This window comes from Amblyomma mixtum, chromosome 10, assembly GCF_055824585.1.
Source record: "Amblyomma mixtum isolate Tamu chromosome 10, ASM5582458v1, whole genome shotgun sequence".
NCBI classification, from domain to species: domain Eukaryota; kingdom Metazoa; phylum Arthropoda; class Arachnida; order Ixodida; family Ixodidae; genus Amblyomma; species Amblyomma mixtum.
In genome coordinates, this window is record NC_143021.1 from 138,753,268 (window position 1) to 138,897,039 (window position 143,772).

The window sequence follows — 143,772 nt, forward strand, 5'->3', positions numbered from 1 at the left end:
TAGATCAAGACTCTCACCCAGAATTCCTCGACATCTGGAAACACTTTATCATCGACTTCGTCTGAATGCTGCATATACAAACGGCTTGCGATATCGTTTCGGACAAATGAACAGTCCGCATTGTGACAACTGTGCCTCGGTAGAAACTGTGGAACATATCCTGCTTCAGTGTCCTGCGTATGCTAACGAGCGTGCGTACTATGAACGTTGCATGCAGAAGCTCTGCCCAGTGCCCCTAACAATGGACAAAGTTTTAGGTCCCTTAGCCTGCCTTAGGCAACAGAGACTTGCAATGAACTTTCTATTTACATATTTAAAAGACATTGGACATCTCGATAAGCTTTAAATTCAGTTGCACGTTACCTTCATGCATTCTTCATGCAGTGAACTTCGTCAGCTCATTTCTCGGACTATGCACTCCATGATTCCATAGGTTACATCAATACTCGTCATTGCATCCTTAGTACCCATTTCATGGCCGCATTTTATCTTCGGTTTTTTCTACCTCTTCCACACTGCTCTCCTTCTGTCTTTATCTCCCATATTCCCCTCCCTACGCAGAGTAGCATGCCAGCGATTTTTAAACGCCGGCTAAATTCTCTGTATTTCATTAAAGAGTCTCTCTCTCTCTCTCTCTCTCTCTCTCTCTCTCTCTCTCAACAGTGGGCTGACTACTTGTGCTACTTGTGATATAGGAAGCGCTAGACGCGGGATAGGGGTCCGCTCTGTACGAGGTTAATTTTGTGTGTAAAAACTTCCAACAACAGACTACGCCCGATATCACGGATGAAATACTAGCGCTTGCGCTGATTTTGTTTTGTTTTTCGTAAATATAGGAAGCCTTGGACGCGCTAGTATTCAAAACTTTGCATTTTTTTTTTTTTCAGGAGTGCGGCCCTCAAAGATAAAGGCAACAAATATTGAACGGTTCCCATGCTACAGACTACACGAGAGGAAATCAGCTGCATTTGAAAAGTAATTCAGACTTATCCGGGGACGCCTTCTCACATCTGGTATTAAGAAGGGAGTTAATAGCTTTCAAATAAATTTTATACTTTCCGTAGTGTACCCATGACTTCTTCAGTGAAATCACTGCGGTTTTTAATCGCGCTACGCTTGTTTAGCATCACTAAACCTTGAACACCGTGAAACAAGGTATGTCTATATGCACGACTAAAACTGTGGTTTTACACTTGTAAATAATAAGGAGATAATTAGAAGATAATTAGCATGTTTATATATAAATTTAAACCTGAACATTTATTGTCAGCTGGTGGTTTGATGCCGTGCGTTCTTCAATTGCACTCACCTGTGTTCACCGTGCTCTTCCACTTCACATTGCAGTCGAATCAGCTTTTTAATCCCCTTTTGCTTATAGTGCTTCCATTGATTCCTTGACAGACCACCGTAATTGAGGTTAAATTAAGGCAGTGACGGCACCTTGGCTCTGTACAAAAAGAACTACAACTGAGATCCTTTCAGACGGACTCTGGTGACTGCTTAGTACACTGCTTGCATTTCGATAGGGTGCGCGAACATCAAAACCGTAGACGAAAAAGAACAACGCAGCAGATGCAAGCCCCATCTGAGAATTGTGGATGTGCGCTTGTTAACTAAGCAAGAAATTTACACAGTTTTATAGAAAAGGCTCGCTCTATGCCTCGGCTACTGAGCTGGAGTAACCGGGTTGGAACCTTACCGCGGTGGCCGCGTTTCTATGGAGGCGAAACGCAAAAGGGGCCCGTGTGCTGTGCAGTGTCAGTGCATGCTAAAAGATCCCCAGGTGGTCGAAATTATTTCAGAGCCCTTACACTGCGGCACCTCTGTATTCTTTACTTTCTTCACTCCCTCCTTGACGCCTTCCTCACGGCGCGGTTAGGTGTTTCCCGAGATATGCGAGACAATTACTGCGCCATTTCCTATCCTAAATATGAATTTCACTTTTAGCTCTCTGCATGGGAACGCTAAACACCGCTGATGGATGGATGGAAAACTGCTTAAGCAAGCGGGTTTGGACCGTTCAAGGTTTCAGGGCCACCGCACAGCCCTCGCATTGCGCGCATGTGTCCAGGCCACGTAAGACCATGGCACTGGCACCCCTGTTCACACAGCGAAGTTGCGCGTCCGGGTCCTGCGACGAAAGGAGGGTCTCCTATTCCCCCCATGCTCCGATGGCGGGCCGTTCCTGCGGGGGAGGTCCGGCTGGGCAGCCGATGAGGATGTGGTCCAGGGTGGCGTGCGATTCTCCGTAGACAGTGCTCTCAGGGGAAACGAGGCGGAAGTAGGATAGATGCAAAGTGGTAGGAAGAGTTCGGGTCTGGAGCTGCCTCCAGAGGATTTGTTGGAAGGGGGATAGGCGGGGGCGGGGAGGGGAGTAGAGTCGACGGGCAAGGCATGTTTGTTGATTGATTGTATTCAGGGTCGACATTCTTAGGAAGGGGTTTGAGCTTAAGCGCGGCGTGCATGACGCGCGGGAGATACATTAAGTCTGTAGCGAGTGCGGGCATGCGAATTTCCAGAGAATGCAGTATATATCGTTGTCTTTCCTTGCCAGCCGTACGAAGGTACCATGTGTGGAGATGTGCATCTATAATTTCTTGTATAGTGTTGTGGGTTCCTAATTTTAAGAGGCTGTCCATGCTAGTGCTGTTTGGTGAGTTGAGCGCTGCTTTGGTAGACACGCGGATTAGATCATTGTTCTTTTCTTTATCCGCACAGGAGAGGTTCAGGTAAGGAGTGGAGCAAAGAAGGCGAATAAGCACAAAGGCTTGCAGCACCTTGAGATTTTCTGCTTCGTCCAGACCGGCTAGTGAATATGAAACCCTTCTAAGAAGGATGACGGAGCAAGTGGACTGTTTGTGTTTTCACGGTAACGTTCTTTTTCCCCGTGTCCTCTAAATGAAGCCCAAGAACAGCTTTTCATTTGGTTTGCATTATGATGGTTTAAAGTCCCTAAGCGACTCAGGCTATGAGGGACACCTATGAAAGGGCTCCGTAAATTTCGACCAGCTGGGGTTCTTTAACGTGCACTTACATCCCACAGTACAAGATCTTCTAGAATTTGGCGATATCGTGCGTCACTGAAGTGAATTCATGATGAGGGGAAGAAATAGGCTTGGCCATTGAATGTAATGGGAAGGCAAGATAACCGCTGGCTCTTAAGGGTAACGGAGTGGATTTCAATATAAGGGAAACGTAGCAGAAGCGGCAGAAAATTAGATTGGCGGATTAAATTAAGAAGTTTGTGTCGATAAGATGGGCGCAGCTGGCAAAGGGCAGGGTTAGATGGATAGAAATACGAGAGCCTTTACCCTGCAGTGGGCTTAGTCAGGCTGATGATGATGATGAAGCATTGTACTCTACAACCACAATGCGAGTGCTCACACTGTGCGTGACGCGTATATGTCTGCTGAGGCACGCATCCGGTAGGCCTATCACAAGGTACTTGGTTGTAGCAAAGTTTAGGGCAGCGCCAGACACGTACCTACTGTAAAAATCAGAAAGCAGAAGGGACCAGATCATGCTGTCCTCATTTCCCAAATAATAGGGTATATCAGCAAAACCCTTTACCTTAACTGCCCCACTGCGTGGGAATCGAACGCCGGCAGCCGGCGTGGGAGATGGGAACGCTGCCAATCCGCCACGACACTTTTTCTTAAGCATGATATTTAGTACAGTGAAGGACGGCTCTGTTTACGAGAACTAATCAACTATGTGAAAGGACGAAGAAAACTATCGCGAATAAACGCAATGTACAACGTGGCCCACCTATACCAGGCACAAGAAAATATGGAACAGAGAGCCCATCCCTACTACATAATAATACCAAACAGCTAAGCAATCATTCACTACTTCAATGTTTGACGCCGAGCTTAACGTGCAGTTGTAGGGCCATCAGGCGGCACGCACTAAAACCCCTCGCACACCCATCGCAATGTACAGCGCTGGCCCAGCAGATGGCGCAGGTGGTGGACCACGAAGTTGCCATCAGTTTCCAACAGAGGATTTACTTTCGAGCTCTTTTACGGCAGAAGTGCTAAAAATCAGTTCGGCACAATACAGAGACATGTAACGGCACTTCAGGCCACCTAAGAGATCCCTGCAGTGGACGGTCGCCTCCTGCAGTTGTGGTAGGCGCGCCGGAGCCTTAACAAATGGTGAAAGAAGTAAGAGCTCAATCGCCAGTTTAAGGCTCGCCTTGTCGACATCACGGCTAAGGCGGCGGTGTATGTCGACATAGAGCTCGCCGATTCAAACTGGGTAGAGAAGTATTAATCGGCAGCACGTCAGCTTAGCTCGAAAGGGACATAACGTCTCTTTCGCAGTCTCATCGACCCAGCTCAAACGACACGGAAGACACAATGACAGCTCCGGAGGGCTTTGCACGAGGACCAAGGTAACACGGCTCAACTCGCGGACAGCCTGTGCGACAGGTATCTGCTGCACAGAAGACCCAGTTGGGCCCGTGTACGAGTACGCGGGCAAGCCGAATCCAGACACTGATGCCCTTTTTCAGTTACATGGGCTTATGGCGACCTTAGTTAAAATACGGCGAGTAACGGCTCCGAGCCGGGATCGCGTAACAGTCAAACCTGTGCGAATACCCCCGAGTCGGCCTACCGCCACCTGATATACTACATCGACTAGATTTGGGATGCGCGTCCACTCCCTCCTCACTGGAAAACCTCCTTGGTCACTTCCATCATGCGTTGGCAAGCTTATGGAGAGGATGGTTAGGGATCACCTCTTTCCACACATGAAGTCTAAGGACAGTTTTGTAGAAAAATTTCTTGGGTTCCGGCCACGTATGTCTGCACAGGACATCATACTACAGTTACACCGCGACATACTACGACACACTGCCATGCGCCACAACCACCCGGCCATCCTTGCCCTCAATCTTAAGCGGGTCTTGAACAGCGTCGGACATGGCAGCATTCTGGCCAATTTGAGTACCATCGATTGTGGGCACAAGGCATTCGCCTATGTACGAGACTCTCTCAAGAAGCGTCAGGACTTCCTCAAGATCGAGGTCGGCGAATACGGACCATACACAATGGGTACACGGGATACACTGAAGGGGCGCTCTTGTCACCGCTTCTTTTCAAAATTGCCCTGATGTGGCTTCCACACTGACTGAGCCGGATGGAGGGCATCCGTCATGCACTCTACGCTGACGATATAACAATTTCTACTACGGAAGGGAGCCTTGGGGAAATGGAGGACCACCTCCAGCGGGCCGCCACCATTGTCCATAGCTACGCTATATACTGAGGTCTCTAGTGTCCTCCCGCGTAATAGGAGCTTCTGCACATAAGAGCCAATCCTAAAGACAATACGAGTAAATGAATCTCGGACGGGGGTTTACATTAGAGAGGTCGAGGAGGTCTGCATACTGGGTCTGTTCATTCATTACAGGCTATGCACGGAATCTACTATGGTAAAACTTACGCGCGTAGGCGAACAGGTCGGACACTTGACCTATCGCGTTTCAAAAAAACGCGACGGGTGGCGGGGCAGGGACGCACTTCGGCTCGCCCATGCTTTCGTGACCAGCAGGATCCTCTACTCCGTTCTATATCTTCGCACTACGAAGTAGCACGAGACACGAATCAGCGCCTTCATTAGAAAGGCTACAAAGCCATCACTACACCTCCCAGGGGCCACGTCCAACGCTACCTTCTGGATGTTACGACATGCCCACCCTCGTGAACTAGCAAACTCGACTCTCGCAGACAGCATCCGGGTGCCGCCTGCTGACTGCCTGCACATCCAACAGGAGTGCACTAGAGTATATACGTGTCGGATTCCAGAGCTATCCCATCACAAGCTCTGGGTCCTTCCACTCATGCGCCTCATGGACACAGACACAAGAAGGCCGCTGAGAGACGTGCGCTCGTGCCCTAGAACACCAATATGGCATCCAATTAGGGTATATACTACGCTGACGTAGCAGGGCCGTCGCTCATCGGATTCTATACGTCCGGCGTAGTTAACCAAGACCAACACGTAAATGCCCTCTCATATCGAGCACCATATGCAGCACAGGCAGAGGAGGTAGCCATTGTCCTTGCTGCCTCGGACCCGCATTCGAAGGTAATGATCACAAATTTCCGACGCGCCTATGAACAGACGAGATTTCGCCTTTACCCTACAATATTCTAAAGCTGGTAGTAAGAGAATGAGACCTTCACCTAAACACATAGTTTGGACTCCGGGACATCAGCGTCTTAGAGGTAACGAAGGTACAAACGCAGCCGGAGTAGCCACCAGGCACCTCATCCAGGCTTGTTCGGCACAGAAATTAGGCAACCGCTTCTGCGGTTCAGGCAAATTCTGGAATACTACTGCGAACGGCATCGACTTTCCCTGGTCCCTGCTAAGGGCCTCAGTAAAGCCGGCGAGCGAACTCTCAGGTGCCTGCAGAGCAATTTTTTGTTCTCCTGCAATAGCGAAACATTTTGACCGCAAAATTGATGGGCGCTGCCCTCAGTGTGCGGAAGTGTCTGATAACATGCACATGGTTTGGCCTTTCAGGAGATGCCTTCGGTTCCCTCAAGCCCTTCCCCTTCCCGAGAGGCATGAGAGGCAGCCCTGCTAAACTGCTCAGGGTTGGAGTCTCAAGGGGCTCCAGTCCAACGGGCGCGGGCAGCCGCCTCATCCAGTGGGCTCCCGAACCAAGGACTGCTGCCTGCCTGCAAACTCTTCTTTCACTGAACAAAACGTTTTGACCACCACCACGGGAGCCTCGGCTGGACGCTGCGCGGATCGGACGCTTGCGCGAGCGCTCCTCGCTTTGACCCATGCCCACCGCTGTATTCAGATACGGACAACACCGCTTTCGCCTGCAATTTTTCTTTGATGCTTGAATACCACCGTCGGCCACATCGGCAATTTCCGTTTTGCAAGTTTCTGCAAACTTTTTTGTGTTTCGGCTCTCACCGGTACGCATAGTAAGCTAAGCTTACGCTAGGCCTACGCTAGGCCTAGCGACCGCGTTCTGACGGGGCGGTGCCGATACTTCTGTGTTTGTTTTACAGCCAACACTGGGCCGGGAGCAACTTTGAGCATCGAAGTCCCGATACAGCGGACCGCTATATCGCCGAAGATGTTTTTCATCAATACGGTTGCTACACCTTCGGTGGATCCAAACGGTCTGATAACGCGCGCCAAACGAGTGAACCAGTGGCAAACAATGGAACCAGATGCGCCCAGGGGCAGGGCGCCGTCTGGAACTCTGCCGACTCCTCTTCGAAAACGATTGGTCGACGACTTGTTCGGCAATCGGTGGCGTCGAATATACCTCGCCTACCCAAGGACGTATTAAGTGATAATCCGGCCTTCGGGCGGCCTCCGTCTACTCGAGAGCTGTGGCCAACTGAGCATCTTTCAATTCATTCGTATTGCCGTGGATCTCACCTTGGCAGAATCTTCTAAAGACTGTGTGCTACTCAACTTCAAACAGCACACGATACTGGTGGCCACCCCTTCCCCGGCACGAGCAGAACGCTACCTAAGCATCGAGGAGCTCGCGTACGGCGAGGACAAGATCACCACCACCTCGCAGGTCGCTGCACCGGACGGCAGTGGCAAAGGTGTGATTAAGGGCGTTCCCAAACGTCTATAGGACGCTGTGATCCTAGCCGACCTTCAGCATCCCAGATATCCTCCTGTATGTGGAGTCCGGCGGATGGGTGCGCAGTCAAAGACGGTCCTCATTCTCTTCAACGATGAGCGAGTTCCCCGTTGGATGGGCTTCGACTTTGGCCTGATTTGCTCCTTCCTGTGCACGAAAAAATACGAGATGCGTTTCTTGTGCGGACAACCCCGACATCGCCGAGGCGTTTGCCCGGGCCTGAGAAACGCTCGCTGTCAGGGATGTGGCCTAACCAATCCACCCGAGAAACATACCTGCGAGCATAAGTGTGCCTTATGCGGTAAGGGCTATGAATAGGGCAGAAACAGGTGCCGCGAGATCTACCACACCCCATACATCGTCACCAAACGCTGCTGGGAAAAGGAATGCCAACTTCTGACCCTCTATAGCCAAGAGACACCGCCGCCTAATGAGTGGCGCAGCCACTCAAAATGCAGGAACTGGACGAATCAGACACCAGTCCAGCTCCTTTCCATAAACGTAACAGAGAGGCAGGTTCGCCTCAATAACCAGCACTTCCACACAGCAGCCCCGGAACCCCGGTTCGAGACAGGAGGCTTGTGGCACCCAGAAGGTTGCATATGTAACAAATGAAGGTGGGCATGTGCAATATGGGGCAGGGAAATGGAAAAAAGAATGAGTTTCTCACTAAGCACGTAGACAGGTTCGTTCTCTGCAAAACTGGGGTGGTGTACCAAATACCCCTCACATGTGGGAATTACTACATAAGGCAAACTGGACGCTGCCTGAATGTTAGATTTCAGGAGCATCGCACAGCCGTTGAATCTTTGGCGGTGGGGGGGGGGGGGGGCGAAATAGCAAAACATTGTCGCCGTTGCCGTAACTGCACGCCACGGTTCCGCGACACAATTGTCCTGAAAAAATTAACGACCCTGCTTAGCAGCGAAATTTTTGAAGCCTACTGCATCAAACAAGAAAATGTCCGTTGCATCAGCTCCACGTCAGTACCGTTATCGAAGAAAGAATTGAACGATCTAGATGCTAACTTGTGCCACGCGCACCCACGTGCCTGTATAATGGGATGAAGTCTGCTGTTTATCAAGTGTGATTACGAATCTTGTATAAATGTGGTTTTCTTTGTAGTAAACCTTAATTGATGTTGCGCGTCTTCACCTATGCTTTCCTCTTTTCGTCCCTCGTCGTTTTGCGCGGTTGCGATATGCACTCCATTACCCAGAAGGTTGGCTGGACAGATAGAGCCTCCCAGAAATCTAACTCCAACCCCTCTGAGCTAGCAGATCTGAAAGTGCTGGGAGGAAAACTCTCTCGTGAGGTCTAGGACCTAAAGAAAGAAAATGCTGCTCTAAAACACGAAAAAATGCAAACTAGGTGACTGCGTACGACCGGTGGCGGCAATAACCCTACCACCTACCTCAGCTGGAGCGGACATGCATGCTAATTCAGGCGCCGCTCACCCCCCCCCGCCTAAGAAAAGCAGGCGATTTCCTCTATGAAGACCAAGGAGAAGCCAACAGCATCAGCCAATTTCAGTAAGCACAAAAGCAGTCTAATAACACCCTCATCCAGATGCAGCATGCGATGACTTCTAATATGGTGGCGGTGGTGACAAACTTTATTAATGAGGGCCTAAAAAACAAAATTTATGCAGCATCATTGCGGGCGGCCTTCAGGCTGCCGGTTGTGGCGTCCAGGCCGTGTCAGGTCGCGGCGTCCTTGCCTAGGTCACCAGCCGAAGTTGGAGATTCGGCTCGGTGCTGGACAAAGCAGCCTCCCACTGCTGCGGACTGTTTAGGTGCCAAGAGTAAAGGGGCAAGTGTGCTGGGCAAAATGATAGGATATGAGCGTAGTCGGCTCTTGGGCTTTCACATATGCGGCAGGCCGGCGAGTACGCTCCGGGGTGGAGGAGTGCAAGAGGTGAGGGGTTGAGAAAGGTGGGGGCCTGAGAGGGACGCCACAAGCGTTGGTGGGGCTGGGAAAGGGATTTGTGCTGAGCGGGCACAGTGACACGACAGTGACGGTAGTGTAAAGTAATATCATGGTACGTGAGGAGCGCGTCGCGCATATCCAATTCCGGCGGGGGCGGGCTTGCTCGATCGGCCGAATCGTGAGCGATATAATTGGCTGCGTCGTTGCCAGGATGGGGCGCTTGAGCGGGCACCCAGATGATTTGAATGATGCGGGAGGGAACGGTGTCTGAACTTAAAATGCCGACGGCCGGGGGTGCAACCAGTCCAACCGCTTAGTTGCAGACAGCACGCTTGTATTCACTGAAAATGTATTCCGCGGAGGTCTGCGTGATTTCAAGGGGAATAGCTGCCTCCTCGGCGTCTACAGAGGTCGCAGTGTGGACTGAGGCAGTAAGAGTGAGTCGGAGAGAGTTGCCAGTAACTGCAAGGGCGTGGGTTGGGTAGGCGCTGTACGGGGCTGGCATCCACATAAGCAACGGCAGGTTTCCACCGTACTCACGCCACAGCGCGGAGGCTCGCGCTGCTCTGCGGGAGGGATGGTGTTCAAGATGCATATTCTTAGGTAGGGGATGAGTGGTTAGGAGGGTGGAGACTTAGGGAGGAAGGGGCAATGAGGTGGGAAGGGGGATAAGAGGGGAGAGCTTAAGGGTTGAGAGAAGTGCGCGACCCGGGCGGGTGCGGGTAGACGGTGGAGCTGGGCCGTCCGATGGGCCTCAGTTATCTCCGTTAGGGAGTTGTGGACGCCCATGTACAATAGTCGAGCCCTCGAGGTAGACATGGGAAGAGATAGGGCCGACTTATACGCCTGACGAATGAGGGTGTTGACTTTGTCCTCCTCGGTGCGAGAAAGGAAGAGATAAGGGACAGAATAGATGAAGCGGTTTAGAACAAAGGCCTGGACCAAGCGGCGGAGGTCGTGTTCGCATATGCCGTGGTGGTGGTTGGCAATGCGGCGTATGAGGAGGATGGACTGGTGTACAGTGTTTGTGAGTCGAGTGATGAGGGTGGTGTGTTTGCCACTAGACTGAACAAATAGTACGAGGGTGCGGAGGATAGAGACAAGAGGCATGGATGTGCCATCTGTGGCTGATTGCGCTGTCATCCTGATAGCCCTCCGAACTGAGACACGTGACGTTTACGTCACGTTTCCGAGTGTACTTACATCGCACTCTTTCTTGAATAAGCGCATTTCGTTACCGGACCGCCGCCCTGCCCACACGGTGGCCACGGTTCCCAGTTGAGATGTCGACAACGCCGCTCCCGCCAACGACGCTGCCGGTACCATCTACTCTACTGCCGGCGCCGAAGCCCCTGGATACGTCAGACGCTGCCTGGCTTGCCTGCAAAACATGGAAGAGTGAGTTTGAACTATTTGCCACTGCTACTCAGTTCACTAAACAGCCGAACGATGGACAGGTAGCAACTTTTCTGGTGAGCATAGGTGAAGAAGGCATAAAAGCATACAGCACTTTCAAGTTTGAGGCACAAGAGGACACAAATCATGTCCACGTTTTGAAAAAAATTTTGAAGACTACAAGTCTGCAAAGCCCTTGGCGCCAAACAAACCGCTAGCCCACAAGGAAAACAGCTGCGGGAGGTTCAGGCCGAAACAGACGATTTTTTCTTGCGGTACAAATGATCAACTCACTCGAAGCCGTTAACGTGCAAGTTGGACACGGGGGCGTACTGGTGCGTTATCGCAAAGCAGGAGCTGGCAATGCCACAGCACAAGCAAAAGTCAGACTTCTCCTTAGCGTTAATAACTGAAAATGCGAAGAACAATTTTTCCTCGTTGATCAAGATGTTGCAGTCATGCTCAGCGGGAAAGTCGCAAGACGACTGGGATTGATATACCGCATACAGAAAGTGGAAACTGAAGAACTATATCAACCAACCCAACCTTTCACCGATATTTTTCAGTGGACTCGGACAACTGAAAGGCGTGGAATACTCAATGAAGCTGAAACCAGGCAGCGTGGGAACCCTCGTGCCGGCTAGGAAGGTTCCCGTGGCACTGCAAGACAAAGTATTCTTGGAACTACAGCGCATGGAGCAGCAGAGCGTCATTACAAAGGCAACTGAGCCCAGACTATGGTCAAGCCACAATGCACGAGAATAAGCCACATAGTGACCGTGGTGAAAAAAGATAAAGTGCGTATTTGCATTGACCCGACGGCCCTAATCAGGGAGTTGCTTCGAGAAAACTATCCCATGCCAACTTTACGAGGCATAGTTCCGCGGCTCTCTGGAGCAATTTTTTTTTTTCACTTTTGATGCAGCATCCTGATTTTGCTAATTAAAGCTAACCGAAGAAAGTTCCAAAATCTGCTCTTTGGGCACGCCGTACAAGAGATATCGCTTCCTCCGAATGCCCTTTGGAATATTGGAACCTGCGACCTAACCTCAAAAAATGGTCTTTCCTACGGACTGAGCTTAATTACTTGGGACACATCCTCACGACACAAGGTCTGCGCATCGACCCAAAGCGTACGCAGGCCATCCTAGAAATACCGGGGCCCAAGACCAGTAAGCTACTGCAAATTTTTATCGGCACAGTCAACTTTGAACAGCGTTTCATTCTCAACATGTCTGTTCTGACCGAACCGTTTAGAGAACTACTGCGAAAACAAAACGCATGGGCTTGGACTGAAAAACAACACGCCAGTTTTGAAGCATTGCGACAGATACTGATAACAGCACCAGTTCTCTCCTACTTCGACCCAAAAAAGGCAGTCGCGCTTTCCCTTGATGCCAGCCAGTCCGGCATAGGGCCCGTTTTGATTCAAGACAATCTTGTAGCCTTCTCGTCGAGATCGCTGACATACGCGCAGCGATGGTATGCGCAGATAGAGAAAGAAACGCTTGCTATAGTACATCGATGCACGAAGTTTCGATGATTACTTTTTTCGTGATTATGTTGTTTGTTCTTGTTTATGTTGCAAGCCGGGGCATGCACCCTGGCTTGCAACTCTACGCAATAGCTTTGAGATAAAAACCGTTTAAAGAACTATTTCTAGCGGATGCCTTATCGCGGTTTACTAGCGAGATTGCACTGAATGAAGGAACTGAGCAGATTCAAGTGAATGTTCTTGATTATGTTGCAACGTCCGAACAACGCTTGAAAACCCTTCGTGCCGCTACAAACGAGGACCCCGCATTTGTTACTGTCCGTGGATACGCAGGAGCGACGAAAGGATGCATGAAGGCAGCTAGTAGCTGCCTTAAAGGTGCACTGAAGAGGAATCTGAACTTGTCTTTTTGCCGCGGGAACTCGATCTACACGTTTCTAGCATTCTTAGAAACTGCGACTTATTGCCCTGTATGGCCGATTTCCCAAATTAAATCGAATTAACGGCCGGCTCCCGCCCTTTTTTTTGAAATCTGCCTCGTACGGTGGGCGGAGTCGACCAACGCGTGGAGTGCCTTTCACCCAGTCCCGTGGCGGCTTGCCGCTCTGCCATCGGCGGAGTAATACGTAGTAGTCCGTAGTAGCAAATAGTCCGCGCGTATTTTTATTTCTGCGGGCTTATTTTGCGGCTATATTATCTGCGAATGAAACTATTTATTCATGGAAACCTAAAAAACAAAATAAAGCGAAAGCAAAGCCTCCACGGAGCTGGCTGAAAGGAACTTCACGCGTTGCTCGACTCCGCCCATCGTACGAGGCAGAATTCAAAAAAAAGGGCGGGAGCCGGACGTTAATTCGATTTAATTAGGGAAATCGGCCATACAGGGCAATAAGTTGCAGTTTCTAAGAATGCTAGGAACGTGTAGATCGAGTTCCCGCGGCAAAAAGACAAGTTCAGAATCCTCTTCAGTGCACCTTTAACTCTGAGGAGGCAACACGGACGACCTTACTTAGGGCTCCTCAGTAAATAAGCTTTCAGACTGACATGAGGAGGCCTCACTGCACTGAAGGCTTCCTTACCGAGGTAAGGAAGCTTTCAGAGTTTGGGAGTAAGGTGTCCACTGCTGGTTACGACGGACAACGGAGACGGCGAAGGCGACGCCGCGAAACGCACAAAATGGGCACCAAAGAGCTGCGCTCTAAAATTGACATTCTGTCTGTCAAAAAACAGCCGATCCGCCGCCCGAACAGATCACGAACGGGGTACAGTGACGCTGCTCCCTGAATTAGCGGTTGTGTGTCTCCGTTGCGACTATGATTTTAGAGGAAACGCAATGCGCTGTAACTGTCTCACATATCAGTGGACACCTCAACCACGCTGTGAGGTAAGGCAGCAAGTTTGTATCGAAAGAGAAAAGACAGAAAGGCCGTGATGGGTATCTCTGCCTCCGCTGGCGTCGCATTCGTTGACACCAAAAGCACACAGACAAAGAGAGAGAGGCGCGCTCGGGCTGTACGGGTTTCACGGCCTCGGAATGGTCGACATCCGCACAACACATGACGCACACTGGTCCGTTCATTGCTGCCTGCACGTCTGAAGCCTGAAGAGGTCGTGAAGTGTTGGAACGACGCTTCCGTCTGCAGGGGGGGAACCGCCATGTTATCATCGGGCTCCGCGTTCGGACAAGTTGAGGTCTTCAAAGCTTTCGTCCGCCGGTCCTAATCCACAATTAGTGTGCGATGTCAGTGCACGTTAAAGAAGCCCAGGCCTCCGAAATTACCAAAGCCCTCTACTACGGCGTCCGCCATAGCCTGAGTTGGTTTGGAAACGTAAACACAAAGTCAAACCGAACACGGTTATTACACCACCTATCTACTCCTATTTACTTTCATCTCTGCAACACAGATGGCGCTGCGTTGCCACAGCTGATGACAGTGAATTGAAATGCTTTTAGAGTAGAATTCAATTGTTATCGGGTCCCTTTTCAAAATTTGCATGCTCAAAATTACTCATTTATCATCTACGCATCAGAACACAAACGCTTCACGAAGTCGAAGACCACGACGTATTCTCTAGGTCCACTTTTTATTGAGTTCGAACCTGCTTGTCTTCGTAGCGTGCGACAGGGAGACACCACGGAAAATTGCGCTGTTAATAACACTGAGGCATAATGAACATCCTTGGCGATAATGAACAGCCATGGAGAACCAATAATTTCGATGGAATAGGTTTCGTTAGCTATTGGTTATCCATGATCCTTGTATGGGACTCCTTATAGCAGTCTTATGCCCCTAAGCAAAACATTTCCAATATTTGCATGCTCTAAGACCGCAAACAAGAAATCCCGACGGACTTTATCAAAAGCCTCGACAACGTCAGTCTGAATTAGAGCTACTTGTCTGGTCTCATCTGATACTGTATCCAATACTGAATGTGCAATATGAATATTGGCTTGGATGCTGCGGCCTCTGACACCGCGGACCTGATGCGTGTCAATAAAGTGAGCGGCAACAGCTGCAGACGATTGCAAAGAACCTTTGCAAAAACTTTGTAATCTTCATTACAGAGGAAAATTGGGCGATATTCCTCATCTGTTTTCAACCAATTTGTGTCTCTGCTTTTTAGAATTGATATAGTATGACCCGAATAGAAAATGGGCGGCCAAAAATCAACATCGTAAGAAGCCTGGGAAAACTCCATCAAGACAGACGCTAGGCAAGAGGAAATTGCTTCTCTGGGCGCAAAGTTAAATTAAGATTTTAGCCTATGTAGATTATGTCGCCCTCTTTTGTTCTGACAAAATGAGTGTGCTTGAGGCATTATGTTAGACTGAGCAGTTTTGTGAAGTATCAGGTGCGGCTCTTAATTTAGGTCAATCCAAAGGGTTTTGGTTCAGCTATTGAGGTATAACGCCAAATCATTACGGTGGCAAAACCTGGGACTGCGGGACCCTTCGCTACCAAGAGGTTCCTCTTCACCAAATTCGCAACACTGGAGTCTTCTGGGATTCACAGATAATTTCCTTAAGGCGACAAACCCAGGCTTGGCTGGGTAGGGAACTGTCAGTGTTTGCTCGGTCTCGAGTCTGCAACATTTGTTCTATTTGCAAAGCTTGCCTATGTGCTGCAGGTTCCACACTGAGCGAGAAATAAAGTGCAGGTGATGCACGGAATATTTTCTACCGTTCTATGGCGTTCCCAATAGGAACCCTTGCGTCTGGATAACCTATTTCTTTCTCTACAGTCTGGAGGAATAGGCCTTGTTCTTTTATTTGTGCATCAGCTTGTCTCGCGTTTTTTTTTTTTTGAAATCGGCAAACCACCATTTTTTTAATAGCAGTGCTTATTAGGCGCATTAGTGCTGATTTGCCTTTCCTGTTCGCACCCATTGGACACACTCGTGAGGGGCCTTTATGGGGATTCCTTAGAAAGTTGCTGGCACTTTCATTTTCCTCACTGTGCGCTTCTCTTTAGACTACCTGTATAGCCTCTCTAGCAGGCAGGTGACTCAGGCACTTACAGAGTACTTGTTTCCTGTACCAATGTATCGGCAACTTTTTCTGGAGTTCTTTAACTCCAATGTTTTAAAACATGTTAGGCGAATGCGCGTTTTATCTGCTGCAAAAACATTATTCTTTAAGCAGCACATATATACGCTGCCTGTGAAGGCGTGGCTTGATGCTAAGGAGACGTTCGCGCCATGGACAGTGAACAGCCGCCTGCACAATACGCCAGAGGCTTGGTTTATTGGGATTTAACGTCCCGAAGCAATTCAGGCTATAAGGGACGCTGTAGTGAAGGGCTCCAGAAATTTCGACCACCTGGGGTTGTTTAACGTGCACTGACATCGCACAGCACACGGGCCTCTAGAATTTCGCCTTCATGGAAATTCGGCCGCCGCGGCCGGGATCGAACCCGCGTCTTTCGGGTCAGCAGCCGAGCGCCGTAACCACTGAGCCACCACGGCGGGGTATACGCCGGAGGCAATTGGTCATTGTTTCATTATGTGCATTGATGCTCTGATATCCTGGGAAATATTACAACGAACAATTAGCAAAGACATTGGCATCACACCCTACATCGTCCGATTCTTGCCTGTGGAGAACAACTGTGTTGTGCCATATGATCCATATATGTTGCTGGGACTATTCAGTCTCTGTAACAGCCGCATGATGGACCGCCACGCCGAATCACCACCGTCGTCGAAATCTGGGTTTTGTGAACAATGCGCTTTGGTGCGGGAAGTATATGCTGCCTTACAAGAGCCGCCTAGTTGCCTGGCCTATCTCGATGCGTATGTGCCCGTCCCAGACTATTGATGTTCTGGAAGGTGGGGTAATGCAGGGCTATGGTGGCCTGGTCTTTTGTGGGATAAGCATGCTTATTTTCTCGTTTTGGCGCTATTTCCATGCAATGAAGAAAAACACTGGTCTTCATAGCCTGTTCTGCGCGTGCTCGCCTCGCAATCTGTAAGACTTTTCTCGATTCCCCGTATTTCCACAGGATTTGATTTATTTGGACATTCTCTTGTTTCAGGTTACAACGTCAACCTATGCCAACGTCCGCGTTTCTGCGAACCGATCTTCCTAACATTATTTTGTTAAATTCGTTCTATTGTTACATCGGAAAAAAACACGTTTATTGGGCCACCGTGCTGGCTGAGTATTGTCGTGGTTACGGCACTCGGCTGCCGAGCCGAAAGACTCGGGTTCGATCCCGGCCGCTGCGGTTGAATTTCGATGGAGGCGAAATTCTAGAGGCCCATGTACTGTGCAATGCCAGGGTACATTAAAGAACCCCAGATGGCCTAAAGTTCGGGAGCCCTTCACTACGGCGTCTCTCATAGCTTGAGTCGCTTTGAGACGTTACAGGCCCATATAATCATAAAACCAGCTTTGTCGTTATGCTGTTGATTCCAAGGCAGATGCCGGATACCACGTTGCATTTTGACGGAGGTCCAGCACAAACACGGCCGTGTGGTGTGTGATGCCAGCGCGCGTTAAGAGCGCCCGGTCGTACAATTCATCCCAATCCCTTCCTTATGGCGTCCCCTAGAAGCTGGTCCATAACTTTAAATTGCCACGCTCATAATTCATGATCACAATTATTTTTGATTGCTTAGGCTTTCTAATGATGTCCTATTGCTGTAAGGATATTGCCTTATGTAACACCGATGCAGAACGTTGGCCAGTGGTCAAAAACGCATGGGTTTCTCGGACCTCACTTACCGACGCACAAAACAAAGTGCAGGCTGCAAAGAAAATCTCCACTGCAACGGACCTGAACAAAATGCTGAGGTGTGCAACAGAAAGCCCGCTGCGACGTGCCATTTAGAGCGCGGTATCTATAATGCGCTTGTACTAACTCCATAAAAGTCGAAAAATTGAGGGGTTAAATACCAGTAGGAGATTTAGCCCACTGATTCCACAAGATTTTTTTTGTAATGTACAGATTTCCACAGCAACAACACAAAAATAATGATGGCTCTCTAGAGCAACAAAAAATCGCCAATGATGGGATATGTGACACATGAACAATAATTACTGCTCCTTAGCACATCAACAATGCTGTCTTTGGTCCGAATGAGTGAATGAATGAATAAGACTTTTAGTAAAGTGGAGCGATGTCTCTCAGCCGCGGTTGGGAAATTAAAAGGGATGGAAGTGTAGGTGCAGCCGCTACTTATAGTCGATCGTTTTCATAGCCTTCAGAGCAGAGCAAGTCAGTCGACCTCTCCTACACTACTCGAAGCAGGGCGTTCTCACTACCGCATGCCGCGACGGCATGTTCTGCTGCGGTTCATGCAGGGACGCTATATCGTCATGCGGTATGTGCAGAACTGATGAAGGGTGGTGATTGGGGCTTGTTGGCTCATCACAGGTTAGGAAAATATGCAGCGCAAAAGACGCACACACGTCAAAAGAAAGACAAACACAAGCGCTCACACTGCCAACTGAAAACGGTTTTATTTGCACATGCAATAAATGCTGCCAAAAGATGGAATGATAAACCACCTCGTAACTGAGCGGGAAGTATAACAAAAAGTAAAACCAAATAAAAGGCGGACAAATAAGTGTGGACGCGAAGCCAAGATTTTAGATATGACAGTTGCTTCTTGAGAAGGGCGATCGATGGTGTGCTGATGCACGTCTCTCCCCTTCTGTCAATATTGAATGGCTGGAAGATTTCTCTCGCTGTTTTCTCTTTATACCTTCGTAAAACGCGTGTTTTGTGCACCTTCGGTCCACACCTCTTGCAATTCTTTAAGTCTTCTTTAAGTTGCTCTGTGTTGCAGTCCTCATTGACTTTTGGCTAGCCCAGAAACTGAGGCTGTGTAAAAAATTACCGACAATTACGTTACTTCCTAATGCGAAATTTGAGCGCAGCAAATAAGCTGTTTCACCTTTTCGATAGATTGAGGCAAAGAAATCGAGCAACACATGTATGCGCTATCACAGATTTTTTTTTTATTTTTCACACGTATTCGCAATTTCGGCTCGGGCGGTGCACATATACAGATCCGCCGCCACCGATCTGGCTCTCTGATTGCCACCGCACAGGGGTTGCATTGGAGGAGGAGCGAAGAAAGGAATTAAGTTCGAGCCGGCGCTTTGACAACCGGAGACTCGCAGGAAGAGGGGGCGGCGTGTACACCCAGCGGCAAACGATGGGGGCAGAAGCGCGCGCAGCAAGCGGACAACACGATAAAGGGAGGAGGGAAGAGATAGCAGCGACTGACTGATGCCGCTGGCGCCGATAGCGCTGGGGGGATGAAAGGGGGGCGGAGCTGGTTACGAGGCCGACGCCGACGACGACGCGAAACCCAGGAACGGACGGCAAAGAGCTGCGCTCTAAAACCCCTCTCTTTCTGGGCTAGCCACATATAACGAAAGCAAAAGATCCTTGCGTGCAAATGTTTTTCACGGTCAGCACTCACAAGGACGGAATTCTCTTGCATATCATCATTTCACAACGCGTAACTCAGCAATTTTCCGTGGGGCACTTTCTCTAAAGCATCTTGACCTTACTGAAAACCAACGTGTCAAAGACCTCTGCTGTTTCGGATTACCTTCGTGCCCGAAGTTCTTCATCACTGGTTGGTCTCTCTGCAGATGCCAAGTATTTGTACTATACCCTGTCACATTACGGCATCATAAAAGCAGTCATCTAGGGCATCAAAGAGTAGGCCGTCGTTCGTTTCCAGAATGCGAGTGGCACTAATATGGACACCTTCCTGGACCTATTGATGTGCGGTCGTCCTTGGTCGCCTTTGAAAGCGACATTAATGTTCAGAAGAAGTGTGCACTGGTTGCTGTTCAGCCCCCGTGCTCAGCGACCTCGTATTGGCATACCATAACAGGAACCCAGAAAGAGACAGCTTAGCACTTGAATGCCCACTCGGATCTTCCGGTATGTTGACGATTACCTAGGCTAGCATGGACACCGGCGTCAGAAAAAGCCACAGGTGCGCATGCGCGAACTGCGTGACGTCACGGTGGACACCCGAACCCCGCGTAAAGGAAGGAAAATGAAAAGAAAATTTGTTTTAAGGAAAGGAAACGGCGCCTTTCTCTCTCATATCTCGGTGGACACCTTGAATCGCCCCGCAAGGGCCTTAAGGAAAAGGTAATGAAATGAAAATTTGTTTTAAGGGAAGGAAATGCCCGTCTCTCATATCTTGGTGTACACGCGAAAGGAGTGACGTCACATGCAGCAAAAATAAGAAAAATAAAGAAAAAACAAAGCAGTGCGTGAGGACCGTCTCATATCTCGGTGGACACCCGGACGCCGCCGTAAGGAAAGGGAAATGAAAAGAAAATTGGTTTTAAGGAAAGGAAACGACTCCTGCCTCTCTCATATCTCGGTGGATACCCGAATCGTGCCGTAAGGGCCTTAAGGAAAACAAAATGAAATGAAAATTCTGTGAAGAAGAAGATGGACCCCTTCGCTGGACGCCCATGTAGAAGAAGCGGTTGTGGGATTGCCATCGCGCAGATCGTGTTGGTCCTGGTCGCCCCGCTCCATCGCCAACCTCGACGCCGTCCCCGACGTCCTTCTTCTACATTTGGTGGACGTGCTGCCTGATCTCCTTACCTCACGTATGGCAAGACGAGCTCGTATGGCTGAGGACGAAATCCCACCGGCCGCCCCGATACCCCAGCCGGTTGTCTGCTCTGGCTCCTTACGCCAGCGCGACCCTGCGCTCTTTAGCGGCACCGACGACACAGACTGCGATGACTGGCTTGCTTCATACGAGCGAGTGAGTTCCTACAATAAGTGGGACGACGTCACTAAGCTAACAAATGTCATCTTTTATTTGACCGGAGTTGCCAACTTGTGGTATCGTAACCACGAAGCCGATATCACGACATGGGACACATTCAAGGCTAACCTTATCACCGTGTTTGGTCGTCCCGCTGTCCGCAAGCTCCGCGCCGAACAACGCCTGCACGATCGATCACAGCGGCTCGGCGAAACATTCACAAGTTATATTGAAGATGTGGTCCACCTCTGCAGTCGCGTCAACGCACAGATGTCCGAAAAAGACAAGATCAAGCACATCCTGAAGGGCATCGAACATGGCGCCTTTCAAACGTTAACGCCCGGGATTTGACTACTGTTTCCCAAGTTGTCAACCTTTGCCAGAGCTACGATGAGTTGCGCAAGCAGCGCCTCATCACTCCACCACCTTCCGGGCCTGTGGAACCACTTTCTGGTCTCTCCTCTACATCTGGGAGCTCCACGCTGCTCCAGCAGCTCAAAGACTTCATCCGGGAGGAAGTTGCTCGCCAGATATCTTTACTTCCGACGAACTGCGAGCTGTCCCAAAATTTGGCGCCCCTTCGACAGGTCCTTGCGGACCGCGTGGCAGAGGCCCTTCCCTCTGTCGCTCCACCAGCTCCCATGTCTCAGCCCGCACCAGCCGTTGAGCCCCTCGCATACGCCGACGTCCCTGCCGCTTCACCAATGACGCCCGCTCCTGTCGCACCGCTGACGTACGCTGCCGTCGCTGCCAGACCACGGCCAGCTAGCTACCCTTTGGCCTACGCTACGCCTCCAGGACCTGTACAGGAATTTCTTCCGGCGCCACAGCCTTTTATTCCATCTCCTACGCAGCGCCGCAATCCATGGCGAACAAGTGACAACCGTCCCATCTGTTATTCCTGTGGGTTTGCTGGCCATGTTGCCCGGTACTGCAGAAATCGCATTCACGACGATTTTGTACCGCGCCGAATGTCAGCTTCTTGGCAGCCGTCCCGAAATCAGTACGCAGCCGCCGATTCATCTGCAAGTTCCGTCGCGAATGACCGTGGCTCCTTTTCTCTTCGCCGCTCAACCTCGCCGCGTCGCCGCTCCCTATCTCCTCTGCGACGGCGTCCCAATCTTGCGCAAGAGGAAAACTGATTGCCGCAGTTCCTGAGGCGAGAACTCCGCAACGAGCGAACTGTCAAAGGCCTCACGTATCTCCCGCAAATCCACTTGAAGTTTCTGTTGAGGGCGTTGTAGTGCTGGCTCTGGTCGACACCGGCGCTGCTGTCTCTGCCATGGCTGCAACTCTTTGTCGTTCATTGCGCAAAGTAACGACACCTATTTCATGATTCTCACTTTGCACGGCAAGTGCCCAGCCTGTCAACCCTATAGCGGTGGGCACAGCACGAGTCGTCATTCAGGAAGTTGTGTACGCAATAGAGTTCGTCGTTTTGCCTTCCTGCTCTCATGATCTTATCTTGGGCTGGGATTTTCTGTCGCGAAATAATGCGGTGATTAACTGTGCTCGTGCCGAACTGGAGTTTTTTGCGCTTGACGTACCGTTGCCGAACGTTCCTTCTCCGAAAGTCGTCGTTGCCGAAGATATTGACCTCCCTGCGTGCTCTTTCGTCCTTGTGCCCACCGCTTGTGATTTTCCCCGCAGTACCGATGTCCTGTTCACACCCTCGCCCATCTTTCTAAACCGCAAAAATCTTCCCCTGCTTTATGCCGTACTTTCTATATCAGCTGGCCTCACCGCACTCTGGATTTCTAATCCGTTCTCCTTTCCCATCTCTCTGCGTCGTGGCGAATGCGTCGGCACCGTACAGCTCATCGATTCCATTCTCACCGCTGACGCAACCACCGCTTCGCAGCCTGGTGACTTGGCTGCACTCACACCACCTGTTCTTGCGCCGGACCAGTCGTCTCCTGACGTTTTCCTCCTCTCCATCGACGCCAATCTTCCTGGTTCTCAACGAACTGAACTTCTCGCCCTGCTTCATCAGTTCCGTTTTTCATTCGACTTTCATCAGCCTGCTTTGAGCCGCACATCAACAGTCGCCCACCACATTGACACCGGTTCTCATGCTCCTCTGCGTCAGCGCCCCTATCGTGTCTCTGCCACCGAGCGCCGAGTTATTGAAGACCAAGTTGATACTATGCTTCAGAATGGCGTGATCGAGCCTTCTAGCAGTCCGTGGGCCTCTCCTGTAGTCCTGGTGAGGAAGAAAGACGGTTCTATTCGCTTCTGCGTTGACTACCGTCGCCTAAATAAAATCACGCGGAAAGATGTGTACCCTCTACCGCGTATAGATGATGCATTGGACTGTTTACAAGGCGCTGAACTCTTTTCTTCGCTCGATTTACGCTCCGGTTACTGGCAGGTACCCATGGCTGCGGAAGATCGCCCTAAAACCGCATTTGTCACCCCCGATGGCCTCTTTGAATTTACCGTCATGCCTTTCGGTCTGTGTAATGCTCCTGCTTCATTCGAGCGTATGATGGACACTATTCTGCGTGGCCTGAAGTGGAAGACGTGCCTGTGTTACCTTGACGACATCGTGGTGTTCTCGCCGGACTTTGCGACCCACCTCTCTCGCCTGAAGCGGGTCTTGACATGTCTTGCGAATGCCGGTCTGCAGCTCAACTTGAAGAAGTGTCGTTTCGCTGCTCGTGAGCTGACTATTTTAGGCCATGTTGTGTCCAAGGAGGGCATCCGCCCTGATCCCGTCAAACTTCGAGCTGTGACTGCCTTCCCGAAACGTACTACCATTAAGCAACTCAGGAGCTTCTTGGGCTTGTGCTCATACTTTCGACGTTTTAAACGGAACTTTGCTTCCATTGTCGCCCCGCTGACTCAGCTCCTTGGCCATAACTCAGACTTTTCGCTGTGGTCACCAGCATGCGACGCTGCCTACAATACCTTGCGCCGCCTCCTCACAGCTCCGCCCATCCTGCGCCATTTTGACCCCCAGGCGCCCACCGAAGTGCACGCAGACGCCAGTAGTGTCGGCCTCGGCGCTGTGCTTGCTCAGCGCCCCTCTGGCTTCGGCGAATACGTGGTCGCTTATGCCAGCCGTACTCTCAAGAAAGCCGAAACTAACTACTCAGTAACGGAAAAGGAGTGATTGGCCGTTGTCTGGGCACTCACAAACTTTCGACCTTACCTTTACGGCCGTCCTTTTGATGTAGTCATTGACCATCATGCCCTCTGCTGGCTTTCATCGCTCAAAGATCCCTCCGGCCGGTTGGCACGATTCTTCGTCTCCAAGAATATGATATCCGTGTCGTTTACCGATCTGGTCGCAAGCATACAGACGCCGACGCTTTGTCTCGCTCGCCGCTTCCAGCCGACCTTGCCAGCCTCTCTGCCTTGGACCCCGTGGTGTTTACGCTCGACGTCAGTGACATGCCCGCGGAACAACGAAAGGACCCATGGATCGCCTCTCTTATTGACTACCTCTCCAACAATTCGCAAGTTACCCCTTCACGCGCCGTTCACCGCCAAGCTTCCCACTACGAGATTCGGGATCACCTCCTTTACCGGCGCAACCAGAATTCAACTGGACGGCAATGGCTCCTCGTGATCCCGTGCCATCTACGGACCGAAGTATGTACAGCTTTCCACGCCGATCCGCAGTGCCGTCACGCCGGAGTTTTCAAGACGTACACTCGAATCCGTCTTCGCTACTATTGGCGCGGTATGTACAGTCAGGCCGGAATGAAACGCGAACACGCATGTCATACATTTCTACTTTGCAGCGAGATATTCCTTTACAACCTATTTTCGATTTTTTATTTCAGTAGGCAATTTACCCAGACACATGAATCGCGCTAGTTGTACACTTCAGCTGCAAATAGGCAGGTAAAATATTTTGTTTTGTTGACATGCTCTGTTCGCGTTTCATTCCGGCCTGACTGTACAACTCGGTTCTTCAGTACGTTCGATCGTGCCTGGCTTGCCAACGCCGCAAACCTGCCTCTCACCGTTCGGCTGGTGAGTTACAGCCTCTCATATGTCCGCTTAGACCCTTCGACCGCATTGGCATTGACTTCTACGGCCCTCTTCCGTGCGCAGCTACCGGCAATCGCTGGGTCATTGTCGCGGTCGACCATCTGACGAGATATGCCGAAACCGCCGCGCTCCCAGCTGCAACAGCCCGTGATGTGGCCGGTTTCTTATTGACGCACTTCATTCTCCGTCACGGTGCTCCTCGCGAATTGCTCAGCGACAGAGGCCGTGCTTTCTTATCTGACGTCGTTCAAGCCCTGCTCGCTCAGTGCGAAATCATTCACCGCACTTGCACCGCTTACCATCCGCAAACAAACGGTCTTACTGAACGATTTAATCGCACCCTCGGTGACATGTTCGCGAAGTACATTGGATCCGATCACACCGACTGGGACATTGTGCTGCCTTATATCACCTATGCATACAACACTGCTACGCAATCCAGCACGGGTTTCTCTCCGTTCTTTTAGAGCGCAGCTCTTTGGCGTCCGTTCCTGGGTTTCGCGTCGTCGTCGGCCTCGTAACCAGCTCCGCCCCCCTTTCATCCCCCCAGCGCTAGCAGCGACCGACTGATACCGCTGGATGCCGCTGACGCCGCTAGAGAGTCAAGATAACGTCAAGATAACACCGTCGCCGCCATGCAGAAAGATAGCAGCGACCGACTGATACCGCTGGATGCCGCTGACGCCGCTAGAGAGTCAAGATAACGTGACTGCATTGAACACCGTCGCCGCCATGCAGAAAGAGGAGGAAAGGGTCCCCCCCCCCCTGTTCTTGTGTGGCGGATAGGGTGCTCTTCAGTTGCCGACGCGCCGGTTATTTCACGTAGGCCCCGGCACGTCGACGAATACGTGACCACCTTCCCACGGCTAGACCTGGTTGTTAAAGGAATACGTGTGAAAAATAAAAAAAAAATTCTGTGATAGCGCATACATGTGTTGCGCGATTTCTTTGCTTCAATCTATCGAAAAGGTGAAACAGCTTATTTGCTGCGCTCAAATTTCGCACTAGGAAGTGACGTAATCGTCGGTAATTTTTTTTTGCTTTACGGTCGGCATCCATCTGCTCCCCTTGATACAGTGCTCCCCTATAAACCTGATGCCTCTGAATGTACCACCGTTACCGAAGCTGCACGGCACGCTGAAGAATGCCGCCAGATTTCCCGATCATTCACGACCGACTCACAACGGCGCCAAAAGCATCACCATGACACCACTCAGAAGAATGCACTACACTTCGAGCCCGGCTCTCTCGTGTGGCTATGGGTTCCATCCAGCAGTCCCGGCCTCATACAACAAAACTGCTCTCCAAGTACCATGGGCCCTACCGTGTCGTCGAGCGCACTTCGCCAGTCAATTACATGGTTGAGCCTCTTACACCACCTTCTGATCTTCGGTGCCCTGGCCGTGAAACTGTACTTGTGCAGCGCCTTAAGCCGTTCTACGACCCCATCGTATCTTCGTCCCCTTAAGTCGCCAGGATGGCTCCTTTTTCTCTGGGGGGTATTGTGAAGAAGAAGATGGACCCCTTCGCTAGACGCCGGTGAAGAAGAAGCCGTTGTGGGATTGCCATCGCGCAGATCGTGTTGGTCCTGGTCGCCCCGCTCCATCGCCAACCTCGACGCCGTCCCCGACGTCCTCCTTCTACAACTGCTTTTAAGGAAAGCAAATGCCTGTCTCTCATATCTTGGTGTACACCCCAGAGGAGTGCTTGCCAGAGTACGTGTCTCTAAAGCAACTTTCTAAGAGAGCACCGCATTCACTACACGGGCGGCTCCTCCTCCGCCTTGCCGCAGCTACTGGTTTCGAGATATCCAGGCTTAACCTTAGCTAAGCCACAGCCATTTTTTAATTTTTATGCGAAGCATATTGCTAGAGCTACCACTCACGCCGTCGCCGTGGGACCCCCACGTGACACCATGACGTCACACACCACGTGACATCACACCGCGTGACATCGTGGCGTCACACCACGTGGCACCATGACGTCACACCACGTGATACCGTGACGTCGCACCACGTGACACCGTGACGTCACACCACGTGATATCGGATGAGAGAGCCGGCCTCCACCTCGCGCCGTCGAACTGTGTTTCAACCAGTGCGGACAGTGGTGTATCGACTCTGGAGCAAGAGTTAAACTGTGCTTCAATCAGTGTGGACGGTAGTGAGTGTAGTAGTATGTCGACTCGTTTGGAGCGTCGGAATGCCTATAGACGACAAAGGCGCGCCATGGAATCCTCCGAAGAACGAGAGCACCGGCTGGAAGAGCGTTGTTTCTAATACAACCACTTGAATGTCCTTGTGTCTCATACTATAAAGAGAAGTTTATTGACTTCCAAACGATGAGTACAAAAATCTCTGCCTCTGCCGTAACCGAGAGTACAGTAAGCATGAAATGTTTACGGGCCTAATGCCATCTCGGAGGACACCCGAACCGCACCGTACAGGAAGGGAGGAACGCCACCACCCGTTCAGCGCGATGCCTTGCCCTTTGAACGCAACGCTTTTTGAGGGATGGAAATGACGCAGTAATTCTCTGTCATCTCGGTGTACACCCGAACCACACCGTAAAGGAAGGGAGGAACGCCACCACCCGTTCGGCGCGATGCCTTGCCCTTTGAACGCAGCGCTTCTCCCCCGGGCCCCTGTGCGCCTGCGCGTCTTTGCTTCGATGCACGAAGCCCCTAAGAGATCACGTATTACAGCGAAGTGTATCGTAGCATTTATGTGCTTTTATGCGAAGCATATTGCTAGAGCTACCACTCACGCCGTCGCCGTGGGGTTGCCCCTAGCCGTGACACCACCTGACACTGTGACGTCACACCACGTGACACCGTGACGTCACACCACGTGACACCGTGACGTCACATCACGTGACATCGGATGAGAGAGCCGGCCTCCACCTCGCGCCGTCGCCGTGGGACCCCTAGCCGTCACGCCACGTGACGCCGTGACGTCACACCACGTGACATCGGATGAGAGAGCCGGCCTCCACCTCGTGCCGTCGCCGTGGGACCCCTAGCCGTCACACCCGCGCATTCCCGCGCATTTCGAACGCGCGTTCACACTCGGTGTAGGTGAAACGCTCGCTCCACCGGGCAGGCAGACGCGGCTTCCGTGGCAATCCAGGCGCGTCTCGGGGTTAGTCGGCGTTCCGCTGTAGCCATGCCGTTGTCTTCCCCCACGACGAAGGCTTCTAGTGGTTGTATTAAAATGACCAAGTATTCAACCAAGGAAAGCCATGTATTACCAAGCCTAGCCACTAATATGCTTCGTATTCCCCAGGCTTACCCAAGCTGAGCCTCAGCAATTTTTTATTTATGCCCCGTGTGGCGTCTCTCCTTTTGGGTGTACACCAAGATATGCGAGACAGGCATTTCCTTTCCTTAAAACCAATTTTCATTTTATTTCATTTTCCTTAAGGCCCTTACGACGCGGTTCGGGTATGCACCGAGATATGAGAGAGACGGGCGTCTCTGCTTTCCTTAAAACAAATTTTCTTTTCATTTTCCTTCCCTTACGGCGTGGTTCGGGTGTGCACAGAGAAATGAGTTTCCTGGCACACTGTCTGTTGCTTCTTCTTCTCCTTTCATGTTCAGTGTCTGCGCCTGTTCTATGGGCACTTGGGTGGGTGGGTGGGTGGGTGGGTGGGCGGGCAGGCAGGCAGGCAGGCAGGCAGGCAGGCAGGCAGGCGTGCGGGAAGGTAGGAAAGACTTTTATTGCTCTAGAAAGGTGCTAGTAGCAGACGAGAAAGAAGAGGTCCATCTTCCTTCTTGTCACAGGGTCGGTGCCCCTATTCCAGGCCTCCGCTAAGCTTCGCTGCTCGGTGGGCGTGCCGGATCAGACCTTGTTGGCAACCGAGATCGCCGCTGGAGATCCGGCTCTCCCACTGTTCTGCACTCGGGTCTTTGCGAAAGTTGTCGTTCTTACTGCATTCCCACGTGATGTGGTACAACGATGGTTTGCTGCCACACCACGGGCAAGTGTCCCGATATTGCGTCGGGTAAATCTTGCTAAGGATATGCAGGTTTGGGAATGTTCCTGTCTGCAATCTTCGCCAATACACTGCCTCTAGTTGATTTAGATCAGGATGAGGCGACAGATAGCGGATCCGTACCCCCTTATAGTAGTTGAGAATGTCTGAGTATGTAGGGCCGACTCGGTCGGGTAGATCGCCCGACTGGGACCATTTGCCGCAGAATGTTCCAGGTGGTGTAATACTAGCCTTTTGAACAGCATAACCTGACTTAAGTTAGAGAGCTTGTGGCAGGAATTCGAACCGGCGACCTATAATCGGGGCTGCGGGTGTCCAGCGAGATGTGCAACGTCCTTTCGTCAAATCCAATTTTCGTTTCTTTCATTACGGCACCTCTTTCTCTCTCTATTCTGTTACTCCCGCTACCTCACTTTCCTTACGGCGGGGTTCGCGTGTCTACAGAGATGAGAGAATTACTAAATCATTTCATCTCCTCAAAACTGCCTTGCGTTCAAAGCTGCTTCCAACGGGCAAGGCGTCACGCTGAACGATAGATGGCGTTCCGTGGACTCCCTGGCAGCGCTGCAACACGCTGTCGCGATCCACTCCTTAAGGGGAAGCTTAAGCGTCTTCCAATTCTAAAGCGACAGCATTAAGGGCCCCGTGTCGCCGAAAAGCCGGTGTCGTCGACGGCGGCTTTGGGCCGTGAGTGAGAAATCCCAGAAGCATTAATAAATAAAACCGAGTAGGAAACTGGTCCAGTTGGGGAATCGAACCAGGCCCCCGGAGTGCGAGACGAGCGAGCACGCTAACCACTCCGCTGTCCAGCTCGAAGCCTGAAGAGCAGCTCAATCTGATCAACAGGGCTTGCAAGACTGCAAAGGCCACAGGGGCCCTGTACTGAGGGCTCCACCTGCTGAGAGAAAGAACCCTTGTACAAAAAAGTTTTTCATTCATGTATTCCGTCACGACAGCACGATGGTTTGGAATGAACAAAGGCGCGTCTAGTCAATACGGTGTTCTCTTAGAAGGGTGCTTTAGAGACATGTACTGTGGTGTCGATTTCCTTTGCTTAAAAGCAATTTTCATTTCATTTTCCTTAAGGCCCTCAAGGCACATTTCGGGTGTCCACCGAGACATGAGAGAGACAGCCACGCTTCCTTTCCTTAAAACCAATTTTCTTTTCATTTTCCTTCTCTTACGGCGCGGATCGGGTGTCCACCGAGATATGAGAGAAGCTTTGTTTCCTTTCCTTCGAGCAAGGGTTCGCGCCGAACGGGCGATGCCGTTCCGCGGACTCCTTGGCAACGCTGAAACACGCTGTCGCGTCCATCGAGATATGGGAGACTGTTACTGTGTCATTGCCTTCCTCAAAACCAATTTTCATTTTCTCTGTTTACTACCCGCCGCGGAGGCCTAACAGCTTGGGCGCTCGGCTTTAGAGCCGGAGTTCCCGGGATCCAAACGAGCTGCTGTGGCCGCGTTTCGATGGTGTCGGAACGCAAAAGACAGCCGTGTGCTGTGCGATGTCAGTTCACTACAGCGAACAGGCCGATAGGGAGCCTGAGTGAGCGGACGCGCATCGTATCGGCTGCACCAATTCCTGGTTCCTGCGCCTCACCAAAATCATTCCTAGGACACACCACGGTCCTCAACGGAGCCAGCAATGTACACACACGGACCTTACGCACTACCATCTTTTGGATGTGTCCGATGATCACGGTGAAGTATACTCGGTGAAAACGTTTGTGGCAGCCACGCTGCTGCGCTAAGCCTGGCCTCATCGCGGCGAGCCTTGCTGCCGCAACGCGTTCCTCACCCCCAGCAGGCATTGAGGAGCCCATGGATGAAGAGAGCATTAACCCGCTGGACTACAACCTTGGTGAGTGGAAACCTCTGCTTCTTGCTTATAGAAATCGGACCCCGGTTCGATTTCGCCCCCAAAGCAGCCCTCATCCGTCTCGGTTGAACCTAATCCAAACGCCAGAAACGCCGGCCTCCCACAGACGCTCCGCCCGGAACCTCTCGATCCGCGTTCAATGAGACGCCGCAGAAAGAAAGCGAAAAACTGTTTTTTGGAGGAATTCAGGCCTCCTAGGACCCCTGCGTCCCCGCACGACCCCACCACGCCAAAGGTTCATGTCTAAATGGTCCATGACGCTGGCAGCGCGGCTGGTGGCGATCTTTTGTCCTCCCGGATCCGTGAAGCGCAGTGAGGTCTCCCAGTCCTCTCATGTTTAGAATGGCACCGGCCCGCGGGGTAGAGGAGAAGCCAGAAGGATATAGGTCAGGTTTGCTTTCTGTGCATTGCACAGAGGGCACGAAGGTGGAATTTGTCGGTAGGGAAAGAGAACAGAGGGGGCAGGTATGGTCCGCATTTGTAGACGGCGCCATAGCTGTTGATCCCTGGTAGTAAGGGAAGAGTCGGTGGTGGGTATATTTGCCTTTCCGCACGGGCAATGAGTTCAGCTAAGGTACACGCACGTTCTTTTGAGAAACCCCCCATTCATGTGCCCGGTTTCCAACCCTCGGGCTCAAGAATCGCCGGCCCCATTGCCGGGAATTCAAGAGCGCGCGGACACCCATCGTGCTTTTTTTTCTCTTCTTTCATTCCCACCTTCCTCCCTTCCCTTACGGCGCAGTTGAAGGGTCCACCGAGATATATGACGCAGATACTCAGCCATTTTGTTTCCTAAAAAACCAAATTAGTTAGCACCCAGATGAGCTCAATGCTGTAGGAATACGGCGGGCTCTGGGTGACAGTTTGGTAGGATGCAATGTGCACTCGGCCCATAGCATAATTTATGGCTGCTTTTTTTATCACTGTCTATATAGGTGGCACTGAAGCTGTCGAGCGCAACCGCTATACCTATTATTCTGCTTCCTCTGGGTTAGTTCCATGAGATATTTATTTTATAAAATTTCAGGTGTGTGCGGGGTGTATGGAACCACTGCGATGCCGTGCTGATCGCATGCATCTACCCATATGGCGTTCAGCTAATCGCCGTATCGTTCATGTAGGGCTGCAGCCCTGGCTTCCCGTCACTCGCGATTTCGGTCGGGCTGCATGTTACGATGGAGTGGTCGAATACGTAGCCTTTCCCTAATTTCTTTGGGTTGAAAATTTAGGGAGTAATGATTAGGGGGGATGCGAATATGGAATTTAGAGAGTATATGCCTGCCCACAGAAGTGCTAGCTACGCGCAGATATTGGGCTTGTAAATGCGCTTCGGTGAATTCTAGTATTGCGTTATGCACATCTAACTCTGCCAGGTGTTAGTTGTTGATGGTTTCGGGCAGACAGAGCGCGGCCTTAGTAGCTTGTCTAGTTACAGAGTTTATTCTTTGCGCTTCGGTCACACTAAGTATGATGTATAGAGTAGAATACAGTACTCTACGCATAGCGTAGACTTGTACCGCTCGCAGCGTATCCGCTTCCCTTAGTCCGTGAGCTTTACCTGTGATTCTACGCGTTTGCTGCGTAGTGTCTGCAAGCGTGCTCTTTCTTCGCTTGATGGTTTGAGTATTTTCCCCACCTTTTCGGTGGTAGAGGCCCAGGACGCGAATGGGTCATACCTGTGGGACCTCTCTACCCTGTACGCAGATTCTGATTGCACGGTGGTACGTTCTAGACTGCTGCGGGGTCAAGGGAAGTTCAGATTTTTTCTGGTGGGCAGCTGAGGCCTACCAAGATGACGTCTTTCCGTATTGCCGTTGCGGCTGTTTCTAGTGTGTCTTCGATTTGGGCGTGCGATTTATACGTAGTCCACAGGATCATATCATCCGCGTACAAGGTATGATCAAGATGGCGAATGTGCTGCAGCTTCCGCGCGAGCGGACTAAGTACTGCCTTAAAAAAGGAAAGATGACAGCACAAAGCCTTGCGGAATGCCCATGTTCGCTAATGTCTAGCGGCGAGTACAAAGGGTTATGTAACTGTAAGTTCGCTGGCCAACCCCAAAGTCTGTCATGGCTTTTAGGATGACCTCGTGTTTGATTGAGAATATCGAAAGCCTTCTGAGGTCAATCGCCAGTACTGCTTGCTGCGTGTAGGTATGAGGGGGATCCAGAATAGCTGTTTAAGTTGAAGCATTACACCTTGCGTGAATAGGCCAGATCAGAAGCCAATCAGTGAGTGCGGGTATTGACCGCTATCTTCCATGTGGGCGTACAGTGCAGCCAGTATGATCTCCTCAAATAATTTGCCTATGCTTGAGGTAAGGAAGATGGGACGCATATTTTCTGGGGTGACTGATTTGTTAGGTTTTGGTATAAGGATCGCCCTTCCATGTGTCGACTCCTCTGGCAGTATGCCGCTCTGCCAATGGTTGTTGATGATATCGGTAAGTTCTTGTAGGGAATGCTCATGTAGGTTCTTGAGGGCGGCATTTTTTATCCGATCTTCGCCCGCCGTTCCGAAGGCTACGAAGCGCTGCTCGGACTTCTTCTGTTAACGCTATACGTTAAGGGCCCCGTGTTGCAGAAGAGCCGGTGTCGTTGTCGGCGTCAGCGGCGTTGGCCGTGAGTGAAAAATCCCAGAAGCATTAATAAATAAAACTCTTTCGTGTCGTAGCTACGATTGGTCTACAAGGTTTTAACTGATATAGTGTATTCACTACTAAGACGTCAAGGCTTTCGTCAGTACGTAAATGTGGCTACCGCATTCGCCGGGTGCCTCTGCAAGTTTGTAGGCATTTTGGGGGGACGCGATGCAAGCACACAGCCGTAAAATCTAGACACACTGCTGCTTCAACCACTCGCTTTCACACACTCGCGCCCCTGCGCCATGATGTAAAACACGCGTGAGTTCCCCGGCCATGTTTTAATTTCTACTTCCACTGCTTATCTGCATCATTGAGGCCGAAGGCTAGCCTTCCATGCTCGCGTGTGATGCGTGACAACCCGCATATCTCACTCTGGGGTTAAGGTTAAAAAAACAACCAATGGCAGGACAGTCGCCACTTGTCCACGCAATATTCAGCGACAGCTGTTCATGCGATATTTTCTGGTTGAGCATGTAAGCGAGTTCGATGGCGCTCTTTTAAGCATGAAATGCTTTTAGCTCCCGTTGTCGGCAGTGTGGTGACGTCACGCCGAGGCCGAGAGCCATCATCCGGGCACTGAAATCCGCTCATCCGGGCACTGAAATCCACTCATCCGGGCACTGAATTCCAGTCATCCGGGCACTGAAATCCACTCATCCGGGCACTGAATTCCAGTCATCCGGGCTCTGAATTCCAGTCATCCGGGCTCTGAAACGAGAACATCCGGGCACCGTACGAGACTTAACGAGATTTAACGAGACTCTCTAAGCCCTCCTACGCGACCGGCATGCAAGCGCCGGTTGGTCTCCAAACGAGACAAAAAATAACTGCTGCCAGTGCCTTCTCAATGTTTATCAAGATATCAGTGGAGCTGTGGGTTTGATAATGCACGGAATTATAATTTCCGATTTCTAATGCGTGCAAAAAGCGCATAAATGCCACGTTACACTTCGTTCTCATACGTGATCTCTTAGGGGCTTCGCGCATCGAAGCAAAGCCGCGCAGGCGCACAGGGGCCCGGGGGAGAAGCGCTGCGTTCAAAGGGCAAGACAACGCGCCGAACGGGTGGTGGCGTTCCTCCCTTCCTTTACGGTGCGGTTCGGGTGTCCACCGAGATGACATTAGGCCCGTAAACATTTCATGCTTATTCTACTCTCGTTTACGGGAGAGGCAGAGATTTTTAAGTATCCCTCACATAGTCGTTTACGCATCAGCGTAAACAGCTAGTTCTTATACAGCTCGTTCGGTCGAAAAGCCGTCAGCGCCGTAGCTGCTGGCACCGCGCGTCGGAAAAAATCGTATCATGCCAACCGTTTGCCGCAGAACGTTCTAGATGGTGTAATACCATTCAGACCTTCGAGCAGCATAAACTTACTAGAGTTAGAGAGCTTGTGGCAGGAATTCGAACTGGCGACTTATAATCGTGCTGCGGGTGTCCACCGAGATGTGTGAGACAGTTACTGCACCTTTCTTCAAATCCAATTTTCGTCTCCTTCATTCAAGGAGGATATATAATCCTCCTTGCCTTCATTACGGCACCCCTTTCTCTCTCTCTCTCTCTCTTATTTTGCTCCCACCTACCTCTCTTTCCTTACGGCAGGGTTCGGGTGTCTACCGAGACAAGAGAATTATTGAGCCCTCTACTCGCTTCAAAAATGCGTTGCGTTCAAAGCTGTTTCCAACGCGCACGGCGTCGCGATGAACGGGCGATGGCGTTCGGTGGACTCCCTGGCAGCGCTGCAACCCGTTGTCGCGTTCCACTCTTTAAGGCGAAGCTTAAGCGTCTTCCAATTTTTGCTATGTCTTTGTCGAGCTCTATATTTGGGGGCGCGACGAAATCCAGTAAAGGAGTGGGAGTGCCTGACGAGGTATGTAGACTCTTAAGCTTCTGTAGCTGTGTCTGTGTGTCATATTTATGGTGGTGTGCTAGACGAGGGGTGAGATTCCTAGTACGAAGCTTACTTTTAATAGGATCCATTAGACGTTTTAAAAGATGCCATGCTCGGGTGGTACTGAGACTGCCTCTGAGGCACTGGCTATCTGCTGCCAATTTTGTCTACAAAGTTGTTGGCTGTATTGAACTTGGTATGAAAGCTGAGATATCTTGCTTTGGAGCGTTTTGTGGACATATTGTTTCCTGAGACTTTGAAGTGCTTCTAGCATGGCCACGTTAGTATTCATAACTAGGACTTCTTGTTCAGGCATCCCTCGGCCCTGCTTGTTCTTTTGTTTCCCGTTTTTGTCTATACTTATCCTAGTTGATTAGATTGTGCTCTCTTCTCTTTCGAGACGCTCGTGAACCACAGAGTCGAAATTCAATATTATAGTGATCGTTCCCTAGTGTGTGTGTACTTCTATTCCATTTCGAATTCTGGATGCGTCTTCCCGTCGTAAGATTGGGACTTGTGTCCATCGTTCCTGTTGTACCGATCGTTTTGGGTATAATCGATATTGTTGTACACCGTGAGCTGCGACTGTTGATTTTGTGCCATAATCTCCCCTCTGACAGACGTTGTCTGGTATCGTTAATCATTGTGCGTGCAATAAATGTTCCCGGCCACTATGATTGGTATCTTATTGGTCGGTGTGGTGATTTGGCTATTAGTTTAGCGCATCGCCATGCTCGCGTACTCGGCGGGGCATAGATATCGGCGATAAGTAAGGACTCCTGTTGAATAACCCAGCAGGTACGTTCGCTAACAGTATTTCATTTGGGGTTTCGTTGTCTTAACCCCACATCTAGCTGGCCGAGCATAAATCTCCTACTGCCATTAGTGAAGCCTTCCCCGCCTTGTTTAGTGCTTTACTGATGATGCTAATTTTTGCATCCTTGTTGTTCGGTCTTCTAAAGAATAAAGATGCAGATGTTGGTTTTGTAAGGGGATACCATTTCCAGAACGGAGAAATCCATGTCGCCTTTTTCGAGACCATCCCTCGAAGCTACGCGTTCTTTGCAAAAAAATATGCATGCCCCATTTCATTTACAGCGTGTATTTTTATCCCTTAATCTTGGCTCTCGTGTTCGTCTTTTGCAGCGCTATAACATCCGGCTTCTTGGCCGCGTCAATGCAATGCTGCAATATTGCTTGTCTCAATATGAAGCCTCTGCAGTCGTAACGCAAAACTGTTATTTTGTTCGCTATTCAGTGTCTCTTGTCCATATCCCTAGTATATTTCTTTTTCTGTATATTTCTTTTAAAACCTCTACCTCATAAAATATGTACAATTGCAGCTGCGCGGTGCACACGACATGGAAAACGTTGTCTGAACTAGAGCGAACTAGCTAAACACAGCGCCCACCACTGTATGGTTCCGGTTTCTAAGCTCAAGCACATTGCTCACTGTTACTCTCTGCTTTATTTGTTAGCAGCAACAATTCAGTGCTGGAAAAGAAATGAACGAATCCTTTTATTGTGTAAGCAATATTAAGACAGGTTTCAGCCCTTCGCGTCGGGGCGGCCGTGAGGCACGTTTGACCTTTAAGGGCGGCGCGAGGCGCGGCACACTACAGCTGTAGCCGCGCCACTGCCGAGTGGAGGCGCTGCCCTCGCCGCGCTCTCAACAGCTGCGGAGTGTGGAGAGGAGGCTGGAGAACGGGGGGGGGGAGATGGTATAAGATGCGTTCGCTCGCTTGCTGGCTCCGTCTTTATGGTGCTTGATAAACCGAATCGTCTACAACCGGTGATGATCCCGAATGGAACGCTACGGATGCTTACGCAACCTACCAGGTTTGTCCAAAGCTAAACACCAGCAATTTTTTTTTTCTGCGATACCTTTTGCTGGCTTTTTCCCCTCTCTTCCGTGAACTCGAAGTGAGTTACTGACTTGAAAAATTCATAACTATGTGGGACCTTCTCAGCAAGTTTCCAGCCGTTCAAATTCGACTTCCATTGTCATTCGCGTTGCTTCTTGGCGCCTTCAGCGGTCATTCCCTGTATCCTGTGATGAAGGGGAAGCCTGCGCTCATTATCTGAAATGCAGTACTTCCAGTATTCTCCATCTCAGAAGTTGGTCCCAGCGGTACCATGGCTACAATAAGTGCAGAGGCGACGTTCTGACTCTGCGAATGCTGTGCCAGTATAACATGGGCATATGGACATATTGTACGGCGTGCTTTAAAGTGCGCACGCGCCAAACGCTGCTTCTGATGCAACCGTAACGTAGGCTCGCATTACGCACCCTATTTCCCGAGTTTAGCATGCGCGACTCTTAAGTGCGCAGCTTTTTCAATATGGCGCCGCACTTCGAAACAGGAGCCCTCGCTTCGCAATGAATTCGTCGTTGTAACTTTGTTGTTCACTGGTCGGCAATGAAGTATCGGGCCTTCGTTTTGTCTCGTCTCACCCACCGCAGAAGTCATGAGCGATAAATTCGCGTTACTTGTTTTTATTTCGAGTGACAATTCAGCGTCTCCGAGCCCGAAGAGGAGCGTCGGTTTCTTGACAAAAAAGTTCACCTTCTAAAAATCAGGTGACGCCACAATGCTGATGTTTTCGTTGCGTCCGCCAGGACACGTGACACACCAAACGTCCCTTACATAAGCCTCGCGTGCATAAGCTTGCGTACACTACTCTAGGGCTGCCTAATGTTCCTTCAGTGTTTGGTAGGTGACAGCGTGTGCGTGTCCGCCTGCCAACGGCGCGTGCTCTCTCTTCTTCACAGTGGTGTGGACCTCGCGGGTAGTGCAGAGGAAGGGCCTGGCAGAGAAGCAGGTAGGTAGTCGCGCGAGGCCAACTTCAGCCTCGAATCAAACCTCAACCTCATTGTGAGTGGTGAGGTCGGCGGCTGGTAAAAGTAACATGACGAATTATTTCGGTGTCACCCATCTTCGCGCATTTTTGCGTACATTCCCAGACACCCTTAGAGCGTGTGGAGGTAGCGGTCTCGGACTCATTGGAGGTGCCTTTGACTGAGCGTGGCAAACTGATTGTAGGCCAGCTACGAAGCGACAAGAGATTTTGGTCGCAAGCCCGAGAATATGTCGTAGCCATAGCTTCACAAAGAGAACAAAATTTATACAGCAACAAGACGATGCAGAGGTTTACACAATAAATGGTACAAGCACGTACAAAGTGATTAACAGAAGTGTTGGCAGGCTGGACGCGAATCTATCACGATTACCTTCGAATTCGAGTCCGAGGCGGCAAGCGCAATGGCTACTTCCTCTGCCTGCGCTGAATTTTGAGCTCCAAAGGAGATGCCATTAACGCATTGGTCCTGGTGAATTACTGAGGCCGTGTAGATTCGAGTGGGCGACGGCTCTGCCACGTCAACGTAGTATACACCCTGTTTGGATCCGTGTTGGTGTCCGAGGGCTAGAGCGCGCGCCTCTCGCCCGCCTTCGTGTGTATGCGTGTCCATGTTGCGCGGGAGTGGAGGCACCGAGAGCTTATGACGCCATAGCTCCGGCATCCGACACGTATCCTCTGAAGTGCAGTAGAGTGGTCTAGCAGGCGGCGCCCGGATGCCGTCTGCGAGAGTGGCGTATATTGGAGGAGGCGGCCACACACACAAAGCTAATCGCTCGCCCGGATTTCCTTCTCCTCGGTTTTACGAGCCCTGCTGGCGAGATGCGTCCGCGCGGCGCTGTTTTTGTTTCTTTGTTTTGAAAACTGCGCCGAATTTTGTGACATACGGCCTCGATCTCGCGTAAGCTTCAGCTCGAGGTGTATCATCCAGGGTCTTTATTTATGTGTGTTTTCTGTGTGTGCGCGTAGATGCTGCGTCTGTCGTTTTGAAAAATGGGAATTTACGCACACCTATGTACCGGTCACAACAGTTTGATTTGCTGTCATCCAGGAAGGCAGTTGTGTTGACACTCGCTCCCTGTCAAATGTGCGCGGACTCGCAATCGATGCTTAGGCGACCGTGGCATTGTGGCGGCGTTGCAGGGGTGAAAAAACGCGTTTTGGTAACGCGTGGCATAACTACACTCGAAAGTAGAAGGTGAGACAGCCGTCGCACTACCTGAGTTTCTAGGGCACCATATGTTACTTCCAGGATTGAGTTTGGATGCCACCGGTGGCACGGTATTCTTTTTTTTTTACTTTCTCCACAATTTTCTGTAACAAATGTATACATAACTCACTGGACTATTAAGCGAATTCCCCTATCTTCTTGGTTTCAGTGATGGTCATCGAATCATTCACATGTACCATCTGCTGGAAAAGTAAATGGACGAAAGATCTAACTGCCCGACACAGTGCAGCCAAAATATGGTACGCACACATAGTATAAGTATGGGCGAGGGCATTTTTTTCAGTGGTCTATAAATGCTACTTTTTCGCATATGATAACATTTCTCCATGACAGTAAAAAATTAGAAGGGGCCCTTAAGCTTCGCCATAAGCGTAAGACGCGATAGAGTTAATGGGCTGATGCCCATATATGCTCTATTAGTCGTTCTCAACTTTACATGCAAATATCCCTGGTAGTGCTCATACCTCTTCTGGCGCTCTAGTGCAGCGGCTAAGCGGTGCACCACATCCCTGCGATGGCAAGTGCTGCCACTGATGGGACTTGTGCGACCAAGGTTTCTCTTTCTCCGAGCAACCCCTCGCGACCAAGCATCAACTTTACAGCCGCCCATGACGATGAGTAATTTGTTCACAATCCAATGGGCAGGTTGTGATGACACCACAAGGTGGCGTGACCTATAGGTGGCCCACCTGCCATCGATAGGTGGGCCACCTAACTTGCTTCTACGGGCATTTCTCGTGTATATTCCCCTCATGCTCTACGACGAGGTCGGCTTTATTACAGCACTGTCTCCTTTCCGTCATCGCTTTGAATATATATCCACATTCCCTTCGGGACACCTGTGGTTTTCTACTATGTATTGTTTTCTATAGCAGTCTTAACTACTCGGCGCGAGGAGAGGGCGAATTTTTAAACCAAGTTATTGCAACAAATTGGAAGGCTCGACTATTCCAATCGATATACTCTTAACAGTATCTCTTAAAACAATGCGCAGTAGGCCCACAGTTACTGTCAAAAACGCAGAAAGTTTGTTTTAATGCGAAGCATGACTATTCCCATGACTATGCATGACTATTCCCAGGAGCTTTCCTGGCTCCCAAGTAGCATTACAGATGCGCATGGTCGCGACCTCTTCTTCGCTGACATTTTCATGAAAGGAGCACGATCATCTTTAGAGGGTGTTGCCACGATGCGATCGTAGTGGCAGCGCGGGAGAGCGGACGCCGAGGGGAGAGGTGCTACAAGGTTATCCGCTCCTCACCCGCAAAATCCCGTTTGGCTCTGGTGGCAACACTTCATGTCGCGAGTGGAGCAGAGTCGCGCGATTTCCTCGACATGCCGGTGCGAACCTGAGCGGTGCTGAGCTGTAATGCGCGTTATAGAGGAGGGCAGAATTTTGACCAAGGCATTCTTCACGCAGGCCATGCTTTGGATCTCGTCCTTCGAAGTGTACAACGACGGCGCCTACAATCTCCTGCCACCGTACCGAAAGGCAAACAGGGAGACAGGCAAGCACCGCGCGCAGCTTAAGCTTGGGGAGGACGCCCTCAACCGAGTGTTCCTGCTGGGCCTTGTCGCGGTCCCCGTGCATTCAGCGGACGAAGCGTATCGCATCGTGTGCGTCGCCAGGAGGAACCAGACTATCGCCGAAGCACCGCTTCGAACGAGGCTCAGCAGCAGCCACTTAGTGCTAACCGTGCGGCTTGTGACATCATCAGCACCCGGCAACGATGACCCGCCGAAAGGGGACGTCAGTGTGTTCCCATTTGTGGACCGGGCTTCTGCAGGGAAGCCGCCAAAAGCTGCCACTGGCGGTCCGCGGCTGCGTGAGGCCAGCCACATAAACGCCTCCTTGGTGGTGCTTGGCCGCTGCCTTGCGGAAACTCGCGTATTCTACAAAACTCATAACTTCCTCAGCAGAGAGAATCTGCAAGATGATTTGGGCGTCTCTTTTCGTTGTCGTCTGTCTCTTGAACGTATGTCTGCCTTCTCGCATATATGTGTTGTTGCCTCGTTTCGCCATGCTTTTATGCCATGCTGTGAGTGAGAAACACTGAATTCCTTTGCAGCCGCCGCGCTCAAGGTATACGTGCGTATTCGGCCACGGTTGGGCGGGGCTCCCTCCTTTGCCTTTGCTATCTCTGACGAGACGACTGTTACTACATCTACAAGCATCACCGCGCTCCAAAAGCAAAAGTGTTGCTGGTTCCACAAGGTGGGTTCTGCACTCCGGGCTGCCTGGGTGCTCGGGAAGCGTGCTTGCAAGTATTGTCACGTATTCGGGTATAGTTTACCCTCACTTCTTTGGTAGCAGAAGCTGTTCGTGTTGAAGTCGTTAACGTACACGTGGTCTTGTCGTGATTCGAGTAGTTGCAATATTAGACGCTATACTGCTGGCCGAAAACTAGTCTGTAATCAACGTTAAAAAAATTTCAATACTGGAGAATTGTAAGGCGCTGTTATGGAAGTATTGAAGGTAATGATTAGTTCTTCAGATCCGTAGCAAAATTTTTCTTTTAAAGTATTGCCACCGCTCGCGTCGAGCATTTTGGAGAATGCTGGCAACTTTTGGTGAGGCTTCGTCGAAGGAAGTAGTGAGGCACATCCTTTGTGCAAGCTGTGAAGAGCGTTGAGCTCGAGTGGTGCTTACTGCGTCAGCTTTGGTAGCCGAGCATGAAGTGTTTTGTCACCTGCTGAATGAAGCTTCGGCTTTTATAGTGTGTATCATTTTGAAATATTATAAATTACAGCTCTCTGTTACTGCGTGTGTTAACGTCCGAGCACAGTCTGACTGCGTAATAAAAAGAAGCAGCGCGAAAGGCAACACGACTGGCGCTGGCACTGGGTTCGTCCTTGTCTATCCACACTACTTTTTTTTTTAGACGCTGTTACCAACAAGCTCAAATCAAGACTAGATCCCCTGGCTCTCCGCTTCACGTTCGACCAAAAATCGGCATGCACTTCGAAGCGGAGCAGAACCGCGATCGTTAGTGCCTCCTTTGAAAGGGATGTATTCGACTACTGCAGCTTTCACTGGCGTTCGCCTGTCTGGAAGGTCTCCTGGCGCCCCTGAGGACGCGCCGCTCATAAACTATCGCGCGCCATCCTCGGTTGATTTACAAGTTGAAAAACGCGTCTGAAATATTCGCCAGGGTTAGGAACGTTCTGGAGTACCTGAAACTTTGCTGCACCGCTGTTTTAGCGCGCCTGCTGCATCGCTGTAGTAGCAGTGAATTCCGACAGCCATTTCAGCACTAGTGTCATCAAGTGTAGAGGCACTAGATGATGAAGCTAATTCGTGCCTGAGAGCATTAATTTCAGTTCAGTAGCATGCAAGAACAGATTCCAGAGCACCTTCCATCCAGCTATATTCCTTATAGTCTGGACTCGACTAGAGATTTCAGCATGGGTCACCTGCTTAACTGTCAGCCGCTTATCCGCTGCTTGAGTGGCGTTGGTTAAAACCTGCTTGGTCGAAAGCTGTGTGAACTTATTTGAGCATATGAGTGGTGTATTTTGAACAAAGCACGGTATTGTCTGCTTTTCTTGACGCTGCTGTAGTGAACACAAGGACACTCGTGTGTTTCGCTTCGTCTCGCACCGGTCCTTGTATTTTGATAGGTTAACAGATTTTCCTTCCCACCGTTTTCCATTAGAGCTCCCGCAAACTGCCCAAAATTCTGTATTGATGCACTCTGACCTATTCGCTTGTAGACCCATGTAAGGAACACGAGGCGCAGCCAGCGCGATAGTACACTTATTGAACAAATTCGAACCTTTCGCTGATTTTATTCTCGAGACCCCCACATGACCTCGGCGTTGTCAATGATGGCCTGGATTCTTAAAAGCCGGAACTCTTATGTGAAGTTTCCTAGTCTAACTTCTCTTCTGTTGTGATTTATACGGCATTTCGCTGCCCCATTTCTTAGGATATTAGCTTTTCCAAGGTTGTTTACTTTATATACAGGGGACTTACGTTGGCACTCCTCCTAGTACTTGTAAAAAAATTTGGGATAGAAAAGCGAGGTTTTTGCGGCAGGGGAGATTTCTGGTGACGCTATACATTACGACAACGTTGTTGCAGAATTGTTAGGTAATCCATAAAGTATGTTTCCAGCACAATTCGCACCGTGATGGGTCAACGAATAGAGTCGACTGGTACCACCGCCTAGGTAGTTGCTAACTTTAATGCTATACAATTTTTATGTAATTTGCGCTAATGTTGCATATGAACGTTATGTTAATGCTAAAAATTAACGAATAACGTTACATGTTCTACCATATACATTAGTTCCACGCATGAAGTGAAACTTGTGCTACTTCCCTATGTCAGATGTTATTGTAATAACATAAGTTAAAAGAAAATGTTGTTTGTTGTAGCGCAAACATTAAAGTTCAAAACAAGCAGTATTCTAATATGTTCTAAACGTTATTGTTTCTATCATAACTATAAAATAATATTATAAATATATTTCAAGCATTGCATCTCAACTTTTTGCTACTGTTCTTACAATGGAGGTTTTTTTTTTAACTACAGTAGGATAAAACTTAGAAAAAACAGAAGTTGGTAGCAGTAAGCCAAAGTCTGAGGGGTCCTCTATTTCTTCGCTGACCAATTACAATTGGTAAATGAAATACGGTTCTTATGTTTCACCAGATGATACAAGCCACGAGACTCAAAGACTTTGAGCCTAAAATTTTGACTTACAGTTGGCTTCTTACTTAAGCAGCAAGAAAATCTACACCAACGGACAACATTTTTGTCGTCGACATATTGTGCGTGGCGGTCGTAAATGTAGCCGGAGCTTCAGTGCAGTAGTACTGTGCAGTAACTTCTTTTCGTTGAGCCTCCAACAGTTTGTGTCCACAACCCCATTATTTTGTTACAAAACATTTCTTGTTATCTACTCACCCCTATCGCTCATGGGTCACCATGCGCCCTGAACATACGATTGTTCCGGGTGCAGAGAAAAAAAGTGGCTGAGGCTTAGCTAAGGTTAAGCCTAGTTAGATGCGAAGCATATTGATGGCTAGGCTTGGTAATACATGGCTTTCCTTGGTTGACGTTCATCCCGCTCTTCATCGGTCTCTGTGGCGCGCTGAAGCTTTCGCTTCTCGTTCAAATCAGCCCTGCTTCTAGGCGGCATCCCAACACCTGGCCGCCTCGTAAGTGCCCGGAGAGCGAGGCAAGCTCAGCTTTATACCGCTGCTGTAGCGTCACGTGGTCAGCTGCAGCGCCTCTGATGTGGAGCCTCCACCGCCGCGGCCGATCGCGCGAGCCGGCAGCCCATCTCTCCTCTGCTGTGACGTCATGTTGTCGCGTGGTCAGCCGCCACGCCTCTGATGTGAAGCCTCCACCGCCGCGGCCGACCGCGCGAGCCGGCAGCCCATCTCTCCTCTGCTGTGACGTCATGTTATCATGTGGTGTCACGTGGTCACGCTAAAGGTCAATGGTAGCTCCACCGCCGCGCTCGACGGGCTGTAGTGTAGCTCTAGTAATATGCTTCGCTTAAGAAATAAAGAAAAATAATGTTGCCCAGCCCGCAACGGCTAGGGTACAAGAAGCTTTATATGGAGGTTAATCACAGATGGGGGCGATAGCGTGTAAGGACCCTAACAATTTGCTAGCGACTGTTTGGTACAGTCGCTGGGTGACCCATTTTAGCCACGCGACATCATGTCGCATAACTACTAAAGCAGTCAGCGGCAGGGCATGAAATGACAGCCGTGACGGATTCTTGCCACACCAGGACATTCCAGCCGTGGTGCATGGCAGCCTACCACCACGAGGCCGATCTATGGGGTCATGTTCACGCATCCAAGCTTCATTGGCCGCACGTGCACCCTTTGCTGCATACGCGTTTCTTATTTTTTTTTTTGATGTGAAGCACTCCTCTTCTGTCATGAAATTTTCCGAACAGGCACTGAATGGCGCCGTAAAGAAAATTCAGTTTCGATGTTTAATTATCCTCCCCCATTTAATTAGAAATATTACAAAAAAAACATGAAGGGCAGAAAGGGATCCGAGTTTTGTTCATTCTGTGATGAATACCGCATGCCTTGAGTGCATAAACATGCTCGCTTTCTTGATGTCGAGACGAGTGCAAAGCGTACTTTTTCGTAGTTGACGATTAATGATGAGTCTTTTCGCGACTCACTAAAGCTCACGACACGTCGTTCTCTGACGCGCCTGTACCCATTCCTTCTTCGCTACACGTGGTAGTAAAGGTGCAGCCTGTCACATGGCGAGACGCACTCGTCACGCAAGCCAGAAGAAGCAAAATGAAACTGGGCATGGAAAGGGCTTGCGTAGCTGTCAACTTCGCGCGACAGTAAGCACGGGGGCACACACCAACGCTGGCGCCGTCCTTGCATCACAGCAGCTCCCTGGCTCCCAAAGTATCGTTACACAAGCGCGTGGTCGCGACCTCTTCTTCGCTGACATTTCCATGGAAGGAGCACGATCATCTTTACAGGGTGTTGGCACGATGCGATCGTAGGGGCAGCGCGGGAAAGCGGAAGCCGAGGGGAGAGGTTCTACAAAAGTTAACCGCTCCTCACCCGCAAAATAACGGTTGGTTCTGGGGGTGACACTTCATGTCGCGAGTGGAGCAGAGTCCTGCGATGTCCTCGACATGCCGGTGCAAACCTGAGCGTGCTGTGCTGTAAAGTGCGTTTTGGAGGAGTGCGGGATTTCGACCAAGGCATTCTTCGTGCAGGATATGCTTTGGATCTCGTCTTTCGAAGTGTACAACGATGGCGTCTACGATCTCCTGCTACCGTACCGGGAGGCAAAGAAGGAGCCAGGGAAGCGCCGCGCGCAGTACAAGCTTGGGGAGGGCGCCCTCAAGCGAGTGTTCGTGCGGGGCCATGTCGAGGTCCACGTGCATTCAGCGGACGAAGCGTGTCGCATCATGTGCGTCACAAGGAGGAACCAGACTGTCGCAGAAGCGCCGCGGGAAGCAGGGTCAGCAAGACCCACTTAGTGATAACAGTGCGGCTTGTGACATCATCAGCACCCGGCAACGATGACCCGCCGACAGGGGACGTCAGTGTGTTCACCTTTGTGGACCGGGCTTCTTCAGAGAAGCCGCCAAGGGTTGCACACTGGAGGGCCGCGGCTGCGTGAGGCCGGCCACATAAACTGTTTCCTTGCTGGTGGTGGGCCGCTGCCTTGAAGCCCTGAGCATCAAGGACACCGCCAAGAAGGGGCCTGTGCCCTTCCGAGACAGCAAACTGACCCAGGTATCTCGACCTACTCATAAAAAATACCGCGCGCGTACCTTCTGGCGCCTCTTTAGCGCCACGGTGGTAGAGTGTCCAGTCGGAGAAATAGCTGAGGGATATAACTGCGGCGTACGCTGCTTATTTCTTGCTCGGTGCTAAATGGGTGGCTCTGCAGAAGATTGCTTTGCTTTGCAACACTCTTCACTGGAAATGTATATGCTAAACTCTCTCCTGGCTGCGACAAACACTCAAAATGTCACAGAGCCCTGAAAATGACGCTCCTCCTGCATCAGCAGGACGGGTCGTGCGTACCACTGGAAACAAAATGGCATCATTGGTAATTTTTTTTTACTCGAGAGGACAGTACAGTCGTTAACGCTAGTATAATTAAAAATGAAATCTATGAGAGAGAGCTCGGTGACAACGCGTGCCAAGGGTCATGTGTTAGCTCTGCATGCTTCGCCGAGCGCTGACACCGGGTGACCTCCTGCACGTGACCTCCTCATAGACGGCATGTGCTTATACTGAGTGACAAAAGTATTGTTACGACCAGAGGAGCCGTGAAGGTAGGAGTCGGGAAAAACCCAAGACTGGAAGCCTTCTTGTAATTGTAGAGCCAGGTACCAGGACACAGAAAGAAACAAGGGCGCCTCGAGGGTCCACCGCCGCTTCGTCGTCGTTTCCTACTCAGCGCGGAGGCCGCGCCGAGCGTTAGGCGCGTGGCAATATTAGCGTGCCAAACAACGGGGTAAATTACGTGTCACACTCCGGAATAACGCTCTACGAGTCATCTGGCATGCGCTGGATGCAAACGTGTGCTCTGAAATAATTGTGTTTTGTTGTTACCTATACGCACTATGAAAATTAGTCACCAGATTGATAGTCGTGTGTACGAAAGGATAATAACAAACTCCATCAACATTTAGACTGAACGCAGAAGCAGTTGCGGCGGCAATTACAAGGACTAATTGTAAGATAGAGCACAGACAGCACCAATAAAACATTTATCAGGTCCCCTGTGAATCAAAAGGATCCTCGTAATAGCAATACGCGGGCCGAAACCTGCTACTGACGAAACCTCGGAGCCTCTAGCGAACAAAGCATGCTGCGGCCATTTTCGATTCAACGTCTACGCATAACCTGAACGCTGAGCACAAGTTCCAGTGCACGCAACTGCGTGAAACGTACGCGGCCACAAGCACAAGATTGAGCCCATCGTGATTGCGGCAGCGTTGTGGTTGCAGCCAGAAACGGTAGCACAGGCACGTCTGCCCTTCTCATCTGCCCGGTGGCTCGCGCGTACACGCTAGTGGCGTTCACACAGGCTTACCGCAGGATGGCAGAGGAAATGAGGCAAGCGTGTATGCCACAACACGCAAGCAGAACACTAGGTATCCACTATGTTCCTGACAGACGGGCGCCAGCCTGAAGGAGTAGCGCTCCTAGGCTTCTAACTGATGGGTGTCCGACGGAAGCAACTCGCCTTCTGCGGCTCATTATGTTCCTTGGTTTTTTTTTCCTCTCTTTTGGGGGAGGGCTAAGAACAGGGTAATCAGTTGGTTTATTCTGAACGGCGTTGAGTGTGACATGGGATGGGACCCTCACCACAACTGCAACTGGCATGAGCCAACGACCTATGCAGCAGCGCGAATTCAGAACCTCACCAATCGTAGCTCCACGTGAGATTAGTAAGAAAACTTCCTTCGCTTGGGATAATTGGCGGCTTCATATTTTTTGGGTTGTTTTTTTTTTCGCTCGAGTGTTTCCTTATAGGGTGGTATTGGCATCTGTCACTGGCTGCTGGCCCATTGCTAGTAAAGCGTGAGCCTCGGAGTAAAGTGATATTGGAAACGAGGACAGAATTCTACTACTGCCCTAAAAATGCAATGCAGAACGAAAAAAAAATTAGTGTTTGTCATATGTATCGGGGCTGTAGATTTGATGGTATATTTCGCTGCATCAGGAAAAATATACCCACCATTACATGAATACGATATAATTTACCAGATCTGGGCTGCAGTACGTTTCAAACATAACTATCTGAAGCAAACTACTCCGCACGTCTCACTTCGTTTTTATATTTTGTCTCCTATGCATGGTTTTGTACACTTTATAAGAGCTTCCATTCAGCTGAGGTATGGATACCTTCCATTGGCACCCGGTGCGGTGGATTTTCCATTCAGCTGCTGGGTCAAGGTCAACGGATAGAGTTTCGGCCATGGCGGACGCATTTCGATCAAGTTGAAATGCAAAAACGAATGAGTTCTGTGCGATGTGACAGCACGTTAAAGAACGCCAGGTTAAACTCATCAGACGCGCTCCACTCCGTTATCCCACATACCCCATATTATCACTTCAACATTTGTTCGAGATGTCTAAATTCGCCTTTTTTTTCCAACTTACCATGACTTTTAAATTTGTAGCGACAACGTCCGCAAATATCACTGTTTCTTTTTGCGGAAACTCGCGTATACTAGAAAAGTTATAACTTGCTTCTGAGAAAGTATCTTCACGATGAGTTGGGCAACTTTTATAGTTGTCGTCTGTCTCTTGAAGTGTCTGTCGCATCTCGTATACGTGCGTTGCTGCCTCGTTTCGCCATGCTTTCCTGCCATGCGGTGAATCAGAAACACTTAATTCAATTACAGGCACTGCGCTCAAGGTTTACGTGCGTATTCGGCCACGGTTTGGCGGGGCTACGTACCCCGGCCCTGCCTCTGCCGCGCCGGACGAGACGACTGTGGTTACTTCTACAAGCACCACTGCGCACCAAAAGCAAAAGCGTTTCTGGTTCTACAATGTGGGTTCGGCACTGCGGGCTGCCTCAGTGCTCGGGAAACGTGCTTACAAGCCGTGTCACGTAGAGGCTCGCAAATTCCACACTATGCATAAGTTAGGCTGCCGAGAGCTTCAGGGGTCTAAATGGAAGATCGCAGATGAAAATAGAAAGGGTCAATTCCCCACCAGCATGTCCCTCATTGCTGAGAACCCCGCATTTTCAGCAGTCGCTTTTGGCCTGCAGGCGTGCGCAAAAGCTTTCGGCCGAGGCGATACTACATCAATAGCGATGGTAAAACAGTTTGCCCAAACGAAAGTCCCTTGTAAGCTATATCGCTCCAAGTTTCTACTTCAAAGAGTATTCCAGCTGATTACTCTACCCCGGTCCCTAACGTTAGCAAGCACCAATGGTCTCAAAAGAAGAGCTACGCTACTTTCGCCATCTTTTATCAGGCGAAGAAATATCTGTTCTAGTGCGGTGCCCAAACTAGGCCCACCGCTTGCCCTGGGCTGTAGATTTGGCACGCACAGTAATTCCCCATGACGGAGTAAATTTCACTCAAGGGATCCATCCGCATCCCCTCGTTGCGGTCGCGTAGTAGCTAATAAGTAATTACTTCCTTGAATAAAATTAATGCGCTGTGCTTTGCATCGCTCTGATACCCGCCACAAGGGTAATTTAAGTGCCCATTGAGACAATCGATCACCGAGCTCATTCAGGACCTTCTGATGTCATACAGTGATTTACACTGACACTCTATCGACATTGGCTCAATGTGTGCATAAGAATAACGGTGGGAAGCATAAAGGCTTTTAGTAGCACCTCCACACTCGCTGTTCGTATAAAATACCGGAGAAAAGTGGGGATTTGGAATTCAAAGAGCAAAATTAAACTCTTTCTGCTAATAAATTGGATACCACTTGAACTGTTTCCCTAATTGCTTGTGTGTTTTAGTTTCTTATTGTTAAACGTACGCGGACCGATGGCGCTATGATTGGTGTCTTATTGGTCGGTGTGGTGATTTGGGCTACTCGTTTAGCCCAGCGCGGTGCTCGTATCCTCGGCGGGGCGTAGATATCGGCAATAAGTAAGGACTCCTTTTTAATACACCAGTAAGTACGTTCGCTAAAAGCATTTCTTTTCCGGTTTCTTTGATTTAACCCCACATCGTGCTGGCAGAGCATCAATCTCCTACTACGATTAGTGAAGCCTTCCCCGCCTTGCTTAGTGCTTCACTGAAGATGCTAATTTGCCATCCTCGTTGTTCGGTCTTCTACAGCATAAAGATGCAGCTGCTGGTTTTAAAAGGCGTTACCTATTCCAGAAGTAAGAAATCCATGCCGCCTTTTTCGAGACCATCCCTCAACGCTAGGCATTTTCTGCAAAAAATTATGCATGCCCCGTTTTACTTATAAGGTCTTCTTTATCCCTTCCTCTCGGCTGTCGTGTTCGTCTCTTGCAGCGCTCTAACATCCGGCTTCTTCGTGGCCGCGTCAATATAATGCTTTAATATTGCTTGTCTCAATGTGAAGCCTCTGCAATCGTAACGCATTTTGTTATTTTCTTCGCCTTTCGGTGTCTCTTGTCCCTGTCCGTCGTATATCTCTTTTTCTGTACGCTCGATATCAACTCGCCTTTTTACTCTTCAGTCTTTCTTCCCGTCCGTTTCACAATTTTCCAGCCTAGTATGATCCGGTGCTTTCCTTTCGCATTGATTCAGAATATATTTACCTCCTCTTTCATCCGCTTGATGTTCTGTAGCTGTAGCATTGTTTGTTGCAACTGTCACTGCCAATATTGTAACTGTTCCCGCGTTTCTTGCAGTTCTTGCACTGGTGGTTTCGTTTGTGTGCCATTTGTTATGTGGCTTGATTTAAATCCTATTTTACACTTTCTTGCTTTGTTTTTGGAAGCCTTTTTCTCGGCTGCATTTTCCCACCAACTTCCGTTTCCCCTGCGTCTTGAGTTTCATATTTTCCACCTTACAAGACACATTTCTTTTTCCCATTTTTACTGCGTTCATTAATTACTTGATGACATCATTTAGTTGCCTCAATTACTTTGAGCAGGAGATTGCAAACAGACTACCCTGCTCGCCTTTCCATCGTGTTCTGCTCGCCCTTTGCCCAGGGTTCTTGGTCTCGCTACAGAAGCACGTAGGCTCAACCTTCCCGCAGCTGTAGCATGCTGGGATTGCTTTTAAGGTAGCGTGGTGTTTCGAAGCAGTGCTATTACGCGAAGAAAGGAAGCTTCCTTCCATGGAAGGTAACTGTAGAGGTTGTAGTCCTTCCAAACTTTCTAGCTAAGATCATGACGTTCCCCGTTGCTCTAGTGCACTTGCACATTCTTCATCTGTCTCTTCTGGGTCGCGTCCGTCGCGGTGGCTCAGTGCTCATGGTGCTCGGCTGCCGACACGAAAAACGCAGGTTCGATTCCTGTAACGGCGGCCCTATTTCTATGGAGGTGAAATTCTAGAGGTCCGTGTACTTTACGATACCAGTGCACGTTAAAGAACTCCAGGTGGTGCGAAATTTCGGGAGCCCTTCACTACGTCGTCTCTAATAGCATGAGTCGCTTAGAGATTATAAACCCCATAAACCAAACCCGACCAATCTTTTGGTTCCAGACCTCTTATAACCTTTCTGAATGTGTATTTCTACGCAATGACGGATGGGCCGACCTCGTGTATCCCGCCATAGAGTCCTGCTGCTTGCAGACTGGCCGCCATCCACGCTGCCTCTGCGCTGCGGCTCCCAGAATGATATTATTCCGCTCCAGGATTAAATATTTAGCGGTTGCCATTTGTAGTCTTCCACAGCCGTTGTCTGACGCAGTCATTGTATTTATTGCCTTCTCATTCAACCTGTACGTATCGCATCCAGCCTGCGTACCGGCGGCATGATCATTATCCAATCGTCGCAGTCTTCGGGAATTTCCTTTCTCCACTAGAGCATTCTGCGCGACCTGTTTCGTTTCCCTGCTTCTATACCTCTGTACGGCTCTCGCCATCGTGAATCTGCCCTCTTTGGCTACATCGCGTCAAATACATGCGTTTTCGAGGAGCTTGCAGCCAAAGAAACCTCTCCAGTGGGCGGAAATCGCCGAAACAGCCAAGATTTTTGGCCCTGACCATCGAGGGTAGCAGCATTTTCGGATGTAAAGAAGCCGGTAGTAAAATAGAGGGAGAGGGGTTGAGAAAGTCTTGTTGATTTCTTTGTTTTTTTGTTTTTAACTCAGCCCGATGATCGAGGCTGTGCCCAATCCATAATTTCTGTACTAGAATTTGAATGTTTCGTTGAAGCCTGAGACATCGTCCAGGGAATGACCGCCCGAGGTTCTTTATTTCCTACTTGCGAAGGTCGCTGCTCCGTCCTGCTGCACTGCATGCCCATCGTCGTATTCTACGCAGCAAAAATCCATACTTTGGCACTGAATTGAATGTACAATCTCTGAAGTTTTTCATGCCAGCCTCGACCCACATAAAAGCAAAATGTGCGTTATCTTGCGTCATTTTATTACTGAATTTAAGGTTCTGTTCACGACAGACACTATCCCCGTCGCATTTCTCCCAAGGGCACACGACAGCAGGCGCAAAAAAGATCTCCGGCGCGCGCCTGCTGTGTCCATTCGAGAGGTCCCGACTAGGCTAACAACAGCAACAACCGTCTTCCATGCTGGCCACAATAACGACCACGTCCGGCTTTGTTCCGCGTCCTCGTGCTCATCAGATGTGCTTGGTGCGTTGTTCTGGCAGCCCCGGCCATTATGGCTGCTGAATGCTTCGTGCTTTGCACACCCCTGGATCATACGCAGCCAGGGTCACGGTTGAGGTATCAAGTATCTAGGAAGATATCTAGTTACTTGGAAGTACAATGGGCTCGTCGAAGCGCCAGCCCCTCCCTTCACAATGAAATCGCTTTCGTTTGCTCGCTGTGAATCGTGGCAACCAAATAAATTGGCGGCTTCTCAGGTCTTATTCCGTTCGCATTAGATAGTCTTCGCACGGAATTGCTTTTTCAGGGAAGATGGTGTGCCGATTCTTCCTCGATATGAAGGCTAATAAGCGCAGTTGGGGCTGCATATGTTATGTATTTGCACGAGATCTATTGACGTACATTTTCAGGATTACTCAGTTCAACTGTCCTATCCTCTTGCCAGGAGGGCAGACTTGTCTATCCTAGCTTTCATCGCGAAAGTTAATTGGTCCTTTCGCAATGTAAGCTGCCGACATGAAGTCTTCCAAAGAGGTAGCACCCTCTTATGAGAAGGGACACTATTATTTCCAAGAGGACTACTTTAATCCACACTAATTGCCATTGGTTTTAGCTGCGTTTAGGCAAGAGACACCTTTTTTGCCTCCGCCTTTCGGGAGATGAAGCCTTTTGGTGCCTTTGAAGCCTTTTTCATATTGCCTTTGGCGAATGGAGCGCTGTCAAGCTTTCTTCAAAAACCTTTTTCTAAACCCCGGCTGTATACGTTTTGTGTGAAAATGTTCTATTCAGAAATCAGCCGCAGCAGAGATAACTATACTAACTCTATAAAAATGAAACAACGTCCTTGAAAAGGAAGATCGCAGCATTGACTTCAAAAAAATCTCTGCCTCTCCCGTAAACGAGAGTAGAGTAAGCATGAAATGTTTACGGGCCTAATGTCATCTCGGTCGACACCCGAACCGCACCGTACAGGATGGGAGGAACGCCACCACCCGTTCAGCGCGATGCCTTGCCATTTGAACGCAAGGTTTTTTGAGGAAAGGAAATGGCGCAGTAATTCTCTGCCATCTCGGTGGACACCCGAACCGCACCGTAAAGGAAGGGAGGAACGCCACCACCCGTTCGGCGCGATGCCTTGCCCTTCGAACGCAGCGCTTCTCCCCCGACTCACGTATGACAACGAAGTGTAACATGGCATTTATGTGCTTTTTGCACGCGTTATTAGAAATCGGAAATTATAATTCCGTGCATTATCAAACCCACAGCTCAACTGATATCTTGACAAACATTGAGAAGGCACTGGCAGCAGTTATTTTTTGTCTCGTTTGGAGACCAACCGGCGCTTGCATGCCGGTCGCGTAGGAGGGCTTAGAGAGTCTCGTTAAATCTCGTTAAGTCTCGAACGGTGCCCGGATGTTCTCGTTTTAGAGCCCGGATGACTGGAATTCAGTGCCCGGATGAGTGGATTTCAGTGCCCGGATGACTGGAAATCAGTGCCCGGATGAGTGGATTTCAGTGCCCGGATGACTGGAATTCAGTGCCCGGATGACTGGAATTCAGTGCCCGGATGAGTGGATTTCAGTGCCCGGATGAGTGGATTTCAGTGCCCGGATGATGGCTCTCGGTCTCGGCGTGACGTCACCACACTGCCGACAACGGGAGCTAAAAGCATTTCATGCTTAATAGATATTCTCCGCGCGAAGCGCTGCCATTAACGAAAGCTCCAGCATTCAGCTCTTTTCTGACGGGGATGCTGCCCAGATGTCCAAGGCAGTGCCTGTAATAGGAGCGGGAGACGGGGCGCTCTCGGTAGCTCTCGGTTTCACTCAGCACCCCCAGGAAGGCTGACAAGTTTAGAGAAGTTTAGAATACTTTCTTCAGCGCAATGCTTCCCCCGCCTTCGCTGGCGCTATTCCATTCAAGCCTCCTGGTATCCCCGTATTCGCGGCAGTGACCATGCATATGCATATATTTATTGTGTAAATATATTGTGTTTTGGGGAGCTGTTGTCTCTGGTCGGTTGTACATGAGGCTGGTGTGGTGCTTTTGCTGAAGCCAGGTGTGAAATTTTGCTGCCGAAACTGAAGTGTTGTCTTTCCTCAGGGTAAGGGGGAGCAGCGGTCGCGCTGGGCTACTCAAGCCTCCTTGCTATCGTCCAGGAGACCATGGCGAGGACAGCAAGCAAAGAGCGTGAGCTCTGTGGCCGAAACGACATATGCGACGGCGAGTGAGTGGTATTATTTTCTTCTGCCGCTGAAAGGGCAGCTGTTGAAGTAAAAGGATGCAAAATTTCTTGCGCCACATTTTCTTTCCTAACGAATGACAAAGCAGTCATGTCATGGACGAAGACTCGCTCGGGAATATTAATGTCATTTACTGCGACCAGGAGCGGAGGCTAACAAATCTGGTGAACGCGCAAGCATGAAAAGCACAGAAAGCTCATTCTTGGAACACGTGAACATTTCACTCATATCACGCAGTCCTTGCTGAGCGTTACGGCTTAAAGATGTCATACATTTTCCTCCCTATGTTCAATTCTGCGTCGTGCGGTAGTGCGTTTTACCACGGTCGCCCATACATTCTTTCTGATCAAATTCTGTGCTGTTTTGCTGTCAACTTTCCGAAAACATGCCAAAGGGGGCTCGTGGCTGCGGTTTTCGGGTAGTGTTCGCATCATCGGTTCGATTCTTTGTCGGTGCGGTAGCATTTTGGTAGAGATAAACGCCCGATTATTGAGTTTCCTGGAGGTCGAAATCCATCTCGAGCACTCCGCCACGGCGTGTTGCCGAGTGTTTAGTTGGCATGTAAAAAAAAACAATTGTTTCAGCGCAGTTAAAGCTGTTTGGGCTTAAAACATTTGATCACGGTGTGCTTTAAGAGGAGCACGCAAAATTTCAGTGCTGGCGTTAATGCGAAATCATTACTAAGCTGTGTGGGCAAGGTCGTGTCAATAAAACGTGTCCGCAGTAGTTGTGTCGTTCTCTGAAGAGGTAGGATCAAACGAAAGGCAGTGATCAGTAGAACACAATGTGAGGACGATGCGCAAAAAGTTTGAGCTGCATGATTAGTAAGTCAATTAGAGCTAAAAATGTAAAAACACCTTTCAAATAGCACACATGTCGAATGGTCAGGGGACGGAAAACAACCGTGGACGGCAAAATAGTTGCAGAATAGGCAAATGATTGAAAATAAAATTTCAAATCGATTGAAATAATTTTGATGAATGATAATTAGTAGAACAAAAAAGTTTGATTGAGAGACAGTAATTAATTATGAGCAAAAACTATTGGACGGCAGACTAGGCTCCACTGGGATGTAGTAGATGGACGGAAAAGCAGAGTTGGCGCCAAATTTGAAAACCAAAGTGTCTGATTGAGATAAGGGATGTAACCAGAGTGAACGTAATTATGTACGTATTGGATTAAGGTCATTAATTAAGGGAAATGAAGAAATGTGATTTCAATCGATACCGTAATCAATGAGGACGATTTGTTTATCATAATCATAATTGGTGAATTAATATGCAAATGAATGTGAGTGACAATGTTAAAACCGCGAAAGATAATCAAAGTGATTAATGCAAAATACTTAAGTAAACACAAGCAACGCAAGAACGAACTGTGAAACGTGGCAAAGTCTTAAAGTAATCAAGAGGTTAACAGGGGTAAAGACTATCATATAGGGTCAAAGAGTATCAAAGGGAAGCAAAGAGAGCCAAAGAGGTGTGAGGAGTATCAAAGAGAAGAAAAAAGAAGCGAAGGGTACCAAAGAGAAGCAAAGAGGGGCAAAGTGTATTAAAGAGAGGAGGAAAGATAGTGGACGAGTGCCGCAGAGGAGTCGATTGTTTCGCATTCTGCCAACACGGGTTGCCGCATTGATCCCCAACGTCTTTTTTTCCTTAGAAACACAGATATGCACTCATCATGAAATCTGAAGGAAAGCACTTCTGCCGAATTCAACGCTTGCGCGAAAAGGATGTCCCGTGAGGCCAGTTGATCCCGACATCAAACAGAAATGGCACCTCGCTACGATGTCGAAATCGCACAGCCAGCTGCCGTGGCGCCTGTGAAATCAAACCTAATGTTTTATGATTCGTAGACAGCCGAAACATGCAGAAATTTCTTTTGCATAGCACGCCAAATATTTTCGCTTTCTTTCAGCCCCAAACATCGACTGCAGTAATTGTGGTATGAAAGCGCCTGAGGTCTTTTTTTATGTGCCTGTAATTTAGCAGAGCAGTTTTCGTTTCCACCGTTTTCCCAGTGAGCATCGTTTCTACCAGTGAAAGCCGCATTGCTCCTCGCGGGACACCGGGTGTTGAACCTAGTGCGTCCCCCGTACGATATGCTTCCATGCACGCTGTGGTGGTCACACTGTGCGCAGCTAGCGGGAAGGCCCCTCTGAGCAAGAACAGAGCCAGCAATTCTACTGTAGTCGTCAGTCGTCCCACGACCCACATGTGGCAGGCAGTGGTCTCTTCAAACGCAATAAGCGCATTGAAAATACCTCGCCGATTACGGCTAGGGGTGTCAGTCGCTTGCTCTCCTCTCAAGCATGGAGTGTTAGCTTCCCTATTCCTTACGCGAGCGCCAGGGTGCCGCCGTAGCGTCTTAGTTGCAGCCAGAAAGGGGAGGACATGCAGGTGTGCACTTCTCCGCTGCCTGGTGGCTCGAGCGCGTCGCCTTGTGGCGTTCACACGCTTGCCGCAGGCTGGCAGAAGAAATGAGGTAAACGTGCATGCCACAACACGCAAGCAGACCACTAGGTCTCAGCTATGTTCCTGACAGACGGACGCCAGCGTGGAGTAGTAGCACACCCAGGCTTTTAAAGGATGATTGTCCGACGAAAAGAACTCGCCTCCTGCTGCTGATTCTAGACCCTTCTATTGAGGGGGGTGGGGGGTGGAAGTTCATTATCTTGCTTCTTGAGAACGGTGTCTAGTCGGACGTGAGATAGGACGCTCGCCACAACTGCAGCTGTAATGCGTTTACGACCGGTGCAGCAGCAAGAATGAGGAACCTCATCGGTCGTAGCTTCAGGTCACATTATTAAGCGCACTTTCTTAGCTCCGAATTTTTATGAGTTTAACTTTTCTAGGAAGCTTTTTTTTTGTTTGGGGGCTTCTTCGTAGGGTGAGCTTGGAATGTGGCCCAGGCTGCTTGTTCTTTGCTAGTAAAGCGTGAGCTTCGGAGTGAAGTGATGCAAGAAACCAAGGCAGAATTCCCCTACTGCCATGAAAACGCAATATAGAGTGCTTGTCATATGCTCGTCAAATTACAGTGCTCGTCATAGGCATCTGAGCTGTAAATCTGATTCTAGATTTAGCTGCATCGCGGAAAAGGTACCCATCCTTTCTAGGACACGATGCAATCTTCCAGATTTGCAGGCGCGCTACGTTACAAACATAATTATTTCAAGCATACTGTTCCGCACGTCTGACATGGATTTTATAATTTGACTCCAATGCACGGTTTTGCATAACTTTTTAACAATAGCTTTCATTCAGCAGAGATGCGCTTACCTTTCTATTGGCACCTGTCGCGAAGGATTTGCCGTTGAGCTGCTCGGCGCAAGTCCACGCGATCGAGTCTCGGCCACGGCGACCCCATTTCCATAGAGTTAAAATGCAAAAACTAATGAGTTCTGTACGATGTCAGTGCAAGTTGAAGAACCCCGAGTTAAACTAATTGGCAGCCCTCCACTCCGTCGTCCCCCCCCAACTACCCATACCATCATTTTCACATTTGCTCGACAAGCCAAGCCTAAATTCCCCTTTCGGTTGTTGAAACTTATCACGCTGTTTCAAATATGTAGCGACAACGTCCGCAGATGTAACTTTTTTCTTTTTTCAGGAAACTCCCGTATACTATAAAATTTATAACTTGCTTCTGAAAAAGTATTTGCAAGCTGAATTGGCCGACTCTTATCGCTCTCTGGCATTCCGCTTATGTACGTTGCTGCCTTGTTTCGCGATGCTTTTGTGTCATGCTGTGTATCAGAAACACTTAATCCATTTACAGGCACCGCGCTAAACGTATACGTGCGTATTCGGCCACGGTTTGGCGGGGCTACGTACACCGGCCCTGCCTTTGAAACCTCCGACGAGACGACCATGGTTACCACCGCAACCAGCACCGAGTGCTAAAAGAAAAAACTGTTTCTGGTTGCACAATGTGGGTTCTGCACAGCGGGCTGGCTCAGTACTCGGAAGCATGCTTAGAAGCCGTGCCACGTAGAACCTCGCAACTTTCAAACCGCGCATACGTTAGGCTCCTGAGATCCTCATGGGTCTAAACTGAAGATCGCAGATGCAAATAAAAAGGCCGTTTCCCCGCCCGCATGTCCGTCGTATCTGTGAACCCCACCTCGGCAGCAGTCTCTTTTAGCCAGCAGGCGTGCGCTTCAGTTTTCGGGCAAGAGCCCCAAACACTAAATGCTCAACTACTAAAGCCGACGCAGTAAGCATCACTCAAGCTCAACAATCGCTCTCCACGGCTTGCCGAAAGCAGGGGCCTGTCTGCTTTTTTCGACGAAGCCTTAAGATATGGTTCACTAAGTGGGGAGAACAGACGTCTTCAGCCGGGCCATTCTGTCTCACACCCACGACGAATGTAAGCGTTGAAAATTCAAAAGGAAGCCAAAGAAGCTAAATTTCGTTGGAAGGCATAAACTGCGTGAATAAGACAAGGACAGTAGACATAGGAACGAAAACGACACCACGAGCGCAGTCTTTTTCGTTCCTATGTCTACTCTCTTTGCCTTGTTCACGCAGACCTACCCTTTAATGAAATTAACCAACTAGCCCGCAAAAATGTTCTACTAAAGGTATCTTTCCCTTCAGGCTGAAGCGATAAATTTCTAGCCTTGTTAGAAAAACGACACAAGCAGGAAGTATTACGACTGCAATGTGTTTTAAGGGAAAAATAATAAGTGTAACCATGGAATGTATTCCGCAATGTTGGGATCTCCGAGGGGGTGCGTTTCACTTTATAGCCTTGGCGGTGCATTACCAATAGCAGCTGCGGTGGAGATTTACCCTCAGCTCAATATCTAGCCCTCCTTCACCCTATTTATCACCACTTTTATCCTCCCTCACACTCATCGCACCAAGCGAGACCCTGAAAAGGCGAGGGCTTCACAAAGTCAGAAAGGCTGTCAGAAAGAAGTCACTACCTCAGAAAGCCCGGTGTTGTCGTTGCTAATTTTAATATGCATCTACTCTGCGATTTGCTACAAGCAGCTGATAGTCCAGCTTCACCTTAATGTCACCTACCTTTCACCTTAATTTAAATTCATATTAATTTGGTCGAGGTGGGTGGTACAATGAATCATCGGGTTACCGCTTCCCGTGTGTGTGCAGCTCACCCAGCCGTGCTTTGCGACGTGTGCAAAAGTGGCCCTGCTCACGAACATCTCGCCTGCTTCATCAACATTCGAGGAGTCAGTGAACGCGCTCAAATTCTCGCCCACATCATTGAGCGGGGCGTCGCTGGTGCCGCTGATGTCCCGCCAGGAACGCTGCCGCAGGGCTGCTCGCCGCCTCATCGAGGGTTGGTTCACCCACGGGAAGGGAGGCGACGCCAACGGCCCAGACCCCCACCTCCCCGCCTCGGCAAGGCGACGCAGGCAACGGCCCATTAAACCCAGCCGAAACGGAGGAGCTCTTTGCGACGATCGCAGAGCTGGAGCCGGAGCTCGCCAGCATAGCACCCTCTGCGACCCGTCTAACCGCATTGGATTGTAAAACATTTATTCACCGGCAAACAGTGGTTCAAGGTGAGGCCCTGGTGCCGCTGGATGGCCCTCAGACCGTGGCTTACGGCTACCTCGTTGGCTCGCTTCACTGCCCGGAGTCGCATCTCCGGGTCGGAGCTGAGCAGCACAGCCTACCGCTGCTCGGAAGTTAGGAGCTGATAGCGGTCCGGGGGAGGTGGGTCCACAGGATAGTTCACGAGGATATCGTCTAGTGTGCCTCTCTCGCCGGAGTGGTTATATTTGTGGAAGTATACCCCGGGGTACATGAGTGAAAGTGCCACCGGGTTATTATGGTGGGAATTGGTTTGCAAGCGACGCCAGGTGGTCTCGTGGGTCTTTGTGAACGATTTATGCCGTGGAGCCGTGTAAGGATTTTGTTTATTTGCGCACCCTTAATTTATAAGCGCGTGGATTGCTGGAGCTTCGTTCCTAATGGAGAGCAGTCCTTGTACCTTCGCAGCTCTCAAGACCATACTCCTGAGAGACTGTTGGTATTTTAGATCACATAATTTTCTAATCTCGCCCAGTGTTTTGCGCCTTAACACCTCTGGCTCATAAAATATGCACACATTTAGCTGCGCCGTGCACAACACAGAGAAAACGTTGTCTGAACCAAAACGAATCAGCTAAACACAGCGCCTACCACTGTATGGATCCCGTTTCCAAGCTCAGGCACAAACCTTCCGGTCACTTGCTGCCTTATTTGACTGCATCAGCATTTAATTGCTGGAAAAGAAATGAACACAGCCTTTTTCTGCGAGACCTTTCTGGAATCTTTCCCTGTCTCTTCCGTGAACTCGAAAGTGAGTTACAGACTTGAAAAATTCAAAACAATGTGGGACCTTCTTGGCAAGCGACGAGCCGTTTAAATTTGACCTCCATTGCCATTCGCGTTGCTGCTTGGCGCCTTCAACGGTCATTCCCTGTATCCTGTGATGAATGGGAAGCGTGTGCTCATTATCATAAATGCAGTACTTCCGGTATTCTCCATCTCAGTAGGTGGTCGTAGCGGTGCCAAGGATGCAATAAGTGCAGAGGTGACGTTCTGATGCTTTGGAATGTAGTGCCGGCATAAAGTGGGCATATGAAATTATTGTATGGCGTGCTTTAAAGCGCGCAAACGCCATACGCTACTTCAGATGTAGCCATAACGTACGCTCGCATTACGTACTCCATTTTCCGAGTTTAGCGTGCGCGACTCTTAAGTACGCAGCTTTTCCAATATGGCGGCGGATTTCGAAACAGGATCCCTCGCTCGCAGGGAATTTGTCGTTACAACTTGGTTGTTCAGTGTTCATTAATGACGTATCGGGCTTTCATTGTGCCTCGTCTCACAGACCGCGAAAGCCATGAGCGATAAATTTGCTTCATTTTTTTTGTATTTAGAGTGATGATTCTGCCGCTCCGAGCCCGAAGACAAGCGTCGGTTTCTTGAGAAAAAAATGTTTCCCTTCTAAATATAATATGGCGACACTATGCTGCAGTTTTCGTTGCGTCCGCCATAGCACGTGACACGCCAAATGTCCCTTACATAAGCGTCGTGTCATAAGCACGCGTACTCTACTCTAGCGCTGCCTAAAGTCCCTTCAGTATTTGGTACGTGGCAGCGTCCGCGTGTCTGCGTGCCAACGGCGTGTGCTCTCTCTTCTTCGCAGTGATGTGGAGCTCGCGGGTGGTGCGGAGGAAGCGCCTGGAAGAGATAACGAAGAGAAGCAGGTAGGTAGCCGCGCGAGGTCAATGTCAGCCTTGAATCAACCTCAACCTCATTGCGAGAATTGAGGTCGGCGACTGGCAGAAGTCACATGCTGGATTATTTCAACCTCGATCTCGCGCATGCTTCAGCTCGAGGTGTGTCTTCCAGGTGTGTCATCCGAGGTGGGCTCGGCAGCACAACTGCAATGCGGTCGTCTTACACCGGCAATCTTCTCACCTTTCAGGTGCTTTTTCTGGCCCTATCGCCAGCACCGAGCGATACCGGCGGTTTCGGTGTTGCTGCTTCTGCGCCATGGACTGATCGGTGCGCTGCCCGTGCGGAAGTTCCTGCCTCGTCATGCAGTCCGTCATTCGAACCATCCAGCGGACAGAGTTCCTTGCACCGCTGCCCCGTGGCGCTCTTGGACACATCGACGCCGAGCTTGTCGCCATCCGCCTGTCACAACCCGCCCTCCGCATCGAGAGCGACATCACCCAGACCCTTTAAAAACGCCCCCCATTCCATCGCACCCTTCAGTGGGCTCGGCAGCACAACTGCAATGCGGTCGTCTTACACCGGCAATCTTCTCACCTTTCAGGTAATTAACCATCATTCTCTGTACGCACGGCGTACGCGCTATTCTGCTTTGTTAGTGCTACCGAGCCCCTGTTGTTGCATTGATATTGTTCGCGACTGTGCACATGTATTGTTCGAATTGCTAGCACTAGCTGGCGACGTAGAACTGAATCCCGGCCCTAACACGCGTACATCCTCAACTGAAGCGTCTGATGACATAATGGCGGCTCTCAATCAAATCCGAGAAGGGCAAACCTCTATACTAAACGAAATGAAATCGATAAAAACTAAACTCTCCCGGAACGATGAAGTACTTGACGAAATCAGGCAGAGGCTATCCAATATTGAAAGCGAGTTTTCTTCAATACCAGCACTAAAATCTCAAGTCGAAAACATCCAGGCGCTCGTTGAGGAGAACGCGCATGAAATATCATCCATAACAAGCAGGCTTGACGATCAGGAGGACAGGGCACGTCGTTCTAACCTTTTGTTCTTTGGACTAACCGATGAAGAACAAGAAACGTGGTCGGAGTCTGAGGACTCAGTCGTAAATTTCTGTAGTACTAAACTGAACATTGAAATTACACTTACGGACATCGAACGGGCGCACCGGCTGGGAAAATTTGATTCTAACAAAACTAGGCCTATTGTAGTAAAATTCGCACGCTTCAAAACTAAAGAACAGATACTTTCAAACGCAAACAAGCTGAAGAACACGGACTACCGCATAAGCCAGGACTACTCACTGAAAACCCGTACCGCACGGAAACATCTCGTCGAATATGGAAAGGCACAACCGAAAACATTTAAGCTGCGTCATAACAAACTCATTATCAACAACAAAGCGTACATATTTAACCATACTATGCAGAAAGTCGTGCCAATAACCCCGTAGCTAGACCGCAACACCAGCACGACTCATAATACGAATGCCGTATCATTTCTGTACACTAACATAAGAAGTTTACGACACACTTCGTAGCCTAATCGGCACGACGGAAAGCAAGCTTATCATATTAACCGAAACATGGTTAAACTCAACCATCCACGACACAGAAATTCTTTCATTTCTTCCCGAATTCAATATCTTCCGGCGTGATCGCGAAAATAGGCGCGGCGGTGGTGTACTCATAGCTACCCACCACTCCCTCCACTGCACTCTAATTAACATCACTTCTTCTTTAGAAGCCGTGTTTGTAATATGCAACATCTCATACCCACCCATTATTATCGGAACCTTCTATCGAGCCCCAGACGCAGATCCCTCGTTTTCTGAACACTTCTACAACGCCGTTCACTTTTTAACATCGTCATACCGCCAAGCCTCCATTTTCCTGTTTGGTGATTTTAACTTTCCTGCTATCACATGGTCTGACGTCACATTAACAACAGCTAAAAATAACGCCGAAAGCGATTTCGTCAATGCATGCCTTACATTCGGGTTATCCCAGCTTGTTTCCATCCCTACTAGAGAAGATAACCATTCCGCGAACATACTAGACTTAGTGCTCACTTCCCACCCCGACAACATATCTTCCCTTACGTATCTACGTGGCATTAGTGATCACAAAATAATACAAGCCTCGATCTACTGCCAGCTACCTCATACCAAAAAAGCTAAGAAGAAACTAACACTTTATCATAAAGGGGATTACGCAAAATTAAATAAGTTATCTGAGTTTAGCACGTCGTATCTAGAAGATTTCACCACTCGTTCCATTGAAACCAACTGGTCGCTTTTCAAGCACAAAATGCACGAACTCATCGATGCACATGTTCCTACTATAACCGTAACCGAAAGATCAATGTCCCCCTGGTTCAACACTACATTAAAGCGCCTAAGCAACAAAAAGAAACGACAATATCGAACAGCTAAACGCTTAAACACCCCTTCCGCTTGGGAAAAATACTACACCACTGACAAAACGCTTCAATCACTGATCACTAGAACTAAGCGCGCCTTCTATTCAAATACATTGCCTAATATGCTACTCACAAATCCTAGACAATTCTGGAAAATTATTAACCCAACCCAATCCAATCCCTTATCTCTTCTGGACGAACACAACAATCCTATTCCTGATCCGGCAGTGCCTCAAGCTCTAAATTCCGTATTTTCATCCGTATTTACTAATGAGCCTGATGATAACCTCCCAGATTTCCCGCAATACAATCACCCAGTCATGCCTGCCGTTACCTTTGACGCTATTGGCATCGAGAATTTAATAGACAACCTTAAGGTCTCATCCTCAGCCGGTGTCGACGGGATCAACTCCAAACTACTCAAGAACACAAAAAATATTACAAGCCTAATACTCTCGTACATATTTCAGCAATCATTATCATCTGGAGTGGTGCCACAGGACTGGAAGGTAGGCAAGGTGATTCCAGTACCAAAAAAGGGTTTGCCATCTTCATGCAAGAGCTATCGTCCCATATCCCTCACAAGCATTTGTTCGAAGTTAATGGAACATGTAATTTACTCTCACATCGTCAATTTCCTTATATCAGTAAATTTCTTTCATCCTTGTCAGCACGGTTTCCGAAAAGGTATGTCATGTGACACTCAACTAGCTCTCTTCATTAATGACGTTAGTACTAACCTAGACCTTAACATACCAGTGGATGCATTATTTTTAGATTTTGAGAAAGCTTTCGACAAAGTTCCCCATAGACGGCTTTTTCTTAAACTTTCACGACTGAACCTTAACCCTCTCATTCTTGATTGGATACGAAGCTTCCTCACTAACCGTCAACAGTTCGTACATGCTAATGGACACTCCTCCCCCTTGCACCCTGTTGTTTCTGGTGTGCCACAAGGCACAGTACTCGGCCCTTTGCTTTTCTTAATCTACATTAATGACTTGCCTACTGGTATCACTTCTAACATGCGATTGTTTGCAGATGACTGCGTAATCTACCGGCCTATCACTAACACCAGCGATCCCGAAATATTGCAAGCAGACCTGGACTACATCGAATCTTGGTGCAACAAATGGCTCATGTCTTTAAACACTAATAAAACATCGTTAATTACATTTCATCGCAGGCAGTCCTTTGTTTCACCAAATTATTATATCTCTGGCTCTGTAATTTCCGCTGTTGAATCTTATAAATACCTTGGTGTCACCATTTCTAATTCCCTGAACTGGGCTTCCCACATTTCTAACATTACTAAAGACGCCAACCGCGTGCTCGGTTTTCTACGTCGTAACCTGCGTCTAGCACCTCCTTCTATAAAACAGCTTACCTACATAACACTCGTCCGTCCCAAATTGGAGTACGCATGTGCAGTTTGGGACCCTCATCAGACAAATCTTTCTCTCGCCCTCGAATCCATTCAAAATCGTGCAGCAAGATTCATTCATTCGAACTACTCCTATCATTCAAGTGTCACTAATATGAAGTTGCAATCTAATCTTCCATCCCTCGATTCGCGACGTAAAATAGCCAGACTATGCCTTTTTCACAAGTTTTACCACTCATCACTTGGAAGCTGTGTCATCGTCCCTGCACATCGAGCCTCTCACCGCCTTAACCACGGCAAAGCAGTCTACCCGCCATCAGCACATACCACTGCGCATCTGAACGCTTTTTTCGTTCAGACAGCAAAGGACTGGAATCACCTTCCTGCCGAAGCAGTTCGCCACATCCATCCAGACCGCTTCAAGTCATTCATCGAAAGAATAACATAACGCCTGTAATAAGCCCACCCCTCATGTAATACCCCAACTGGGGCATTTGAGGTATAATAAATAAATAAAAAAAAAGTGTGTCATAAACGCCTCCCTTCTGCGCCTGCGCGTAGATGCTCCGTCTACCATTAGTGAAAAATGAGAATTTACGCACATATGTACCGGTCACAAGAGTTTGATTTGCAGTCAGCCAGGAGGGAAGTTTTGGTGACACTCGCTGCCTGTCAAATATGCGCGGTCTCGCAACCGATGCTTAGCCAGTCCCAACATGGTCGCGGCGTTGCAGCGGTAAATGTGCTCGTTTAGGTTATGTGTGGCATAAATACACTCGAAAGTAGAAGTTACGACAGCTGTCGCTCAAGCTGAGTTCCTAGGGCACCATATTTTACTTCCGTCTGAGTTTGGATGTCCCGGCGGCACGGCATTCTTTTTTCTACTTTCTGCACAATTTTCTCTAGAAAATTATTACACAACTCACTAGACCATTTAATAAATTCCCCTATATTTTTCTTGGTTTCAGTGACTGTTAAAAAAGTAAATGAACAAAAGATTTAACTGCATGAGGCAGTGAAGCGAAAAAATGCTACGCACACACACCTGTTCGATGGTCCATGAATGCTATTTTTGCGCATATAACATTTCAGCATGGCACTAAAAGATTTAAGGGGGCACTTAAGCTTCGCCATAAGTGTATGGCGCGATAGTGTTATGGGCTGATGCCCATATATGCTCTATTAGTCGTTCTAAGCTTTACATGCAAGTATCCCTGGTACTGATCATACCTCTCGTGGCGCTGTAGTGCAGCTGTTAAGCGATACCAAGTGTTGCCACAGATGATGCTTGTGCGACCCAGGTTGCTCCTCCCGAGCAACCTCTGGAGGTCAAGCATTAATCTAGCAGCAGCCTACCACGGTGGGCAACTCGTTAACAATCTGGTGGGCTGGTTGTCATGACGCCACGAAGTTACGTGACCTATAGCTGGCCCACCTGCCATATAAAGGTGGGCCGCCTAACTTGCTTCTACGGGTATTTTTCGTGTATTTTTCGCTCACGGTCTATGACAAAGCGAGCTTTACTGCGACAAGGTCTCCTTTCTGTTATCGCTTTAATATATTTAAGCACATCCCCTTCGGGACACTTCGGGACACTGGTTTTCCAGCCCCGCCGCGGTGACTCAGTGGTTGTGGCGCTCGGCTGCTGACCCGAAAGACGCGGGTTGGATCCCGGCCGCGGCGGCAGAATTTCGATGGAGGCGAAATTTTGGAGGCCCGTGTATAGTGCGATGTCAGTGCACGTTAAAGAACCCCAGGTGGTCGAAATTTCCGTAGCTCTTCACTACGGCGTCCCTCATAGTCTTAGTCGCTTTGGGACGTTAACCTCCAATAAACGAAACTTGTGCGTTTCTGCTATGTATTGTCAAAAAAAAAAAAAACGCTCCCCATTGGTGTTCTATGGCAGTCTTAAGTACTCGGCGCGAGCGCACGGCAAACTTTTAAACCAAGTTTTTGGAACCCATCGGAAGGTTGGACTATTACCATCTATATATTCACAACCATATCTTACAACGTTGCGCAGTTGGCCCGCAGTTGCTCTCAAAAACGCACCGAATTAGTTTTAATGCGGAAACACGACTAGTCCCATGAAGAGAAAATTGGCAGCGAGTGTTAGTGTGTGTACTCATTGATAGTACAGACAATAACAGCTATGGCAAAATAAGGCGACGTCATCGAGCGGCCGTAGGACGCACATAGTAAGCTCAGCACCGCCATTTCAGGCAATCATATACATTTCATTCGTGTGTATGATCTCCCCACTGGCCGACCTCAATGTACTGCGAGTTTTCCCATCTTCATTGTTATCTAGATTTTAACGCAACCAACTGACGCATTGCGCTCAGTGTTCTGTCATGCGATTTCTCTTTGCATATATCTTACATTTGGTAGTCATGTTGGAAGCTAGCTAGCGACAGGGAATTCGAACCGAATTACATGCTTCCCCAGACTCTCTACCATTTTCTAAAGGCACGGCTGACGGGTCTGCCGAGATTTCAGACAGTTACTGCGCCATTTCGTTTCCTCAAATACTAATTTTCATATGAAAATGTCGATGCTTCCGTTCGTCGTACAGCGTCCCATGTTGTATCATACGCGCACGTGTGTGTGTTGGTATTAAAGCGGAAATTTCGGCTAGTTGAAAATCAGATATGTGTTAATGCACCTAGGTACAGTTATGCTTTTGCATACTTACGCGTTAGCAGTATTAACTGTCTGCGAAATTTTTTATGGCACTCCTAATATGCAAAAGCTTTCGCGATTGAGTCATGCTCACATCGCGTCGTTCGATTATGCGCTTCTACCCTTGCTTCTTCGCTACACATGGCAGTAAAGGTGCAGTCTGTCACATGGGGAGACGCACCCGTCACGGGAGCCAGAAGAAGAAAACTGAAAGTGGGCAAGGAAAGGTCTTGCGTAGCTACCTAATTCGCGTGGCAGTAACACGGCCGCACACACCACTGCCGGCACCGTCTTTGCACCACTGCAGATTTCCTGGCTCCCAAAGTCGCATTACACATGCGCATGGTCGCGACCTCTTCTTCGCGCCATTTTCCTGAAAGGAGCACGATCATCTTTAGAGGGTGTTGGCAGGACGCGATCGTAGTGGCAGCGCAGGAGAGCAGACGCCAAGGGGAGAGGCGCTACAAAGGTTATCTGTTCCTCACCCGCATAATCACGTTTGGCTCTGTGGCGACACTTCGTGCCGCCAGTGGAGCAGAGTCGCGCGATCTCGTCGACACGCCGGCCCGAACCTGAGCGGTGCTGCGTTGTAATGCGCGTTATAGAGGAGGGCAGAATTTCAACCAAGGCATTCTTCACGCAGGCCATGCTTTGGATCTCGTCCTTCGAAGTGTACAACGACGGCATCTACGATCTCGTGCCACCGCACCGGGAGACAAAGAGGGAGCCAGGCATGCACCGCGCGCAGCTTAAGCTTCGGGAGGACGCCCTCAAGCGAGTGTCCTTGCTGGGCCTTGTCGAGGTCCCCGTGCACTCAGCGGACGAAGCGTATCGCATCGTGTGCGTCGCCAGGAGGAACCAGACTATCGCCGAAGCGCCGCTTCAAACGAGGCTCTGCAAGAGCCACTTAGTGATAACAGTGCGGCTTGTGACAATCATCAGCACCCGGCAACGATTACCCACCGAAAGGGGACGTCAGTGTGTTCCCGTTTGTGGACCGGGCTTCTTCAGAGAAGCCGCCAAAAGCTGCCACTGGCGGTCCGCGGCTGCGTGAGGCCAGCCACATAAACGCCTCCTTGGTGGTGCTTGGCCGCTGCCTTGAAGCCATGAGCAGCAAGGACACCGCCAAGAAGGGGCCTGTGCCCTTCCGAGACAGCAAACTGACCCAGGTACATCGACCGACCCAAAAGAAATATCGCGCGCGTACTTTCCGGCGCCTTTTTAGCGACACGGTGGTAGAGTGTCCAGTCGGCGAAATAGCTGAGGGATATAATTGCGACGCACGCTACTTATTTTTTGCTCGGGGCTAAATGGGGGACTGTGCAGAAGATTGCTCTGCTTTGCAACACTATTCACTGGAAATGTATATGCAGCCCCTCTTCTGGCTGCGACAAACACTCAATGTCACAGAGCCCTTAAATCGCGCTGCTCCTGTGTGAGCAGGACGGGCGGTGGGTTCCACTGGAAACAAAGTGTCATCGTTGGTAAGCTTTTTTACTCGAGATGACGCTACAGTCGTTAACGCAAGTATAATTAAAAATAAAATCTATAAGAGAGACCACGGTGACTACGCGTGCCGAGGGTCATGTGTTAGCTGAACATGCTTCACCGAGCACTGACCCCGGGTGTCCTTCATCACGAACGAAATGCTAGAAGTCCAGAGATGTAGTGGGGATGAGTTAAGGTTGCTTTAGTGCCCATTTCAGAGAAAATCCCCCTAGTGGAGCACCCCCGAGGACTATGCACTTATTTGTAGAGTTCTGTTTGACGTTTTCAGTGTTTGCCGCAGCCAGTAGGGCGGGGGGGGGGGGGGGGGGGGGGGGGCTGTTACGTATGCTTACGTACAGCTGCGAAGAAAATGCAGGTTCAAATCATAGCAGTACTGTTCAGACGGGGGAAATTCTCTTATATTTTTCTTTCCCCCTAATCGTCCCCATTAAACTCTTCACTCTCTCTCGCCCTGAACCTCAATTTTCAAAAGTTTTCTGTTCCCCCAATGACCTCAACTCAATTCGTGGACTCTTCCCAGTCCTCACCTTCACATTCAGCAGTTATAAAAATCGAGTTACCTTTCTTCATAGCCGACATGTGGTGATACTGAGTGATAAAAGTATTAAACGTGCCAAACAACGGGGACAATTGCGTGTAACGCTTCGGGATATCACTCTTCGGATCTTCTTGGCACGCGCCCAGCATACAAACGTCCGGTCTAAAATTGTCGTATTTGGTTGTTACCTGTACGCACCGGGAAAACAAGTCCCCACATTTACTGTCGTGTGTAGAATAGGGAATAAGAACATACTCCAGTGGCATATAGAACTCAACGCAGAAGCAGTTGCGGCGGCAATTACAAGGACTAATTGTAAGATAGAACAAGTACAACACCAATAAAACATTAATTAGGTCACTTGTAAATCAATAGGATACTCGTATAGTAGTATGCCGGCCGAAACGTGCTACTGACGAAACCTCCGAGCCTCTAGTGGACGAAGCATGCTGGTGTCATTTGTGCTTCCACATCTAGGCACAACCCGAACGCTGATCGCGAGTTCAAGTGCAACCAGAAACGGGAGTACAAGCAGGTGTGCCCGTCTCCGCTGCCTGGTGGCTCGCGTGTAGACGCTTGCCGGAGGCTTGCAGAGGAAATGAGGTAAGCGTGCATGCCGCGACACGCAAGCAGACCACTAGGTCTCTGCTATGTTCCTGACAGACGGGCGCCAGCCTGAAAGAGTAGCGCACTTAGGCTTCTAACTGATGGGTGTCCGACGGAAACAACTCGCCTTCTGCTGCTCATTCTGGCCTTGTTTTTTTTTTCCTTTTTTTTCTTCGGTAGGGGGGAGGCGGGTAGTCAGTTTGTTTATTTTAAACGGCGTTAAGTGTGACATGGGATGGGACCCTCACCACAACTGCAACTGTCATGAGCCAACGACCTATGCAGCAGCACGAATTCAGAACCTCATCAATCGTAGCTACAGGTCAGATTAGTAAGAACACTTCGCTTTGGGTATTTGGCAGCTTCATTTTTTTTGTCGTTTTTTTTTCGCTCGGGTGTTTTCCTATAGGGTGGGCTTGGTATCTGTCACTGGCTGCTTGGCCTTTGCTAGGAAAGCGTGAGCCTCGGAGCATAGTAATGTTGGAAACGATGGCAGAATTCTGCTACTGCCCTAAAAACGCAATGCAAGGCAAAAAAAAAATTACATTGTTTGTCATATGAATCGGGTCTGTAGGTTTGATTGTATATGGCTGCATCGTATAAAATCTACCCACCCTTACATGAATACGATATAATTTACCAGATCTGGGCAGCGCTACGTTACAAACATAATTATTTGAAGCAAACTACTCCGCACGTCTCACTTCGATTTTATATTGTGCCTCCTATGCATGGTTTTGTATACTTTATATGAGTTTCACTTCAGCAGAGGTAAGGTTAGCTTTCCATTGGCACCCAGCGCAGTGTATTCTCCATTCAGCTGCGGGTAAAGTCCACCGGACAGAGTTTCGGCCACGACGGCCGCATTTCGACGGAGTTAAATGCAAAAACGATTGAGTTCTGTCCGATGTCATCATCACCACCATCATGAGTGCGCTGGTGATGATGCGATGTCCGTGCAATGCCAGTGCACTTTAAAGAACCCCAAGTTAAACTAATCCGAAGCCCTCCACTCCGTCGTCCCACATACCAAGTTCCACCACTTTTAAATTTGGTCATCAAGTATAAATTCGCCTTTCATAACATTTCAGTAGTTTAAAATTTCTAGCGACAACGTCCGCCAATATTACACTGTTTCTTTCTTGCGGAAACTCGCGTATTCTACAAAAGTCATAACTTCCTCAAGAGAGAGTATCTGCAAGATGATATGGGCGTCTCTTTTCGTTGTCGTCTGTCTCTTGAACGTATGTCTGCCTTCTCGCATATATGTGTTGTTGCCTCGTTTCGCCATGCTTTTCTGCCATGCTGTGAGTGAGAAACACTTAATTCCTTTGCAGCCGCCGCGCTCAAGGTATACGTGCGTATTCGGCCACGGTTGGGCGGGGCTCCGTCCTTTGCCTTTGCTATCTCTGACGAGACGACTGTTACTACATCTACAAGCATCACCGCGCTCCAAAAGCAAAAGTGTTGCTGGTTCCACAAGGTGGGTTCTGCACTCCGGGCTGCCTGGGTGCTCGGGAAGCGTGCTTGCAAGTATTGTCACGTATTCGGGTATAGTTTACCCTCACTTCTTTGGTAGCAGAAGTTGTTCGTGTTGAAGTCGTTAACGTACACGTGGTCTTGTCGTGATTCGAGTAGTTGCAATATTAGACGCTATACTGCTGGTCGAAAACTAGTCTGTAATCAACGTTAAAAAAATTTCAATACTGGAGAATTGTAAGGCGCTGTTATGGAAGTATTGAAGGTAATTATTAGTTCTTCAGATCCGTAGCAAAACTTTTCTTTTAAAGTATTGCCACCGCTCGCGTCGAGCATTTTGGAGAATGCTGGCAACTTTTGGTGAGGCTTCGTCGAAGGAAGTAGTGAGGCACATCCTTTGTGCAAGCTGTGAAGAGCGTTGAGCTCGAGTGTTGCTTACTGCGTCAGCTTTGGTAGCCGAGCATGAAGTGTTTTGTCACCTGCTGAATGAAGCTTCTGTTTTTATAGTGTGTATCATTTTGAAATATTACAAATTACAGCTCTCTGTTACTGCGTGTGTTAACGTCCGAGCACAGTCTGACTGCGTAATAAAAAGAAGCAGCGCGAAAGGCAACACCACTGGCGCTGGCACTGGGTTCGTCCTTGTCTATCCACACTACTTTTTTTTTTTAGACGCTGTTACCAACAAGCTCAAATTAAGACTAGATCCCCTGGCTCTCCGCTTCACGTTCGACCAAAAATCGGCATGCAGAACCGCGATCGTTAGTGCCTCCTTTGAAAGGGATGTATTCGACTACTGCAGCTTTCACTGGCGTTCGCCTGTCTGGAAGGTCTCCTGGCGCCCCTGAGGACGCGCCGCTCATAAACTATCGCGCGCCATCCTCGGTTGATTTACAAGTTGAAAAACGCGTCTGAAATATTCGCCAGGGTTAGGAACGTTCTGGAGTACCTGAAACTTTGCTGCACCGCTGTTTTAGCGCGCCTGCTGCATCGCTGTAGTAGCAGTGAATTCCGACAGCCATTTCAGCACTAGTGTCATCAAGTGTAGAGGCACTAGATGATGAAGCTAATTCGTGTCTGAGAGCATTAATTTCAGTTCAGTAGCATGCAAGAACAGATTCCAGAGCACCTTCCATCCAGCTATATTCCTTATAGTCTGGACTCGACTAGAGATTTCAGCATGGGTCACCTGCTTAATTGTCAGCCGCTTATCCGCTGCTTGAGTGGCGTTGGTTAAAACCTGCTTGGTCGAAAGCTGTGTGAACTTATTTGAGCATATGAGTGGTGTATTTTGAACAAAGCACGGTATTGTCTGCTTTTCTTGACGCTGCTGTAGTGAACACAAGGACACTCGTGTGTTTCGCTTCGTCTCGCACCGGTCCTTGTATTTTGATATGTTAACAGATTTTCCTTCCCACCGTTTTCCATTAGAGCTTCCGCAAACTGCCCGAAATTCCGTATTGATGCACTCTGACCTATTCGCTTGCAGACCCATGTAAGGAACACGAGGCGCAGCCAGCGCGAAAGTACACTTATTGAACAAATTCGAACCTTTCGGTGATTTTATTCTCGAGACCCCCACATGACCTCGGCGTTGTCAATGATGGCCTGGATTCTTAAAAGCCGGAACTCTTATGTCAAGTTTCCTAGTCTAACTTCTCTTCTGTTGTAATTTATACGGCATTTCGCTGCCCCATTTCTTAGGATATTAGCTTTTCCAAGGTTGTTTACTTTATATACAGGGGACTTACGTTGGCACTCCTCCTAATACTTGTAAAAATATATGGGATAGAAAAGCGAGGTTTTTGCGGCAGGGGAGATTTCTGGTGACGCTATACATTACGCCAACGTTGCTGCAGAATTGTTAGGTAATCCATAAAGTATGTTTCCAGCACAATTCGCACCGTGATGGGTCAACGAATACAGTCGACTGGTACCACCGCCTAGGTAGTTGCTAACTTTAATGCTATATAATTTTTATGTAATTTGCGCTAATGTTGCATATGAACGTTATGTTAATGCTAAAAATTAACGAATAACGTTACATGTTCTACCATATACATTAGTTCCACGAATGAAGTGAAAATTGTGCTACTTCCCTAGGTCAGATGTTATTGTAATAACATAAGTTAAAAGAAAATGTTGTTTGTTGTAGCGCAAACATTAAAGTTCAAAACAAGCAGTATTCTAATATGTTCTAAACGTTATTGTTTCTATCATAACTATCAAATAATATTATAAATATATTTCAAGCATTGCATCTCAACTTTTTGCTACTGTTCTTACAATGGAGGTTTTTTTTTTTTAACTACAGTAGGATGAAACTTAGAAAAAACAGAAGTTGGTAGCAGTAAGCCAAAGTCTGAGGCGTCCTCTATTTCTTCGCTGACCAATTACAATTGGTAAATGAAATACGGTTTTTTATGTTTCACCAGATGATACAAGCCACGAGACTCAAAGACTTTGAGCCTAAAATTTTGACTTACAGTTGGCTTCTTACTTAAGCAGCAAGAAAATCTACACCAACGGACAACATTTTTGTCGTCGACATATTGTGCGTGGCGGTCGTAAATGTAGCCGGAGCTTCAGTGCAGTAGTACTGTGCAATAACTTCTTTTCGTTGAGCCTCCAACAGTTTGTATCCACAACCCCATTATTTTGTTACAAAACATTTCTTGTTATCTACTCACCCCTATCGCTCATGGGTCACCATGCGCCCTGAACATACGATTGTTCCGGGTGCAGAGAAAAAAAGTGGCTGAGGCTTAGCTAAGGTTAAGCCTAGTTAGATGCGAAGCATATTGATGGCTAGGCTTGGTAATACATGGCTTTCCTTGGTTGACGTTCATCCCGCTCTTCATCGGTCTCTGTGGCGCGCTGAAGCTTTCGCTTCTCGTTCAAATCAGCCCTGCTTCTAGGCGGCATCCCAACACCTGACCGCCTCGTAAGTGCCCGGAGAGCGAGGCAAGCTCAGCTTTATACCGCTGCTGTAGCGTCACGTGGTCAGCTGCAGCGCCTCTGATGTGGAGCCTCCACCGCCGAGGCCGACCGCGCGAGCCGGCAGCCCATCTCTCCTCTGCTGTGACGTCATGTTGTCGCGTGGTCAGCCGCCACGCCTCTGATGTGAAGCCTCCACCTCCGCGGCCGACCGCGCGAGCCGGCAGCCCATCTCTCCTCTGCTGTGACGTCATGTTATCACGTGGTGTCACGTGGTCACGCTAAAGGTCAATGGTAGCTCCACCGCCGCGCTCGACGGGCTGTAGTGTAGCTCTAGTAATATGCTTCGCTTAAGAAATAAAGAAAAATAATGTTGCCCAGCCCGCAACGGCTAGGGTACAAGAAGCTTTATATCGAGGTTAATTACAGATGGGGGCGATAGCGTGTAAGGACCCTAACAATTTGCTAGCGACTGTTTGGTACAGTCGCTGGGTGACCCATTTTAGCCACGCGACATCATGTCGCATAACTACTAAAGCAGTCAGCGGCAGGGCATGAAATGACAGCCGTGACGGATTCTTGCCACACCAGGACATTCCAGCCGTGGTGCATGGCAGCCTACCACCACGAGGCCGATCTATGGGGTCATGTTCACGCATCCAAGCTTCATTGGCCGCACGTGCACCCTTTGCTGCATACGCGTTTCTTTTTTTTTTTTTTGATGTGAAGCACTCCTCTTCTGTCATGAAATTTTCCGAAGAGGCACTGAATGGCGCCGTAAAGAAAATTCAGTTTCAATGTTTAATTATCCTCCCCCATTTAATTAGAAATATTACAAAAAAAACATGAAGGGCAGAAAGGGATCCGAGTTTTGTTCATTCTGTGATGAATACCGCATGCCTTGAGTGCATAAACATGCTCGCTTTCTTGATGTCGAGACGAGTGCAGACCGTACTTTTTCGTGGTTGACGATTAATGATGAGTCTTTTCGCGACTCACTAAAGCTCACGACACGTCGTTCGCTGACGCGCCTGTACCCATTCCTTCTTCGCTACACGTGGTAGTAAAGGTGCAGCCTGTCACATGGCGAGACGCACTCGTCAGGTAAGCCAGAAGAAGCAAAATGAAACTGGGCATGGAAAGGGCTTCCGTAGCTGTCAACTTCGCGCGACAGTAAGCACGGGGGCACACACCAACGCTGGCGCCGTCCTTGCATCACAACAGCTCCCTGGCTCCCAAAGTATCGTTACACAAGCGCGTGGTCGCGACCTCTTCTTCGCTGACATTTCCATGGAAGGAGCACGATCATCTTTACAGGGTGTTGGCACGATGCGATCGTAGGGGCAGCGCGGGAAAGCGGAAGCCGAGGGGAGAGGTTCTACAAAAGATAACCGCTCCTCACCCGCAAAATAACGGTTGGTTCTGGGGGTGACACTTCATGTCGCGAGAGGAGCAGAGTCCTGCGATCTCCTCTACATGCCGGTGCAAACCTGAGCGGGGCTGTGCTGTAAAGTGCGTTGTGGAGGAGTGCGGGATTTCGACCGAGGCATTCTTCGTGCAGGATATGCTTTGGATCTCGTCTTTCGAAGTGTACAACGATGGCGTCTACGGTCTCCTGCTACCGTACCGGGAGGCAAAGAAGGAGCCAGGGAAGCGCCGCGCGCAGCACAAGCTTGGGGAGGGCGCCCTCAAGCGAGTGTTCGTGCGGGGCCATGTCGAGGTCCACGTGCATTCAGCGGACGAAGCGTGTCGCATCATGTGCGTCACAAGGAGGAACCAGACTGTCGCAGAAGCGCCGCGGGAAGCAGGGTCAGCAGGACCCACTTAGTGATAACAGTGCGGCTTGTGACATCATCAGCACCCGGCAACGATGACCCGCCGACAGGGGACGTCAGTGTGTTCACCTTTGTGGACCGGGCTTCTTCAGAGAAGCCGCCAAGGGTTGCACACTGGAGGGCCGCGGCTGCGTGAGGCCGGCCACATAAACTGTTTCCTTGCTGGTGGTGGGCCGCTGCCTTGAAGCCCTGAGCATCAAGGACACCGCCAAGAAGGGGCGTGTGCCCTTCCGAGACAGCAAACTGACCCAGGTATCTCGACCTACTCATAAAAAATACCGCGCGCGTACCTTCTGGCGCCTCTTTAGCGCCACGGTGGTAGAGTGTCCAGTCGGAGAAATAGCTGAGGGATATAACTGCGGCGTACGCTGCTTATTTCTTGCTCGGTGCTAAATGGGTGGCTCTGCAGAAGATTGCTTTGCTTTGCAACACTCTTCACTGAAAATGTATATGCCATCCCCTCTCCTGGCTGCGACAAACACTCAAAATGTCAGAGCCCTGAAAATGACGCTCCTCCTGCATCAGCAGGACGGGTCGTGCGTACCACTGGAAACAAAATGGCATCATTGGTCATGTTTTTTTACTTGAGAGGACGGTACAGTCGTTAACGCTAGTATAATTAAAAATGAAATCTATGAGAGAGAGCTCGGTGACAACGCGTGCCAAGGGTCATGTGTTAGCTCTGCATGCTTCGCCGAGCGCTGACCCCGGGTGACCTCCTGCACGTGACATCCTCATAGACGGCATGTGCTTATACTGAGTGACAAAAGTATTGTCACGACCAGAGGAGCCGTGAAGGTAGGTGTCGAGAAGAACCCAAGAGTGGGAGCCTTCTTTGAAGTGTACAGCCAGGTTCCAGGACACAGAAAAGAACAAGGGCGCCTCGAGAGCCCACCACCGCTTCGTCGTCGTTTTCGACTCAGCGCGGAGGCCGCCTGGCGCGTTAGGCGCGTGGCAATATTAGCGTGCCAAACAACGCGGAAAATTACGTGTCACGCGCCGGAATATCGCTCTACGAGTCATCTGGCATGCGCTGGATGCAAAAGTGTGCTCTGAAATAACCGTATTTTGTTGTTACCTATACGCACCATGAAAATTAGCCACCAGAATAATGGTCGTGTGTACGAAAGGGAATAGTAACAAACTCCATCAACATTTAGACCTGAACGCAGAAGCAGTTGCGGCGGCAATTACAAGGACTAATTGTAAGATAGAGCACAGACAGCACCAATAAAACATTTATCAGGTCCCCTGTGAATCAAAAGGATCCTCGTAATAGCAATACGCGGGCCGAAACCTGCTACTGACGAAACCTCCGAGCCTCTAGCGAACAAAGCATGCTGCGGCCATTTTCGATTCCACGTCTACGCATAACCTGAACGCTGAGCACAAGTTCCAGTGCACGCAACTGCGTGAAACGTACGCGGCCACAAGCACAAGATTGAGCCCAGCGTGATAGCGGCAGCGTTGTAGTTGCAGCCAGAAACGGTAGCACAGGCACGTCTGCCCTTCTCATCTGCCCGGTGGCTCGCGCGTACACGCTAGTGGCGTTCACACAGGCTTACGGCAGGATGGCAGAGGAAATGAGGCAAGCGTGTATGCCACAACACGCAAGCAGAACACTAGGTATCCACTATGTTCCTGACAGACGGGCGCCAGCCTGAAAGAGTAGCGCTCCTAGGCTTCTAACTGATGGGTGTCCGACGGAAGCAACTCGCCTTCTGCGGCTCATTATGTTCCTTGGTTTTATTTCCTCTCTTTTAGGGGAGGGCTAAGAACAGGGTAATCAGTTGGTTTATTCTGAACGGCGTTGAGTGTGACATGGGATGGGACCCTCACCACAACTGCAACTGGCATGAGCCAACGACCTATGCAGCAGCGCGAATTCAGAACCTCACCAATCGTAGCTCCACGTGAGATTAGTAAGAACACTTCCTTCGCTTGGGATAATTGGCGGCTTCATATTTTTTGGGTTGTTTTTTTTTTCGCTCGAGTGTTTCCTTATAGGGTGGTATTGGCATCTGTCACTGGCTGCTGGCCCTTTGCTAGTAAAGCGTGAGCCTCGGAGTAAAGTGATATTGGAAACGAGGACAGAATTCTACTACTGCCCTAAAAATGCAATGCAGAACGAACAAAAAATTAGTGTTTGTCATATGTATCGGGGCTGTAGATTTGATGGTATATTTCGCTGCATCAGGAAAAATATACCCACCATTACATGAATACGATATAATTTACCAGATCTGGGCTGCAGTACGTTTCAAACATAACTATCTGAAGCAAACTACTCCGCACGTCTCACTTCGTTTTTATATTTTGTCTCCTATGCATGGTTTTGTACACTTTATAAGAGCTTCCATTCAGCTGAGGTATGGATACCTTCCATTGGCACCCGGTGCGGTGGATTTTCCATTCAGCTGCTGGGTCAAGGTCAACGGATAGAGTTTCGGCCATGGCGGACGCATTTCAATCAAGTTGAAATGCAAAAACGAATGAGTTCTGTGCGATGTGACAGCACGTTAAAGAACGCCAGGTTAAACTCATCAGACGCGCTCCACTCCGTTATCCCACATACCCCATATTATCACTTCGACATTTGTTCGAGATGTCTAAATTCGCCTTTTTTTTCCAACTTACCATGACTTTTAAATTTGTAGCGACAACGTCCGCAAATATCACTGTTTCTTTTTGCGGAAACTCGCGTATACTAGAAAAGTTATAACTTGCTTCTGAGAAAGTATCTTCACGATGAGTTGGGCAACTTTTATAGTTGTCGTCTGTCTCTTGAAGTGTCTGTCGCATCTCGTATACGTGCGTTGCTGCCTCGTTTCGCCATGCTTTCCTGCCATGCTGTGAATCAGAAACACTTAATTCAATTACAGGCACTGCGCTCAAGGTTTACGTGCGTATTCGGCCACGGTTTGGCGGGGCTACATACCCCGGCCCTGCCTCTGCCGCGCCGGACGAGACGACTGTGGTTACTTCTACAAGCACCACTGCGCACCAAAAGCAAAAGCGTTTCTGGTTCTACAAGGTGGGTTCGGCACTGCGGGCTGCCTCAGTGCTCGGGAAACGTGCTTACAAGCCGTGTCACGTAGAGGCTCGCAAATTCCACACTATGCATAAGTTAGGCTGCGGAGAGCTTCAGGGGTCTAAATGGAAGATCGCAGATGAAAATAGAAAGGGTCAATTCCCCACCAGCATGTCCCTCATTGCTGAGAACCCCGCATTTTCAGCAGTCGCTTTTGGCCTGCAGGCGTGCGCAAAAGCTTTCGGCCGAGGCGATACTACATCAATAGCGATGGTAAAACAGTTTGCCCAAACGAAAGTCCCTTGTAAGCTATATCGCTCCAAGTTTCTACTTCAAAGAGTATTCCAGCTGATTACTCTACCCCGGTCCCTAACGTTAGCAAGCACCAATGGTCTCAAAAGAAGAGCTACGCTACTTTCGCCATCTTTTATCAGGCGAAGAAATATCTGTTCTAGTGCGGTGCCCAAACTAGGCCCACCGCTTGCCCTGGGCTGTAGATTTGGCACGCACAGTAATTCCCCATGACGGAGTAAATTTCACTCAAGGGATCCATCCGCATCCCCTCGTTGCGGTCGCGTAGTAGCTAATAAGTAATTACTTCCTTGAATAAAATTAATGCGCTGTGCTTTGCATCGCTCTGATACCCGCCACAAGGGTAATTTAAGTGCCCATTGAGACAATCGATCACCGAGCTCATTCAGGACCTTCTGATGTCATACAGTGATTTACACTGACACTCTATCGACATTGGCTCAATGTGTGCATACGAATAACGGTGGGAAGCATAAAGGCTTTTAGTAGCACCTCCACACTCGCTGTTCGTATAAAATACCGGAGAAAAGTGGGGATTTGGAATTCAAAGAGCAAAATTAAACTCTTTTTGCTAATAAATTGGATACCACTTGAACTGTTTCCCTAATTGCTTGTGTGTTTTAGTTTCTTATTGTTAAACGTACGCGGACCGATGGCGCTATGATTGGTGTCTTATTGGTCGGTGTGGTGATTTGGGCTACTCGTTTAGCCCAGCGCGATGCTCGTATCCTCGGCGGGGCGTAGATACCGGCAATAAGTAAGGACTCCTTTTTAATACACCAGTAAGTACGTTCGCTAAAAGCATTTCTTTTCCGGTTTCTTTGATTTAACCCCACATCGTGCTGGCAGAGCATCAATCTCCTACTACGATTAGTGAAGCCTTCCCCGCCTTGCTTAGTGCTTCACTGAAGATGCTAATTTGCCATCCTCGTTGTTCGGTCTTCTACAGCATAAAGATGCAGCTGCTGGTTTTAAAAGGCGTTACCAATTCCAGAACTAAGAAATCCATGCCGCCTTTTTCGAGACCATCCCTCAACGCTAGGCATTTTCTGCAAAAAATTATGCATGCCCCGTTTTACTTATAAGGTCTTCTTTATCCCTTCCTCTCGGCTGTCGTGTTCGTCTCTTGCAGCGCTCTAACATCCGGCTTCTTCGTGGCCGCGTCAATATAATGCTTTAATATTGCTTGTCTCAATGTGAAGCCTCTGCAATCGTAACGCATTTTGTTATTTTCTTCGCCTTTCGGTGTCTTTTGTCCCTGTCCGTCGTATATCTCTTTTTCTGTACGCTCGATATCAACTCGCCTTTTTACTCTTCAGTCTTTCTTCCCGTCCGTTTCGCAATTTTCCAGCCTAGTATGATCCGGTGATTTCCTTTCGCATTGATTCAGAATATATTTACCTCCTCTTTCATCCGCTTGATGTTCTGCAGCTGTAGCATTGTTTGTTGCAACTGTCACAGCCAATATTGTAACTGGTCCCGCATTTCTTGCAGTTCTTGCACTGGTGGTTGCGTTTGTGTGCCATTTGTTATGTGGCTTGATTTAAATTCTATTTTACACTTTCTTGCTTTGTTTTTGGAAGCCTTTTTCTCGGCTGCATTTTCCCACCAACTTCCGTTTCCCCTGCGTCTTGAGTTTCATATTTTCCACCTTACAAGACACATTTCTTTTTCCCATTTTTACTGCGTTCATTAATTACTTGATGACATCATTTAGTTGCCTCAATTACTTTGAGCAGGAGATTGCAAACAGACTACCCTGCTCGCCTTTCCATCGTGTTCTGCTCGCCCTATGCCCAGGGTTCTTGGTCTCGCTACAGAAGCACGTAGGCTCAACCTGCCCGCAGCTGTAGCATGCTGGGATTGCTTTTAAGGTAGCGTGGTGTTTCGAAGCAGTGCTATTACGCGTAGAAAGGAAGCTTCCTTCCATGGAAGGTAACTGTAGAGGTTGTAGTCCTTCCAAACTTTCTAGCTAAGATCATGACGTTCCCCGTTGCTCTAGTGCACTTGCACATTCTTCATCTGTCTCTTCTGGGTCGCGTCCGTCGCGGTGGCTCAGTGCTCATGGTGCTCGGCTGCCGACACAAAAAACGCAGGTTCGATTCCTGTAACGGCGGCCCTATTTCTATGGAGGTGAAATTCTAGAGGTCCGTGTACTTTACGATACCAGTGCACGTTAAAGAACTCCAGGTGGTGCGAAATTTCGGGAGCCCTTCACTACGTCGTCTCTAATAGCATGAGTCGCTTAGAGATTATAAACCCCATAAACCAAACCCGACCAATCTTTTGGTTCCAGACCTCTTATAACCTTTCTGAATGTATATTTCTACGCAATGACGGATGGGCCGACCTCGTGTATCCCGCCATAGAGTCCTGCTGCTTGCAGACTGGCCGCCATCCACGCTGCCTCTGCGCTGCGGCTCCCAGAATGATATTATTCCGCTCCAGGATTAAATATTTAGCGGTTGCCATTTGTAGTCTTCCACAGCCGTTGTCTGACGCAGTCATTGTATTTATTGCCTTCTCATTCAACCTGTACGTATCGCATCCAGCCTGCGTATCGGCGGCATGATCATTATCCAATCGTCGCAGTCTTCGGGAATTTCCTTTCTCCTCTAGAGCATTCTGCGCGACCTGTTTCGTTTCCCTGCTTCTATTCTTCTGTACGGCTCTCGCCATCGTGAATCTGCCCTCTTTGGCTACATCGCGCCAAATACATGCGTTTTCGAGGAGCTTGCAGCCAAAGAAACCTCTCCAGTGGGCGGAAATCGCCGAAACAGCCAAGATTTTTGGCCCTGACCATCGAGGGTGGCTGCATTTTCGGATGTAAAGAAGCCGGTAGTAAAATAGAGGGAGAGGGGTTGAGAAAGTCTTGTTGATTTCTTTGTTTTTTTGTTTTTAACTCAGCCCGATGATCGAGGCTGTGCCCAATCCATAATTTCTGTACTAGAATTTGAATGCTTCGTTGAAGCCTGAGACATCGTCCAGGGAATGACCGCCCGAGGTTCTTTATTTCCTATTTCCGAAGGTCGCTGCTCCGTCCTGCGGCACTGCATGCCCATCGTCGTATTCTACGGAGCAAAAATCTATATTTTGGCACTGAATTGAATGTACAATCTCTGAAGTTTTTCATGCCAGCCTCGACCCACATAAAAGCAAAATGTGCGTTATCTTGCGTCATTTTATTACTGAATTTAAGGTTCTGTTCACGACAGACACTATCCCCGTCGCATTTCTCCCAAGGGCACATGACAGCAGGCGCAAAAAAGATCTCCGGCGCGCGCCTGCTGTGTCCATTCGAGAGGTCCCGACTAGGCTAACAACAGCAACAACCGTCTTCCATGCTGGCCACAATAACGACCACGTCCGGCTTTGTTCCGCGTCCTCGTGCTCATCAGGTGTTCTTGGTGAGTTGTTCTGGCAGCCCCGGCCATTATGGCTGCTGAATGCTTCGTGCTTTGCACACCCCTGGATCATACGCAGCCAGGGTCACGGTTGAGGTATCAAGTATCTAGGAAGATATCTAGTTACTTGGAAGTACAATGGGCTCGTCGAAGCGCCAGCCCCTCCCTTCACAATGAAATCGCTTTCGTTTGCTCGCTGTGAATCGTGGCAACCAAATAAATTGGCGGCATCTCAGGTCTTATTCCGTTCGCATTAGATAGTCTTCGCACGGAATTGCTTTTTCAGGGAAGATGGTGTGCCGATTCTTCCTCGATATGAAGGCTAATAAGCGCAGTTGGGGCTGCATATGCTATGTATTTGCACGAGATCTATTGACGTACATTTTCAGGATTACTCAGTTCAACTGTGCTATCCTCTTGCCAGGAGGGCAGACTTGTCTATCCTAGCTTTCATCGCGAAAGTTAATTGGTCCTTTCGCAATGTAAGCTGCCGACATGAAGTCTTCCAAAGAGGTAGCACCCTCTTATGAGAAGGGACACTATTATTTCCAAGAGGACTACTTTAATCCACAGTAATTGGCATTGGTTTTAGCTGCGTTTAGGCAAGAGACACCTTTTTTGCCTCCGCCTTTCGGGAGATGAAGCATTTTGGTGCCTTTGAAGCCTTTTTCATATTGCTCTTGCGAACGGAGCGCTGTCAAGCTTTTTTCAAAAACCTTTTTCTAAACCCCGGCTGTATACGTTTTGTGTGAAAATGTTCTATTCAGAAATCAGCCGCAGCAGAGATAACTATACTAACTCTATAAAAATGAAACAACGTCCTTGAAGAGGAAGATCGCAGCATTGACTTCAAAATAGTATTCTCCGCGCGAAGCGGTGCCATTAACGAAAGCTACAGCATTCAGCTCTTTTCTGACGGGGATGCTGCCCAGATGTCCAAGGCAGTGCCTGTAATAGGAGCGGGAGACGGGGCGCTCTCGGTAGCTTTCGGTTTCACTCAGCACCCCCAGGAAGGCTGACAAGTTTAGAGAAGTTTCGAATACTTTCTTCAGCGCAATGCTTCCCCCGCCTTCGCTGGCGCTATTCCATTCAAGCCTCCTGGTGTCCCCGTAGTCGCGGCAGTGACCATGCATATGCATATATTTCTTGTGTAAATATATTGTGTTTTGGGGAGCTGTTGTCTCTGGTCGCTTGTATATGAGGCTGGTGTGGTGCTTTTGCTGAAGCCAGGTGTGAAATTTTGCTGCCGAAACTGAAGTGTTGTCTTTCCTCAGGGTAAGGGCGAGCAGCGGTCGCGCTGGGCTACACAAGCCTCCTTGCTATCGTCCAGGAGACCACGGTGAGGACAACAAGCAAAGAGCGTGAGCTCTGTGGCCGAAACGACATATGCGACGGCGAGTGAGTGGTATTATTTTCTTCTGCCGCTGAAAGGGCAGCTGTTGAAGTAAAAGGATGCAAAATTTCTTGCGCCACATTTTCTTTCTTAACGAATGACAAAGCAGTCATGTCATGGACGAAGACTCGCTCGGGAATATTAATGTCATTTACTGCGACCAGGAGCGGAGGCTAATAAATCTGGTGAACGCGTAAGCATGAAAAGCACAGAAAGCTCATTCTTGGAACACGTGAACATTTCACTCATATCACGCAGTCCTTGCTGAGCGTTACGGCTTAAAGATGTCATACATTTTTCTTCCTATGTTCAATTCTGCGTCGTGCGGTAGTGCGTTTTACCACGGTCGCCCATACATTCTTTCTGATCAAATCCTGTGCTGTTTTGCTGTCAACTTTCCGAAAACATGCCAAAGGGGGCTCGTGGCTACGGTTTTCAGGTAGTGTTCGCATCATCGGTTCGATTCCTTGTCGGTGCGGTAGCATTTTGGTAGAGATAAACGCCCGATTATTGAGTTTCCTGGAGGTCGAAATCCATCTCGAGCACTCCGCCACGGCGTGTTGCCGAGTGTTTAGTTGGCATGTAAAAAAACAATTGTTTCAGCGCAGTTAAAGCTGTTTGGGCTTAAAACATTTGATCACAACGTGCTTTAAGAGGAGCACGCAAAATTTCAGTGCTGGCGTTAATGCGAAATCATTAATAAGCTGTGTGGGCAAGGTTGTGTCAATAAAACGTGTCCGCAGTAGTTGTGTCGTTCTCTGAAGAGGTAGGATCAAACGAATGGCAGTGATCAGTAGAACACGATGTGAGGATGATGCGCAAAAAGTTTTAGCTGCATGATTAGTAAGTCAATTAGAGATAAAAATGTGGAAAAACCTTTGAAATAGCACACATGTCGAATAGTCAGGGGACGGAAAACAACCGTGGACGGCAAAATAGTTGCAGAATAGGCAAATGATTGAAAATAAAATTTCAAATCGATTGAAATAATTTTGATGGATGATAATTAGTAGAACAAAAAAGTTTGATTGAGAGACAGTAATTAATTATGAGCAAAAACTATTGGACGGTAGACTAGGCTCGACTGGGATGTAGTAGATGGACGGAAAAGCAGAGTTGGCGCCAAATTTGAAAACCAAAGTGTCTGATTGAGATAAGGGATGTAACCAGAGTGAACGTATTTATGTACGTATTGGATTAAGGTCATTAATTAAGGGAAATGAAGAAATGTGATTTCAATCGATACCGTAATCAATGAGGACGATTTGTTTATCATAATCGTAATTGGTTAATTAATATGCAAATGAATGTGAGTGACAATGTTAAAATCGCGAAAGATAATCAAAGTGATTAATGCAAAATACTTAAGTAAACACAAGCAACGCAAGAACGAACTGTGAAACGTGGCAAAGTCTTAAAGTAATCAAGAGGTTAACAGGGGTAACGACTATCATAGAGGGTCAAAGAGTATCAAAGGGAAGCAAAGAGAGGCAAAGAGGTGTGAGGAGTATCAAAGAGAACTAAAAAGACGCGAAGGGTACCAAAGAGAAGCAAAGAGGGGCAAAGTGTATTAAAGAGAGGAGGAAAGATAGTGGACGAGTGCCGTAGAGGAGTCGATTGTTTCGCATTCTCCCAACACGGGTTGCGACATTGATCCCCAACGTCTTTTTCCTTGGGAACATAGATAAGCACTCATCATGAAATCTGAAGGAAAGCACTTCTGCCGAATTCAACGCTTGCGCGAAAAGGATGTCCCGTGAGGCCTGTTGATCCCGACATCAAACAGAAATGGCACCTCGCTACTATGTCGAAATCGCACAGCCAGTTGCCGTGGCGCCTGTGAAATCAAACCTAATGTTTTATGATTCGTAGACAGCCGAAACATGCAGAAATTTCGCTTGCATAGCACGACAAATATTTTCACCTTTCTTTCAGCCCCAAAAATCGACTGCAGTAATTGTGGTATGAAAGCGCCTGCGGTCTTTTTTTATGTGCCTGTAATTTAGCAGAGTAGTTTTCGTTTCCACCGTTTTCCCAGTGAGCATCGTTTCTACCAGTGAAAGCCGCATTGCTCCTCGCGGGACACCGGGTGTTGAACCTAGTGCGTCCCCCGTACGATACGCTTCCATGCACGCTATGGTGGTCACACTGTGCGCAGTTAGCGGGAAGGCGCCTCTGAGCAAGAACAGAGCCAGGAATTCTACTGTAGTCGTCAGTCGTCCCACGACCCACATGCGGCAGGCAGTGGTCTCTTCAAACGCAATAAGCGCATTGAAAATGCATTGAAAATACCTCGCCGATTACGGCTAGGGGTGTCAGTCGCTTGCTCTCCTCTCAAGCATGGAGTGTTAGCTTTCCTATTCCTTACGCGAGCGCCAGGGTGCCGCCGTAGCGTCGTGGTTGCAGCCAGAAAGGGGAGGACATACAGGTGTGCACTTCTCCGCTGCCTGGTGGCTCGAGCGCGTCGCCTTGTGGCGTTCACACGCTTGCCGCAGGCTGGCAGAAGAAATGAGGTAAGCGTGCATGCCACAACACGCAAGCAGACCACTAGGTCTCAGCTATGTTCCTGACAGACGGACGCCAGCGTGGAGTAGTAGCACACCCAGGCTTTTAAAGGATGATTGTCCGACGAAAAGAACTCGCCTCCTGCTGCTGATTCTAGACCCTTCTATTGAGGGGGGTGGGGGGTGGAAGCTCATTATCTTGCTTCTTGAGAACGGTGTCTAGTCGGACGTGAGATAGGACGCTCGCCACAACTGCAGCTGTAATGCGTTTACGACCGGTGCAGCAGCAAGAATGAGGAACCTCATCGGTCGTAGCTTCAGGTCACATTATTAAGCACACTTTCTTAGCCCCGAATTTTTATGAGTTTAACTTTTCTAGGAAGCTTTTTTTTGTTTGGGGGCTTCTTCGTAGGGTGAGCTTGGAATGTGGCCCAGGCTGCTTGTTCTTTGCTAGTAAAGCGTGAGCTTCGGAGTGAAGTGATGTAAGAAACCAAGGTAGAATTCCCCTACTGCCATGAAAATGCAATATACAGTGCTTGTCATATGCTCTTCAAATTACAGTGCTCGTCATATGCATCTGAGCTGTAAATCTGATTCTAGATTTAGCTGCATCGCGGAAAAGGTACCCACCCTTTCTAGGACACGATGCAATCTTCCAGATTTGCAGGCGCGCTACGTTACAAACATAATTATTTCAAGCATACTGTTCCGCACGTCTGACATGGATTTTATATTTTGACTCCAATGCACGGTTTTGCATAACTTTTTAACAATAGCTTTCATTCAGCAGAGATGCGGTTATCTTTCTATTGGCACCTGTCGCGAAGGATTTGCCGTTGAGCTGCTGGGCGCAAGTCCACGCGATAGAGTCTCGGCCACGGCGGCCCCATTTCCATAGAGTTGAAATGCAAAAACTAATGAGTTCTGTACGATGTCAGTGCAAGTTGAAGAACCCCGAGTTAAACTAATTGGCAGCCCTCCACTCCGTCGTCCCCCCCAACTACCCATACCACCATTTTCACATTTGCTCGACAAGCCAAGCCTAAATTCCCCTTTCGGTTGTTGAAACTTATCACGCTGTTTCAAATATGTAGCGACAACGTCCGCAAATGTAACTTTTTTCTTTTTTCAGGAAACTCCCGTATACTATAAAATTTATAACTTGCTTCTGAAAAAGTATTTGCAAGCTGAATTGGCCGACTCTAATCGCTCTCTGGCATTCCGCTTATGTACGTTGCTGCCTTGTTTCGCGATGCTTTTGTGTCATGCTGTGTATCAGAAACACTTAATCCATTTACAGGCACCGCGCTAAACGTATACGTGCGTATTCGGCCACGGTTTGGCGGGGCTACGTACACCGGCCCTGCCTTTGAAACCTCCGACGAGATGACCATGGTTACCACCGCAACCAGCAGCGAGCGCCAAAAGAAAAAACTGTTTCTGGTTGCACAAGGTGGGTTCTGCACAGCGGGCTGGCTCAGTACTCGGGAAGCATGCTTAGAAGCCGTGCCACGTAGAACCTCGCAACTTTCAAACCGTGCATACGTTAGGCTCCTGAGATCCTCATGGATCTAAACTGAAGATCGCAGATGCAAATAAAAAGGCCGTTTCCCCGCCCGCATGTCCGTCATAGCTGTGAACCCCACCTCGGCAGCAGTCTCTTTTAGCCAGCAGGCGTGCGCTTCAGTTTTCGGGCAAGAGCCCCAAACACTAAATGCTCAACTACTAAAGCCGACGCAGTAAGCATCACTCAAGCTCAACGATCGCTCTCCACGGCTTGCCGAAAGCAGGGGCCTGTCTGCTTTTTTCGACGAAGCCTTAAGACATGGTTCACTAAGTGGGGAGAACAGACGTCTTCAGCCGGGCCATTCTGTCTCACACCCACGACGAATGTAAGCGTTGAAAATTCAAAAGGAAGCCAAAGAAGCTAAATTTCGTTGGAAGGCATAAACTGCGTGAATAAGACAAGGACAGTAGACATAGGAACGAAAACGACACCACGAGCGCAGTCTTTTTCGTTCCTATGTCTACTCTCTTTGCCTTGTTCACGCAGACCTGCCCTTTAATGAAATTAACCAACTAGCCCGCAAAAATGTTCTACTAAAGGTATCTTTCCCTTCAGGCTGAAGCGATAAATTTCTAGCCTTGTTAGAAAAACGACACAAGCAGGAAGTATTACGACTGCAATGTGTTTTAAGGGAAAAATAATAAGTGTAACCATGGAATGTATTCCGCAATGTTGGGATCTCCGAGGGGGTGCGTTTCACTTTATAGCCTTGGCGGTGCATTGCCAATAACAGCTACCGTGCAGATTCACCCTCAGCTCAATATCTAGCCCTCCTTCACCCTATTTATCACCACCTTTATCCTCCCTCACACTCATCGCGCCAAGCGAGACCCTGAAAAGGCGAGGGCTTCACTAAGTCAGAAAGGCTGTCAGAAAGAATTCGCTACCTCAGAAAGCCCGGTGTTTTCGTTGCAGTTTTAATATGCATCTACTATTCGATACGCTACAAGCAGCTGATAGTCCAGCTTCAACTTAATGTCACCTACCTTTCACCTTGATTTAAATTCATATTAATTTGGAGGAGGTGGGTGGTACAATGAATCATCGGGTTACCGCTTCCGGTGTGTGTGCAGGTCACCCGGCCGTACCGCCCACCGGAAACCGGCGCAGGCAAAGGCGCATTAAACCCAGCCGAAATGGAGGAGCTCTTTGAGACCATCGCAGAGCTGGAGCCGGAGCTCGCCAACACAGCGCCCTCTGCGACCCGTCTAACCGGATTGCATTGGAAAACATTGATTCACCGGCAGAAAGTGGTTCAAGGTGAGTTCCTGGTGGCGCTATATGGCCCTCAGGCCGTGGCTTACGGCTACCTCGTTGACTCGCTCCACTGCCCGGTGTTGTATCTCCGGTCGGAGCTTAGCAGCACGGCCTCCCACGGTTCGGATATTAGGAGCTGTATTAGGTCCGAGGGAGGTGGGTCCTCCGGACAGTTCACCAGGATGTGGTCCAGTGTGGCTCTCTCGCCGCGTTTGTTATATTTGAGAGAGTATTCTCCGGGGTACATGAGGGAAAGTACCAGCGGGTTGGGTTGGGAATGGGTTTGCAATGGGTTTGCAAGCAACGCCAGGCGGTCTCCTGGGTCTTTGTGAACGATTTATGCTGTGGAGTCTTGTAAGGATTTCGTTTATTTGCACACCCTTAAGTTTTATGTCCGTAGATTGCTGGAACTCCGTTCCTAATGGAGAGCAGTCCTTATACCTTCACAGCTCTCAAGACCGTACCTCTCAGTCTGTTGGTTTTTTAGGTGACATCATTTTCTAATCTCGCCCAGTGTTTTGCAGCTTAACACCGCTGGCTCATAAAATATGTACAAATGATGTTGCGCCATGCACAACACATAGAAAATGCTGTCTGAACCAAAACGAACTAGCTAAACACAGCGCCCACCACTGTAAGGTTCCCGTGACGTTAGCAGCATCAGGCAACTGTGAGCCGCGGTCATGGGACGTCGTTCACTTCTGTCGACCTGGCTTTTTCAAAAAAGCCGCCAAAAGCTGCCAATGGCGGGCCGCGGCTGCGTGAGGCCGTCATTATAAACTTCCTTGCTTGTGCAGGGCCGCTGCCTTGGAGCCGTGAGCATCAAGGACACCACCAAGAAGGGGCCTGTGCCCTTCCGAGACAGCAAACTGACCAAGGTATCTCTACCGCCTCAAAAGAAATATCGGGCGCGTACCTTCTCACACTTTTCTGCGACACGGTGCTAGATTGTCCAGTCAGAGAAATAGCTGATCAATATAATTGCGACCTACGCTGTTGATTTTTGGTCGTGTGCTAAATGGGGGACTCTACAGAAGAGCGCTGTGTTTTCTAACACACTTCAGTGAAGCACATATGCCAGCCCATCTACTGGCTTTGACAAACACTCAAAATGTCACAGAGCCTTGCGAATCGCGCTACTCCTGCGTCAGCAACGCGAACAATGCGTACCACTGAAAGCAAAGTGCTTTTGCTGGTTAGTTTTCTTGCTCGACATGACGCTACAGTCGTTAACGCAAGTATGACGAAAAATAAAAAAGCTCCGAGAGGCAGACCAGGGTGATACAATGCTGGCTGACGGTCTTGCGTTAGCTGCACACGCTTCACCGAGTCCTGACCCCCGGTGACCTTCAACACGATGTTCGGAGATGCAGTGGGGATGAGTTAAAGGGGTGGAGACACCAAATTTGTGGTTCGCGCGTTCTTAGTTGCAAACGTTTCTTATGGCTCCAGGAAGCATGATACACACTCAAAGATTCATATATTCACAGTGAATAATTTATTATAGCATTTTTAGGTGAACGATTTTCGGTTTCGGTTTCGGAACGCCGAGTTGTACAGTGACGTCACAGAGGGGGAAGATCAACTGCTTCGCTTGGTCACGTGGGCCCACAAAAGTTGTGACGCACCTACTGCTGCATCGTCTGCTTTCCCACACACGTGCTGACCAGCGCATATGAAAACAAACAACTGCACGTCTAGTCCCAGCAGCTCGGATTCTGACAGATCTGATTCCAACGAGTGAGGACATCGACTTTTTTTTTGTTCGCACGCTAATATCGCCTTCGCGGGTTCGCGTGAGGATGCGAAACACTTTGCAAAATGCCAGTAAGCATCGCTGCGCCGCTCTACCCAAGCTGCGCCCACAACCGGTGTCACACTTCGCTGCCGTGCAGCAGTACCTGAGCGCTGCTTGGGATGGTGTACAAATATCACAAGAAAAGACAAGATCGCCTTGTTATCAGAACTGCCAGCTATACTCGAGCAGCGACAAAGCATGTCTGCTTATGTTGGGAGCTTTCGGCAACGGCACCGCTCGCGGGCGCTCCGGGCGACGAGCTCTGCTGCTGCCTGGCTGCCGTGGTCGTCGCTAGGCCTATAGCCTGTTTAGCAAGCGGCCGGCGCTTCGGAAGTCGCCTGCGCTATAATAAAAGGCCTACTTTTCACAAATAGCTGTAGTGTTAACAGAATCATCTCACAATAAAATAATAGTATGGTCAATCTCCTCGACGCCTTCGGCAGCGGAGCTAGCGGGCGCCAGGCGAGCCGGACCCCGACGTCGCGCCAGCGGCAGCTGCTAGGCGAAGTTGTGAGAAATTTGCTCATATCACAGTTGTTACCTCTACTAGCAGCTCAGTATTGGTCAGCGATCCTCAAAAATGACACTTTTTTCACATTTCTTGTCCCATGGTTTATTATTTACGTCAAGAACACTCTTTAGCTCGCTTTTATGACGTCGGCAGACGGTATCCAGGCTGACCTACCGGCCGGCAGACTCGGCGTACTTCACGTCCGCACAAGAAAATACAAAACAGCCATGCCACCAGAAAGGATGCTTTCTAGATTCGAGATACGACAGCATGCATCTGTGCTAAAAGTGGATCTTTCGGCAGCGACACTGCCTGCGGCAACGCCTGCCGACGACCTGCGCGCTGGTCCCAGACTGCCCTAGTCGTCGCTAGGCCTAGCTGCTTTCGATATCGACTCCGCAGCTGAGGGAGCTTCGGGACTGGCCAGCACTCAGAAACGTGCTCCGCTCGGCACCCCTTTACTGTGAACTCGTCCCATAATAAAAGATATGCTCGATTTCCACGACGTCGTCAGCAACAGAGCTAGCAGACGGCAGGCGAACCGCACCAGGTAGCAGCAGCACAAAACCGGCGGCTATGGGATGAAATTTGCTTGCATCGCAGTCATCACTTCTACCAGGAACTCGGTATTTGCCAACGATCGTCACAAACGATGCATTTTTGATATTCATATATCCCAGGGTTTGCTATGAACGTGAACAAACAATACTATCGCGTTCTTCAGATGCCGGCGTTCGGCACGAAGACTGGCGCAGGCCGCCCGGCTCCAAGGAGTGCGCCCTATGTCATCATGACGCTGCCGCTCTCCGCGCTCGCATTGGCTGCCGCTTCCCGTCGTTGTTGCCGCGAGCGGCCCGCCGTTGACATCTAGCAGGCCGGACGCAGGCAACGAGCTGCAATCGGACGTTGCGACGCTGTTCGCAACGGCGCGCCGCAAACCGAGCGAGTGGCGGTTAGCAGCAAACGCGGCTCGCTGGTGCGTCGACTGTGCTCACGCGGCTGTGCCCCGCTCATCGTACGTCACTGTATTTTGGTATGACGTCACTAAAACTTTATTTTTCTACACCCCTTGTGACGTCATGGTTGATGGCGCTAGCGAATGGGTCTATGTCGTGAGAGTGAGCATTTAGGTAATCTTTGGAACCGAATTAAAATATTTTTTAAACGTTTGTTGCGTCCAACACCTGGCAGTGACTGCCCTTGCATACATAGGAATCCCATAGCAGGCTTTTTATAGCTTCAAAATTTGGTGTCTCCACCCCTTTAAGGGTGCCTTACTGGCCATTTCAGAGAAAATCACTCTAGTGCTGCACCTCCGAGGACTATGAACTTACTTGTAGAGTTCTGTTTGACGTTTTCAGTGTTTTCAGAAGGGGGGGGGGGGGCTGTTACGTACGCTAACGTACGGCTTGGAAGCGAATGCACGCTTCAGTCGTAGCAGTAGTGTACAGAGGGGACAAAATGCCCTGATTTTTTCTTTCCCCCTCACCCTCACCACTAAATGCTTCACCCTCCCTCGCTCTCACTCTTCAAAATTGTTATGTTTCACCTTTGCCCTCACCTCATTGAGTGGACCGTTCCCCGTTCTAACTCTCACATGTAGCAGCAGTTTTAAAATTCGAGTAATTTTCCTCATTGCTGACATGCGCTGATACTGGATGATAAAAGTATACAACACGCCAAACAGCGGGAGAGAAAAAACTCTGGGAGGCGCTTTGCTGACCTGAAGTGCGGTGAGCCGAAAGCCTTAAGTGCGATGTTGCTGCTTGTGTCACTGATGTGTGGTTAAGATGTTAGGCTTCGCCTCTAAGAGTGAAACGCGACAGCGTCTTGCAACGCTGCCAGGGAGTCCACAGAACGCCATCGCCCGTACGGCTCTATGCCTTGCTCGTCGGTAATTTGGTTTTGGAGGAAAGGAAATCTATCCTTCTCGCTTATCTCGGAGGACACCTGAACCTCACCGTAACGGGAAGGGTGGAAGATAGGAGTGAACGAAGACACCGCATTCACTAGACGCGCCTTTATTCATTCCTAACTATCAACCTGGCATGGCATAGTTTTTAGCGTGCTGGTCTCGCACTCCGGAGACCGTGGTTGATTCCCCAACTCGACAAATTTCCTAGTCTGTTCTACTTATTAAGGCGAAAGCCTTTAATGTCTCATCGTTGTAAACAGCAGTTGTCGACAGAAATGTCACGCTTTTCAGTTGGTCGAAACGGTCGTAACGTCTCAGTGCGCGAATTTTAAACGGGGCCAATTGTACTTTGGCTAGTAACCAGGCAACCAATTGAAGGGATCGTATAGTGATGCTCCAAGTAAGTGGGACTGAGCTTAGTTAATTGCTCAATTACTCAATTAGCCTAATTAGCTTTTCTAGTCAGGGCATATAAATAAATAAAACCGAGTAAGAAATTGATCGAGCTCGGGGATCGAACGCCGGTCTTCGGAGTGTGAGACGAGCATGCTATCCACTCCGCCATGCCAGCTCGATGGTTTGGGAAGAACAAAGGTGTGTCTAGTGAATACGATGTCTTCGCTCACTCCCATCCTCCTCCCTTCCGGCGAGGTTTAGCTGTCCACCGTAATATGAGAGACAGATACATTTCATTTCCTCAAAAGCCAATTTACCGACGAGCGAGGCATAGAATCGAATGGGTGATGGCGTTCTATGGACTCCTGGAAACGTTGTTGCACGTCACCTTCATGCATTCTTCATGCAGTGAACTTCGTCAGCCCATTTGACGGACTATACACTCCATCACTCCATAGGTTACATCAATTCTCGCCATTGCATTCTTAGTACCCATTTCATGGCCGCATTTTAACTTCGTTTTTTTTTACCTCTTCCACTCTGCTCTCCTGTCTTTATCTCCCAAATTCCCCTCCCTACGCAGAGTAGCATGCCAGCGATTTTCAAACGCCGGCTAAATTCTCTGCTCTTCATTAAAGAGTCTCTCTCTCTCTCTGCAAGACGCTGTCGCGTTCCACTCTTAGAGGCCAAGGTTAACATCTTAACCACACATCAGTGACCACACTTTTGGTCAAAAAAGTGCCCCCCTGAATTTTGACGGGTGTCCACTGAGATATGTGAGACAGTTACTGCGTAATTTCCTTTCCTCAAATACAATTTTCATTTTCTTCATTACGGGCCATCTTTGTCTTTCTTCTTCCACTCCCACTTCCTCCCTTCTTCTACGGTGCGGTTCAGGTGTCCACCGAGATGACAGAGAATTACTGCGCCATTTCTTTTCCTCAAAAAGCATTGCGTTCAAGGGGCAAGGCATCGCGCCGAACGGGTGGTGGCGTTCCGCGGACTCCCTGGGCAACGCTACAACACGCTGTCGCGTTCCACTCCTAAAGGCGAAGCTTAAGCGTCATTAATTAACAGTTAATTAGTACTCAGGCACAAATCAGTAATTAACCATTAATTAGTCATTTGTCGTCACTTAGTAATTAGTACTCAATTACATGTGACGCCACCAGTGCCACAGAAGCAGTCAAAGTGGTGCGGAAAACGCTTTCGCCTCTACGCACTTTAGACAGCCAAAGTGCCCCCTGAATTTTTGTCTGGTCCCCTCATTCCCTTCCCCAATGCAGGGTAGCCAACCAGAAACCTTCCTAGTTAACAGTCCTGCCTTTCCCCCTTTCTGTACTTCTCTCTCTGGTCTGACTAGAAAGGTTATTTAGGCTAATTGCTTAACTATTATTACTCAATTAGTCTTTAATTATCATGCATTATCATAGAATGCCTTAAATCGCGCTCCGATATCGTTCGAATGCCATCAATTGAGAATCGATTAAGTAATAATTGGCATATGCCCATATAAGGCACGTAACCGAAACGCGGACACATCTGCCGACACTGCTGCTAACGACAGTATGAGCCATTAAAAGCTTTCGCCTTAATACGTGTTACGGCCCGGAATACCACTCTCCGGCTATTCTCGTATGCGCTGCATGCAAACGTGTGCTTTAAAATTGTAGCCGCCACTGTTGCTGAGTGGTTATGGTGCTGGGCTACTGACCCCAACGACGCGGGTTGGACCTCGGCCGCGGCAGTCCAATTTCTGTAGGGGCGAAAGTCTATAGGCGCGCGTACCGTGCGATATCAGTGCACGTTAAAGAACCCCAGGTGGTCTAAATTTCCGAAGCCTTCACTACCAGCCGCCGCGGTGGCTCAGCGGTTATGGTGCTCGGCTGCTGACCCAAAAGACGCGGGTTCGATCCCGGCCGCGGTGGCTAGAATTTCTTTGGAGGAGAAATTCTGGAGGCCCGTGTACTGTGCGATGTCAGTGCACGTTAAAGAACCACAGGTGGTCGCAATTTCCGGAGCCCTCCACTACGGCGTCTCTCATAGCCTTAGTCGCTTTGGGACGTTAAACCCCATAAACCAACCAACCAACCTTCACTACCGCTTCCGGGGTGTGTGCAGGTCACCCAGCCATAGTCTGCGACGTGTGCAGAAGTGGACCTGCTCTCGGACATCTCGCCTGCTTTATCAACATTCGAGGAGTCAGTGAACGCGCTCAAATTCACGGCCACATTCTTGAGCGAGGCAGGCCCCGCTGGTGCCGCTGATGCCGCGCCAGGAACGGTGCCGCAGGTCTGCTCGCCGTCTAACCTAGGCTTGGTTCACCCGCGGGAGGGGAGGCGACGCCAACGGCACGGACTGCCCCCCGCAAGCCGACGCGGCAAAGGCGCATTAAACCCAGCCGAAACGGAGGAGCTCTTTGAGACCATCGCAGCGCTCAAGCGGGAGCTCGCCAACACAGCGCCCTCTGCGACCCGTCTAACCGGATTGGATTGAAAACCTTTATTCGTCGGCAGAAATTGGTTCAAGGTGAGGTCTTGGTCGCGCTAGATGGCCGTCAGCCCGTCGCTGACGGCGACCCCACAGCCCAGAGTTTGATCTCCAGGTCGAAGCTGAGCAGCATGGCCTCCCACTGCTCGGAAGTTAGGAGCTGAATTAGGTCCGGGAGCTGAATTAGGTCCTCCTGACATCTCCACAGGGTGTGGTCTAGTGTGGCTCTTTCGGCACATTTGTTATATTAGGGGGAGCATTTACCGGGGTACATGAGTAAAAGTACCACCACCATACTCCTCATCGGCTGATGATTTTTTAGGTCACATGGTTTTCTAATCTCGCACTGTTTGCTGCAGCTCAACACCTCTGCCTGATAGAGTATCTACAAATGAAGCTGCGCGGTGCACACTACATGGAATACGTTGTCTAAACCAAAACGAACAAGCTAAACTAGAACTTTCAATCCTACCGCGGAGTGCACAGGCACAACGAAGTTCGCTCGTGGTGTCACCCTAATAGAGGTGCTTTGTTAAGCACATCCTGGAGCGCACCCCGCAGCATTTGTTAGGCATATCCTGGCATTAGCGTAATCCACATTCTGTTACGTGATCTCATTAGAACGTCATCTCGGCGCAGACACAACGCCGAACACAGAACAAGGCGTAGGCTCCACATTCACGCTCAACGTCCATTAAAAGTGTTCGCAAGAATCTCGTTGCGCGCCAGGCTATCAAGGGAGCGTTACATTTTTCTGGAACTGACTGCATTGTCGTCGCCCTCGTCCCCACTCAGACTTCTCCACCTTCCTGACCTCATCTCCAGCACACGCGCGCCGCTTCATCGCTTCGGTACGTGCTGCTGGGAACTCTTATGTAAGCTTCTTTCGCGTAGCGTAGCTCAAGGGGGGTTGGGGGCGGGGGGAGCAGGAACAGCCAGTAGACCTTAAGGTTCCCAGAGGGTGTTGCCCTAAGCCGCGTAACTTTTTCAGTCTTCAGACTCGCGGGCCTTCTCTCTCGCGCGCGCACAACAAAAACAAGCATATGCGCAGCCCCGTGGAGAGCTCCGTGCGAGCGGGCGTAGTAGTAGTAGTAAATATTTATTGTGACAGAAATAAAATTTCAAAGGTATTAGAGGAGGCTGGAGTCCTTGGTTTAGGGTCCTATGGCCATCGCTGCCTCCCGTGTCTGACGAACCTGCTGGCGTCGGTCTTTCAGGTCGGAGCTGGACAGAGAGGCCACCCACTGTCCCTTTGTTGTTTGGAGGTGAGCTGGCTTATGTGCGATGCACCCCGATGTCACAGGGTAGGCGTTGGGCTGGCCGTCGAACCATGGGCAGTCGGGGCGGTATCGTTCAGGGAATATAATGCTGTCTTTGTAGCGATTGGGGAACCTGTTTGTCTGAAGTTGTCTCCGCTCCCTGGCTTCTTCTGCAGTCAGTTGTTTTTCAGGTGGTGGTAGGAAATGACACATGACACGTTCGTGGCGGAGTCTTGTGTTGAAGACTGTGGACATGGGTTGAATTAGTTAATTATTGTGGGAAATCTGTTAAGGCCCGATCGGTTTGCGTAACCTCTAGCTAGGCCAACGGCGACCTGATTCCCTTGCAAGCCTGAGTGTGCGGGGGTCCAAGTTATCTGGTGTTTGATGGATGTATGTCACTCAGGGTTGCCCATGACCAGCGGGAGCAATTTTTTATGCATTCTACCTGCAAGGAGGAGCCGACAAGCCGCATATGAATCGGCCGCGATATCGTAGGATCGGCCGGTAGCATTTCAGTGCTGTATGGCCAGGCTATCACCGCCACTTCTGTCTTCAGTATGCTGGAGTTCTGGACAGAAATGCTCACGAAGTTTGAAAACTCAATAAAAACCATTAAATAGCAGACTAGGGAGAGGCTCCTAGCACGTATTTTACAACACTTAGACCTTAACAAAAAGTCAGTCGAAAAGTAAAAGTGAGTTTTTACATTCTTATGAGATTGTTTCTCTTTAGGTTACAGCTTGTTTAATTCTCTGCGTGGCATGGCTAATATAAGCTGAAGTTTCTGCTTTTGTAAATTCTGTAAATACAAATATTCCTTTAATGGTCTGCTTTTGTGCGTCCTGAAGGAGCAGCGGCAGTCAGAGCTAGGCCCCATGCTCATGATCGCAATCGTTCTGGACAATTTGGCTCGACATGCGATGGAGCCATTGAGCAGGAATTAGCCCAAAGGCCGCAAGTTTTTTCAAAGACGGTCTGAGGCTGACGGTGCAAAGCCGCAGTTTCAGCTCGAGAGCAGTTTCAGTAGATATATGCAGGCAGTGCTGACCTCCTTGAACAGGAGCATGTCACGAGAAGAAAATCCCATAACAGAAGGGGATATGCCCGCATCTGTAGGAGTGCCTAGGAACCGCCCGTCGATTCAGCACCTGAGGCAGCTGACGCAGGTCCAGCTCAGGCTCCCTTGAAAGAGCACAAAGCAAGAGCAACCATAGGCGTTCCGTAAGACAACCTTGTGCAGTCGCGCGCCACTGCGTCCTAAGATGGGAAGAGCATATGTCGTAGCTTGGCGGCAGGCGCGTGGTTTCGGAAGGCAGAGGTAACACTTCTGGAGAGCGATGCAGCGATGCTGACGAAGCGAGCGACGCGCAGCTGACCTTCCATCAAAAATGTTGGCGCAGAACCATCTCAGAAGGTGCCAAACGGAAAAAAAACTGAATAGGCGTAAATGCTCCTCGCCGCGTAGGGCACTCCCGAAGGGGTGGTTAGATACTCTTAACAGGAGTACCTGGTCTTCTCCTCTGTTTGAAGCGGCGTTCTTGGATTGCTGGTAGCAGTAAAATGTTACCGCTCTCTAGAAGAGAGTTAATCCTGGAGTAAATGTTCGCCCTACAAAGGAGTGAGCATGGCAATTACTATAAGTATTATATACTCATTTGCAGCTCACCTTAAAGTACATCTCAGGAATGCATGCCTGTTCCTGTTAAGTAGGTTTTACAGAAAATCTCGATCCATTTCACTTATTATAAGGTGGCATTTATTGTCCAGACGAGTGTACCTCACTTGATAAGGAAGGCCATACGAGATGCAGCACTCCTATGGAAGCCTCACTTAAGAGCTTTGTGTCCCAGAATACATGCATCAATTAATTTACAGTGACTGATTTCAAACAATATTTACATTGGATAACATTCCAGCGAAGTGTCAGGCAGCTTGCTTTCGATGTTTAAAAAGAATCAACGCCTTGGTCCCTGTAGAAAATAAGATGAGTGCGTTGACCCACGCTCTCTTTGAGTATTCAATTTGAAATACGCAAAGGAATCAAACTAAAGTAGCCGCACTTGCAAGCAAGGAGGGCACCTTGAAAATTCTTGCTCTCATCATACAGGCATCTCATGCTATCATTGGTTACAAAGCACGACGTCAAAGGAAAGAAAGAGGAGAACAAAAATACGCGCTTAAAAGCAATTACACCTGTCAGCTTGAATTATGAGGTGCTTATAAACTGTAGTTTAAGTCAAGTTCGCACAAACAAATCAGAGGACATTTTTCAATAAGATAAATGCTGTTGATTTTTAAACGTTTTTCATTGCAAAACATTAGCTAGTAGTACATATAGATAATCTACTAGCTAGCACATATCTGTACCCTATTGGTGGCTGAACGCAGTTTTCAGGGCATTACAAGCTGCAGAGAGAGGCGCTAAAACGCAACGTCAAACGAGAACCTTTTCCCCATAACGCATAAAACTGCTAAAAATAAAGTGGTCTTACTGAGACACTACCGCATTCGCACCGCCTTTGGCTCCTGTCCTGAACTGAATGGGGCTAAGCAACAATTTTGTTTTTCACTGGTCAGAAGGTTTCTTACGCGTTCCAAACAACAGATCAAAAGTAATTATTGGAATTGGAGCACGCAAACAAAAGACGGCGCTTTGCACACAGGCACCGGAAGCTTGCATGCAATTTCCTAGCCGGGAGTACCTGCAGCCGCGCATTCTGAGGGTGTCCCCATTCTGCGTACAGGTCAAAGGAGGGTTATGGGCGATTAACACAGCAGGGGTAGGGAAGCTTTATTGTAATTTCTGTGGCATTGTTAGGAATTGAGAGCTGCCATCGGACTCTCACCTCCCAACCGCAACTTGTCTTCTGTTCTGCTTTGGTGTCACATTCTTGGCAAGGGTTGAAAAGAAAACATTCGACACTCTATTTGGCATCTGGTTGGAAAACGAATTTAAGCTAGAAAGAACGCCAACCAAGAATGTAAAAAAATGAACAACCGAAAAACACAACATTTCGGAACCTACTCGGTTCCTTCATCTGGTGCGAGAGCGGGCAAGTTGCACTTTGGCTCTTTCAAGCCTTCGGTTAGTCATCCGCCGGATCAGTGGACGTAGGCCACGGGGAAAGGAGGGGGAGGGGGTGAGAGGAAACTTTTCCTAGGCAGAAGTTTACATTGCCCCGCGTCTGCTGAATGGGTCATGAATCAAGAGCCCTCTGTGCGGGGGCCCGAGTTAGTGTCCAGTACAATAGTTCTCTCGAAGTTAATCCTGTGGTCTCACATGCCTTTCAGGGCTCCATCACAGCACTCCGTTCCTGTTCATTTGTTTGAAATAGGCTTTGCGGTGCTTCATTCTATCCGCGATGTACTTGGTTTCGACAATATATGACGCCGGACATTTCGAGCAAGGCGTCTTGTGTACCTGTGTATGCTTTATCGTTTTTTTTATTTCAATACTACTCGCACTTTCAAGCCTTTGCGTACCCGGCCGGAGTTACGTTTTACCTTTACTGGAGTGAGAATTCAGGGGGCACTTTGGCTCTCTAAAGTGCTGCAAGGCGAAAGCGTTTCCTGGCGCGCTGTTTCTTATTTACTTTTTGTTTTTCATGTTTTTTTATTTTTGATCCATTTCTTGTTTTTATTGTTTTTTATTTTTATTTTCATCTTACTTTATTTTTATTTTTGTTTTTTTTATATATTATTTATGAAACCTATGCATTCACTAGATGCGCCTTTATTCATGCTGGAAACTTGAGCCTTCGTGGCGGACTGGTAGCGTCTCCTCTTCAAATGCCAAAGGCCCTGGTTCGATTCCCACCCTCGGCGCAATTTCTTTTTAAGCAGTGACGCCGAAAGGCGGACAAATCTGCCGACGCGTCTGTCGACACTCCTGCGGACGCGTCTGTAGACCCTTCTGCCGACGCGTCTGTCGACATTCCTGCCGACGCGTCGGTCGCCATTCCTGCCAACGCGTCTGTCGACACTCCTGCCGACGCGTCTGTAGACCCTTCTGCCGACGCGTCTGTCGACATTCTTGCCGACGCGTCTGTCGACACTCCTGCCGACGCGTCTTTCGACATTCCTGCCGACGCGTCTGTCGCCATTCCTGCCAACGCGTCTGTCGACACTCCTGCCGACGCGTCTGCTAATGACAGTATGAGGCATTAAAGGCTTTCGCCTTAATATGGGCGACCAACTCGCTCCTTCACATAGCCAGGCTGCAGTTGCGCCGCGCCGCGCAACTGTGGCGCTACTGCCGCTGTGACGTCATACCAGCTGTAGATTATGGGCAACCAACTCGCTCCTTCAGAGAGCCCGGCTGCAGTTACGGTGTGTGCTTGCCGCGCTGCGCACCTGTGGCGCTACTGCCGCTGTGACGTCATACCATCTGTAGGTTATGTTTTCTTTCTCTCGTTCGCAACAACATCAAAAACAAAATATAAAAAAATACCGAAGACGCTTTGAGTCGTCGCGCAGCGGCGGCCTGTAGCCACGCTTGACCTGTAGACGCGGCGCACTGCGTTCCTTCAGTTCGAGGCGCTACGCTTTTGCTTTCGCAGCCTACCAGGCTTAACCAAAGCTAGGGCCCCGCCAATTTTTTTTTTATCAGGAAAGCAATGCTGGGCTAGGTTTTGAGCCTTCAGCGTCGTCCCGGCGGTTCCACGTTTTACCTTTAGCTTGGATAGATGGATGGAAAAAACTTTATTATCAATAAATTGGTGTTCTTGACCCTTACGGGTCACTGGGCGCCGTGGTCGATCCTTGGTCCAAGATGCCGCACTTGAATGCTGCCATCGTGCCTCGGCGCACAAGGAATCGTTGCGCTTCCTCGTCCTCGCTGGCCAGCAAGTGCTCCCTTTCAATCACACTCGGGTTTATTCTTGGCTCTAAGTCTGCCTTAGGGCAGGTCCATGTGATATGTTCTAGTGTAGGTTTACCCTGACACCACGGACATTCGTCTGCATATTGTGTAGGGAAAATCTTGTGTAGTTTGTGAAGGTACCGGTTTGTAGTCTGCGCCAGTCTACCGCCTCCTCTTTGGTGAGCCTTTTGTGTGGGGCTGGGTAGCGTTTCCGCTGACCCCTGTAATGATCGAGTATATCTGAGTACGTGGGGGTAACTGGGTCAAAGGTGCCTGTGGTGCAAAGTGCTGAGTCTGCTCGGTTGACGTATCCTCGAGCTAACTCGTCTGCTGCCACGTTGCCCCTCATTCCCTCATGTCCCGGAACCCACACTATACTATGTTTAGTGTTTTTGTTTCTTCTCGTCGTGTGTAGAATATGATTGGCGATGCTGTCGATCCTGCCTCTTGTGTTGTTTCTACATGCTTGTTTGGAGTCCGTCACTATAGTGAGGTTGTGTCCTGTTGCGTTGCCGTGCGATATTGCCAGAGCAATGGCGGCTTCTTCAGCTGCTTCTATGTTTGGGTTGTTTATCGTTGCGCTGGTTATTTCTTGCCCTCCTTCGTCTGTTACAACAGCGATTGTTTTGCGTTGGTATCGGTACTTTGCTGCGTCCGTGTAGACTACGTTGGGATTGTCGCTGAGTTCCCTGGTGAGTGCTCGGACTCTGGCTTGTCGTCTTTCATGATGTAAATTCGGATCCATGTGTCGTTGTATTGGTCTTACCCGGATGTTGTTTCTGTCTTCATTATTAATCTGTTCCTTGTCTCTTTGTGTACCTAGAGGTAGCTGTAATTTCTCCAGTAGGTGTCTTCCCGTTCTGGTTTGAGTGAGTCTGTCTAATTGCGCACTACGTTGCGCTTCTCGTAGTTCGTCCAAGGTGTTTGATACTCCCAGGGCCATTAGTTTTTCGGTTGGTGTGGACATTGGAAGTTTGAGCGCCGTTTTGTACGCTTTGCGTAGTATGGTGTCGATTTGTAGAGTCTCTTGCTTGTTTAGTTCGTGGTAGGGGAGGCTGTACGTAACCCTGCTCGTGACGAGGCTGTCAATGAGTCTTAGGGTGTCCTGTTCTCTCATCCTCTTCTTTCTACTGCTGATTCTTCGCACGATTCTGGCAACTTGCTCTGTTGTATTCTTAATAGAGGCAATGGTTTTGCTACATCGGCCTGTGTTTTGCAGCCACATTCCATGTACCCTGACTTCCGTTTTCTCAGGTATTGTCTCGTTTCCGAGTTTCAGGGTGATTTGGGAGTCGTATTTTCGTGTACCTTTTTTGATTCTTACATATTCTGATTTTTCTACTGAGCACGATAATCCTCTGGCCCTGGCGTATTGTTCAGTTTGGTCGATCGCTTTCTGTAGCTGCTCTTGTTTAGCTGCTAGGGAGCCTGTGGTTGTCCATATTGTTATGCCATCTGCATACATTCCGTTGCTGATGTTTTCTATTAAGGCGGAAGCCTTTAATGTCTCATCGTTGTAAGCAGCAGTTGTCGACAGAAAATGTAACGCTTTTCAATTGGTGGAAATGGTCGTGACGTCACAGTGCGCGAATTTCAAACGGGGCCAATTGTACTTTGGCTAGTAACCATGCAACCAATTGAAGGGATCGTGTAGTGATGCTCCAAGTAAGTGGGACTAAGCTTAGTTAATTGCTTAATTACCCAGATAGCCTAATTAGCTTTACTAGTCAGGCCATATAAATAAATAAAACCGATTAAGAAATTGGTCGAGCTCAGGAATCGAACCCCTGTCTTCGGCGTGAGAGACGAGCATGCTATCCACTCCGCCATGCCAGCTCGATGGTTTGGAATGAACAAAGGCGCGTCTAGTGAATACGGTGTCTTCACTCACTCTCATCCTCCTCCATTCCCTTCCGGCGAGGTTTGGGTGTCCACCGACAAATGTGGGACAGATACATTTCCTTTCCTCAAAAACCAATTTACCGACGAGCGAGGCGTAGAACCGAATGGGCGATGGCGTTCTATGGACTCCTTGGCAGCGTTGCAAGACGCTGTCGCGTTCCATTCTTAGGGGCGAAGCTTAACATCTTAACCACACATCAGTGACCACACTTTAGGTAAAAAAGTGCCCCCTGAATTTGTGAGACAGTTACTGCGTAATTTCCTTTCCTCAAAAAGCGTTGCGTTCAAAGGGCAAGGCATCGCGCCGAACGGGTGGTGGCGTTCCGTGGACTCCCTGGCAGCGCTACAACGCGCTGTCGCGTTGCTCTCCTAAAGCCGAAGCTTAAGGGTCATTAATTACCAGTTAATTAGTATTCAGGCATTAATCAGTAATTAACCATTAATGAGTGATTTGTCATCACTTAGTAATTAGTACTCAAATATATGTGACGCCACCAGTGCCGCAGAAACAGCGAAGGTGGTGCGGAAAACGCTTCCGCCTCTACCCACTTTAGACAGTCAAAGTGCCCCCTGAATTTTTTCGTCCAGTACTTTCGTGAGTCCTATCATCGCTATGTAGAATAGTAGCGGTGATATTACTGAGCCTTGCGGGGTACCCTTGTTTGGCACCGTGAAGCTCTCCGATCAGCTTGACCTGTTGTGACGTCACGCCAGACGGAGAGAAAACGGGGGCCCAACTCAGCTCGTCGCTGCTGTCGTAGCGGATCCGCGCCGCGCGGCGCAGTAGCTGCGTGCCGCTGCCACGAATGAAAAAAAATAATAAAAATAAATAAAATAATAAAAAAGTAAATATAAAAACAAAAACAAAAAATAGCAGAGGCTTCGCTTGGTTAAGCTTACCGGATTGCGAAAGCAAGGACGCTGAACCTGTTGATGCACCTAGGGGTGGTATTATACCGGTCTCGCCTTTTGCGACATGTCGCATTAGGGTGGGGCCTAAAAAAGTGAGTACAGATGCTCGAAGAAACGGAAACCGCCGCCGCCACTTTCGTCGACGGTGCTTTCATTCACTCCGAGAAGCGACAATTTACCACTGCTGATTTACTAGCAGCAGTAGTTTCCTATCTTTGATACCAAGAATATTTGCGATCACATGAAGTCTAATGTCCAAAAAATACTTGCAAAATTAATATAAACTCGCTTTACTTCATTTAAGTCTATAAAACACCGCGAAAAAGCTCCAAATCTATTTTTGTTTCGTTCCGGACGGTTGTGCTAGGTTTCGGCTGCGTTTCGCGCCGTTGCAGACGGTAGCAGTGTAGCTGGAGGTCCCATTAGGCTTGCGCGCTCCAGAATCGAGAGCGTATCTCAAAAACTAGGCTGAATTGCAGCTTAAACTTTATTGTCGAAGCAAGGTAAGTCATAGCGAAAAGCAACAACACCAGTAGTTGCCGATAAACATGCCGACCGAAATCGCAAGGACTGCTGAATTGGCTGAAGCGGGCGGCTCTCGCTTGGAAGGACGCCGCCATGTTTTCACGCTAAGGGCGCAAAAGCCGCAACTGCCGATTGCGTTCGTACGCTAACGCTATTTCCCCATTAGCGTTCTGCGCATGCGCACTCTTTACCCGCTATTCCGCTATGCACGCAATTACGCAAAGCCCGCAATACTAAAACTCTCTAATGTTCAGTTGTAGGTTTGTAAAAGTCGTGACATTGCTTTAAATGCTCTTTGGCTCGTGCAGACACTGTTTTGTTGCACTAACGTGCATTAAGACGCCTTGAAGGGTCATGTAGATGCGAGCGCAAGCCCTGCCAAGGCCATCTCGTCGCAGCGGGCAACGTCTGCTTCGTCGTCTGTTTACGACGGTGCAAAGTAAGTTCGCATGGCGAGTGGCAGTCCGGCTCAGCAGACAGTAGCCACAGTGCTGTGCTCTTCGACAGCCGGTATTGCCGCCGACAAGATTCGTTGGCCAGGGCAAACTGGTCGCGATGTCCGCGGATACGCCACTCTTCTTCGCAACTCAAAAACCAGGCAAGGAGAGTGGGATCCATGGCGCCTAGTATCAATTTCGTAGCCCGTCGCCCGCGCGAATCGCTTCAGCGCATTCCGTTGTTCGACTAAGCGTAGTAAATTGGGGCGACCTCACGATGACGTAGCAGGAAGGCGAATCCGTGTCGTCACGCCGCCGTCACCGCGGCTCGAGCCAATCAGCGAAGAGCGAATGGGACATGTCGCAAAAGGCGACACCGGGAGAATACCACCCTAGATGAAGAGATGTTGAACACATTCGCCTGGCTGCATAATATGCACGCCGTTTAGCTAAACATTGTTCCCGCTCTTCATCCGTTTCTTCCGCACGCCGCCGCTTCTTAGCTGCAGCACATCGTTGCAGCTTCACCTTACACACATCATCCGACATATCGTGGAGGATTCGCTAGGATGACTGCGACGAGCCGAGTTAAGGGGGGCGCTCTTCAACAGCTGGCATGACGTCACGTAGAGCGAGCGGCTCCCCCACGGCAGCGGTGCGTGGAGGATTCGCTGGGACGATCGCGACGAGCCGACTTTAGGGGGCCGCTTTTCCACATGGTATGACGTCACGTACAGCGAGCACCCCTCGCGACAGCGGCGCGCAGCTGCGGCATGGAAGATTCGTTAGGACGATCGCGACGAGCCGAGTTGGGGCCTCGCTTTTCCACAGCTGGTATGACGTCACACATAGGTCAAGCTAAAGGTCAATGGTGGATTCTCCAGGACGACGGCTTTAGCAATAAAAATGAAAAATATAAAACAAAGAAAGAAAGAAAAGCTGAGCATGGTGGCAATTGCCAACACCCCGTTTCAAATGGGGCGCTCCTGTCCATCCATCCACCCATCCAGCGGTTATCCGCAGCCTCGGCCGCCGGCTTTGGCCGCGTAGCTTGGAGCTTCTAGACAATTATCCGTTAGCGTCAGCCGCTCGTTTTGGCGACCGAGGCACCCATAAATCTCCCAGCACGTGGGGGCCGTCGTGTGGTGAGTATAACGCCGTGTAAAACAAACGGGCAAAACGTTGATACACATAAGCTTTACTAAGAGCACTACCAAGACACACCACCAGCCAAACCAGGCGCAGCCAGGGCTATTGCTTTCGCAACTTACCGGGCTTAACCAAGCTAAGCCTCTGCCAATTTTTTTGTTTGCGCATGGGCGTCAGTAGCATCGAAGGAGATTTCAATATTGCTTACCCCTATACACGACGATGAAAATACGGTCTTTTGGATCTCTGCAGGTTCACGTGAAGATAGAACGAACGACCGAGGGGCCGTCGGTTTTGAGAGACCTGACTCGTCACACACACCGTCTGCCGGCGCGGCGGAACGGCAGCGGCCAACATTTCTCGACTGCTTTGAAAATGCTTCGAGTATTAAGGAAAATAAATAATTACGCATAAATGTGTTCGAAGTATAAGGCAGCATTTCTGCGAAAGTCACCTTGTGCGGCATACGCGGATGCCTAAAATGTTTTGACTTTCGAGCTGTTTTTTGTAAAATAGGAACTTCTAGAAGCACAAGTAATAATTTGCTGATTTTTATCGATAGTTGAACAAAATGCGTGTCTGGGGCCGTGCTAGTTCACTGTTGTAAGGTTTTTCTCGGTGTATTGCAATCCCTCTCGCACTCAACCCTGCGTGTGTTCTGATGTTTGAAGCGCAATTGCTCCGTATCGCCTGTCTGTTGTATAATATTTGAGGTTTTGCGAGCCTCTGAGTCTGGGCTATTCTCGGCATTGCAACCAGAAAAAGCCGGGCTCTAAGCGACCATCCCCCTTCTTCACATGGTAGTTGGATTCCGATTGAGCTGGTCGAGTTAAGCCGCGTACATCCCTTATCAGATTGCCTTACTACCCCCCCCCCCCCCCTTTCGCTCGCTTTAAGCCTTGTTTGGTACGTACGCTATCGGTGTGTGATTACATTGTTCCAAATTAAGTCAGTACATGGTGGAGCAAGCAATAAGCAACGCCGTGAAAAAGAGGAGAAACTTGTTTACTGAACAGCTGTCGTTTCCAGCAAATCGTTCGCATTACGAACCGATAGATCAAATAATGGCAGGTTGCGTGACCACATCAGTTTACTGAAACCGAAAAGAAGCGTGTAATCTTTGTATTCTGTACGGTTATTGTGCGTGCTTCGCAGCGTTACATAAACGCACGGTACATGATGGAATTAATGTCAATATTTGTGGTTAGGACAAATAAGAAATAGCTGCGCTAATACTGTCGTACTGGTTGTTTCGGATTTTTTATCGTGGCTATTCTTTGTTTTGCGCGATATTGCTACATGAATAAAGTAGTGCATCAAGTCTACTCTTTGTGTTGTCTGCTTGCGTGGCATGGGTGGAGCACAGTGGATGCATGGCACATTGTTACCGTCGTTCTATGCCTGCACATCAGTCTAGGCTCCCATTCTGCAGAAAACCCTTTGTCGTTGACGGCGACGGTGTTGCTTGTACAAAATCAGGTCGCCCACTTACCACCAAGGTCGCGCGAACATGTGCTGTGATCGCTGCCTGCCCACCGTGCCAGGTCATAGGCGACGACAAGCATCTTTTTCGATCACTGTGTGCTTGACTGCTAGCGAAAAATTATACTCAGCAGCAAGCGCACCAGATTGGCAGATATTTTGTCTCAATTACATACAAATGTTTATTAGCGCGAGTTACCTCACTTTGTTTCAGAAATGATCCGAATTTTATGGCCACCGACGTCTGATGAGCGCTTTCATGGTACATTGTAAACTATTTTTGGTGCGCCCAGACTGTTTTGTTAGTGTATGCTAGGCTAATTCAATTTTGCTTATCCTAGAGGCGTCAGGGGATATTTCTGCCCCTTCTTCTGGGTTACTTTTTGCGCATCTAGTCTTTGTAGTTCTTCCCGATATACACCTGTATTTTCCACCTTGAACCGAACTTAGCTGAGTTATGGCAGTTTCATTCCTCACTCTGCATATTTTTATTTAAAACAACAATATTTTGGTTTTGTTGGCTTTTCAAGAAATCTGAGCCGTGGTAGCATTAGGAGTACGATGCAGGAGTGGGCAAAAAGATGTATTTCAACTTTATATCTGAAAACTACCGAATCAATGCTGAAATACTCCCTAAAACTTAGCTTAATGGTACTAAAGATGCTGAAGAAAAGGCACAGGGATGGCCGAAAAACATATAAAGAAAATTAGGCAGTGGCTTAGCTGTGGTTAAGCCTGTATATATAAGTGAAAAGCTGCAGTTGTGCTTGGTTTGACGTCGTGGATGTCGCAGTTTGCACACAATGCACTCGGAGCACCCGATCACGGTGGAGGCGTTCGGCTGTCCCACACTGCTTGAGCGGAGGCGGAGGAGGAGACGGTAATCGGCGCGATAAAAATTCAGGGGACACTTTGGCTCTCGAAAGTGCTTCAAGGCGAAAGCGTTTCCTGGCGCACAGTTTGTTTTATTTTTTTATTTTTCATATTTCATTTTTCTTTTATATTATTTTTGTTTCTTTTCTTATTTTATTGCTTTTTTAATATTTTGTTTTTCATACTTTCTTTTTCCGTATAATTTTTATTTTCGTTTCTGTCGTTTTTTTTTCGTTTTTATTTTTTATTTTCTCATTTCATTTTTATATTTCTTTTCTTATTGGTATTTTTTATTTTCCCTTTACTTACTCTTGTTTTTATTCTTATTTTTACTTTTTCATTACTTTCATTTCTTTATGAAACCCACGCATTTTCTAGATGCGCCTTGAGCCTTCGTGGCGGAGTGGTGGCGTCTCCGTTTCAAAGGTCAAAGGCCCTAGTTCGATTCCCAGCCTCGACGCAGTTCCTTTTTTGAAGCAAAAAGCTTTACTAGGTTCGTCAACACCGCGCTTCGCGTGAGCCGGAGGCCAGATTTGCCACTTGTGCGCATGCGCGAAACCAAGCGACGTCACGTGCAGAGCAGGTGGCCGCCTACTCCGTAATAAAAAGAGGATAAAAATAAGCACAGAAACGAGAATAAAAAAAAGAAATGAAAGGAATAAAATATCAGAAATAAAAAAAATTAAATAAAGACTAACAGCGCGCCAGGAAACTCTCATATCTCAGTGGACAGCCCAACCGCGCCGTAAGGGAAGGAAAATTAGAAGAAAATTAGTTTTAAGGAAACGAAACGACACCTGTCTCATATCTCGGTGGATACCCGAACTGCGCCGTAAGGACCTTAAGGAAGATGACAAGAAAATTGGTTTTAAGGAAAGGAAATGCCTGTCTCTCATGTCTTGGTGTACACCCGAAAGGAATGGACACCACAGTACATGTCTCTAAAGAAACCTTCCAAGACAGCACCGTATTCAGTACACGCGCGTCTCCTCCTCCGCCTCTGTACAGGCAGTGTGTGGACGGCCGAACGCCTCTGCCGTCTGGCGCAGACTGCAGACACACTCTCTTCCCTCACCCCTTACCCTAGCCCACTATCATCCCTCCTTCCCCACTCCGGCATGCGCCCTATGCCCAGAACCCTTCGCCTCTTCCCTCCACATCCTTTCCCTCTGCCCGGCGGACCCTCCCCCGCGGGACCTAGAGAACCTCAAGACCTGGGAGGACTGGGAGAGCCTGCTGCGCTCGGAGGACCCGGCCGTGCAGACCATCGCAACCGGCCGTGCTGCCAGTGTTATGGACCTTAGGAACATAAACACTTGAGTGCAGTGGGGTCGTGCCCCGAATTCCTTGTGCAATAAAGTTTTTTCTCTCTCTCTTATCGTGGTGCTCCCAGTGCATTGTGCGCGAACTGCGACAGCCATGACGTCAAACCAGGCCTAACTGAACCTTTTCCCATGTATATTGAGGCTCATCCACAGCTAAGCCACTTCCAATTTTTTAAGTAGTGACGAGTCGGAGGCGACGGCTGCGGTCACCTGCGCCTTCCGTGACGTCAATCGGTTTCGTGCTTGCGCAGAAGTGGCAAATGTGGGCTCCGGCTCACGCGAAGCGCTGTGTTGACTAGCCTACTGAAGCTTTTCGCTTCAAAAGCAGAAAATATTCCGCCAGAACCCCACATCAGTACACGCAACTACGGAATCCGACATCATTTTGTGAAACAACCGAGTGGTAAAAGCTGCTAAGCCGGAGCCAAAATGCTAGTCCAGAACACCTGAAGAAGCGGTTTCCTGGGAAAGGCCAACTGATAACGCTGCAGGCATGAACAAACTAATTCTTTTTCAGGACTGTACAGGGGAACATGACTTCGGAATTCAAAGTTTAACACAGCTGCAAGTTTACAAATGTGTATATTAAAGTTGGTTGGAAAATCATTCAAAGGGTGTTGGACTAAATATATGAAGTTGGTGGAATTAGATCTCTTCGAAAAAAACGCAAAAGTGATGCGCTTGCGAATCTAAAAACGAGGAAAGTAAAAGGCAGTAACAGAGAAGGCTGCAGAATAGGCAAAGGTTCCTAAAAACAAGATCTAGGTGTAAGTCCTGAAATAGCTATACAGGAAGGTGGTGATAGAAAAAAGGAATGTAGGGGCTTGTGAACGAGAGGGAAAATCTAATCAGATGCAACCTGAAGGGAGTGCAGTCTCATTACCTGAAAGGGGAAGAGAGGGCATGCTAACGCATTCAGCTTAGAGATTGGGAATCTTGGCAGCTTCAATCATATCGCGCGCCGACTTATTCCGTCATTTTTTTTTTCAAAATTGTCTTCTCTGCGAAAACGGGGAAGTAAAGTTGACCACTGCCATATTTGCTGTGATGATCAGGCCAATTGCTCAGTTCTTACTCTTTTCAATTGTTATCACGTACCTCTGACCTTTCGTTTATATATACATAATTTGTTCGGCCGATGTACGCCTTGCCATAAGAAAGTGATTTAGAACACATCATGTCATACGCGAATGGGGAAAAGGAGTTTTATATCCGCGTTGCGCAACAGTGTCCTTTTTTGCTTTTTATGCCCGTTTACATTTCGGGAGCGAATTTGCAATCTGTGAAAGGCTGAAAATGTCAAGTCTATTCCTGTGTTTCTAGTTTTGTTAAGATTGAAATAAACACTCTGAGCTTGCGGGAAAAGTACTAGCTTTGCGTTGCGGTGTCGCACTTGAGCGGAGGGTCGCTTTTGCCGTGCTAGGTGCATTCTGATATCTTTTTCTGTGCGAGACGAGAAACTTTGCGGGTATCTTGATTTTGTCAGGCTGAAAACCCTGTTTCAAGAGCGTTTTTTTTTTAGTTCGGCTCTCCTCACTTTTTTCAGGTTTAAAAAAACTAACTGCAGGGAAATTTGTAGTCTGAGGGCTCGGCCTCAATTGCCAGAATGGCCCTGTTCCCTTTGGCTACAACACTGAGAACACATGCACAACGCGAAGAAAAAAAAACGAGTGCTTTTGTTGCGAAAGCATCACTACGCTAGTCGCCGGAGCCGAGGAAAGGCCATACTGCGCATGCCCCAGGAGCAGTGACGTCACACGGCGCACAGCTGGCGCGCCGCTGCCGTCGCTGCGCGGGTGACTCGGGTGCCGTCGCCGCTCAAGCCACTTGTGCATGCGCAGTAACGGCGCATAGCTAGCGTGCCTGGGTCGCCGGCACGCCAGCTGTGCATAGTGACGTAACTTGCTCCTCGCGCATGCGCAGTATGGTCGTGCAAGAGCAGACGAAATGGCGACCCTGTGGGCAATGTAGCTCACGCAACAGTATATGGCTACGCGCAGATGTTGCATTCGCTGCCCTCCAGGTTTAACTAGAGCTAAACCACAGCCAGCTTTTTATACCTACACCTTTTTAACGGTCTCGATTTGATCGTCTTCTGTCTTTTATTCTGCAGCCCTGGTAATTAGTTTATAGTATTGCTTAAATTCGCACGAGCCTCGCTTTACAATTTTTTTTCCATCAACCCTGACGCATCTTTCTAACATGTTGCTAACCTGGACTGCAGCTACTTAAGCTTAGCATTACTCGTTTAGCTTATAGCCATGTTACCTGTTTACTTTATAAGAATTGATCGTAAGCACTTACATAAAAAAAGAAGGATATATTTTTAAACTTTGTTGCGGGCTTTATGTTGTGACTTTTAACGACAAATTTTTAGCTATGTTTATGAGCTGCGCTTCAGCACTTGTTTCTCTTCATAAAGATAAGGAGGCTTCCACTGCTGTCTGTGCTGTTACCAAAATCTGGCAAATATACGTGTTCTTTCACTCGTTTCTTTTTGCTTATGTCATCTCCTTGGCCTCGTGTTTAGGTCTCGTGTTGCCCTCAGCTGCATTCTCCGCGGTAATGGGCGGAGGATTCGGCGATTTCCAAGCAGAAGTTCATTCCTTTTTTGCAAAAAAATAAAATCACCGAACCACTCCCTCCACTACCGCGGAGAACGCAACTGAGGGCAACACAAGACCTAAACACGAGGCCAAGGAGATGACATGAGCAAAAAGCAAAAAGAAACGAGTGAAAACAAGTGAAAGAACACGTATATCTGCCAGATTTTCATAACAGCACAGACAGCAGTGGAAGCCTCCTTATCGTTATTTAGAGAAATGAAGTGCTTAAGCGTAGCTCATAAACATAGCTAAAAATTTGTCGTTAAAAAGTCACGACAAAAGTTTATTCCTTTCTTGTCTACCGCTGTGGTGGCTCAGTGGTTATGGCGCTCGGCTCCTGACACGAAAGACGTGGGTTCGATGCCGGCAGCGGCGGTAGAATTTCAATGGAGGCGAAATTCTAGAGGCCCGTGTACTGTGCGATGTCAGTGCACGTTAAAGAACCCTAGGTGATCGAAATTTCCGGAGCTATTTACTACGGCGTCCCTCATAGCCTAAGCCGCATTAGGATGTTGAATAACCGTAAACCACATTTTTTGTCTGCGCGTCCTCCTCCTGTCGCTGTGCAGGGCTCACAAAAATCTATCTGTCTTTGCTTGCCTTCTTTTGCTGCTATCGGAAGCCATATCTTCTGCCGCCATGAAAAAAGCCGCCAGTTGATAGTTACCCCTGATAATGTCAGCCTTCCTCATTGTCGCGCCTTTTCGATCTGGTGAAACATAACGGAGCGCCGTTTGACTTCTATGGCAGAAGGCGTGCTGGAAACCGGTGCCCTTCAGAACCATAAAAGCGTACGAAGCTGCACCGAAAAAAATGGCTAAGTAGTGTAAGAATGCCACTCTCCCTGCATCGCTCAATGGCTGTCGTAAAACGCTCAACCAGAACTACCTTACGAAAAAAGTGCCAGGTCAGTCTATGCCCGCTGCAGCTGAACATGCCCACCTACTGGGAGCAAAAATTCAATGAATTGGATGGCAATTTTCTGTTACAATAGCGCTTGGCCATGAACTGCAGTGGCATTATGTTGGACTGACGAAAACATAGCCCTAAATATCTGTCCGTGAGAATGCATATTTATTTCTTCCTTCTAAGAGTTACTGTCCCCAGCGTGCCTTGAGCTACTTACACACACAGCCCCCTTTAGCACAGAACAGTGTTTTAGGACTATTTTTCTTTTCTCTCTCTGCCACCGTAACCATATATAACTGAGGGCGCGGTTTTAGAATGACGCGCTAGTGCCGAGCGTAATTTCGTTGTGCGAAAGTATTGATCCCCGCGGCCCCCCCGCCTTTTAGCAACAGTCCGACATTCGCATGGAGAGAAAGGCCCCCTAAAAACTTCTTTATTCATCATCATCGCGTCCAGAAAAATAAAAGTTGCTGGCAGACGACCTCGCCCTCTAATATTTGGCTTGAACTGCCGAAGCTTCTCTGTACGGTCCATGGCTAAGAGAACTCCTTCCTGGAGATGTAACATTGCTGCTGCACTTGCATCTAGGGGTTTTCATGCCACTGATGTCAGTCCCGTTTTTGAAGTGATGAGAAACAACCGTCGCACTTCAGGGAGGTGTAAGCGCCAGCCTCTGTAATAGGAACAATCACGAAACAGTAATCGTTATTTCTGAATGTCCTGAAGAAGTTGCACTACTTTCAGTTTTGCAGTCTATCACTGGGTTGGTTTCGTAGAAGCAAGGGAAAGAACAGATGCCTGCTTCCAGACTCGGGCCGTGCTTACAAGGATTGCAACATGCCGAATATACAACGGTAAAGTGCGTGATTGTCTTTAGCCGGCTGTTCGAAATGACTATTACACAATGTGCAAGCAATGTAGAGACCCCGAGTAGAAGGTTACCCGGGGTGGAAGGAAACAGCAACCTAGGAGTTCGCACTACAGATGTTTCGGTTTGCTTTGTTTCTCCTCTCCTGCTGGTTGTTTTTACTGTTTGTCTTTACTTTTCGTGTGCCGTAATATTGTCACGACCAGAAGAGCCGTGAAGGTAGACGTCGAGAAGAACCCAAGACCGGGAGCCTTCTTTTTAATTATGGAGCCAGCTTCCACGACACAGAACAGAACAGCGCGCCACGAGAGCCCACCGCCGCTTCGTCGTCGTCTTCGACTCAGCGCGGAGGCCGAGCGGCGCGTTAGGCGCGTGGCATTATTCCCCCCCGCGAAAGCAAACATCGTCTCGATGTGGAATGGGATATGTACAGTGAGGGGAGGAGGAACAAAAAAAAAAAAAGACTGGGGGTGAGGTGAACTATACAGTGCGCGCTAGATGACATGCAGGGAGAGTCAAGTTCACACGTGGGGTAAGGGGAAAAGGTACGAAACAGCGTGAACACAGCGCTCAGTCACGCGAAAAGTACGGCTTTAAGCGCACTACATGCACGATTTCAGGCCGTTGACGCTGAGGGCCGACGACCACAGTTCCATGGGGGACAACTTCGTAGTTGACGCTGTTCAGGCGGCGCAGGACTTTGTACGGGCCAAAATACCTATTTAAAAGCTTTTCGCACAATCCCTTGCGGCGCACTGGTGTCCACACCCACACGTGGTCGCCCGGCTCGTAGTGCACGTCCCTGTGCCGAAGGTTGTAGTGTCGGGCATCGGCGGATTGCTTGTCCTTGATGTGCAAGCGGGCCAGCTGACGGGCCTGCTCTGCTTGCTCCACGAAGTGGCCAGCTTCAGGGGGAAGCTCTGCGTCGCCGTACGGCAGCATGGCGTCTAGCATCATGCGGACCTCTCTGCCATACACGAGACGGAACGGGGTGAACTGGGTAGTTTCCTGCGTCGCGGTATTATATGCGAAGGTGACGTACGGCAAGACCTCATCCCAGGTTTTGTGTTCAACGTCGACGTACATCGAGATCATGTCCGCCAATGTTTTGTTGAGCCGTTCCGTTAGACCATTGGTTTGGGGATGATACGCTGTTGTTGGTCGATGAGCTGTATGGCTAAGCGCTAAGATGTCACGTAGGAGTCGGGCTGTAAACGCCTTGCCTCGGTCAGTAATGATGGCCGATGGGACTCCGTGTCTTAGCACGATGTCGTGCATAAAGAAGTGGGCAACTTCGGCAGCAGTACCCCGCGCCAGGGCCTTCGTTTCAGCGTATCGGGTCAAGTAGTCTGTGGCGACTACGATCCACTTGTGGCCGGTCGACGAGAGGGGAAATGGCCCCAGAAGGTCCATGCCGACTTTGTCGAATGGTACTTGGGGCGGCTCGATGCATTGAAGCAGTCCAGGAGGCTTGAGCGCGGGTTTTTTCCGCCGCTGGCATTGCCGGCATGTCCGGACATAACGCCTCACACTTGAAGTAAGGTTGGGCCAGTAATAGTTCTGCCGGATACGGGACAAGGTGCGTGTAACTCCAAGGTGGCCGGAAGTTGGTTCATCATGGCAGGCAAGGAGGACTTCATCCCGTAGATCAGACGGTATGACGAGCAGGTAAGTTGTCGGACTTGAAGTAGAGTTCTTTTTATAAAGCACTCCTCTCCGCAGGCAGAACGACGAAAGTCCACGAGCGAGGTATCGTGGTATTTCAGGGCAGCCACCTTCGAGATGATCGATGAGCAGACGCAGCTCGGCGTCGGCACGCTGTCTGTAAACGAGCTCAGACGTGCTGACCGCTCCAAGGAAGCTATCATCGTCGGTGGTGTCTTGTGGAGGAGGGTCGACGGGAGCGCGGGACAAGCTGTCAGCGTCGGTGTGTTTCCGGCCTGACTTGTAGGTGACGGTGAAATCGAATTCCTGCAGGCGTAATGCCCAACGTGCTAGGCGGCCGCAAGGGTCCTTTAAATTTTTCAGCCAGCACAGCGAGTGGTGGTCGGTGACGATACGAAACGGTCTGCCATACAGGTATGGGCGGAACTTAGCGGCGGCCCAGACTACCGCTAAACATTCTTTTTCCGTGGTAGAGTAGTTCAACTCAGCGCGTGACAGTGCGCGGCTGGCATAGGCAATTACTTTGTCGACACCGCTTTGCCGCTGAACTAGAACGGCGCCAAGGCCGACGTTGCTCGCATCCGTGTGCACCTCTGTGTCGGCATCTTCGTCGAAATGTGCCAAGATGGGCGGTGATTGGAGTCGGCGTCGTAACTCGTCGAAGGCAGCCTGCTGTTCGTTGCCCCAGGAAAATGACGTGTCATCACGGGTTAGGAGCGTCAGAGGGCTGGCGAGCTGGGCGAAGTTTCTAATGAAGCGGCGATAATAGGAGCACAGGCCGAGAAAGCGTCGGACTGCTTTTTTGTGGACGGGGACCGGAAAGGCAGCAACGGCAGCAAGCTTCTCTGGGTCAGCTCGGATTCCGTCAGCACTAATGACGTGCCCGAGGAACTTCAATTCGGTGAAACCAAAGTGGCATTTTTCTGGTTTGAGGGAGAGGTTGGCGGATCGAACGGCTTCGAGGACAGTCCTGAGGCGGTGTAGATGTTCCGTGAACGTTGCGGAAAAAATGATGACATCATCAAGATAAACAAGGCAGGTCTGCCACTTCAAACCTGTTAGAACGGTGTCCATCATTCTTTGGAACGTGGCAGGAGCACAGCAGAGCCCGAATGGGAGGACGCGAAATTCATACAGCCCGTCCGGTGTGATGAAGGCGGTTTTCTCACGGTCCCTCTCATCAACTTCTATCTGCCAATAACCACTTCTGAGGTCGACCGAAGAGAAGTACTTGGCTTGACGAAGTCGGTCGAGGGAGTCGTCGATACGCGGAAGCGGATACACGTCTTTCTTGGTCACACTGTTCAGCTTCCTGTAGTCGACACAGAATCGTAGTGTCCCGTCTTTCTTTTTCACGAGCACGACAGGAGACGACCACGGACTGCTTGACGGTTGGATGACGCCGTCTGTGAGCATCTCTTCGACCTGTGTTTGGATAGCATCTCGCTCACGAGGGGACACACGATAGGGCTGCTGATGGATGCGTCGTGCTCCTTCATGCGTGATAATGCGGTGTTTAACTATCGACGTTTGTCGCACTTTAGACGACGACGTGAAACACGCACCAAACTCCCGCAAGAGGTCCTGGAGTTGCCTCTTTTCAGCGGGTGCAAGGCCTGGATTGATGTCTACGTTGGTGACCGCTTCGGTGTCAGTTCCAGGTGTGCCCTCCTCGCAAGCAAAGCATTCGGCCACTTCCTGAACATAGTCGACGTAAGCGATGGCTGTGCCACGAAACAGATGTCGATGCTCATTGCAGAAGTTGGTGACAAGGACCTCTGTACAACCGTCATGAAGGGATCCAAGGCCCCGTGCCACCGCAACTCCCTTAGTGAGTACGAGGGAGACATTAGGCTCGACAACCCGCAGTCCCCTATGTGGCTCGTCACAGGTAACTCTTGCGAGAATGCTGGCACGTGGTGGCACCGTAACGGTATCGTCGGCAACTCGCAGGGCGGACCGAGAACCCTGGTGCGCAGGTTCTTCTGTGGCCATTGCGGTAGAAAATGTCACCAAGCGATTCGGGAGGTCTATGATAGCACCGTGCTCGCGAAGAAAGTCAATGCCAAGGATGACATCGCGAGAACATTCGCGCAGAACGAGAAAAGTGGCAACGAATGTGCAGCCTCGGACCGTAACCCGGGCCGCACACATACCGAGTGGTGCGACAAGATGTCCGCCGGCCGTACGTATGTCGGGGCCGTCCCAGGGTGTCGTCACTTTCTTCAGGGCCGTCGCCAGCCGTCCGCTAAGAATAGAGTAATCTGCGCCCGTATCGACCAACGCGCTGACCTCCTTTGTGTCGACGAGAACAGGGATATCCAAAGAGACCCTTCCTTCAGCGCGGCCCGTCGATGGCTGTTGTGGATGACTCAGTCGGAGCGGCGGCGGGAACTGGTCGGCGACTGGGGTTGCGTCGTCGGGGCGATTCAAGCGGCGGGTTGGGGAAAACTCTTCGGCGGTGCGGCGTTCGGCGTCGGGGCGATCGGGTCGGTGCGGCGGCGGAAGCGGGTCGGCGATAGGGGTTACGGCATCGCGGCGAGTCGGAAGGCGCGTCGGGGAAAACTGTGCAGCGTTGCGGCATCCGACGTCGGGGCTATTCGGTTGCTGCGGCGGTGGAAGCTTTGCGGCGGATCGGCGTTCGGCGGCCTCGCCTCCAAAGGCCGCCGGAGCTAGTTTTCCCGACGAGGGCTCGAGGAACCGCGTTGTCCTGAGGCGAAACGGAGCCCAGAGGGGGAAGACCGGCGAGGAGAAGGCGATCGCGACTCGCGGCGCGGAGGAGGCGGTGAACTACGCTGGCGGGTGACGTACTCGGCGATGTCTTGAGGGCGATCTCCAGGCCGTGGACGGGGGCTGTCGACGGGAAATCCGCGTAGTCCCATTTCGCGATAGGGGCACCGCCGGTAGAGATGGCCGGCCTCACCACAGTGGTAGCAGAGCGGTCGTTGATCTGGGGTGCGCCAGAGGTCAGTCTTCCGCGGTGCCAGGCGCCGATCCGCCCAGAAAGGAGTAGGCTGAGCAGAGTGCACCGCGAACAATGGTGCGGTGTAAGACAAAGGCCCAGGAGATGAGGCCGCGCGGCGGACGACGTCCGCGTACGTGACTGGCTGGACCGGAGTCGGGTACGGCGCGGGATCGTATGGAGTCGGTTGCGGCGCCGGCACAACTGCAGCGTCTTGTGCTCTGAGGGCCTGCCGGACTTCCTCGCGGATGACGCTGGTGACGGAATCGACGCGAGGGGCAAAGGTTCCTTGAAGGTGCTGCAGCTCCTCGCGGACCACGGAACGGATGAGTTCACGAAGGGAGTCCGGATTCGGCCTGGGATCATGGTCGAACCGGTTCAACGTAGACAGTGTCGACGACGGACGCAGTTGCCGGGCGTACTGTTGGGATCTCTGCTGCAGCAATTTCTCCATGTGCACGGCCTCGGCCAGAAACTCTGCGACGGTGTTGGGCGGGTTCCGCACAAGGCCGGAAAAGAGTTGGTCTTTTACGCCGCGCATGAGGTGCCGCAGCTTTTTTTCTTCAGGCATTGCCGGATCGGCGCGATGACAAAGACGCGTCACATCCTCGACGTACATGGCAACACCCTCATTGGGGAGCTGAATTCTAGATGACAGGGTACGCTCCGCGCTCTCCCGGCGGTCGCTGTTGGCGTACGTACTCAGGAGCTGACGTCGAAAGTCCGGCCACGTCGAGAAAGTAGCCTCATGGTTTTCGAACCACGTGCGTGCAGAGTCCTCAAGGCTAAAATACACGTTACGCAGCTTTGTAGCGGCGTCCCAGCAGTTGAAGGTCGCAACCCGTTCGTAGTGCGCCAACCAATCTTCGGCATCTTCAAACAGGTCACCGTGAAAGGGCTTAGGCGTTCGTGGGGTCTGAAGAGTGAGGTAGGTGGGGTTGGCTGCAGGGACAGTCGGAGGCAGGGCGGGTATTGGCGTCGCCATGAGTGTAGGGGTAGTCGAGGGCTCACCGACAAAAGGGAGGGCCTCGGGGGACAGGCCTCGGATCCTCCGGCTGGCACGATGGACAGGGGTGGTCACAAGAGGCGGACGCGTCGAGTCGTCCTCAGGAGTAGGGAGCATCGGCCGCACCTCCACCAGTGTCACGACCAGAAGAGCCGTGAAGGTAGACGTCGAGAAGAACCCAAGATCGGGAGCCTTCTTTTTAATTATGGAGCCAGCTTCCACGACACAGAACAGAACAGCGCGCCACGAGAGCCCACCGCCGCTTCGTCGTCGTCTTCGACTCAGCGCGGAGGCCGAGCGGCGCGTTAGGCGCGTGGCAATATAAACGATACCACCTGATAAACTTAGCTCGCCGAATCAGGAAGAAAGAGATTACAGTCTGAAACCTCTAAAAATATTTTACAGCGATAGCTCTTCTACGCTACGTTTCTTCGAGTTTCGCTTGGGTACGCATGGTATGACCTTGGACTGCCAGGGACGGCCAAGCATAGCCAAGTTTTGCAATCTACGACTATGTATCGCCATGCATGACCATGGTGTGCTATGACTAAGGTAAGCTATGACTAGCCGTGACAGTGGCCACTTTACTTTTGACTTTGGGATTTCACCTTGACTATTGGAATCCGCATACCTCGCAGTGACGTCATGCTAGTCTGTATCACCTGATATGACAATTAACTTTTGTATACCCATGTTTAGCCATGTAAACGAAGTCAGTCAATCAAGAGCAAGCCTAACCAAGCATAACCAAGTGTAAAAATGATTTCGCTGGATTTATTTGGGTAAACCATTTTGAGCACGGCTTGGTTTTATTCCTATTCTTACCGAAACTTTTCAAAAACTTCTCCTCGACTCGCGGTTGACGAGGACTAATCGGAGAGCCCACAAGTTATTACAGGTAATGCAATTTTTTAACTTGCTCCCAGATATAAAGTTCATTTTTTAACTAATCAGAATATCTAGAAAATCGGACAGTGCCTCAGAAAAAATGTATTAGGCCACTAAGTAATGGAATCGTGATTATAATTTTGGATCAAAGAAATGAAGACCTATCGCCTTGAGTGGGAATAAGTATTTTAAATTCATATTTCCAACTCGTACACAGCACCTACGCACTGCGTAAACAATTTGTAATCGTCGATGGACACTGTCAGAAGTAATGGACACTGTCAATATGTATTCGTCGATGGACACTGTCATGTGTGTCAGAAGAAGCGCGATGATCTCTAAAAGTCTTTTTTCTTAAAGTATTGCAAACGTAAAGATCCCCGAGAAAAATAAAGTCGAAGCGACGAAGGTGTACTTGGCTTCCTGCGGCAAAAAAGCCTCATAAGTTCCACTGAGAGCATTCCTAGCAAAATGTCCTGGGTTTCTTAAACGAATCTCAAATTCTTGCTGCGCCAAATACTCGCGCTCGAGGTCGTCAATGATGCGGAAGATCTTGTCAATGTTGACATCTACGCTGTCTATTCGCCGAGGAATGTTACCCACCGCTTCACTCAGAGCGGTTTCTACCCGCTGCTGAATGTGGAACCCCACGTAGTGGACTGCCAGGAATTGCCGCTCCCGCCACAGGACCACGTACACGGCGCTTTCGTCATGGGACAGGTGATGCTGCTGTTCTGTCAGCAGGCAGAAAATGAGTGCTCTTCTGTACACTCTCCAACCGAGCGATGCTTCCTGGTCCTCGAGCCGAAGCACATATGCCATTATCTCCAGCATCTCGAGACACTCGTCCCAGGGAAGCGATACAGTGAGGACGTGGATCCGCAATCCTTCGAGACGCTGCAAAGGCAACAGCCAGCAGCGTAGCCACGCAATCCGCCGCAGGCAGCATTCGTTATCCTCAGCCTCCTGTACACCAAGACAGATGCTACTCAGACAGATGCTACTCAACATACTCTTCGTCCAGGCGTCCCAGATTCCAGATTCGCTGGCGGGATACTGCGAAGCAGAGAACGAAGACTGAGCGTCTCTCTAGCCACTGCCGTAGACGCCATGCAGAAGCACAATTGCGATGCTAATGCGACAATCCTGAGACGATGTTCGTCGATATGTGGAAATATACACACCCCGTTCAAAGAGCTCCCAGAAATGAGGCGTTCACTGCCACGGTTGTTTTCGTCTCAGCCTGCTGGCCCGGAGGTTCCTACCCGACCAGAGATTCCGAGCGCTGTTGTTGAAACGCCTTTTCCCAGGTCTGTCGCATTTGTAAATGGTGTGTGATTTTAAGTCGCGTACGAAACCGTCCGCCGGGAACGCTGCCCTAGCAAAACAATACAAACGCCTCTTGTCCTTCTCTTTTTTATGGCCTCGAAGTAATGTTTTAAAGGAAACGAGCGTAGGTATCTTAAGTACAGCACCTGTACTTGCGCAGTGTATGGTTATCAGGCATACTGAACGCGCCTCGTGAATCTGTGCCAAGTACGTCAGAGGTCCATAGGGTTCCTAAATCTATTTTCTTCGGCGTTATCATCACATTTTTTCGTGCATTCGTGCATCTGCGCAGTCGAGGAGTTACATTTTTTTCTTGCTGATATAAAAGTTACCTTATCGAGCATTCTTAATTCATTTTTTCGGCCAGCGCGATACACAGAAGAACAGAGCTCGTGTTTTCAAGACGGGTAATATTGGATGGGAGCTTTATCGCGAGAGCAAAGGTGCGGACGAGTCAACCTCATGCTACACCTGGGATCACGTGACTCCCCTCAGTGTAGGAGCAGAGGGTCCCGGAAAGAACACGTGCGGTTTAAAAGGAAACAGGTTGAGTTAGTTCTTTGTATTTTTCTTTTCAACGAGTTACTCCAAGCATATATTGAACATGTATGATGGCGCCACTAGCGGCGCATTTCTAGGCTTCTCGCAGGGCTGTTAATTAGTGCCTAAATGCTTGGAGTACGCGATGGAGTTTAGGGTAAACTATCTCTAGCCCAGAAAGAGAAAAAGTGCGTGAATCACGAATACGTACGCTGAAAATCGACATAAAAAGCAGGGTGCACATTGCTCTGTGTGGCGCAAGGATGTCGGGGACCAAAATTTCTTTCTTTGACTTCTTGATAAATTGCCTTATAACTATCACTCGTTGTGTTGTTGGTTGTTGCCCTTCCTTAGTGGCGTTTTATTGGTTTTCTTGTGAAGGACTATGATCTCTGTGCAGCCGTTTTGATATTATGTTAAACATTTATTTATACCTCAGCTATACTCTCGTAACGCAATGCATGCATGGATAGTGAGTTTCCACGGACTCAAGTGCGTTCTCATAATTTATGGACGATATATATAGAGGCTGATTACAATATGCGAATTTTTCTATCAATTGATTAGTTGCATAAATATGGTCTATGTCGAGCATCTGTTGTGATGTCAGCCTGGTATTTTCTTCGACTGGTGGCTAAGAGTGCTCTAAGTCTGTTAGCGATTACCTTATTCCTAGTAAACACATTTTAAGCACTGAACAGTCAGCTGATATATGTGGTTTTTTTTTTCATCCGACCCCTCCCTTTTGTATTCAAATGATGTTATTGAGAGAAAGCTGACGCCAACCAATATTTTGAGTTTTCCCAACGTTTCGGGACCAACTCGGTCCCTTCTTCAGGGGTGACTAAAGTGTGCCAGCAGCAACGGGGTGCTGCCTTCGCTCTAACTTTGTTAGCACGTGGCTCAGTCCAGTAACGTACGCGGAGGGCCGCCTTCCTGGAGTGCCATTCATTGCCGTCTTTGTGAGCCGGATGTGCCATGACTCCACATGTCGCCTCTTGAAAAGGTTTGGATCCACGGCCTGACGCCCACCACCTCGGAGAATATTCGGTGGTCGACGCGCCCGCGGTGTTCGGCGAGGGGTTTGGATTCTGAATTAATTAGCCGAATGCCATTTGTGTGTAGACCTTGTTCGTTGGTGAGGTTTTTTGTTTCGCCGACGTATGAACCCGACACCTGGAGCATCGGATTTTGTTAACGACACCAGGTTGTTTTTCTCTGGGGACGTGGTCTTGCGGTCGAGGTAAGAAGCAGCATATTGTCGGAACAGTTTTGTGAGCCGCGTAGACTCCATGTTTTTCCAGAATGCGTGCATGTGCCTCGCTGGTTCCCCTCACGTATGGAAGCGCCACGCTCGCGCGTTTCGTTGTTTCATTGTTGGCTGTCCCCCTTTCCTGTCCTCCGGAAGGCAAGAAGATTGTATCCCAGGCTGAACGACGACGTTGCACGCAAGGATACATGCGCGCTATGACATCCTGAGGTGAAGGGAGCTTACTTGTTTTTCTTGGGACGACAACTTGAACATCGACTCGCGGATATGTTCGACTCACTGAAGGCACTCGCCGAACGTGTTTCCTCCAGCATAGAAGAAAAACTGAAGTCATCTCACGCAATAAAACTCTGCAAGTCGCGAAAGGAGAAAGACAAGGCAAGTAGACCATCTGGTGCCGTCTCCAACTTTGTCACCAACCTATCACCGAGATCGCCCTCTGCAAACGAAGCTTCTGCTTGGCGAAAGGTCAAGGCTTCAACACCACGTCAACGAGGCTACCCCTCGTACAACTAGTGGCAGCTGTAGAGGATGGTATCAAGCATATTGAATATTCTGCCCACAAAAAAGTTTGGCTAAAAGCTACCGGGGATTTCTCCAAGATCCTCGGCAGCCAGCCGCACAAGCTCTCGCAAGGAGAAATGTCAGCTCTCCGAGACCTTTGCAGCGACCAAAGCATGGTCATCCTCACGGCAGATAAAGGATGTGCACGGTGGTTCTCGACCGACCGGATTACGAGGAAAAAGTCAAAATCCTCGTCGACGGCGCAACTTACAAAAAATTTAGAGAGGATCCAACTTCGCATCTTCAGATCAGAATGAACAAACATTTAGCATCCACCTTCAAGCCGCAAACGGAATCAAAACACCTATACTAACACCTAATCTGCTGGAACGGCTCGTCAGCGGCCTCTTACAGACTGCCAAATATTCATAAACCTGGCGTTCCGCTGTATCCCATCGTCGACTTCACCACCTCACCACTGAAGGCACTCTCGGCTTACCTTCACCGAGTCCGTTCGCCCTTGACAGGCAACACAAGAATGCACGTGCGCAACTCCAGCCACTTCATCGAACATGTTTCCCACGTACAACTGGAAGCGGACTAGTTCATGGTTTCAATCTCTTTACCAGCGTTCCTAGGCCCTTTGCTGTTTCCGGAACGAAGCAAGCCCTCGAAGCGGACGCTGACCTAGGCACCAGGACGAGCCTGAACCCAGAAGAAACGTGCCGGCTTCTGGAGTTTTGCCTAAGCAGCGCAGCTTTTTCGTTCAAAGGAGAATTTTATAAGCAGGCTAGAGGCACTGCCATGGGCGCCACGATATCGGTGACAGGACAGGGGGAACAGCCAACAATGAAACAACGAAACGCGCGCACGTGGTGCTTTCATACATGAGGGGAACCAGCGCGGCAGCTGCATGCATTCTGGGAAAACATAAAATCTAAAGGGCTCACAAATCTGTTTCGATAATAAGCCACTTCTTACCACAACCGAAAGACCGCGTCCCCAAAGAAACACAACCGGGTGTCGTTTACAAAATCTCATGCTCCAAGTGTCCAGCTTCATATGTAGGCGAAACAAAAAACCTCGGCCAAGGAACAGGGCCACACAAAAATGACGTCCGGTTAATGAATTCACAATCCAACCCCCTCAACGAACACTGCGATTGAGCCGAGCAACGAATATCCTTCGAGGAGGTGACCGTCTTGGTCGTGGAGCCATACCTGTTCAAGAGGCGACATGTGGAGACAGCACATCAGACTCACAAAGGCGGCGTTGAATAGGACTCCAGGAACGCTCCTCTCCGCGTACGTTTGTGGACTGCGCCACGTGCTAACAAAGGGATATTGAAGGCTGCACCACGCTGCTGCTGGAACACGTTAGTCACCCCTGAAGAAGGGACCGAGTTGGTCCTGAAACGTTGGGCAAAATTAAAATATTGGCTAGCGTCAGTTTTCTCTCAACTATCTGAAGAATCCAACTAGATGGACTCCCGTCGAAGATGTTTTAGTTGAAGATGTTAGTGTTCTTCCAAGATACAGGTACTGTGGACATGGGATAGCACTCGGTCTACAAAGTATCAAGTTTTTCTACCACAATGTTTCCGCTTTTCATGAAAAAATTTGCTTGTACTTTACCTGTCCCTGACGTTTTCCCCCTTTGAATTGCTTCCAAAGCTTTCTTTATTTCCACTTTCATTATCTGTGCAATGTGCAACTCATCTAAATAGCTAGCTTTATCACTGGCATCCTGCTTATTCGTGTTCTGCGAGCTCTGTCATGTCCGCGAGCTTAAGGGTCTATCATACGGTATATCTTCGGAATAAGGGTGTTCAGGGCCATGTTCCTAATGGCTAAAGGTGCCGGTGACTTTTTTTTTACGTCACATCACAGCGCTCTCGACCAAATATACTTTTCTATTCATACCGACGGAGATGTTTCTGCCGAACGAGACCTTTCACGCTGTCGCGTTAATGTAAAGTCTTCTCGGTTACACGCCCGTCACTTACAGATATATTCAGTGGACCATCCACGCACCACTGTAAGCAACGGAAACTAATCTGTGTCTTTGAAGTCAAGGGTTAGATTCCCTGCTGGCCACAGCACTTTCATACGTATGAGGGATATAACACAACGTCCAAAGGAATATGATTTGGTACTTTCTTGCCTTCTAGTTTTGATTTTTTTCGAGGCCATGGCTGAGTGCGCTGCGCTTTTTCTCTTCGTCTCATAGAAAGAAAGAGCAGTTCATGTATTTTAGTTTGATGTGGAGGACATCACCGAACCACGAATAATAAATTCAGTAAGATGGCGAGTTGGGCTAGTTGGTACATAATGACTGGGAATAACAGCGCAGAGACAAGGAACACAGGAAGTAGACGGTACCGGCGCTATTAACTACGGGTTTGTAGAAAGAAACAAAAAAAAGATCCTTTCTGTTTCCTCTGTATCTTGTCTCTGCGTGGCTATTCAGATTCAAATAACTTCTTCAAAGGCAGTTTTAGAGGTATCTAGTTGTGCTTAGCCCCCAGCTGGAACGTTCTGGTAGTATTTAAATGATCCATGGTTTAGCAGGCTCAGCCTACAGAATATCATGTCTCAATACGTGAGAGTTTGAAGCTGCACAAGAGATTATCGATATGTTTCAGGAATTTAACAAAAATAGCTCTGTAATCCTTGCTTCGCCTAGATTACCCTAGTGCAAAAAGGCATGCGTCCAGTTCAAAGTTTTCTTCACATGCATCCGAAAAAAAAGTAACATTGTCAATAAAGAAGTGTTTGCGCACTTTTTTCATCATGCTACTCGTAAGCACACGTCGCGAACACAACGTGTGCGGCATGTCTGCTTAGATTTATCGCTTATTAGCAGCGCCTCGGTGCAAGAATTTGTTTTTAACGTTATTCGCGTTCCAATTATTCGACAGCCTACAGATAGTTCAGTTTGGCAAATGCTAAGAAAGTTGATGCTAGCGTCGGCGGAAATTGCTATTCGAAGCTATATTACCTCCCGCCCTAACTTAAGCCGGCATTTGATAGCCATCGTTGGTAGTGCCTGTCTTCTTCTTTGCCGCGTCCTCTCAATGTATGGAAACATAACGAATGCGTGCATCACTCTCACGCAGACACGTGCTAGAATAGAGAGTTGTGATGAATTCCTGTCGTATATTATGCTGAACTGGTGAAAACATGGCGTAAGTTTATAGCCTTGCAATTGCCTCATACCTAACGAGACAGCGTTATCGGCCTCGTTACGCTGAAAATCCGGTGTTGGCGATGTGAGCGCTAAATAGGTTGGATCAGGCACCATATTTACCCCCGGATAATCAGCCTAGGTTTCTTGACCTTAGGGTGGTCCAATCCTACATACCGGATTGTGATCCAACTAACCAGCCGGACACGTGGCAGTTAAATTATTGGTTGCTTGCGAGAGGTTGCTCGGGAAGAGCAACATTGGCTGCACAAGACCAGCAAGTGGCAGCACCCGCGATCGCAGGGCAATGGCACATCCCTTAACCGCTGCACCAATGCCCAAGGAGGCTGATGAGGATTCCCAAGGACATATGAACATAAAGTTAGAAATGAGCAATTCCTCATATAGGAGCATTAGCTCAATATCACTATCGCATCATATCCTGAAGGCGGAGCCGAAGTGTCCCTGCTATTTTTTTGTCTTTCCCGCCGTAACCATGTAAAATAACACGTGATTTAGAATAACGCGCTAGTGCCGAGCGCAAATGATTTGAGCGAAGGTATTGCTCCTCGCTGCCATCGCGTGTTACAGCAACAATCCGACTCCCGTATAGAGCGAAAGGCTGGCTGAAAACAAAAATTTATTTGACGAACATCATCGTCATGTCTGCAAAAACAAAAGCTGCTAATGGAGCAAGTAGAGCTCTAATGCTTGCTCCGAGATGCAGGAGCTCGTCTGTTCGGTCCTTGGCGAAGGCCAGTCGTTATCAGCGATCCAGCACTGCTGCTGTACTTGTACTTATGGATGTTCGCGCCACTGGTGCCAGTCCCGTTTTTGCCGCGATGAGAAATTGTAGCCGCACTCATTGCAGGTGAACGCGCCAGCCGCTGCGGATGGAAGGGGAAAGAAACAAAGTTATCCTCATTGAAGAATATACTGAAGAAATTGCATCACTTTCACGTTAACATTTTATCTGTGCCTTGGTTTGGTGGAAGCATTAGAAAGAACAGGTGCCTTGCCCCGAAAAGGGGTTTGTATATAAGAAATTGCAAGGTAGTTTAATAAAAAATGAGCATATGCGGCAGTGTCTTTCACAGGCTGTTTTGAGTGATTATTTCACAATTTTAATTGCAAATAAACTAGCAAGACAGAGACCACCAGTAGATAAGGTTCTCGGGGTGGAAGGCAGTTGCAAGCTCGGAGTTTTATTGCAGTATCACTACTAGGCGCATTTTTCTAATTCGGACATATATGTACTACGTGCCTAGGGTCTGTCTTCAGGCAGGAGGACCTTCTGCCCACTGGGTTGAGGGCAACCTGGCGTCCGTATACACCTGGCGGACCTTCACCTGGGTAAAGACCTTCAAGAAAAATTCCTTCGTGGTAAAGCCCTATAAGTCAAAGGCCACCGTAGTGAAGGTCTTCATGGTAGATGCCTTATGGGTAAAGGCCTTCATGCCCAAGGCTTTTTGTCGTAAAGTCATTAAGGTCAAATGGCTTTAGCACGTAAGCAGCTTATGTGCTAACCGTAAGTAGTGTCATTGCTCGGTATTACGCGCTTACACATGCTGAACCATCTGCTGATTTTTTTGTCTGTATGAAAGTGAAAGCTGACGGCGTACATCCGCTACGCCGCTCCTGCTGCTTATGTGAAATGGCTTTTCGTGCAGTTAACTTTAGCCACGGTTTGAAAGTATGCCGCAGCACTCTGAGACGAATTCCAGAAGAGGGCAAATACGGGCTGGTTGGTACATGTTTTACGAATTGGAAAAACAGCGCAATCAAAGACGAGACACAAGAGAAGGACAAAACACCAGCGCTCTGAGACGACATGGTCAAGTGCATGTTGGTGGCTGTTGCATACAGCAAGTCACTTTCTTGGATGGTGCTCAATAGCATATTTACTCGCGATTAATTTTGCAACATATAAAGCAATGAAGTTGTAAAACGTTCTGTAAAACATGCACTTCTAGCTTTAGATTTTTTACCAATTAAATTTTTTTCTCCCATTCCCGCGAAATACAAGAAAATACCACGTGACATTACCGCTTGCGCAACAGTATTGATGTGCTCTCAAACATTCGGCGTAGGAAAGAGCAGATCATTTAGCCCGTTCCGCTGCCGCTTAAAAGGCGGCGGGGCCGCGACGGAGGAGCTGGCTGTGCGATTTTCACCTGCGGTATGCTTTATTTGTGGCGCGCCATCACAGGGATAAGCAGGCGCAGCCTATACCGCTTGCGCTGGCGTAAATCATACAGCCGGCGCCAGCGTTGCAGCCATGTCACCTTTTCAGCGGCAGCACATCCGGCCATGTGAGCAGTTCGTGTGTTGGCGGAACGTTTGCGAGCACTGCAATCGCGGCGAGCAAGCGGTATGTCAAGTGGTATTTTTTTCTATATCGCGGGTATCTGCAGCGAGAGATAAGAAAAGCTAATTTGCACTAGATGCACAGTTTGAAACTGCTCAGTCGGATGTTTTGCGGACCATTCTGCAACTGTCTCTGAAGCATTTTGCGCTGATCTTCATTGCTTGCGAAGTTGCTTATCTATAATTCATTAACTGTGCACTTAAAAAGGGTAGAAAAGTAGTCAGACTTGTTCCACACATTTTCGAGCAGCATGCATTTCAGCTCGTCGTGTTGGAACGCCATGGCATATTTTTAAACCGTGGCTGAGGTTAGCTGGGGCACCATGTATATAATACGAGCTGGCCAACTTGGCTCGGCGATTCGCGACGACGGATACGACAGCCTCAAAAAGCCTAAGAAGATTTTTTTTTGTTATTCTTGCCCAAAAATTTGATGATAAAGTCCAGTGGCAGCAACTTTTTTGTTAATTCTCTTGCACGTGCTATCCTGATATTGACTTTGTTCGAAGAGTTCGCTTTGAGGCATTGAATAAGATAAAATATTTATCGAAAAAGGTACGAAATCTCGCGCATGCGGTCAACGAGAACTAATCGGGGAGCCCTAAAGTTTTTACAGGTAATGCCATTTTGCAAATTTCTACAGGTACAGGCAAACTATCAGAGCCTCAAGAAATGCCTTAGGTCATTCAACGGTGGAAATTGAAGGTGGTTTTAGGGTAACTGCCGAAAGCCCCTGGTTCAGCAGCTAATGAGCAATTCCAGGTGAATTCAAGGTTTCCGCCCGTACAAAACATGTGCACTCCGTAGAAAGTTTATAAGAGTAGAAAGACCGTCTAATACAGATCGTAATGTTATAAGATTAGGAATTTCATCCCGCGGCTCAGAAGAACCGCGATTGTGTTCAAAAGTCTTTTTGTCTCAAATATTTTCCAAGTCGTAAAGATTTTCCAGAAGAATAGGCTCCAAGTGACCAACGTGTACTTGCCTTCTTCTGCCAAAGCACCCGCATAATTTCCACGACGAGATCCCGTCGCAGAATGTCTCGGCCCTTTTAACGGCAGCTCGAGCAGCGGTTACGCCAAGCGCTCGCGGTCGCGCTCCAGGTCATCAATGAGGCTGAAGACCTCGTCGATGTCGGCATCTACGCTGTCGATCTGTCGAGGACCGTAACCCAGCTCTGCACGCAGAGTGGCTAGCACTCGCTGTTGAATGTTGAATCCCGTGTAGTGGACTGCCAAGAAACGCCACCCCGGTCGCAGGACAACGTAAACGACGCTCTGGTCATGGGACAGGTGATCCTGCTGGTCGGTCAGCAAGCAGGCAGTGAGTGCTCTTCTGTACGTTGTGCATGCGGGCGTTGGTTGTCGGTCGCTAGGCCGAAGCTCAGCTGTCATAAGTTCTATCAACTCGACACACTCCTCCCAGTCCAGCGAAACAATGAGGGAGTAGATCCGCCATCCCTCCAGGCGCTGCAGCGGCAACAGCCAGCTGCGCAGCCAAGCTATGCGCCAGAGGCAGACTTCGTCATTCTCAGTCTGTTGCACAGCATGGGAGATGGCACTGCGGATGTCGCGAAGTGTCAGTTGCTGCAGCCGCGGCAGCCACGAAATATTCGCTTCGTCCAGGTGTAGCAGCAGGTATGGATGGATAGTGCGAAGGATAGAATCAAGACTAAGTGTCTGTGCAGCCACTGCCGTAGATTCCATGGAGAAGCACAGCTGCGCTGCTGATGCGACGTTTCTGAGCCGGGTTTCGTCGATGTGTCGAAATGTGCACACCTGCGTAGATGAGCTCCCAAAAGTGAGCGGCTCACTGCCACCGTTCTCTTCGTTTCAGGCTGCTGACCCGGAGGCTTGAAGCTTTCTGTGCGAGGAGGCGTTTCAAGCGGTGCTGCCTAAACGCCTTCTTCCTGGTTTGCGGCATTTGGAAGCGGTATGATTTAAAGACACGCTCAACACCTTTCACAGGGGACCTTGTCCTAACAAAATGACGCAAGCGTCTGTTATCCTCCTTTTTTTATATATCCCGGTAGTTATCTTTTGAACGAAGCGAACGTGCTTATCTCAAGTGGAGCACTCTAAATACGCAGAGTTTCGCTAATCAATCCTGAGGACGATGACTGATCCAATCCCGCCCAGAACGTCAGAGCTTAAACTTCCGCTATTTTCTTGTGCGTTGTCTTGATAACTTTTCGTGATTTCTTGCAGTAGCGCTGTTGTCGCGTTGCTGGCCTGGAAACTGTTTGTGCCGTGAGCGTTCCGGCCTACCGTCGGCGCCGCAGGGAGCCTTCCTCGTCGCGGACGCGGGGCTTATGTTCGGCGTTCGAAAATGCGACCGTTAGCGCGGAAGGACGCCTCGTTCCGAGAATGCGCAGCTTAGTAACGTGGACACGGCATTCGACGGAGCGGCAGTAAACGCAGGGAGTCCCTCCAGCAGCTGGAGAGTACACATACAGTGACTTTGTTTCCATTGAGACTTTGTTGTTCTTTATCTAGTTCTATCTTCGCATTGCTAATTCACCATTTTATCTTCGCACTTCTAATGCATATTTTTCAGAACTCCTCGATTATACATGTGCTTGTTGTTACGTGTAAAATTTCGGTGCAATTACTCGCAATACATGACCGGTGACAGCTGCTGCTGCGCAGTGCACGGGAACGAAGGACAGCGTCGTTGAGAGTTTTTCCTGGCCGTTGCATATGTAAAAAAATATGAACGTTCTTGAACGACAAAGATTCATTAAAGTATTGGTCCTCTATACTCGATAGTTTTATGACCTTTACGTTCTTCACATTAGCGGCATGCACTGCTTTGCTGGTTTCGGACTGATATAGTTCTAGACTTTCATTCATTCATTCATTCATTCATTTTATTTCTACTTTTGCCATACAAATTACCAAAACACTGACTGAACCCATAGCCAGAGGCTAGTGTGGGGTTCAGAAACAAAATATATCAAGGCAATGACACAGCACTTGTGAAAAATGAAAAGCACAAAATCACGGCGAAAGACCCAAATACATCATACAACAAGGAAAAAATAAAATAATGTGCATTTTACAGCAGAAGGAAAAAAAAAATCTTTCATGAACAACATGGTACAACAGACACAAACCGAAGACAATTGTCACATATGTCAAATAAGGCTCATAAAGTATGTTCGCAATGCTCTATTTGTTTCATGAGACTGTTTTATTTCTGGGGGTAAAGCATTCCAAACCTTGGCTCCTGAAAACTGCACCAATCTTTCGCTGTAAACGTCATAATTCGGTGGTAGATTAAAGTTACTATGTGTAAGGTTTCTTGTGAGTCGAGAAGATGAGCGAAACAGGGAGGCATTGAAACTTCGTGTGATATTTTCTCTACTCATTAAATACGCAAGAACATGGAAACATTGACATCAGTTATGTCTGCCACGGCGTTTAAGACACACTAAAACATCTTTTATTTTATAAAATACGTATTTCGATTGTCTAGACAGTGCGTACCGTTATTTAATACGCAATGACGTTGCCAATGGCAATACAGTTATTAGTCTTGCGTTTGATCCCTTCACGAATTCTATTAGGAGGCCGCACTGCAACTGCAACTTAGTAATTAGTACTCAATTATATGTGACGCCACCAGTGCCACAGAAACAGCGAAGGTGGTGCGGAAAACGCTTCCGCCTCTACCCACTTTAGACAGTCAAAGTGCCCCCTGAATTTTTGTTGTACACCTCGCTAAAAGTTTCCTTAATGATACTAAAGACGCTGATGCAAGGGCATAAAGATGGCCCAACATGAAATGAAAGAAAAAAAAAATTACCGACGATTACGTTACTTCCTAATGCGAAATTTGAGCGCAGCAAATAAGGTGTTTCACCTTTTCGATAGATTGAGGCAAAGAAATCGAGCAACACATGTATGCGCTATCACAGAATTTTTTTTTTATTTTTCACACGTATTCGCAATTTCGGCTCGGGCGGTGCACATATACAGATCCGCCGCCACCGATCTGGCTCTCTGATTGCCACCGCACAGGGGTTGCATTGGAGGAGGAGCGAAGAAAGGAATTAAGTTCGAGCCGGCGCTTTGACAACCGGAGATTCGCAGGAAGAGGGGGGAGGGGGGCGGCGTGTACACCCAGCGGCAAACGATGGGGGCAGAAGCGCGCGCAGCAAGCGGACAACACGATAAAGGGAGGAGGGAAGAGATAGCAGCGACTGACTGATGCCGCTGACGCCGATAGCGCTGTGGGAATGAAAGGGGGGCGGAGCTGGTTACGAGGCCGACGCCGACGAGGACGCGAAACCCAGGAACGGACGCCAAAGAGCTGCGCTCTAAAACTGAAAATGTTCCGCCAGAACCCCACAGCAGTACGAGCTACCGAATGGTAAAGGCTGCTAAGCCGGAGCAGAAATGCTACTCAAGAAGATCGAAGAAGCGGTTTCCTGGGAAAGGCCAAATGATAAACGCAGCAGGCATGAGCAGACTAATTTTTTTTCATGACTATACACTGGAACAAGATTTAGGAATACAACATTTAACCCCGCTCCAAGTTTGCAAGTGCACATATTAAAGTTTCAAAGATTGAACACAAAATAACAAGTGGGTGGAATTAGATCTGATCGAGTAAAAACGGGAAAGCGCTGCGCTCGGGAATCTAAAGGGAGAAAAATAAAAGCGAGTAATAAAGAAGGCTCCAGAATAAACAAAGGTTCATAAAAACGAGAGTGAAACTGCGTAGGTGTAAGTACTAAAATAGCTATAGAGGAAAGTGATGATAAGGAAAAGGAATATAGGGGCTCGTGAACGTGAGATAAAACGTAAAGTCAGATGCATCCCGAAGGGAATGCACTCTCTTTGCCTTAAAGCAAAAAAGAGGGCGTACTGACGCATTCAGCTTAGAGATTCGAAATATCAGTAGCTTTATTTATATCACGCGCCAGCTTATTCCGGCATTTTTTTTTTTTTGAAAACTGTGTTCTCTGGGAAAGTGGGGCGCAAAGTTCATCACTGTCATATTTTCTTTCATCATCAGGCAAGTTCTTCAGTTCTGAGTTTTTTCGATCGTTATCAAGCTCCTCGGACTTTTTGTGTATAGACCAGAATTTTGAGCCTCTCCTGGGCGCGGCCATTTTGCACCGACTGGCGCGCCGCGGTGCGGGCGTTTCTTTGGGGACTGCGCGGCTGCGGCAGTTCCGCGGCCGCGCCTGCATATAGCCGCGCTTCGGGCGCTAAAAAAACATTGTCGAGCATACTTCCGCTGCCTGGCTGTGTTGCAGGAAGTATTTACGTTATCAAAGCGATAACATTGACGCGTTTTAATGACATTTAGTTTGAAATTCAAGTTAATTGTGCCGGCGCTTAGAACGCGCTCGTGCTTATATCGAATTCCGTCTTAGTGCCCCACCGCAAAGAAACATTTTGTTCAATATCAAGCATTAGGTGTGCGGCTAGCATGCAGTTCCAATTCCCATGCACTCTTATTCCTTCCTGCCGGCCGGCCATAAAGCCCCCTCCACAAACAGGGCTTTCTTGTCGCCGCGCCAGTTTATCAACAAATTACCGCTGTGAGCTCAACTGAGTCGCAGCGCCCACAGAAAACAAATTTTGTCGTGGTTTATGCAACCTGGTGCATAAAAACGTACTTTCGCTTAATTTATCAAAGCTTGAATAAATAGGAGCAGCTAATCCAGCTTTCACTAATTCTGAGGTCCGAAGTCGCGTTATTTTATTCAGGAGCTCTCGCCGCGTGTGAGAGCGTTGCGTAGTCGTTTGGCTAAGTGTGGAAAATGTAATGAAATCGCGCATAGTATTTTCCTATGAATAAGGTAGATACCGCACCGCTGCGGTGGCTCAGTGGTTACGGCTCTCGGCTCTGGCCCAAAAGACGCTGGTTCGATCCCGGCCGCGGCGGCCAAATTTCGATGGAGGCGAAATTCTAGAGGCCCGTGTACTGTGCGATGTCAGTGCACGTTAAAGAACCCCAGGTGGTCGAAATCTCCGGAGCCCTTCACCACGGCGTCCCTCATAGCCTGAGTCGCTTTCGGACGTAAAACATTAATAAACCAAACCAAACTAGTGTAGGTATACCAACAGCAGAAGGATACTATTGATAAACCTTTACCCCCCAGATCCCTCTGGCATGCGTGCGGAAAAAGCAGCTGAAATCGGTAGCGGTCGTGCTTACAATCCTGTGCATGAAATGTGTTTAATGGGAACAAGAGCAAGCTCAGCGCAAGGATGCCGAACACGTACTGATGATCGAAAACACGCGCTCCGTCGGGACAACCTTCAGTCTGCAGCTCGCCTATCCAGTTACTACTCCACTGAGTCAAATCAATAGATCTACAATCTGATGCATAAAATTATCATAGAAGATATCGCACTAAAAGGCGACAACAAACGACACGACAGCGCAGAAATCTGCTTAGAAGTGCCGGTTTCCAGTCCGTACACTACCTGGTCGACTACCCTTGAATGTCACGTTAACGAGTAACTGCGCACAAGATAACCGCAGTACTGTCTGGAAGAGGGAAAATGTGAGTAGTGACGCACAGCACACACCCTCATGCGTTAGCTGATGGAGCACAACACCGGCAGAAGCGAACACGCAAACATGCGTTCTACGCGCGGCGCCGGCGCGACCCGCAGTCCCTCGGGCCGCGCGCGCCGACAGAGAGCGACTGGTGTCGAGAGTAGGAGCGCGCCCGCAGCCTGCGTGCGAGGGTAAAAAAATCTGGTCTATACAAACTTGTTTGGCCGGTGTACGCCTTGCCGTACGACAGTGATATAGGACATCGTACGCGCATATGGCAAAAGGATATTTCTAGCCGCGTTGCACGTTAGTGTCTCTTTTTTGTTTCTTATGTTTGTTTACACTTCAGAAACGAAAATGCACTCATGAACTGCTGAAAATGTATACTCTATCCCATCCCTGTGTTTCTAGTTTTGTTAAGATGGCGCTAAACACTCTGCGCTTGCGGACTTCCTTTGCGTTGAGGTGTCGCACTTGAGCTGAGGCATGGCTTTTGTCGTGCTAGGTGTTCTTTTTTATATATTTTTCTGTGACAGAAGGGAAACCTTGCGGGTATCCTGACTGTGTCAGCCTGAAAACTCCGTTCCAAAAGAGTTTTTTTTTTAGTTCGGCTCTCCTCACTTTTTGTCGGGGCTAAAGAAAAACTGACCACGGTAAATTGAGCAGTCTCAGCACTCGGCCTCAGTTGCCAGAATGTCTCTGTTCCCTATGGCTACAATACCAAGAACAAATGCACAGCGTCAAAAAAAAAAGGTGTGCAGTCGAACCCCGCAATTACGAAACCGCCGGGGCAGGAAAACCTTTTCGTTGTCGTGAGAATTTCGCTGTCGCGAAAATCGACAAATCAGCACACCCATTACCTTGCAGAACGAAAATTTAATGAAAAAAGTCGCTTATTTTGCTCTGCTGGACATTGCTGTGCAGGAGCTTGACGACTCTGGCTTCGCACCTTGATAAGCTATGCATAGCTTCGTTGTCGCCGTGGTCGCCGAGAAAAGTCCGGATAACGTCAAAAGCATCAAGCACATCACGCGAGCTTACTTGCTTACCTTGTGCTTGGTTTTCGCAATCTTCGTCGTCACTCTCCTCATTTCCTTTGCGCACACTGTCGATAATAGCGTCGTCGCTGAATTCCTCATGATGCTATTCTTTGATTTCAGAATCGTAGAAAGTGAGCTGCACGGGATACTGAACTCTTCCGCATTGTCCGTCTTCTTTCTGCCTTTTTCAGCTTCAGCGATAATTGAAGCCTTTTCCTGCAGCGTCAAAAACTTGCGCTTCTTTACAGGAGGCGGCATGTTTCCGACAGTAAAAAAAACAACAAAGAACACTGTACACAAGCAAGTCGCGGGCGAATTCGGCTTGCACAAGGCGGACGGCGAGATCGGTGAGATAGCGTGCTCGGCGCACTACCGAAAAGAAAAAAAAAGGGTTCCTTGCTCTTCCCCGGTTGGCCGGCGGTGTCGTCACGTGAAACGTCACGTGCGTGCGTAGTCGCCAACAGACGGGCTAGCAAAAATCCGCTTTCAGCGGGCAAAAAAAAATGCTTCGCTATCATCATCATTACCGAAAAAACCGAAAGTAAACAAAAATGGCGGCGCCGGTGCCTGTTGGCAGGCGAAATGAACGGGCCCGACTTGTCGGATGAGTGTGCTGCTGCAGTTTTGCCCATTCTATGTTCCCGACTGGCTGATGTGCCGAAAAAATGTTGCAGATCACTACCTCAAACTTTCGTTAATGCGGGACTGCTTTTTAAAAACCCTTCGCTGTTGAGAGGGGACAAATGCATTGAACCCTATGGGAGTTCGCCGGGGGTGCCAGAATTGTTCGTTGCCGCGAGAATTTCGTTCTTGAGGGCTTTTGTTATTGAGGGGTTCAACTGTACTTTCTATACCAACACGTTACAATCCTGGTAATCGCAGGTTTTTTTTCTCACGAGCCTAGCTTTACATTTTGTGTTCTATCAACCGAGACATCTTTCTACCCTCTTGGTAACCTGGACTCCAGCCACTTAAGATTACCATTTTTAAGTTTAGCATTACTCGTTTATATTATAGCCATGTTACCTGTTCACTTTATACGAATTTATGCCGAGTACTCTCGTAAAAAAGCATATATTTTTAAACTTTCCGGTGTGTTTGATGTCGCGCCTTTTAAAAACAAATTTTTAGCTATGTTTATGACAGGCGCTTAAGCTTAAGCACTTTCTTTCCCTTCATAATGATAGACAAGCTTCCTCTGCTGTCGGTGTTGTTATCAAAATCGTGTACATATACATGTTGTTTTACTCGTTTCTTTTCGCCTTTTGCTGGTGTCGTCCCCTTGGCCTCGTGTTTAGATCTTGAGTAACCCTCGTTGCGTTCTCTGCGGCACTCGAGGGAGTGTTTCGATGATTTTCGGAAAGGAAGCAGGAGTTCAATCCTTTTTTTTTGTCTGTGCGTCTTTCTCCTGTCGCCGCGCAGGGCTCACAAAAGCCTATCTGACTTTGCTTGCCTCCTTTTGCAGCTATTCGAAGCCATATCACCTCCCGCTATAAAAACGCCACCAATCGACAGTCATTCTTGATAGTGTCAACCTTCGTCAATGTCGCGTCCTTCAGATCTGGTGAAACATGACGGAACGTGGTTTGGCTTCTAGGGCAGAAGGTGTGCAGGAAAGCGGTGCCCTTCAGAACCATGAGAGGATACGAAGCTGCACAAACGAAAATAGCGAAGCACGGTATGAATGCCACTCTGTCTGCATCGCTACAATGGTTGTCGTAAAAGGGCCAACCCGAGCTGTCTCACGAGGGAAGCACGAGGTCAGTCTCTGCCCGCTATAGCTGTACAGAGCAAAAATACAACGAATAGCAGTTGAATTTTCTGTTACAATAGAGGGTGGCTCTGAACAGCAGTTATATTATGTTCAACTGACAACAACATGGCCCTAAATATCTGTCCGTGAGAGCGCGTAATTCTTTTTTTGCTTCTCAGCTTTATTGTACAAAGCATGCCCAAGGCTGTACAACAGCGTGCGTTGTGTACACACGGTTTAGGACTTCTTTACTTTTATTTGCTTTATCTGCCACTGTAACCATATAAATGAAGCTGTGGTTTCAGTATGACCCGCTAGTGCCGAGCGTAATTTACTTGGGAAAAAGTATTGATCCCCGCGGCCCTCATGCATTTTAGCAACAGTCCGACATTCTTATAGAGAGAAAGGTTTGCTAAAAACTTCTTTATTTGATAAACATCATCGTCGTGTAGGGAGAAATAAAAGCTGCTAGAAGACGAGCTCGATATCTAGTATTTGCTCTGAAGTGCCGGAGCTCGTCTGTACGGTCCATGGCTAAGAGAAGCCTTTCCCAGCGATGTAACACTGCTCCTCCACTTGCATCTAGGGGTGTTCGTGCCACTGATGCCAGTCCTGTTTTTGAAGTGATGAGAAACAACCGTCGCACTTGAGGCAGGTGTAAGCGCCAGCTTCTGTAATGGGAGCAATCACGAAACAGTAATCGTTACTCCGGAATGTCCTGAAGAAGTTGGACTACTTTCAGTTTTGCAGTCAATCACTGCATTGGTTTCGTACAAGCATTGGAAAGGACAGATGCCTGCTCTCACACGCAGGGCTTCTTTACAAGAACTGCAAGATGCAGAATGCACAGCGTACAAATACGTGAATATCTTTTTTTTCCGGTGGTTCAGAATGAGTATTTCACAATACGCAAGAAATGGAGAGAAACCCGAATAGAAGGTTGCCCTGGGTGGATGGAAACAGCAACATAAGAGTTCGCACAACAAATGTTTGGCCCCTCCTGCTGCTTGTTCTTCTCATAGGTTTTCGTGCGCCGTAATATACATGATACCACCTGGTAAACTTAGATCGGCGAATCACGACGACAGACATTACAGTTTGAAAGGCTCTAAAATTGTTTTAGAGCGGAAGCTTTACTATACGCTAGGTTTCTCCGAGTTTCGCCTGGGTACACACGGTATGGCCTTGAACTGACAGGGACGGCCAAGCATAGGCAAGTTTAGCAATGCATGAATATGTATCGCCATGCGTGACCATC

General features: G+C 49.0%; 3 protein-coding genes across 3 annotated transcripts; all 3 read left to right on the forward strand.

Moving 5' to 3' along the window:
- Positions 1 to 37,904: 37,904 nt before the first annotated feature.
- LOC149327081 (uncharacterized) lies at positions 37,905 to 69,583 on the forward strand. Its single transcript, XM_089562863.1, has 6 exons — positions 37,905 to 37,950; positions 40,638 to 41,193; positions 41,287 to 41,432; positions 60,297 to 60,712; positions 62,347 to 62,407; positions 69,533 to 69,583. The coding sequence occupies exons 2-4, from the start codon at positions 40,641 to 40,643 to the stop codon at positions 60,678 to 60,680; spliced, it is 1,083 nt and encodes a 360-aa protein (XP_089418989.1). The 5' UTR covers positions 37,905 to 37,950; positions 40,638 to 40,640; the 3' UTR covers positions 60,681 to 60,712; positions 62,347 to 62,407; positions 69,533 to 69,583.
- LOC149327082 (uncharacterized) lies at positions 45,940 to 59,397 on the forward strand. The gene is made up of 5 exons (XM_089563426.1): positions 45,940 to 46,184; positions 46,741 to 46,781; positions 49,093 to 49,244; positions 55,040 to 55,163; positions 58,957 to 59,397. The coding sequence occupies exons 1-5, from the start codon at positions 45,940 to 45,942 to the stop codon at positions 59,079 to 59,081; spliced, it is 687 nt and encodes a 228-aa protein (XP_089419552.1). The 3' UTR covers positions 59,082 to 59,397.
- LOC149327083 (uncharacterized) lies at positions 69,536 to 109,834 on the forward strand. The gene is made up of 8 exons (XM_089564780.1): positions 69,536 to 69,785; positions 69,832 to 70,058; positions 72,880 to 73,025; positions 80,676 to 80,827; positions 89,738 to 89,890; positions 91,078 to 91,264; positions 92,059 to 92,139; positions 109,672 to 109,834. Exons 1-6 carry the CDS (start codon positions 69,536 to 69,538, stop codon positions 91,155 to 91,157), a joined length of 1,008 nt encoding a protein of 335 aa, XP_089420906.1. The 3' UTR covers positions 91,158 to 91,264; positions 92,059 to 92,139; positions 109,672 to 109,834.
- Positions 109,835 to 143,772: the final 33,938 nt, after the last annotated feature.

Excerpts from the sequence above, each read along its gene's own strand:
- LOC149327081 (XM_089562863.1), top strand. The coding sequence starts at position 40,641 with ATGCTTTGGATCTCGTCCTTCGAAGTGTACAACGACGGCGCCTACAAT. Across the intron at positions 41,194-41,286 it reads TTGTCGTCTGTCTCTTGAAC|CCGCCGCGCTCAAGGTATAC; the intron begins GTATGTCTGCCT and ends ATTCCTTTGCAG. Across the intron at positions 41,433-60,296 it reads AGTGTTGCTGGTTCCACAAG|CTCACCCAGCCGTGCTTTGC; the intron begins GTGGGTTCTGCA and ends GTGTGTGTGCAG.
- LOC149327082 (XM_089563426.1), top strand. The coding sequence starts at position 45,940 with ATGCTTTGGATCTCGTCTTTCGAAGTGTACAACGATGGCGTCTACGAT. Across the intron at positions 46,185-46,740 it reads GAAGCGCCGCGGGAAGCAGG|GACGGGTCGTGCGTACCACT; the intron begins GTCAGCAAGACC and ends CTGCATCAGCAG. Across the intron at positions 55,164-58,956 it reads AACGACATATGCGACGGCGA|GCACCGCGCTAAACGTATAC; the intron begins GTGAGTGGTATT and ends ATCCATTTACAG.
- LOC149327083 (XM_089564780.1), top strand. The coding sequence starts at position 69,536 with ATGCTTTGGATCTCGTCCTTCGAAGTGTACAACGACGGCATCTACGAT. Across the intron at positions 69,786-69,831 it reads GCCGCTTCAAACGAGGCTCT|CACCCGGCAACGATTACCCA; the intron begins GCAAGAGCCACT and ends GACAATCATCAG. Across the intron at positions 89,891-91,077 it reads ACTGTTTCTGGTTGCACAAG|GTCACCCGGCCGTACCGCCC; the intron begins GTGGGTTCTGCA and ends GTGTGTGTGCAG.